Source organism: Miscanthus floridulus, chromosome 17 (genome assembly GCF_019320115.1).
Source record: "Miscanthus floridulus cultivar M001 chromosome 17, ASM1932011v1, whole genome shotgun sequence".
NCBI classification, from domain to species: Eukaryota; Viridiplantae; Streptophyta; class Magnoliopsida; order Poales; family Poaceae; genus Miscanthus; species Miscanthus floridulus.
The window spans coordinates 7,661,591-7,805,769 of NC_089596.1; the positions used below are offsets into that span (position 1 = coordinate 7,661,591).

Sequence of the window (144,179 nt, forward strand, 5' to 3'; positions counted from 1 at the left end):
ACATGTGAATTCAGGATTATGCAATATAAAATTAAGCGCCTAGGACCTGACAATTTAGTTAGTAACAATTTACACAGACTTGCAAGAATTTCATCGTTCTCTTGAAGAAAATTCCCCATTCATCCCCACACGAAACTAATTTATAAGAGAATACAGCTAACGATAAGAAGATAGATTCAGTTCAACAACGGACTACCACCTCCTCCACCAAAATCTACCAATCGTGTAATCAAACACGAGCCCTTTCTACATAAGAGGTCCATGTTTAATTAGGAAGCAGCCATAGAAGCGAAGATGGTCTTCCAATATCCAAACTTGAGATCGAACACACGGAGCTCGGGCCTGATGGCGACGACGACGGAGTTGCCGTGTGGGTGGGCCGTGGGCGGCGACGAGCAACGGAGCGAACTCCGCCGCGCCGCTCACCTTGGGCCCTTCGTGGGGGGAACCAAATTAACCTGCTTGAGAGAGATGGGGAAGGTGAGTTTCCCGGACGCCCACGATCTCCTTCAAGGCGTCCCTCCAGCAGCGGTAGACGCCGGCACATGCAACATGGCACGGCGGCCCGCCCACCGTGCCTCCTGGTCGTCGACCTTCGCCAGCACGGGGGGCACCTGCGCCCAACAGCTCTCCCACAGTGCCTCGTCCGACTCGTCTGTCCCACAGGCGTGCCAGTGCTAAGGCAATGACGGCGTCTAAAAAAAATAAATCATTAAACTAAAAAATAAATCAACTAACGAAAGAAACATAAACTCATAAACCAATGAAATAGTAGTTTGCCTGTGCTATCGCTACGGCATCATTTCGTACGTACACATCAAAACAACCAAAAGACAATACTATATATTTCTATAATTAAGAATAAAATGAAACATATAAGTGAATGTCCCCATATAGCCTGTTCACAGTTTTTAAGCACTTTAAGAGTCAAGGAGTACAGATCAAATTAAAGTATACAAAGAAGGCATGCTAATTTTGCAAGAATCAAAACAAAACCAAGTAATTGTTAATATTTTTTCAAAGAAATTAGACTTACCAATTTTCCATTTGCATATTAAACAATGCTAAAATCGAGCAACACGCAAACTTCTCTCACGGTGGTGGTCAGCAGCCTGATGCAGTCGCTCCTGCGCTTCTAGGTCGTTCCTCGCGCTCTCCGCCTTGTTGAGCTTCTCGAGCGTCTCCTCGCTGTGGTGTTCGTCAAGCGACTGCCGCAGGCCCCTGATTGTCTGCGTGTAATCCCTGGCGCAATCCGCGAGCTCGAGCAGCACCGCGTGGCTCCGAGCAGCCCATCTGTTACATAGCAGTAGCTTTGGTTTACGTTTTTTTATCTCAAGTTTACATCTGGTAGATATAAACGCATATTTCCAACAGTAATCACACAAGGACAATGATTAGTGAAAAGGATTATACAGACCTAATGCATAAGCAGGTACTATTATGGAATCAAACAACCAGATATCTGCATACTCTGAATCAAAAGAACAGTGAAACGGATCATGTATTCTGAACAAAAGGCATTCAGTTTGCAATTGAGAATCCAACAAAGATAGATTACCTGAGACACATTTCGCTGCGTACGGCGCCCAGGCAGCACTGCCGCATTTCACTGCATACGGCGCACTTCTCGGCGGCCGACTCGTCGAGGGGCTCAAGAACCCCGACTCAAATCATAGAATCCATGTGAGAGATGCCGCCATGCGAATGACGGGGCCAGTGAAGCGTGGCGACCCGGGCCGTAGTAGAAACGTCGACCTCATCGTGATCCCGTCACAGGCGCTAGAGTGGAGGAAGCACCATAAACCAAGACGTCCCGTCGTCGCTCTCCTTGCGGGGGCGCATCCCGTCATGGCGTCTTGCCATGGCCAGGCACGCCGCACGCCGCCTCTACTCCTTGGGCCAGCGCGCCCCGCCTCCGCCTTGGGCCGCGGACGTCGCCTCCGCCGCCGCTCCTTGGGGCTACTGCCAGAGATGAAATCGATCAGATCTGGGAGCTGGTGTGTCGGCGTTTAAAAGGGAGGCGAGGATTCGCATCTCGTGTTGCGTGCGATGGGGGCACCGCAGTGCTGACAGCCGGCGATTGGGGGCCCCGCGTGGCTCCGAGCCTGCGCGCCGCGGCGGCGCCCACAGTTGCACGGTGATTGCGTGTGCGGGAGGAGGCCCACCTGCCGACGCACGGAGTCGTGGTGTCGCAGCCGTACGGCAGGCCGACGTAGCGAGTTTTTGTCGCACCGGGAGAGGCAGAGTTGTAGGAGATTTGAGACGACTTGTGCTAAAATCATTTTTGTGATAGTGTGTACGTTTCATGTATACACATAGTTGCATGTTAGCAAACCTTCACTAACTATTTACTCAGGAAAATGAGGGAGACGACTTGCGCTAAAATCATTTTTGCGATAGTGTGTACGTTCCATGTATACACATAGTTGCATGTTAGCAAACCTTCACTAACTATTTACTCAGGAAAATGAGGGAAAATATTTGGTGCAAATCATCTCTTTTGGTGAAATCATGAAAACTCCTTAAAACAACATACTTAGTAGTTTTAGAAGATTTGAAACGATGCACGTCTGTAATACATGTATATATTTATATATATAGATATATATTATTAGAAAAAAAAAGTTTCCTCTTAATAAAAAACTGGCGCTTCGGCTCATGTTCAGAAAAAAATATTTATTAGAAAACGATGCGCAAACCATTAGCAAGCATGTACAGTTGTACACCAAGAATTAAAGCCAGCAGCGCATCTGGTTGTGGTCATCTCCGTTCTGATTTCTGAACATATGCAAGTAGCAGGTTCTCAGTTAATTAGCTGTTGCATTGGAAACCAGCAACCGCCGCCGCCGTTGGCTCTTGGCCCCGACCACAGTGCAGTGCAGAGAGACTCCGCACGCCGCCGCACATATCTGCTCGACGGAGACCCGGGTGAGCTAACAGCAGCCTCGCCATCAGTAACCACGGATGGGAGCAGCTAGATAGCTAGCACAGTGACTGGAGAGAGCTCAAGCTTCAACTCGACACCGTACCTTGTGAACGCGCGGATCGGAGCTGCATCTAATTAACTGTGATAGGAGCATCGCTGTCTCACCCCAGCGCGAGCTCTATTATCGGCTCATCTCGTCCAAGTGGTCCTTTTCAAGTATCTGCTTGTATCTACCAGCAAGGAGAAGAGGAACCACTGCACGCCTCCTGCTCGTATCATAGAGACACACTGCACGGTCCTCTGATCTCGACCTCATCTTATCGCTAGGGACTAGGATCAGGGCAACTCGCTGGCCCCTTGGCGCCAACATGATTCCTATCTAGGTCAAATCACACGCTACTATGGAAATAATCTTAGGAGGCAGTTAGGAACTGATTTTCAGTTGTCTTGCCAACTGCTTTCTAGAAACTGTCCATTTTCAGTGACAGGTTTCCAAACACCTATGGTAATTGATCACTAGAGGTAGGCCAAAGTCGTCTTAGGAAATCGATCCCTACAATAGGCCATTAATTTTTAGAGATAGTTGGCAAAGCCATCTATCACTGAAAATCTATTTCAAGAGGCGGTTCGGTTGCTTCCCCCTCCCCTCCGGTGTATCTTTACAGACGTTTTTTTATGGTGCGCATCAAGAAAAAATAGAAACGTCTCTAAACATTGTTTCTGTAGCAGTGAAGACAATGTCATTTTAAGAAACCTCGGTCAGATCACCTCTTGTCAAAACAAATACATACATATAAAAATATTTAGATGCTTGGTCGAGATCTTAACCGTGTATCTTCTATCATTTCGACAATTATTGCTGGAGGACAGGTTCTCAAGATTGCTTTCATATGACGGTGTCCAATGCACCACTCCTTGTGAATGAATGTGCATAGCTAGAGTCGATGATGTTATATATGTAAACTGCAACTACACCATAGTGCTGCCATTTATCGAGTATTTAAGGGCCTCTTTGGCACGACTTATGCCGGCTTCGGCTTCATCTATTTTATGCAAATCGAGGCACTGTAGTGTGAAGCCGTTTTGTAATCCGGGGTTAAAATGAACTATAAGCCGGGAAAAGCCAGTTTTTCTGGCTTCACCGGTGAAGCCGTTTTGGATGAGCCGTGCCAAAGGGGGCCTAAGTTAGGGTCTGTTTGGAAGGGCTTCTTCCCTAGACAGTCAGTATAATATGTTAAGGTTTGTTTCATGTTTTACTTAAGTGAAAGGTACTTTCTTCCTCCATTTCAAATTACATATCGTTTTAGCTTTGTCCTAAGTTAATCTTCTCTAACTTTCATCAAGTTTAGAGGAAAATACAACATCTATAATATCAAGTTAGTTTCATCATATACACTATGAATACCTTTAATTTGTTTTCTATATAGATGATAATATACTCTGTAAATTCAATAAAATTGGAAAAGTTTGAATCAGAATAAAGTTAAACAATTTGCAACTTTGAAATAGAGAGATAAAGTTAAAACGAGCTACAATTTAATTAGCTATTTTTATTACTATCTTGTTTAACGTAAGTATGACTATGACACCTTGTCTTCTTTTCTTGTCACGTCAAGTTATCATCAGAATATAGTGGGTGAAAGATACGTGCTTCCAATAAAATTTAGACAATTAAAAATGATTTGAGAAAACACGTCGATCAATCGAGTTTTCTTTTGGAGGCAACGCAATTTTTTTGAGCTAGTAGGAACAAAACCAAGCATATATCTCTTTGTCGACTGAAATTTTTATGATTCGAGATAGAAACCATCGTTCGAGAGACCATTTTTTTTTCCTTTTGTTGCAATGATCTTATCTAGTATCATTTATATAAGTAGTGTCTTTGTATATTGTTGCATCAACAAAACATGTCTACATGTTGTTGCCACTTTCTTGTTTGACTATCTTGTTCTTATTTATTACTGTATATTCTGCTAAGGATCTGTCCAGTTTAATTAATTAACACTAATAATAATCAACAAAACAAACAATGTAGCATTTATGACGTTGAGGAACTCCTAGAATAATCTGATCCCCCTCCAAACATTGTTCGTTCGTTCACCCCTAGACTAGCCTGGGTTTCAATTCTGAGGACCCAAACGGGCCGTTACCCAAACAAAAAAGAATTGCGACTGTTGCCGGCCTAACAGGCCACATGATTGAGCCTGCCACCCACCACGGCCCATTCAAGTCCTAACCCTAGCACACCGCACCGCCGCCACGCGGGGGAGGGGGAGCAGGAGCATCCACGAGAGGAGATCGAAGGAGATTCCCATTCGCCCCCATCCGTTCCTCCTCTCACCAGAAGCGAAGCCGGAGGAAGCGGAGGAGGGAGAGAGGAGATCGCGAGCAGCCGGAGCCGGAACCCGAGAAGATGAAGACGTTCGACCCGTGGCCGGTCTTCTTCCGCCGGGAGTGGAGGCGCAACTGGCCCTTCCTCACGGGGTTCGCCATCACCGGCTTCCTCATCACCAAGATGACGGCCAACTTCACCGAGGAGGACCTCAAGAACTCCAAGTTCGTCCAGGAGCACAAGAGGCACTGAACAACCAGGTGAGCCCCCCCGATCCGTCCGCTTCTAGATCTCGGCCCCCCCTCTGGTTCACGCTTGTGTGCGATGCGGATGACGCTAGTGGATGCGGGGCGATGTTTCCGCGATCTGTTCTGGGGATCGATGCCACTGCCGCTAGTGACGCGACGCGATTTTTTTTTAATTTTTTTTTGGATGGGGGGTGGGGGTGTCTTATAGCCTAGCCTAGCGTGCTGATCGATCATAACACCTTTGATTGATGCCTGTGCTGTTAGAATTTTCATAACACCTTTGATTGATGCCTGTGCTGTTAGAATTTGCTGATTGGAGTAGCACCGATGTTTCAGATTTCCATCATGCGGGAGTTAGTTTCATTTCCCAACAGCTCTTAAGTTCTCATTTCTGATGGCCTTTCTAGAACTTGTCCATTAACGATGTTATTACCACATTAGTGTAGTTTGGGAACAGTAATCTACGGCACCGGTGCTAGATTACACCGGCAGAGGGATGGTCTAGGGTCAATGTGGCTTCAATCCAGTGGTTATGCAACCTGGCATCATTGCTGACGTGCTGTAGATCTGTTTTCCGTATATTTTATACACTGATGCCCCCTTCAATGTTTTTAACTGTCTCCTAGAGCAAAGTTTGATGGGTTTAGTCTTTGTTTTGATGGCTTGTTTTCGTTTATGTTGGAAAGCTAAAATTTAACCAGTACATACATTCGGGTGGCATTGACCCAAACACCTTATTAGCCGTGCCTGCTTATTAGTACCAGCTAGTAGCCCGTGTGTGGACATTAGTCGGATCAAACTTGTTAGCAAAGTAGGAAACACCTGCAGTGGTACTGGTAGATAAATGGCTAACTTTGGTTGTTGATGTCCTTGATGACTTGTGGAGGATTAATCAGTTGTCCACGGTAGTTTCTTTGTGATTTTGTTAACATGATAAGCTATCTATAAAAAGGTTTATTTTAATTGTGGAACCTATAAGAGGATCCCTATAGGATGCCTCTGTAGAACCCCAACCATGGTTAGCAACTGAAGCCTTACCTAAATTATCTGTGATCCTAGCTAATTTTCTGTTATGTTGCCATGCCTGAATTTCATAAATGAAAGACTTCTTGTGGCAAAGAAGGTGCGAAGGTGGACTGTGTCCTTTAGATTTAACTGTATCTAACCGCACATGGATTGTTGGGTGTGCTCATGAGTAGAATTAAACTCTTAATATGTATATGAACATTGGCATTAGATGGAGTTAATTGATTGTTGAGGTTCTTGAGGACATGTGGACGATCTAAGTCATTGCCCGTATGCTATTTTAGTCATGTTGAGCATCTCCAACAGCTCTCCTTTCCCTTAACCCCTAAAACTGGTTATATGATAATCCCCTTTAACACAGGGGAATTACAGGATGGCTGCTCCAGCAGTTCCCCTATTTTCTTTATCGTCTTTTTTTTTTCCATTTCTCCTTCCCTTTGCATCTACATTACTCGTTCAAACTCTATTTAAACATCATAATAATTCAAACTCATGCCATACACAATTCGCGAATATTTCAAATCCATAGTTTATTAGTGAAGCATACTTGTGTGATATATAATATAAAGTAGGCAGAATTTAGGAACACAAGCCATGTTCAAAACAGTTGTAAGATAATCCAAAACTAAAACAAACATGTTGCACTATACAGGAAGAACTAACTGCTAGAAGTAGAAAGCTATCCTGCTCACTTCGAGTAAACCACATTCATCATAAGCTATCCCACTTTATTTCCCAGTCAGACCTAGAAATGTCTCTGTAGCTTTTCTCTACTGAAAAAACAATCTTCATCACAGAGGATATTTATCACAAATGGATCATACTACTGAAGCTAGGGGAGGTGAGAATTGGACAGGAGCATGTCAACCTCTGCGTTCTGAAAGAGATGCACAAAACAGGTGTGTGTGTGTGTAGGGGGTGGGGGGGTGGGGAGCTCATTGACGACTTGCTACTGCTGGCGAGGGAGCCGGATGTTGCCCACGGCATGGAGGGTGGTGGCGAGCGGCTGGGCAGAAGTGCATGTGGCAGAGGCTCGGTCATGTCAGAGGGGTCGGAGGGGAACTGCTGGAGCAGCCATCCTGTAATTCCCCTGTGTTAAAGGGGATTATCATATAACCAGTTTTAGGGGTTAAGGGAAAGGAGAGCTGTTGGAGATGCTCAACATGACTAAAATAGCATACGGGCAATGACTTAGATCGTCCACATGTCCTCAAGAACCTCAACAATCAATTAACTCCATCTAATGCCAATGTTCATATACATATTAAGAGTTTAATTCTACTCATGAGCACACCCAACAATCCATGTGCGGTTAGATACAGTTAAATCTAAAGGACACAGTCCACCTTCGCACCTTCTTTGCCACAAGAAGTCTTTCATTTATGAAATTCAGGCATGGCAACATAACAGAAAATTAGCTAGGATCACAGATAATTTAGGTAAGGCTTCAGTTGCTAACCATGGTTGGGGTTCTGCAGAGGCATCCTATATGGATCCTCTTATAGGTTCCACTTTCTTTAGACTTAGGGCACGACCAATGGAGGCATACAGTATCATTAAATAGTTGATGTCCATGTAGATGAAGAAGGCTCGAGGCTGTTAAACTTCCAATGCAGGTCAATACATCTATTTTATTGAAACGGTCCCACCACTCTCTCTACTCCTTCTGGTCCCCTCTCTCTCTACCACGGAGATTGTCTTCGTTTCTGCAAAAGCGCAGGACTCTGGTTGGCTCCAAGCTTACAGTGCGCACTCAAGCAGTGGCTTGTGCTTTATGTCAGTTTAAGCCTTCACTCCCTCTACAGGGTAATTTGACAACCTGCAAAGCCACTGCTTGAGCTGATCTGGATGCATAACGCCGATGTGGACTCTAGGACTACCAGCCACGCTGTAGTGTTGGGCGTGGCCTTAGGTGACAGGGAGGGGAATAAAGCTCTATCTGACCCAATCTTTTCAAGTCGTCTGATTAATCGCGATTACTTGTCCTAATCGGTCCCTGGTGTTCGATTAGGAGGTCCGACTCGATTAGCTCGACCAGAAAGCTGGTCGTCCGATTAGTCGACGACTTATCACGATTAGTCGTCCGACTAGGCCATGGACGACCAGTGTGGTTGCTCTGTTTTTTTGGGCCTGTTCAATCGGGCCTATATATGGCCTATTGGGCTTCCCATTTGGCCTATTAGGGTTAGAATAGGCACCCCAAAACACCGGAGGCACACAGGCACGGTGGCAAACGCAGGGCGGCCGCAATTTTTCCCCACGCGCCTCCACTCTCCCATGCGCGTTTCCTGCCTCCCGCGCGCGATTCCTCCCCTTCCCGCGCGCGATTCCCTCTCTCTCGTGAGCTATTCCCCACCCTCGTGTGCTATTCCCCTCCCTCGCACGCTATTCTCCTCTCTGGTGAGCTATGAAGTCAACGGCGCCCTCTGCCAGGTCAAGTGGCCGTGATCTTCGTGATGAGCTGCTCCGACGACGGTATGTGCCTTTCCCCTCTCCATCTTCTTCCCTCCTCCCCCATCCCTCACTCTGCAGCCTCTCTGGCTCTCTGCTAGACGGCTAGGTTGCTTGCTGTGCTGTACTGCTGTCCCTCTGCTATTCTCTGGTTCCAAAGGAAAGAGAAGCAATCCACTCTGCTAGACTAATCGGCCTGGTCAACGAGTAATCGTGATTAGTTGCCTGGTTAGTCCCATGGCGACTAGGTTCGACTAGACGACTTGAAAACATTGATCTGACCATATCTGACACCTTATTAGTATCTGCTCGTAGCACATGTGTAAACCTTGTCAGAATCAAACTTGTTATCAAAGTAGCAAACAACTAGATAAAAAGGTACTTTGGCTGTTGATATCCTTGAGGACATGTGGAGGATTAAGCACTTTTCCATGTTAGGGGGTGTTTGGATCCAGGGACTAAAGTCTCTGTCACATCGGACATTCGGATGCTAATTAGGAGGACTAAACATGAACTGATTATAAAACTAATTGCATAGATGGAGACTAATTTGCTAGACAAATTTATTAAAGCCTAATTAATCCATCATTAGCACATGTTTATTGTAGCACCACATTATCAAATCATAGACTAATTAGGCTTAATAGATTCGTCTCACAAATTAGTCTCCATCTGTGTAATTAGTAAATTTGTATTTAGTCTATGTTTAATACTCCAAATTAGTGTCAAACATCCGATGTGACAGGGACTAAAGTTTATGAGGGGTACTACCGTAAATTTAAAGCCATGCTTCTGCCACCACCAGGTGGGCATGAAGAGGGCCAGCTTGCCGGTGTTGAACTCCAAGTAGTAGAACGGAAAGCCCAGCATGCTATCCGCGTTGATGTTCTTGTCACCAGTTGTTTGGGATTTTGTTCACATGTTAAGCAATCAATGATTTATGGTAAAAATATATTAAAAAGGTTTCTTGTAATTATGGAACTGGAACCTATACTTAGCCTTAGATAGGAGTACTTGAAAAACAGCTATTCACGTGCCTGAATCTTGATTGCTTCTGCTGGGTTTCAACTCTAGCCTACCCCAACTTGTTTGGGACTTAAATGCTTTGTTGTTGTTGTTGTTGTGATGGAACTGGAACCTATGAGTAAGATCTGCAGGATTCCTTGCAAAGTCTCAACCATGGTCAGCAACTGAAGCCTTACCGTTTCTGTCTTTTTTTTTTATGTTGGGATGCTAGAATTTCACAAGTGAGAAAAACTTCTTGTGGCGGAAGGTGGACTGTGCCCTTTAGATGAAATTACTGTATCTAGCCACACACGTTTGGGTTTGAGATATTAGCTCATGGGTAGCATTAAGCTCTTCGTATGTGAAGTTAATGTACTATTGAGGTTCTTTATAGGACATGTGGATGATCTAAGCCATTGCCGCTGTTTGTCATGTTACTTGTCAAAAAGTCTAGACGTGTCTGTATGGAACCTCTTTTTGTTTGAAAATCATTAAAATATCCAATGAGATTATCTGTGTTTGCTGTTTGACATTTTCTGTTATGCTGACATGCTAGATAAGAATTTGACTAGTGAAACAATTCCTGGTCAGTCGTTGACATCACACTGCTTTCATCCTTAAATCTTTACAGTTCCCATATCATAGGATTTCAGTACCTTTAGAAACCTAGGGAAACTATCTTGTCTATAGTCTTCCTGAAAAATGGTAGCTCCTTTCTTTCCCATCAAAATGTTCCCTAGGAATCTTAACCTATTAAAATCTGTAACTACTGCTTTAGCTTGTTCCCTAGGAACTCAAACCGTAGCAGATTCTAGTAGTGCTGGAAGGATTTCCTATGCGTATCAGTTATCACTGCTAAAAGCCATACTTCGCATTGTCTATGCTCACTGTTTGACACTGCTCACAGCTTCATGCCGTTCATAGCCCCTTGTGCATTTGGGACTCCATACCCTATAGTTTTGTAAAATTGTAGCATTTAACGCTTACATTCCCTTGCAGGTGGAGGAGTCGTCCGTACTGCCTGTGTGGACAGCCAGTTGTGTTATGCTATTTGAATGAAAAGTTAGCCCCCACTTTTTCCTTTGTTCTTTTTTTTTATCTAAATGCGTGCACTCTATGCTCCATTTGTAATGTAATAAGAGGCGACTGAATTGATCCAACAGCCATCAGCTTCTGATTAAGATACTTAAAGTTTGATCCGGTTTGCTGACCTGATATGCGGGGCATCGATTTTTTATGTCTAGGATCTCAGGCATGATAAGCTGCATGGCTTGGTCCGTTTGTGAAGGCACTCACGACTGCCTACTGGTCGCTATCCATCCAAACGTAGGTGCTTCTTTCTTCCATCGACTATGCAACTGAAACATGGCACTTGAGGAGCTGTCCCCACCCAACATCTTCCTAAAATTGATCTCCCATCCATGCGTGTCAAATGCTGCAAGCGTAGAGCCTGCTAGTGCTAGTAGATGAGAGGGTTGAGAGTTGTCTACATAAGTTAATCCTCCCACCCAAAACAACCTCATGTCCTTCTAAGCTTCTCCAGGGAGGTCAGTTCATCACCATCACAAGGACAAGCCTCGAAGTAATCTCATAGGCAACCTTCATGTAGTGGTGCATCTGCTAATTCCTTAGGCACTGGCACATGAACAACTGTATCCATGTCCTACCTAAACACTGCCACATGCGAGATATTCATGCATGTAGTGTTTCATTGGAGTTGGAATAGAGGTACTACAAGATGAGGCTCTTAAAGAATCTAGGACCTACTAGATATTATTTGAGATATATTCATGCATGTGGTGTTCCATCAGAGTTGGAATACAGGTATTACAGATCGATGAGGCTTTTAGAGAATCTAGGAACTACTAGATATTGCTTTTCCTAAGGTTTGTCACTCTAGCCCGGTTCTTCTTACCATCGATGGTATGCATCGGATGGGATTTAGTAGATATACAAATATTCTAAAATAAGCCATCATATTTTAATGAGTTTCATTTTTCTATATGCTCTCCTCAGGTTTTACTAACTTTCCTTAATAGAGAATTCATTTAAAATTATTGTTAAATTCCTACAGCAACGCGTGGGAAATCACCTAGTTCTAAAATGAATTGGAACACAAGACTAATCTTAAGTCTCAAGTTATTTTTTGTAACCGTGTAAGTTGTACTTCATGTTGCAACACAAGGACATATTTGCTAGTTACTACTAGAATATATATGGTTGTTTTAAACTTCATAGGCTGTGTGCATGTGAATATGCAGAGATCGGAAGTGCTTTCATGAGAGTTGTATCAACGCAGCACAACTGCCTTAGATTTTACTCACTTCATTCCAAATTATAAATCGCGATTATTTTTGGTACATCGAATTTTTCTATATATCCAGACATAACATATGTTTAGATACATAGCAAACGTTGTAAAAAAGAAAGAAAGTTAAAGCGACTTGTAATTTAAAACGGAGGGGCAATAAAACCTCCCCTTAATAAGAAAATTTAAAACCCTATTATTTATTTATTATTTAGGATATATGTGGCGTCGCACTGTCTTCAACGTGCGCGGAGTGCTATAAATAGGTCTCAAGCAGAAGCCAAGAAACCACAACCGAAACACACACAGCAAATTAAAGCGTGAAAATACCATGGTGTCGTCTGGAAGTGGAAGCAGCGATATTGGCACCACCAAGAGCAAGACGTGGCGCGAGCTCCATGGAGAGCACTCTTGGAAGGGCCTCCTTGAGCCGCTGGACATGGACCGACCTCCGCAAGTCCATCATCTCCTACGGCGAGCTCGTGGCGGCCACCAGCGACGGCTTCAACAACGAGGAGCACTCGCCGCACACCGGCCTCTGAAGGTACGTCTACGAGCCTACGACGACCTGCTGACCAAGTCGGGAGTGGCCGCCGCCGGCCACTACAAGGTCACCAAGTTCGTCTACGCCTGGGAGAGAAGAAGAAGCCCACCTGGATAGGGTACGTCGTGGTGGCCACGGACGAGGGCGTGGCAGCTCTGGGGAGGCGTGACATCGTGGTGGCGTGGCGCGGGTCGGCGACGGCCGCGGAGTGGTTCAAGGACATCCTGTTCCTGCCGACGAAGCCCTGGCCGACGCTGGGCCTGACAGAGTCGAAGTCGTTGGACCCCTCAGCCCGCGTCCACAGTGGCTTCCTGTGCTTGTACACGGCGACCATCGACACCGCCGTCGACGACTCCACGTTCGCCGTCAACAAGACCAGCGCCAGAGACCAGGTTCTTGCGGAGGTGAGGAGGCTGGTGGAGCTGTACAAGGACGAAGAGACCAGCATCACCGTCGTCGGCCACAGCCTCGGCGCGGCGCTCTCCAATCTGAACGCCATCGACCTCGTCGGCAGCGGCGTGAACAACAATGCACCGGCCGCCAGCGACGACTCCTCCGGCGACGGCCGGCCTCCGTGCCCAGTGACGGCCGTCGTGTTCGCGTGCCCACACGTCGGCAACGACGCTTTCAGGCACGCCTTCACCTCGTTCAAGGACCTCAATGTCCTCCACGTCAAGAACCGCCAAGACGCCGTGCCCTTTCTGATGGACTGGTTGCATGACCTGGGCGTGACACTGCACATCGACACGGCCCGGTCGGACCACCTCAAGGAACCGAATCTTGTGACGGCCCACAACCTCGAGTGCTACCTGCACGGCGTCGCTGGCGAGCTGGGAAGCGACGGCGGCAAGCTCAAGCTGGTGGTGGACCGCGACGTCGCGCTTGTGAACAAGTACGCCGACGCGCTAAAGGACGAGTACCATGTGGCCGGCGAGCTGGTGGGTGACGCAGAACAAGAGCATGGTAAAGAACGACAAGGCAAGTCACTACGTCACGTATGCTTTGTAGGAGCGGCTAATGGATATTTATAGGGGCGGTTTGACCAGTCGCTCCTACTAAAACGTGGCTACAAATCGTCGAAATTAGTTTTGTAGGGGTGACTGGTGTTACTAGCCGCCCCTATAATACCTGTTTGTAGGGGCGGTTAAATCTAAAACTGCCCCTACAGTATATTTTTTCGTAAAAAAAAAATCAAATTTACAATTTAAATTCGACCAATATATATATATATATATATATATATAATTTAAATTTGACCACAAGCACAAGAGTATTATATAAACTACAATTACAAGTCCAATTCACAAGAATATATACAATCCATCATTAAATAGACATAATTCACAAGTCTAATTCGTTCCACTTCTCCCTCCCCTCTCTCTGGCACACGGTGCACTGGGTGAACAGGGCGACAGTGGCGCAACATCTCTCTCTCCTCTCTATCTTGCGGCGGCGAGCTCGCGTGTTCTCGTGCTAGGGTGGATAGGCAGAGCTGCTAGGAGGCTCTACGGCTTCGTGCGCTCACAGTGAGTTCACCGGTGGGCCAAGGGTGGCACCTTGGTGGCTATGGCGCTCGGCATAGGTGTCCCACAAGGTAAGACCAATGTTAAATTCCATATACATTGTTATCAACGGCCTAGAGCTAGCCTTTCAGTCTCACGAAGGTGTTGGTACTGAGGATTTCTACCTAAGTCAGAATCTCGATCATGGTATGTGCCTTTGACGTATACAATCTGGTCCAATATGAAGTTGCAAAGGTCGTCGACGAGCTCTAAGAGTTGGTATGTGGGGGGTATGACCCCGGATACCCACGGCAGACCACATGGGCTGCGCCCTCAGGGGCGGCCTAGCCCACAAGACGAAGCCTTGTGGGGCACGACTCTGCTCGGCGCCTCCTGCAAGACATCTGGAAGATACTATGAGATCTGTTAGGATATGTATGATCCCAAGATTCCTGTAATCAGTTATTACTTTCCGGTTATCTCTCAGATCTAACCGACTTGTAACCCTGCTCCCCGGACTATATAAGGCGGACAGAGACCCCTCCGAACACACGCAATGTCATACGATAGCTAATACAAATCAACAGATCACAGAAGTAGGGTATTACGTCATACTGATGGCCTAAACCTGTCTAACTCGTGTGTCTCTGTTGCCTTCTTGTTCTTGATCTCACGCTCCTCTGTCGATCAATCTACCTTCGTGGGATACCCCTCGGAGGACTACCGATGATATTCTGTCGACAGTTGGCGCGCCAGGTAGGGGTCTGCATGCTATTTCCTTGTCGAACAAGATGGCTTTTTCCGCAGGCTCTTCATCCCTCCCGCAGCCTAGCCAGATCTTCACGGTTGGATCGATCTCCTGGATCATCAACGCTGACAGAGTCGAAGAGCTCCTCGAGCCGGCGCAGATCGATTCTGTGCTGATTATCCCCACACCTGCGACTACAGATCCGATCTTGGAACCACCTCCGAGGTCTCCTTCATCAGCAACTCACCGCCCGCTTCCTCGCTACCAGAGGAGGTAGATCAACAACGATGATCTAATCGAGTCCATCGATCGGGTCGGTCTAAAGCTCACCGATTGCCTCTCCATCGCCGAATCGGCTCTGGACACTTTGGTTCAGCGCCGACCACCCTCCGATCCAAATCTATCGGAGGCTGCTCGGAAGACTCTAGGACCTGCGGCTCTACCCTTCGGGCTCACCAACATCACCGCCACCTACCAAGACGCCTTGAAGGGCAAATTCGTCGACCAGGTGGGAGACGCCCATCCACTCGCCGACTAGATCGCCGTCCAGCCTCCGCCAACCGTCAACATGCTACACATCGGCCGGTGCCCCGGAGCGTCCCTCCAGACCATCTTGGAGGCAAGTCCAAGCTTCGAGTCTTAGGGCTCTATGGAGACCCTCGCCGAAACCTTTACCGAGCAACTCCTTCTCCCACCCTTCCGGGGTGGCACGATCTTCAACGTCAGCGTTGACAGCCCTCCTCGAAACGGTAAAACCGAGGAGGAACGCGTCGCTCGGGAGAACCAGAACGTCAACCACGTGCAGCGCCGAGAAAATGAGGCTGCCATTGTGAGGGCCGAGGCTGCTCGCAATAATCGGCTCGACTCACAAGGAAGGCCACTCCCGCTCCACCATGACCTCAACAAAGAGTTTCTCCACGTTGACGGCCACGACGTCTTCAAGACTCAAAGTGCCAATCTGGCAGTGGCCGCCAACGAGCTCGCCCGCCTCCCGCAGACGCTTGAGCTCGCCAAGGTCGCCGCCATGCTCAAAGCAGCACACTATCAGGTTAATGGGATCCGTGAGGATTAGAGACCTTCGTGCTCTACGAGCACCATTCGCCGATCGGCTACACCGAGATCCAATCGCCGCCCTAGTCAAAGCCATTTCACCGACCAGTCACTGCCTCTCTAGGGGGAGCCGGGGGCCACCGCGTCGAATACCATCGCCAACACGACCAGGAGGTCGAACAGGACATTCGAGTGCGCCTCAACAATCTCTGAGATGCACGATAACGTATCAATGAATGCCGCTTCGGTCGCCATGAAGATGAAATACACCGCCGCCAGGAGTACGAGCAAGAGTACGGTAACCCAGACTCGGCTATTGAGCTGCTCGTCGCTGGCGACGGTGCAGACAACGGTGCTGACATCCCCAAAGGGCCCACAACATTCACGAGGGTGCTCCGAATGCTTCAATGGCCCCGTGGTTTTAAAATCACTAGGGTCGAGCCTTACGACGGAAGGATGAACCCTACTTAGTGGCTGTAGGCTTACGCCACTACTGTTCGCGCCGCCGGAGGAGACACCAATGGCTTGGCAAACTATCTCCCTGTCATGCTCACGCCAGCCGTCATGAGCTGGTTTACTAGCCTTGCCCCGGATTCCATCGGATGCTAGGAAGAGTTGAAAAAAGTTTTCTCCGACAACTACATGGCTATATGCGTTCGACTGGGCACCAAACAGGATTTGAACCGCATCAACCAGAAGCTGTCTGAGCTCCTCCGCAGCTACATACGACGCTTTTTCGAGATGAGGAATTATATTCCCAACATCACGGAAGCTGAGGTCATCACCGCCTTCATCCGAGGACTCCACCATCGTGAGCTTCGCTCAAAGTTCAACCGCAAGCCGCCCACAGGCATTGGTGAGATGATCACTACTGCCAACCAGTGCGCTGATGCCGAGGAAGCCGAGGTGCGCTTCAACGAAGATACGGGCACTCATCGCCTGCCTCGCCGCTACGACAACTGCCCCGACGACCGATGCCACAACGACCGCCGCTACGACGACCGCAGTTATCATCGGGACAGCGGCCGTGATCGGCCAGAAGGATCCAAGCCCGGTCAAAATCGCCGCCGCAGGCCGGACCACATCGTCGCTGCCGTCAACGAACCTTGCGCCAAGTGCAACTACGATGAACAATACAAGAAGATCCTCGATGGCCCGTGCCCCCTCCACAAGAACGCCAAGCACAAGATGAAGAATTGCCTCGGTTTGGCTAAGGAGTTCCAGGACAAAAAGCTGGACGACGATGCCAAAGATGGAGCCAGAGGTCGCCGACCACCTGGGGGCAATGACAATGCTTTCTAGGACCACGACAAGGTGGTCGCCACCATCTTCGAGGGCCTCGCCTCCAACAATAGCAGAAGAGAATGGAAGCTTGTCGGACATCGGGTGCTCTCCATCACTACGGAGGACACCGCCGCCAACCCCAGCTATCGCCCATGGTTCGAGGTCCCCATCACTTTCAGTAGGGCCAACCAGTGGGCGGACATTCCCTACATAGGGCGTTTCCCCCTTGTCCTCGACACAACCATCTAGAAGGTGCTTTTCAGAAAAGTGCTCGTTGACGGTGGGAGCGCTCTGAATCTCCTCTTCGCCGGAGATCTAAAGGAGCTGGGCCTCGGATTAGCCAATCTCACACCCTCCGACTCCTCCTTTTGGGGTGTGGTACCTGGCAGGGCCTCCAAACCGCTTGGAGAGATCACCCTACTAGTACAGTTCAACATGACAAACAACTACCGCGTCGAGCACGTCAACTTCTACGTCGTCGATTTCAACACCGCCTACCACGCCATACTTGGTCAGCCAGCTCTAGCCAAGTTCATGGTTGTACTACACTACACGTATCTAGTGTTGAAGATGCCTTCGCCTGCAGGAGTTCTGGCCCTATAGGCCAACCTCTCCATCGCCTACGCCTACAAGATAGAGAGTCTCGCCCTCACCGAAGCCACCAACCTCTCCATCCAGATGGCCAGCGTGGTCACTGAAGCCAAGACGTTGCTCACCGACGACATGGAGATCCTAGAGCTAGAGCCTCCCTGTGCCTCCGCTAAGTCCAAGGAAATAAAGGAGGTCGGCCTCGGCCTCGACGACCCCTCTAAGACCATGAGGATTGGGGCTCACCTTGACCCCAAATAGGAAAGCACGCTCGTCTCCTTCCTACGTGCCAACGCTGACGTGTTTACTTGAAAACCTATAGACATGCCGGGGGTACCACGGGAAAAGATCGAGCACTCCTTGAATGTCTCACCGACCGCCAAACCAATCAAGCAAAAACTCCGCCGATTCACGCCAAACAAGAAGGAGGCTATTAGGGTAGAAATAAAATGGCTCTTAGCTGCCGGATTTATAAAAGAAGTGTATCATTCTGAGTGGTTAGCAAACCCTATTCTTGTTCAAAAAAGAATAAAGAATGGACAATACGCGTTGATTACATTGATCTTAACAAACACTGCCCTAAAGACCCCTTCGGTTTACCTCGGATAGATGAGGTTGTAGACTCCACCACCGGCTGTGAACTGCTCTCCTTCCTTGACTGTTACTCTGTCTATCACCAGATCTCCCTCAAGGAAGAAGACCAGATCAAGACGTCGTTCATCATTCCCTTTGGGGCATATTGCTACACCACCATATGCTTCGAACTCAAGAACACCGAGGCAACTTATCAAAGGGCTATCTAGATGTGCCTCGATCAACAGATTGGCCGCAACGTCGAAGCTTACATCGACGATGTGGTCATCAAGTCCAAGACCACCGATGATCTTATCGCCGACCTCGAAGAAACGTTCGCCAACCTAAAAAGGTACCGATGGAAGCTGAACCCTTCAAAGTGCACCTTTGGAGTTGCATCCGGTATACTCCTGGGCTACATTGTCAATGCACGAGGCATCAAGCCCAATCCTGACAAGGTCTCTGCCATCACCAATATGAAACGGCCAACATGCATCAAGGATATATAGAAGCTTACGGGCTGCATGGTTGCCTTAAGCCGCTTCATATCACGCCTCGGCGAAAAAGGGCTACCTTTCTTCAAACTCCTCAAGGCCTCCGAGCGCTTTTCCTGGTCGGAGGAGGTAGACACAACTTTCGAGCAACTCAAGTTGTTGCTAACAAAGGCTTTGATCATGACGGTGCCACGGCCGAACGAAACCCTCCTGATCTACATCGCCGCTACTTCTCGTGTCGTCAGCATAGCCATTGTGGTCGAACACAAGGAGGCCGGGCACGTCTATAAGGTGCAATGTCCGGTATATTTCATCAGCGAGGTTCTTAACGAGCCTAAGACTCGTTATCCTTAGGTCCAGAAGCTGCTGTACGCCGTCCTGATCATGTCGCGCAAGCTCCGTCACTACTTCGAGTATTACAAGATCGTCGTGGTCACTGAGTTCCCTCTGGGGGACATCCTCCGCAACAAAGAGGCCAACGGCCATATCATCAAGTGGGCTATCGAGCTCGGCACTTACTCCATTGAATTCATAAGTAGGCCTACCATCAAGTCTCAGGCGCTTGCTGATTTCGTCGCTGAATGGACCGAGATCCAAGAGCCCATCACCGCCACTTGCCCCGAGCACTAGGTGATGTACTTCGATGGCGCCCTTAACATCAATGGTGCTGGTGCGGGCATCCTATTCATTATGCCGACCAAGGATAAACTCTGATATGTTCTTTGGATACACTTTCTGGCCTCCAACAACGCTGCCGAATATGAAGCATGTCTCCACGGACTCCGTATAGCCGTTGAGCTCGGCGTCAAACGCCTCATGGTATACGGGGACTCCGCGCTGGTCATCAACCAGCTTAACAAAGACTGGTTTTGCTCCAGCGAGAAGATGGATGCATATTGCGCCAGAATCAGGAAGCTTGAAGGAAAATTCAACGGCATCGAGTACCACCACGTGGTACGCGACCAGAATCAGCTCGCCGACCATTTATCTAAGTTGGGCTCTTCTCACGCCATGATCCTACCAAGGGTCTTCGTCAAGATCTCCTGGCACCATCCATTAAAGAAGATAAGGAAGTTCAGGAAGTTCCCCCCGCCGAGCAGCTGGTACTGGCGGTACCTTCGCCGGCCGCCGATTGGAGGGAACAATTCATCAAGTACCTTACTAGCACTGAAGTACCCGCCGATAAGACTAAAACTGAATGCCTAATTCATCGAAGCAAGCATTACGTGCTGGTGGACGACAACTTGATGAGGAAAAGTGCTAAGGAAGAGATACTGCAAAAATGCATCACCCAAGAAAATGGAGTGAAGCTACTTCTCGAAATTTACTCTGATTCCTGCGGCAACCAAGGCTTTTCAAGCTGGTTTCTACTGGCCCACAACCATATCCGATGCAGAAGACCTTGTCCAATGTTGTGAAGGATGCCAATTTTTCGCCAAGCAAATACACATGCCAGCACAAGAGCTGGAGACCATCCTAGCTTCCTGGCCCTTCGCATGCTGGGGACTGGATATGATTGGGCCTTTCAAGCCAGTGCCAGGTGGTTTCTGGTATGTATATGTCGCCATTGACAAGTTTTCCAAGTGGATCGAGTATAAACCGTTTGTCTCGGCTACTGCAAAGAAAGCAATCGAGCTCTTCAAAGATATCATCCACAGATTTGGTGTCCCAAACAGCATCATCACTGACCTTGGAACTATGTTTACTGACCATCACTTTTGGGACTTCTACGAAGACCGATGCAGCTCCATCAAGTACGTCTCCGTTGCCCATCCTAGACCCAACGGCCAGGTCGAACGGGCGAACGTCATGATCCTTGATGCTCTCAAAAAGAGGCTATATCAGAAAGAAGAAAAGCATCCGGGCTGATGGCTCAAGGAGCTACTAGCTGTAGTCTGGGGACTGCGCACTCAAGCTAGTCGCAGCACCGGTGTGTCTCCATATTTCTTGGTCTACGGCTCAGAAGCCATACTACCAGCGGATATTACCTTCCAAGCACCTAGGGTGGAAAATTATGATGAAGAGCAAGCCATAGCGGTTTGGACAGAGGAAGTCGATAGGGCCGAGGAAGAACGCCTAATCACTTGCATCTACACAGCCAAATATTTAGAAGGCTTGCAGAGGTACTACAACCGCAACATCAAAGGTCATTCATTTGCTATCGGCGACCTTGTTCTCCGCAGAAAACAAAAAACCAAAGGGATGCACAAGCTCTCCTCCCCCTGGGAAGGGCCTTATGTCGTCAAAGAGGTTACTCGACCAGGGTCTTATCGCCTATGTGACTTAGATGGAATCGATGTCCTCAACTCATGGCACATCGAGCACCTTATACGTTTCTATCCTTGAAACGCCCTAGATATGTACTCTCCACTTTATGTTGAATAAAGTTTTGGTCTTCATAATTTGTCTCCATTTTTCTCCATTACGGTTTAAATCTCCACTTACGGTCGCCGTCTTCCTCTTCTTCTGGGTCGGCTCATCTGCCGCTGCTCTCTTCCCCTGGATTTTCTCCGGCACCAAGGACGGACTCTCCAATGAGGTGCTGACTGCTCGCTCCTTAGGCTACGGTGGTGGCCGAGAATCTACGCCCTTCGGCCAATCGCTCCTCGGGACGCCCGAGAAGTACACCGCTCTTTCTTGTGAATGGATCTTTGCATAAGTGAATTAGTTCACTGCTTGGCAATAATCATGGACACAAAGCAGCATGAGAAAACAATCGAGATGGTTACCTGAGGAGGCGGATTCGTACAATTGAAGGCCCTCGTTTGCCTTGGCCAGCTGAACGAGGAGTTGGGAGCGAATAGCTCTATGGCCCGCTCTAGCACATCTTTCCTCGATAGTCGCTCTGTCCTCTCCCGGGTCCCATCGTCATCACCTCTGTAGTCAAAGCCCGGGTGGGCCCTCTCCTTGTAGGGCTGGATACGGCGCACTATGAAGCTCGCTGCCACTAGTTCGCAGCTAATTTCCACGCCTTTAATCAGGTCGAGGAGCTCCCTTACTTGTTCCATGTCAGCACTGTTCAGTTTCTCCGACCAGCTTTTCTGGTTCTCCGAGATATGGTGGACGTCACAGCGGATTATATGGTGACTTTGTTTCATGTAGAACCACTTGGAGTTCCACCCTTTCAGAGAAGTGTTCAGTGGTACATTAATGTACTCGCTGGCCATCCCATCCTGGAGCTGTAGATATACATCGCCGACCACCTTGGAACCACCGCCGCCCTTCTTCTTCAACCAGAACAGGTGTCTGAAGAGGTTGAAGTGCGGCAGAACCCCCAGAAACGTCTCACAGAAGTGAATAAAGATCAAGATGTGTAATATGGTGTTGGGGTGGAGATTGCACAGACAAATCGTCCAGAACTCTAGCAGATCCTGCAATAAAGGATGAACAGGGAACCCCAACCCACGCCAGAAATAATCCTCAAAGACTACAGCTTCATTAGTGTTAGGCATCGGGAAGGGCTTACCACTGGCTGGCCGCCATCCGGCGGTGACGCGGTTAGGAAGCATGCCCGCCTCCACCAATCTCTCAAGCTCTGCTTCCCCCGTGCGCGATGGCACCCACTATTCATCACAACTGGCTCCCGCTCCTGCCTTCTTTGGGTTCATAGCTCTCCTCTTCGGTGCCATCTCTTAGATCTGGATGGGGACTGGCGTTGGGAGCGTGCGTGGATGCGAATATAGAAATGTGAGGGCTGAGGATGAAGATGGAATGTCAAAGTGGCAAAGGTATGAACGCGGGATGCGGCGGCATAGTTATAAAGCACTTTCCCCACCCTTTCACATTCGAGGGTTTTTGGGAAACCGTTGCCATGATTTACACCCCTCCGAATTCTCCGATGCGGCTTAATGGGCTATAACCTAGGCTTTCACGCAACCATAGCCCACGTCGCTCATTTATTGCTGCCGTTGGTTATCACTCGCCGAATAATCGCTGACTTCTCTGCCATTTATTGAGGCTCAGTAATAATTACTGTACAACTATTACTCTGTTTTTTTCTCCACGGTTGGATTTTTTAGATATCTCCATAAACGGCTCGAGGACTGGCTGCCTGCTTGGCTGGTCTTTTAATTGTTTTTCTTTTTCTGACCCTGGCACCACGTGACTGCGTCACCTACTATCAGGCTCATGAACTAAGTGGGCACACTTCACCTTGCGGTGAATGTGCTCTCTCTCATTTCAGGGCTACGCTCGAGGACTGGCTGCCTGCCCGGCTGGTCTTTTGCTATTCTTCTACTTTGGACCCTGGCACCATATGACTATGTCATCTACTGTCAGGCTCGGGGACTAAGTGGGCACACTTCACCTCATGGTGAATGTGCTTACTTTATTCTAGAAGACTCCGTGTCTCTTAAAGCTGAAGAAGACTATCTCCTTTTCTTGTGGTCGGACTCTAAGTGGGCACACTTGGTCCACTGCGAAGAAATTTTCGATTCTAAACTTGAGCTCCTTACACCCTTATGGAAAGCCGTGCTTGGGTTATACTGCTCGACTATGTATCGTGCTGCTCGATGATAGTACATGCTGCTCGGCAACTGCTCATAGCTGCTTAGCAACTCATCACAGTGGTCGAACCATGAGTTCAACTGCTCGGCTTCGTTCGCACCTGCTCGGACAAGCTCAAGACAGTGTTGCACAATGGGTACAAGGTGCTCGAGGACTAGCTGTGGGGGGTATGACCCCGGATACCCATGGTAGAACACATGGGCTGCGCCCTCAGGGGTGGCCAAGCCCACAAGACAAAGCCTTGTGGGGCACGACTCTGCTCGGTGCCTCCTGCAAGACATCTAGAAGATATCCTGAAGATACTACAAGATCTGTTAGGATATGTATGATCCCAAGATTTTTGTAATCAGTTATTACTTTCTGGTTATATATCTCTTAGATCTAACCGACTTGTAACCATGCTCCCCGGACTATATAAGGCGGACAGGGACCCCCTCCAAACACACGCAATATCATACGATAGCTAATACAAACCAACAGACCACAGGAGTAGGGTATTACGTCATACTGATGGCCTGAACCTGTCTAACTCGTGTGTCTCTGTTGCCTTCTTGTTCTTGATCTCACGCTCCTCTGCCGATCAATCTACCTTCGTGGGAGAGGACTGCCGACGATATTCTGTTGACATGGTCATCCTTGTATGGGTCTCTTTTCATTTCTTTCTCTTCTTTCCACTACAAGAGAACAAGTTTCATTTTAGTATTTCATACCATGTGCGAAGTTTTTATACTATGGGTGAAGAGGTTCAAACTTACCCTTAAGGCATGTCTCCTATAGACACCAGTGTTACTCATCATAGAACATACATAGTATCCATAATGTATACTCCCAGGCTTCTGCTTGGGGTACTGTGTGTTTTGCATATGGAAATGTTAAGTAATGCTTTTAACAGCCATATAATGGAGTACTAAAGTAAGTTACACTTACCGCACATAGTGTTTTTATAGCCAGCCTTTCCTTTCTTACTGGATCATGCCTTCCGTGATGTTTATTGACATAGAACCTAAATGCCCCGTTTGAATTATTTTAGCAAATACAACTTGTTAGTATCCAAAAGTGAACGTTACAAGTATGTATACAAACATATAAGCTAATAAGGATTGTCGATATGTATACGTCTTGAGAATCGATATGAAGTCTTTGTATGTCACCGGGTCCCTATCTATTGAATCAAAGACCCATGCCATGCTCCTCCCGACATCGACGCCTATAAAAATCCAGTGGTTGCTGCATGGATTTAATCATAGAATTAGATAAGCACTTTTGCATCGAATAAAATATATCGAACAAAGCTTTAAGTATAGAGTTGAACTTACTCGAAGTTGTATGGTAGACATATAGTAGAGTGTTGTTGGAGATTTTTAAAAGCCAGGGCAATGTATGCCAGAACCTTAAGGGACTCTTGCCTTAGTTTCTTCGTACGGATGTCCTCTTTCTCCCGAAGGGTCTTTCCAGCAGCTAGCTCTTTGTCATCCAGTTTTCACTGTCTAGGGTAATTAAAATTTGTTTGTGCTATAGCTTGAGGGTCTATATACCCAGCTTTCACACTTGGCATTTGTTTTACAATGTGCACTTGCATTCTATAAATCACGGCGTGGGTTAGTTACAACAAAATTCAAAGATTACATTCATATCATATCAGGAGGGCAAGGACTTCCAGGCATCACATGTGAATTAGATTCATTTCCATTGCTCCGAGGTGAAAGCATGTTTGCATGTCATTGAAGTCAAAGATAATTTTCCTGGCTAGGCTTCCAAATGTGTCGGTGGGGAAGCATGCTTGTACGAGGTCTATGCTTGTTAGGAGAACATGCAAGTACCAATCATGGAACTTTCTCATTCCAAGTGGTAGGCGCTGGATGTCCCAGTTTGGAAGGAAGGGCTTGCCTCTTTCATATGTTTTTGGGTAATCCTTTGACCATTTGATGGCATCAACATTTGGATACTGCTTTGCGATTTAGTGGAGTTTGCTAGTGATGGCCTCCTCAGAAGCCTATGATGGGACTTTTTTAACTTGGTTCGTAGGCTTGAACTGGTCATGGGAATACCACTTGTGCACCGACGAGACATTTTTCATCGAAACATAAATTGGTCTTATGGTGATTGGATGCTTCTTTCGAAGTTCTCATTTAGGCACGTCCTCATCTTCTTGTGCATCACCTTCTTCAGGAGGCACTCGTTGCTCATGTATCAGCTGTGCTTGTTGAGAAGACTGTGGCATCTCATTATGCACTTGCTCGGTACAAGCTGGAGAAGGTTGTGGCTTATCAAGCACATGCTCGCTAGGAGGTGGGGAAGAATGTGGCATCTTAGGAATGTGGTGGTCATAAGACAGTGAAAATATCTCCTTGTCCTCAACAACTCGCTCCAAATTTGAGAGAGGGGGAGGCGGCGAAGAAGCAGTTAATATAATGTCCCGTTTGTGCCAAAGGATGAACTGCCCCATTACATCTCTAAGTAACACCAGCCCCTTGGGAGTTGCGTAGTCTATCCTCCACTATATGAACTCAGGCTTCACGGTATGCACCTCGACCCTATTGTAGTCCGGCGGTATCTTATTATTGTGGTGTAAGCCACCAGGAGGATGTGCCACACCCGTTGCCACATCCATCACAATGTTCTACCAGCCGCTGAAAAACACCAAGGTGCAACTAGTTGTTTAGACTAGAGATGTCGGGTAATGAGACACAACATACTTCATTATCAACGCTATGTTATCATGTTCCACGAAATGTCTTAGTGTTATATCCTAGGAACTAAAGAAGTGGAGTAAGTATCAGCGTCCTTGGTGCCCCACTATTGTGTATTTTCACTCTCTGAGCACCTTTGATATTCTTAGATTTCCAAAGAATCAGTGCAAGCAACTTATCTCCTCTATAAGGATGGAATTTTGGACGGAAAGCTTTGATCTCATGCTCCACGTCATCATATAACCTTAGTCTGAAACAAGCAGGAATGGAGAAGGGGATTGGCGTACTTGGAGAAGACCGGCCCAAGGGACGGAGGCCTTAGCGAGGGAGATCGAGGACAGAGACAGGCGACGGTGGCTCTATAGGTCAGAGGAAGAACCCCACGCGGCGACGCTGGAACGGCACGGTAGCGGCCCGAGAGACCTCAAGAACAGAGCCGAGGGATGGAGGTCACAGCGTCGGAGGTCGAGGTCGGAGATGGGGCGGCGGTGGGCCGGCCGGCCTTAGCCTCTCAAACCCTGGCCGCTGTGGAGATGGGGCAGCACCGTCGTGGCCTAGGGATGTCGAGCTCCGGCCTGAGGGTGAGATCGGGCGCCAACGTCGGGGCGGCGGCTTCGCGGAGCGCGTCCGCGGCGAAAAGGTCAGGGAGGCAGCGGCGGGAAGATTTGGCAGCCTGCCGGCATCGGTGAAAAGAGTCGCACCTAGGACTTAGCCAAATGTCAGCCCTGGGCGCGCGGCGACATATATAGTCGGCGCGATTTGTAGGGACGACTGAAAACACCAATCGTCCCTACAAATCGATTTGTAGGGGCGGTTCCTGAGTAAGCCGCCCCCTACAAATATTTTTCAATTTATTTTAATTAATAATTTTGTAATTTATATATAAAGAACACAATATAAATTTATATAATACTTTTTTTATTATTCTATATATGTATAAATAAAAATATATATAAATAATTTCATGATATATATATATATACAGATATAATTATATATTTTGTTCTTTACAAAAAGAATATTTTAAAAATTGAAAATTTAAAATTTAAAACAACTAAAATAATTTCATCTCCACTAAATGGCTTTAAATGAAAATTTTGTAAACATCAAAGTTGTAGAACTCATCAAGATGTACAACTTATATTTTGGTCATCTTTTCATTTGACCAAATTTGAACGGTTCAAATTTTGAATTTCAATAAATATCAACTTCAAATAAGATTTTAAAACCTTAAATTATTTCAAATAAGAACGTCATGAACATAAAAATTGTTGAACACATCATTATCTACAACTTTTATTTTGGTCATCTTTTCATTTGATCAAATTTGGACAGTTCAGATTTTGAATTTTAATAAATATCAACTTCAAATAAAATTTTAAAACCTTAAATGATTTCAACTACAAAAGTCGTGAACATAAAAGTTGTTGAACTCATCACTATCTACAACTTTTATTTTGGTCACTTCTTTATTTGATAAAGTATTAGTAAACATTGTTCATAAATTCACATAACTCTCATAGTTTCATGAACTATATGAGAGACATGTTAATTTGTGAACAATGTTTACTATCACTTTGTTAGATGAAGAAAAAACCAAAATAAAAGTTATAGATCTTAATGAGTTATACATCTTTGATATTCATTATTTTTTCAGCTAAAATCATTTGGTGTTTTAAAATCTTGTTAGAACTTGTCAATTTTTTTTAAATTTAAAAATTTGAATTGCTCAAACTTTGTGAAACGAAAAGAATGACCAAATCAACACAATAACTTGATAGGACATGATTTTAGAAAAGTTTAGGAAAAAAATCATCACATTTGGAGTTAGTATGAGGAAGAAAGACTAGTTACAAATTTTACCCAGAGAATAAAAAGAAAAATCACAACTGTTCATGAGGATCAGTGATGAATAAGTGTGATTTCTTTTTTTAACCTGTGGCTAAAACATGTAACTAATTTTTCTTCCTCATACTAACTAACTCCAAATGTGATGTTTTTTCCTAATTTTTTTTAAAATCATGCTCTATCATTTTAGTCTGGTCATCTATCTTTGTCACTCATTTTGGACAATTCAAATTTTGAATTTCAGAAAATGATAACTTCAAACCTGATTTTCAACCACTAAATTATTTTAGCTGTAAAAGTGATGAATATAAAAGTTGTTGAATACATCACTATCTATAACTTTTATTTTGGTCATCTTTTCATTTGATCAAATTTCGACAGTTCAGATTTTGAATTTTAATAAATATCAATTTCAAATAAGATTTTGAAACCTTAAATGATTTTAACTACAAAAGTCATGAACATAAAAGTTGTTGAAATCATTACTATCTACAACTTTTATTTTGGTCACTTCTTCATTTGACAAAGTATTAGTAAATATTATTCTCAAATTCACATATCACTCATAGTTTTATGAACTATATGAGAGACATGTTGATTTGTGAACAATGTTTACTATCACTTTGTCAGATGAAGAAATAACCAAAATAAAAGTTATAGATCTTGATGAGTTATACATCTTTGGTATTCAATACTTTTTCCACTGAAATCATTTGATGTTTCAAAATCTTGTTAAAACTTGTCATTTTTTTAAAAAATTTGAAAATTTGAATTGCTCAAACTTTGTCAAATGAAAAGAATGACCAAATCAACACAGTAACTTGATAGGGCATGATTTTAGAAAATTTTAGGAAAAAATCATCACATTTAGAGTTAGTATGAGGGAGAAAGACAAGTTACAAATTTTACCCAGAGATTAAAAAGAAAAATCACAACTATTCAATGATGAATAAGTGTGATTTCTCTTTTTAATCTGTGGCTAAAACTTGTAACTAGTTTTTCTCTCTCATACTAACTCCAAATGTGATGGTTTTTTTCCTAAAATTTTCTAAAATCATTCTCTATCATTTTAGTCTGGTCGTCTATCTTTGTCACTAATTTTGGATAATTCAAATTTTAAATTTTAGAGAATGACAACTTTAAACCTGATTTTCAACCACTAAATGATTTCAGCTGTAAAAGTGATGAACATAAAAGTTGTTGAACACATTACTATCTACAACTTTTATTTTGGCCATCTTTTCATTTGACCAAATTTGGACAGTTCAGATTTTGAATTTCTATAAATGTCAACTTTAAATAAGATTTTGAAATCTTAAATGATTTCAACTACAAAAGTCATGAACATAAAAGTTGTTGAACTCATCACTATCTATACCTTTTATTTTGGTCACTTCTTCATTTGACAAGGTATTAGTAAACATTGTTCATAAATTCACATATCACTCATAGTTTCATGAACTATATGAGAGACATGTTGATTTGTGAATAATGTTTACTATCACTTTGTCAGATGAACAAATAACCAAAATAAAAGTTATAGATTTTGATGAGTTATACATCTTTGGTATTCAAGTGTCTGCGTGTTACAGCTATTTTAGTAGTAATAGAGTGGATGTTACAATAGGTTCATCTGAATGTTGCAAAGGGTAGTCTCACACACATACATAAATGTAGTCTCACACACATATATCAATGTAGTCTCACACACATACATAAATATATAGTCTCACATATATACATAAATATATAGTCTCACACACATGCATAAATAAAGTCTTACAAACACACACACTTACACAAACACTCCACGTTCAATAACTAGCTAGCCCATTGTAACGACTTTTTCCTTGACACCTTTTTGTTCCCATGGCAATATGTCTTTGGGCAAGTTCTTTTCCATAACACTGATCTTCTTAGGAAAGTCTGTGAATAGCGACATCTCATCGTAGTTATTGTAAGCTTCAACATCGTCCAAGCCATCAACTCTAATAATGTGTTGTTTCCCGAAGGCAACCACGTGCTTTGTCTTATTCTTCGGGGGGAGGTTACTTTGTGGGTCAGGCATATAGAAAATTTGTGTGACATGTGAAGCGAGCGCCCAAGGAGCATCTTGGTAGCCTAGATTCTCAAGGTCCAGGACTCTTAATCCGATCTCGTGCAGTTGGTGTTGTTTGATCCAGCGGCATCGAAACAGGGCCACCGTTATATCCCTTCCATAGTCAAGTTCTCATATCTCTTCAATGATGCCAAAGTATTGTATCTTTCGCTCTACTCTATCGAGAGCTTCTATTCGAACGCCGCTGTTTTGGTTCACATATTTACTATCCTTTGCGTGGGTATAGTACGTGTACCCATTGATATCATAAGCTTTTCAAGATGTCACTTGTCTCGATGGCCCCTCCGCTAATCTACCGATGGTAATAGAGCCTATGGTTTCTCTAGGTGGTATATTTTGGTCCTTCAACCATGTAGTTAGTCGTTGCTTATGCTGTTTCATGACCCAATCATTTGAACGACCATTTCTCTCCACCATAATGATAACCAAGTGTTCATTAATGTATGGTTGCATCAGTTGTGTACTCTGCAAGACATTGTAATGTGCCCAACTCACTTCTTTATAATCATGGTCGATGAACACTTTTCTACCACTGGTGCCCTTCCCAGCCAGCCTACCCTTGTGACAAGAATCGGGTTTACCAATCCCTTTCTATACTTTTAGGTACTCTTGACAACACTCGACGACTTCTTCAGTACTGTAACCCTCTATCATGGAGCCCTCTAGGTATGCTCGATTATGCACGTATCGGCTTAGAACCGACATGAACCGCTTGTAGGACCACATTTCATGCAAGTAGCAAGGGCCCAACACCTGTATATGATGAACCATGTGAATCATGAGATGTGGCATTATATAAAAAAGTAGGAGATAAACACATCTCTAGTTGGTTTTGTGTCTCCACCACAAATTCATGTAGGTCACTCAGCTCTTTCTTGCCAATCATCTTCTGTGAGATCTTCGAAAAGAAGTAGCACATGCGAGTGATGGCCATTTTCAAGAACTCTAACTTTATAGCCCTAATTGCAATAGGTAGAAACACTATCAGCATCATATGACAACCGTGAGCCTTGCAGTGTGTTATTGACAAGTCCTTCATCGACACTAGCTTCTTCACATTCGCTGAAAACCCATTCGGGACTTTGCCCCCCCTTAGGAAAGTACATATAGCTCTCTTCTCTTCTGGGGTTAGGTTGAAGCACGCCACAGGCAGAGTGTATTTTCCATTAGCCTCAGGTACCGGGTGAAGCTGTGGCATCACATTTAGCTGCACCATGTCTTTTCGTGATTTCAGACCATCCTTTGACTTGCCTGTGTCCATCAAGGTAGCAATGAGACTCTCAAAGATATTCTTCTGCACGTGCATAGCATCAATGGCATAGGGGACCTCCAAGTCTAGCCAATAAGGCAGATACTAAAAGAAGATCGATTGTTTCTTGAAAGGTATGCCTTCGATAGGAGGTGTGCTTCTATCTCTGTTCGTCCCATCTGGATTCTTCTTTCTATAGACGACGCATATGTTTTTCACCATTCTGTACACGTGTTCTCCGTTATGACATCTCTCCAAACACTACTACAGATTTGATATCTTGTCCCGGCTGGGAACTGGTTTTAGTCCCGGTTTCCCAACCGGGACTAGCGATCCGAGACTAAAGTGTTGTTCTTTAGTCCCGGTTTGCCACAACCGGGACTAAAGATCCTCCCGGCTTTAAAAAAATAATGCCTCCCACCGCTACGCCCCCTGAGATTCAAACCTAAGATCTCATGCACTGCCTCGCGCGGAGCTTACCACCCCACCTACACAACACATCTTACAATGGATGGGATGCTTTCCTTTTAAACTAACCCATCGGAGGACCTTTAGTCCCGGTTGGTGTTATCAACCGGGACTAAAGGGTCCTTTAGTCTGGGTTGGTGTTACCAACCGGGACTAAAGGGTCTACTTTTAGTCTCGGTTGGTATTACCAACCGGGACTAAAGGTTGGAGGACTTTTTAGTCCCGGTTGGTGGCTCCAACCGGGAATAAAGGAACATTTAGTCCCAGTTGGTATTACTAACCGAGACTAATGGTCCTTTAGTCTCGGGGGTAAAAAATGCCGAGGCTAATGCTAAATTGAGACATTGTTCTAAAGTCTGTTCTCTAGTAGTGAAAGGGGGTTCAATCTCTGGGGTGTTGTCATAAAATCTAAAGAACAATTTACTACGGTACTTATAACTTGTCTTTAAGAAGCGCCGGTTCCTTAGGTAAACTATCTTCTTAGATGCATCTTGGAATACACATGTAGTACCATCCAAGCAAACTAAGCATTCCATCTTCTCTTTGATCTGTCTAGACAAAGCAAACAACGTGGGGTAATTATTGGTAGTAACAAATATTATTGAGCTACATATAAAGTCCTCCTTTCGGAATGCATCGTACATCGGCTCCCCATGCCTCCATAGCCTCTCCATTTCTTGCATCAAAGGCTCGAGGAACACGTCTATATCAATGCCTGGTTGTTTAGGGCCAGAAATAAGAATAGTGAGGAGAAGGTACTTTCTCTTCTAACACAACCACGTTGGGATGTTGTACATGGTCAAGATCACTGGCCAAGTAGTGTGGTCGCTCATCCTCTCATTGAAGGGATTTATTCCATCGGTGCTCAAGCCAAACCGTACATTCCTTGGGTTATCGCTGAATTCTTTGTGATTCTCATCGATCCTTTGCCACTGACTACAATCAGCCGGGTGTGCAATCTTATCATCATCCACCTTGCGCTCATCATCCCTCCATGTCATGAGTGTGGCTTCTTTAGGGTTTAGAAAGATACGTCTCAAGCGGTCAGTCACTGGCAGGTAGCACATTACCATGGCATGAATTCTTCTCTGCTTTGCATCATTACCTAATGGAATATCCTCTATGGGCTAAGATTCTTGTACCACCTTTTTTGTACCCTTCTTATTCGTCTTTTTCCCCGTGGAGGCTTCGTCCCCACCATAAAGGTTATTGTTCTTATACCGGCTGGCCCCACACCGGGACATTTATCTAGTGACTTGAACATTTCGCCATGAAAAAGGATACAGTGGTTGGGGCATGCATGGATTTTTTCAAACCCCATTGTCAATGGACTTATGACCTTCTTCGCTTGGTATCTGTTGGCGGGAACTGAGTTTGGTTGTGGCAGCACCCATGACAGGAGACGCAATAGATCATTGAAACTACAGTTTGACCAGCCGTACTTAGCCTTCAAGATGAGTAGCTCAAGCACAAAACGTAGCAATGTCCAATGTGTAGGATAGCCCTTTTCAACACCATACATAGTCTCCTTTGATGCTTTTGTCACACTTTCTAAATTTTATAGACCTTTCGGGGTCTTTAGTAAAATCTCTGGTCCAAGGGCTTGAATCATGTCCTCCAAATCATCTTCATCACCGACACATGCTCTGCCATCATTATTGGCACCACCTTCGTCATTACCATCCCAACCACCAGCATCACCACCTTGTTCATTGCCAAACTCGGGATCCATTCGTGCATCAAGCTCTGCTGAATATTGGGACATGGATTCTAGGGTTTCATCATCGTATTTCTCCTCATCCTCAAATTAATAATTACTGGAGAATAATTGTATATACTTTAGATATATATGAATATAAATCAAATATAATTACATGAAGCATACAAATACACCATGGTAGAGGAAAATTAATTAATGGCCCATTTATCCATAAATAATTAAAATACATATTTGTTGATTACAATAAATAATTTCAAAGACAATAATTAGCAACAATTATATTTTACCCAATATCTTTCATGCAAACCCTAGTCCAATTTCATCAAACATAAATTTACAAAAACAAAATTAATAAAAAAAATCAAACCCTAGATCTAGATCTACATGCACATGAAATATCCATAAAACTAACTAATTGTTCACTAAAATCAAGAAACATGGACCAAATAAGGGTATGATCTTGTTCCCCTACCTAATTTACCCTAGTACATTCAAAACTTGGGTCTAATTTACTTCATAAGTAGCTCAAGCACCATAGAAGAGAGAGAAAAGCAAAACTCTAATTACTCACTAACTAACCATTAAAACTTCAAAAAAGGGTGGAATAGGATTTTGTTACCTTCAACAACCTTTCCGCTAAAGGATTTGACACCAAAACCTTCCTCCTTAGTAGAGCAATTTTTGGAAGGTGCCCAAGGCCTCCCTACCTTTTTTCACGGGTTGGGGTGAGTGACCCGATGAGAAAGAAGGGGATGCATGTATTTATACGTGGGTCATTTGTAGAGGCGGCTGGTAATTGAGCTGCCCCTATAAATCGTAGGTATTTATACGTGGGGCATTTATAGGGGTGGCTGGTGATTGAGTCACCCCTACAAATCGCAACATCGGGGGTGGCTGGTGAGTGAGCCGCCCCTTCAAATCGACCCATTTGTAGGGGCGGCTCGTATCACCAGCCGCCCCTACTGTTCCATTTGTAGGGACGACTGGTCTCGTGGGTCCCGAGCACGCCCACTGTAGGGGCGGCTCTATCACCAGCTACCTCTATAAAAAAATTGTCCCGTTTCTACAAACGTTTTTTTTGTAGTAGTGAGTGGGAGCTCAAGGATTTCAAGCACTACTGACCGATATAATTTTATGATAAAGTGAATACAAATTTACGATACATGTGTTATTATAACTCATAGTGATTATAGAATTAAGCTATTCTATGGCTAAGTATAGAATTTCAAATAAACATATCATGTGCTTCTTTTTCCTGAAGCTTTTATTGGGAGCATTTTCTTTATCCTGCACTAATTCCATGTTTTTGAGCTACATACTCTACTTTTAATGTTTGTTGTGTGAGTTTTCTATTGCCCTTTGTATCGTGCAATTCTTCATCTTGAATTTGAGGAAGACACTAGGTGTCTAGGTGCTAGAAGCTTTGGTTATTTTCCATTAATCCAAGACGAGGATCAGAAAAGGGCAGTATTGGCATCTTCCACCGTTACTATTGTTGATGAGTTGAGGAGCGCACGATCATGACTATCATAGGGCACTTGGAGCTTGTTCCATTGGTCTACCATTTTGCCTCTACGAGCATGTCCAAGAAAATTGCTATCTGACTTGTTATTACTATTTTTAGCTAAAACTCTAGAAAACTAGCCTCCAACAGACTAGCCAATGCGATTGCTATCCTATTCGATATGCTATCCCGTGAGCCTCAGCAGCTAAATTTGGCTAGCCTCCCTGCCTTGCTATCTTGGTGTATGTGAGGCTGACAGCTAGTGCCATGTTTGCATTGCTCCAAATTCCATTCATTTCTCTTGAAGGTATAGCTAGTCTGTTGGATTATGGAGAAAGAATTTTTATGAAGTCGATAGCTAAATAAACATATGGAACATGAAATTTAGAATGTCTCTTGGACTAATGGAACCATAACCACACGAGCCGTAGGTCTCTTGTGAACGCTCCAGAATCCAAATCAGTTAAGCCAACATCATTTTTTTTTTCTTTCGCGACAAGTTGTTGTCCAATTGACTAGAGAGTGAGCTCCGTTCACCTTGTTTGGTGTATCTCCATGTCATAGGAATCTTCTCCTTAGTCGGTTAATCCTGCTGATAATAAGTATAGATGGCCAAAGAGACCGCTCGTCATGGGTCTGGTAAAATCACAGCCCTATGAGACTAGGCTACGTACGGCACGCCGGGTTGCCGAGCCGTGCCAGAGGGTTTCGTGCCTTGCCATTGGCGGAAGGGGCCAAGTTCATTGACGGCGACTTATTTATCACAAGAATTAAAGGTAGTCTCCTGTTGCAACCAGAGTATTAGGGGGGGGGGGGGGGGGGGGGGGGGGGGGGGGGGCTGGTCCCCACTCCCTCCGTCCCTGGTCGACAAGAAGAGTGGTGCCTGAACGATTTCAGGCGCTTGTGTATTATATAGGAGATGTGGTGCAGCACACTTGATAACATTTTCTCATTTGAATTAATTATATTTTCTCTCATATGCTCTTGCACCTCTATCTGTCCCTATTTTTTTTTTCAAATATTAACTTATAATCATATAAATACACCTGTAGCTAATATTATTTTATAGGGCCTTGCTCCGAACGAATCATGCATGTTGGGCCTTTATTGTGGAGACGTTAGTTGGGCCAAAAACAGCTACAAACGCAGAACGGTAATGCTGAGGAGCATGCGTCCGGTTTCGGGCTTGCGCGCTACCGAGCCAACAGGTCTGCTTTCTCTCTACGTCTATCCATCTCTCTAAAAAAAATATCTCCCACTCCCGTGCTCGCCCATCACGTGCTACTGAGCCATGCGCTCGCTGCTGCCGTCTTCCCCGCAGCGCACCCAATCCCACGCTGCGCGACTCCCCCATCCCGTGCCGCGCCTCCTCCATCGCCGCGCCGCGCTCCGTCACACACACGCTCTAGCTCGCTGCATGCCGTGCCTCGTCCCCTGCGCGCGCCGAGGTGCTGCTGGGGTGCTACTGACGCCGCCGTTCTCCACCAGAAGGTCGTGGTCGCCGTGATGCGCGACCTCAACAAGAAGATATTGCGATGAAAGCGTATGTTGTAAACGTATGTTTCAAGTATTTCAGATGTATGTTGCAATTGTTTCATATGGATGTTGCTAAAGTAGATCGAAAAATTGCACATGTTGCGTATGTTGCAAGTGCTTCAGAGACATGTTGCAAGTGTTTCATAGGTTTCTTCAAAATGTTTCATTTATTCCAGAAGTATGTTGCAAGCATTCTGATATGAATCGAAGCGAATAGGGCGGGCTGCGCGTGTGAGGCGAGTCATCCGGACATGCGGGCGCTGCAATGGGGCGAGGTGCGGACGAGAAAAAAAATCAGCGGACAGGGGCAGGCTGCGCGGGCGTCCGTACGCGCATGTCCGTCCAGACGTTTCGGACGTTAGCACTGCCGAACAAAGAAGGTGGCTTAATGACTAGTGGATCTCAATTGTATTGAATGGTGATGAGGATTGTCAACTGATGAAAGGAACGAAAAAACAGGTTTATGAGGTACATGCATGTACATATTCGTTGAGTCGTCGGTGCGTTATTTCGTGCCTCTCTAGTCTTTACAGCGATCGAATTTCAGAAGCGAGACCAACTGAAATATCGCTACAAAATATCATACGCGACATGCGTGCGTGATGCTCATGACTATAATCTGAGTCCACTGCATATGCAAGAAACTTTAGGTAAACTTTAGTATGTAGGCTGTGTGCATCCTAATATGCAGTAGGCGGGAGGTCAATATGTTTTCTTTAATTTTTTTAAAAGGAATATGTTTTCTTGAATCAACTGAGTTTAATATGGAGTTGTTGTCTCGTATGTCGGTCTTCAGTCCTTTCAATTCATTTGCTTTTTTGATGCACAGAAGCTATGTAGACTAGCTGAGTTCTACCCAAAGAAGTTCTCAAATAATAATTCGTTGAAATTGAATTGCAGCTCCATAATTATATTGATGACATGAGATAGGATGATAACTTCAAAGGTCTGGATAATATTGTTTATCTCTCAGTTAAGCTTGTTGAAACAAAGAGGCACAAATTGTATGATATGGTTTATGAGTTCCTCAAATTGATATTGCTTCTACTCGTGGCAACGACAAGTGTTGAAAGGGTATTTTCTGCAATGGTTTTAGTAAAAACAAAGTTAAGAAATAAGATGTGAGATAGTCTTTTGGATGATTGTCTAGTCATTTTCACTGGGTGGGATATTTTCTTTGAGGTCGATGAAGATGATATAATCAAGACATCTATGTCCCTTCGAAAGCGTCAAATAAAATAGTAAGAAAAGTAGCATTGTAAGTCTCGATTCTCTTTTATGCCTATATTTTAATTATTGGTATGACTTTTGAACTATTTATACTATATTTAGTGGATGGTTTGAACTTAATCCATGAATTTAAGTCTTATTGTGTTACTTAATGCATATATACCGAATCACATTATCAATTATTACCGAATTGCTGAAATAGATTTACCGAATTGTATATGAAATTTTTTGGACGGCATACCCTTAGCAAAATCCTAGATTCGCCTCTCATCAACTCCATGAATGTAATATCAATACATATTTATGATAGTTGGGTTACTATAACATACACTACTGGAGACGGCCTCTTTGCCGAGGCCCTGAGGCCCTCGGCAAAGGCATTGCCGAGGGCGGCCCTCAGCAAAGAACTCTCGGGAAATTTTGAGTTGGCGAAGAGGGTCTTTGTCGAGGGCCCTTTATCGGGCACTCGGCAAAGCCTTTGCGAGGGCTGGAGCAGCACTCGGCAAAGAAAAGCAGTCGTCACGGCGTCGACGCCTGGGACGGAGTCTTTGCCGAGGGCCGTCTCCGGAGGCCCTCGGCAAAGAATTATTCTTTTTTTTAAAAAAATCTTTGCCGAGGGCCTCCAACCATGGCCCTCAGCAAAGAAATGTGCAGAATTTTTTCAAAAAATCTTTGCCGAGGGCAATGGGACGGCCCTCGGCAAAGAATTATTCTTTTATTTTAAATCTTTGCCGAGGGCCTCCAACCATGGCCCTCGGCAAAGAAATGTTGCAGAAATTTTATTTTTTTTTAAAAAAAATCTTTGTCGAGGGCAATGGGACGGCCCTCAGCAAAGGACCCTTCTTTGCCGAGGGCCTTGGTCATTGCCCTCGGCAAAGATGCAGAAATTTATTTATTTTTTTGTTTTTTGCATTCCATCGACACAAGCATTTCATATATATACATATATATATCAACCATCACATATATATATCACACATAACCCGTTTTCTCACAATATATCACAAACATAATTGTGAACCACAAATCACAATATATTACAACGACAAGTCACATGTTCATCATCATTTACATGTTTATTACGACAAGTTCATGAAATCCAAGCACAAGTCAGAACCATAAACCACAAATATTACAATAAAGTCCAACCACATCACCTAGCCTTCAACCCCATTACGCGTCCAACCGCATCCAACTGAGAAATCGTTGTACGCTCGTGAAGGGGTTTCTGTGCCGAGTGCAACATTTTGTAGAAGTCCTTTGCGGATTCCTCCATCTCCTCCTTCTCATGTCGTTCAGCGAAGTGAGCTTGGTGGGCGTCATCTAGCATGTCTGCTACCCCGACATCATCATCAAAAGCCTCGAGGCGTGCTCTCACCACCTCCGCTCTTATACGATTTGCTTCACCATGGTAGATCCACTGCTAATAGCTAGGCGTATAACCATTGAACACAAGATGTCTACCCATGGTCTTCTCGTCTACCTTTCTCCTGTTGTCACATTTGCTGCAGGGACACCAAACTAGAGAATGTCCTCCTGCTCCTGGTCCAAATGCATGTTTCAAGAAACGATCTGTCCCCTTCACCCATTCATAGTCGTAGTCACTGTCGCTTCTCCAGCCCATGTACATCCACTGGCGGTCCTCCATCCTTTAACATTTACATCATAGAGTATTGTGATCATCAATTGCATCTACGCGGTGTTCCTAATATCTAATAGGTGAGGATAGGTCCTAATCCCACCCGCGGATGCGTAGATGAGGTCAGTTTCCAGGCTCCGCTCCTCTCCGAGACAGAATTTCGGCAGCACCTCCCCGCTGTTTTCCCGATACACGTCCTGCCAGGGAGAGTGTGTATCCGGAGAACAACAGAGAAGAGCTGCCGAAACTTAGTCTCGGACCGGAGCAGACCATGGAAACTAACCCATCTACGCATCCGCGGGCTGTCCAAAAAACGTGGACAATCCGAAACAGATACGGTCGTAGATATGCAAAGATCCGCATACCTACGACCGTATCTCTTTCGGACGGGAGATGCCTAACTAGGTTACGCGATCTAAGACAATGATACGGGAGGAGGGCTTATTTATACCTAGGGTGGCGGTGGAGTCAGGCTAGCGGGGCAGTGGCGAGTTGGGGCAGTGATGAGGCGATGCTGTACAGGCAGACCCGCAACGCCGACCAAGAGGATCGGGGTCGCCGAGTCCCCTCTGACGTGCTCTTCTCTGCAAAAGAAGAAACACAATACTATAAGTTGAAAATTTTGGCAGAACCTCCCCTGTACGGGGAGGTTTCCAAAACCTGCAAGAAAAAACCGGCACGATGGCCGACAACTACATATCAAGGGAACAAATACGGCACGATGGTCGATAGCCAGATATATATTAATCCACCACCAACACACCACCACCTCCACCACCACGACCACACCACCACCACCATGACCACACCACGACATCCACCGCAACGACCATGACCACACCACCATATCCACCACAACGACCACACCACCACATCCACCACAACGACCACACCACCACCACCTCAACGAACACACTACCCACCTTCTCCACCTCCACCTCCACCTACACCTCCATTGCACGCCACCACCACCTCGACCTCCACCTAGACCTCCTCCTTCACCAGCATTGTAAACCATGAAGCGAGGGAAGGGCATACCTGGACGTCGGAGGCCGCGGACGGGGCGAGGGTCGCGGACGGGGCGGCGTCAAGGGGCCGGGGTGGGGCACCTCGGAACGTGGGCGGGCATGGCGGACAGCATGGACGGGGTTGGCGGGTGGCGCGGGGTCCTCCTCCTTCTCTGGTGGACGGCGGACGGCGCAGAGGTTCTCCTCCTCCTCGGGGCGGGCCGGCCGGTGGGCGTGGGCGGGCGGCGCGGTCGGGGCGGGGCACCTCCGGTGGGTTGAGGCGAGCGGCGGGGTGGGGCTCCTCCGGTGGCCTGCTCCTCCTCCCTCCTCCTCTGGTGGCCGGGGGCCGGGGGCGCGTGGGGTGGTGGTGGAGGCCGGGCGTGGGCCGGCGCGGGGCGCGCGGGGCGGCGCGGTGGTGGGCGCGGGGCAGCCGGGCACGCTGCGGCGGGCCGGGAGCACGGCGGGGCGCGCGGGGCGGCGCGGTGGTGGGCAGCGGGGCACGCGGGGCGGCCGGCCGCGCTACGGCGGGGGTTGCAGGGCAGCCAGGCACGCAGCGGCGGGCCGGCAGGGCGGCGGGGCGCGGGGGCAGCGGCGGGGCAAAGCAGCGGCGGCGTCAACCGTTCTATGGGCGGGGTGGGCTCTGGCCGATTTTACGGTTGGGCCCTTTGCCGAGGGCCCAGATCCAGGGCCCTCGGCAAAGATTTTTTATTTTTTTAAAATATTCTTTTCCGAGGGCCATTGCCCAGGCCCTCGGCAAAGACCCCCTTTGCCAAGGGCCAGGCTAGACCCTCGGCAAAGATTTTTCTGTGGGCGGGGAATTTGGGCGGCTGGCCGATTTAGGGTTGGCCCTTTACCGAGGACCCAGATCCAGGGCCCTCGGCAAAGATTTTTTTATTTTTTTTAAATATTCTTTGCCGAGGGCCATTGGCCAGGCCCTCGGCAAAGACCCCCTTTGCCGAGGGCCAGGCTAGACCCTTGGCAAAGAGTTTTTTTTTGGTTTTTTGAACCCAGTTTTTTGTGGTGCTATAATACATTATTTAAATCTCAATTTTAAAATTTGGGCCAAATTTGACTTTTTTTGATATATTTCCCTAATTTATTTCTTTTCGTTGATTTTTTTCGAATATTTCAAATTTGAACTGCAGGTGGATGGAATAATACAATTTAGTGATTCGAAAAATATTATTCATGGTATTTGGTGTATGTTGAGTCCCTATCCACGAACTCGCATCAAATTTCGAGCATCTTCTTCACGTAACATGACGAGGAACTTGTCGGAAAAGTGTTTTTAAATTATATAAAATTCATACAAAGTTCAAAAATCATGAAACTTGTCGACGTGTCATGTTATTACATGTGTAGGCTGTGGTAAAAATTTGAGAAGGTTTCGGGCAAGTTGTGACGTTGGATGCCTAAAACCCACACATCACATGTGGAGATGTCTGGGTTTTAGGCATCCGACGTCACAACTTGCTCAAAACCTTCTCAAATTTTTACCACAGCCTACACATGCGATAACATGACACCTCGACAAGTTTCATGATTTTCAGACTTCGTATGAATTTTATATAATTTAAAAACACTTTTCCGACAAGTTCCTCGTCATGTTACGTGAAGAAGATGCCCGAAATTTAATGCGAGTTCGTGGATAGGGACTCAACATACACCAAATACCATGAATAATATTTTTCGAATAACTAAATTGCATTATTCCATCCACCTGCAGTTCAAATTTGAAATATTCAAAAAAATCAACGAAAAGAAATAAATTAGGGAAATATATAAAAAAAAAGTCAAATTTGGCCCAAATTTTAAAATTGAGATTTAAATAATGTATTATAGCACCATAAAAAACTGGGTTCAAAAAACAAAAAAAAACTCTTTGCCGAGGGCCTAGCCAATGGCCCTCGGCAAAGAATATTTAAAAAAAAATAAAAAATCTTTGCCGAGTGCCTGACGGCGGGCACTCGGCAAAGACTAACGCCAGTGGCCGCCGTGACCCATCCGGCCATATTTGCCGAGGGCCAATTTGCCGAGGGCTAGGCCCTCGGCAAAGATTTATTTTGCCGAGGGTCGTTTGTTTGCCGAGGGCCTATCTTTGCCGAGGGCTCCTGGGGCTGGCCCTCGGCAAAGACCCCCTTTGTCGAGTGCCCGAGATATAGCCCTCGGCAAACCCACAAGCCCTCGGCAAAGAGGACGTCTCCAGTAGTGATATGAGGATATTTACCATAACGTTATAATAAACCACTTAGTAAGGAGTTACTATAATCTTGTAAATTAACATAGTAATTATCGTAACTCAAAGTGGCTACAGAATAAGTTATTTTGTAGCCAGCTATAGGGTAGTAGTTATATATGGTGAATCCAAACTCTAGAACCACGAAATATTCACAATCTTTGTCACGAAACTTGTAGCATGAAGCAAGTGAATTCAAAATTTCATATTATACTATTAGTATATATATAATTATATATTGATGAAGAGATGTATTTTACTGTACTTTACTTGCCTGGTCTCTGGCGCTGGCCTTGTTGAACTTGGAGTTGGCGTTGCTGGACGTGTACACGGAGAGGAAACCCTGATGCACCACGGCCAAGGGGTTGGCGGCGGCGGCGGCGGAGCCCAGCACCGGCGCGGCCGACACCGGCGTGAAGGTGAACCCGTTGGCCCACTCCAGGTCCTTGACGGTGCGGCGCCACGCCACGACAATGTCGCGCCTCCCAAGCTCGGCCGCGCCCTCGTCGGTGGCCACCGCGACGTGTACCCCATAGGATCTAATTGGACTCCCTGCACCACGCCTCCCTGATCTCCGGCAGCGGCAGGAGGAGGACGTCCGACTCCGGCACGCGCAGCGTGGCCGTGGCGTAGACGAACCTGGTGACGGCGTAGCGGCGCGCGGCGGCCACGCCCACGCCGGGCAGCAGGTCGGCGCGCCCGTACAGGCATGCGCCGGCGTGCGGCGACCGCCGCTCTCGGTTGAAGCCGTCGTAGGTGGCCTGCACGAGCTCGCCGTTGGAGATGATGGACTCGCGGAGGTCCAAGTCCAGCGGGTCCAGGAGACCGTTCCACGAGTTGTTGCCTTGGAGCTCGCGCCATCTGGTGGCTGTGCTTCCAGACGTCGACGTCGCCGCCGACGACGGCGCGGCCGCACTCAGCAACGAAACCACGAAATGCGTAAAGATGGAGGCCACTAGTAACATCTTTGCATGCACTTGATGAGGCTTATTGTTCATCTATCTATTCTCGTTTCGTCCTCTCTTGGCTTCGCTAGAATGTATGCTTCAGATAGGCGGTGTGTATTATTTATATACATATACATTATCACGTGTTTGTGTCTATACACGCAGGTTGCTTCAATGTGATCCATACTGTTGTACTATGGTTCTAGCTAGTCAACGACTCAACGCACAGTACAGCTAGCGAACTGAACATAGCTTAGCTGGTTAGGGTTATCGTGGAATAATTTATCCTTCCAGGTTTAAATACTCGATTTGACATGGAAGTGATTTAGCGGCGTAATTTTATCAGTGGTAGACAATGTGTCCCTCAACAATAATATAAGACACCTGCGGTGACTTTATCAATCTCAACATCTGCCAGCGGGCCCGTGACGTAGTCTTTCGAAGCTGCTCATAAGGGTAGAGTGTGTACATGTGATCTATAGATTAGCGACCTAGCCTTATGACATGCATGTGCTTCTAGTCAGCGAGACGGCTATGGCGACTTTTTAAATCTCACGATCTGTCAGCTTAGGGCGTGTTTGGATGAAGACCTGGCCTGGGGGCACCCACCCAGGCAGGTCGATCCAGCCCCAGGCGCCGGAAATCGACGGCCTGGGTGAGGTGCCTGGGCCAGGCAAGATTCCCAGTCTTCAAAGCAAACAAGCCTTTAGTCTTTTAGATCGGAGAGGCTCGTAGATGTAGGGAGTGTGAGGGTGCCTAGCCTTAGACGCCGTGCCCCTCATCCCGAGATTGTCGACTTAGTCTTTTCGATCAGAAGTGCTCATAGAAGTAGGACGTGTGAGCATTGATCTATAGATCTGTCGGTTTAATAATATATTGGATGTGCTTATAAAAGTAGAATGTGTGTGTTATGATCTGTATTTTTTTTAAAATAAAAATTATTGGTCTAGCTAAGATGCTTCCAGGAACGGGTGCTGAACCTCAGAAGTCAGAACCTCTAAAAAAGTCGCTCAAGCGTGTATCATGAGCTCGAGGAAAAAAAAGTACTTAGGAATTATCCAGGAGAGACATGATAGTAAAGTTTAGCGTGTATCATTATGGCTTACTTAGCTGTAAGGTGTTGTTAATTGCAAAGTCTTCGTTCTCCCTTGACGGAGGAAGCTGAGGGCACGTTAGTTTGCAGTAAGCGGAGGAAAACATTGTTGGCTGGCTGATAAACTCTGGCTGAAATCAACAAGCGAACAGGCTGATAGTCTCGTGTGTATAGATTCCAGCTGTCCAGCCCACAGCTAGCATGAGATGACTTGGCGTTGCACTATTGCTCTGAACGACAGTTCTAATACTATAGATCATACTATACCTAGGATATGGCAATGTACTAAATACTAATGTATATACGTGCTCTGATTCTGCAAAGATTCTTTTTCTAGAGACCCGTATGATTATTGCATCCCATTATATATACAGAACACTTTATCTACACAATATATATTAGGACTACAAATATATTGGGCCTGAAATCGACAGGGGCCTATATAGGCCAGGGTTTGGGCTTCTGAATAGTCCAAATAATTAATGCCGGGCCCTTACAAGGGCTGCATGCTTAGTGGAGCTGGCGTGTTTGCTTACGCTGAAATTTGGCTTATGCAGATGTTTTTTTGTTGAAATATTGTGAGAGAAAAACACTATTACATTGCTGAAAAGCAATGCTGAATAAGCTCAAGTGAACAGGGGACGCTGGATTAAACGAGTTCACATATCACATGGCTCGTTGGCACAAACTATTGCAGTCCATCAGCAATAGGCTCTTCTAGTGAAAGGCCGTATAGTGTTAGAGCTGTCCGGACGCTATCCACCAGGGTTTGAACTTTGGTGTCGTATTTTTTTTCTAGAATTTTTTCAGAAAAAGTAGGGTACACGCATGCGTGCGCGTTCGGTGGTACTGCGCGTTTCCCGCGCACTGGAGGCTAGAGAGCCTCCCAATCTCTTATTTGCCTGTGTACGGACGCACACGGGTGTGTATATGGTGTGAGTGTGGAGTGTGCGAGTTACGTGCGTCCAAGTTATACCCGATCAAAAAACAGTAGGCTCTTCTAAAAAAAATCTATCAACAATAGGCAGCCACTGTCCCCATAGGTTTCGGTTACTTTTCTTTTTTTTTCTCCTTTGTTTTGTTTTGTTTTTGTTATTTCAATTGCTATAACTAACCATATTTGTTAGATTACGATTTTGTACATACACTTATGCATACTTCATTGTTTTGTTAAAAAAATGATTCAGCAAATATGAAACCTATTTTAACATTTTATATGGAAACAGTGAGAAAGTATACCAAACTATTGATATATTCTCTCTATCCTAATATATAAGGCGTAACATTTTTTATTCAAGTCCTATAATACAAGATGTGTTCTCTTTAGACACGCGTACATCCATAGTGTTAAGAGAAAGACATTAATATGTTTCTTGGTCTTTGAACATAAGATGGGTAAGCATTATATAATATAGCACGGAGGGAGTAATACATTCTAATTTTTTTATGAAATTATATATGACACTGTGATCGCCACAGGAGAGAACGGTTTTCACCTAGAGGATCTGCTAAGGGAAGAGTGAGATAAGGGATGCTGCAGTGATGCCTCCCAAGTGTAGAATGACACCCTTGGGCGTCACTATCATAACGCTTTCACCCCAACACCACTACACTTTAGATACACTTTAGATTTTTATAAATAGCTTTTTAGAGGGGATGATACTACATGATGCTTATGCTTATCAGGAATGCAACTAGTTCGTTACACCTACATTCCAAAATAGATAGTGAAGAACTACAATTGGATATATATCCAACTTAGATATGAACCTAGTGAAACCTAAACAAAAGACCACCTTCTCTACCCTCATTATATATACTTTGCTGTTCTAATTCTTCCATTTCCCTAGGAACAAATAGTTTCTTAACCCTATGAAAATCAACACCATAGATTATTCTTGAGTGAGAACAATGTCGACATCCATACGCTTGCATATTTTATATGCTAGGCTGAGGAACGCCAACAGAGGCGCACGCAAGCAACCTAAGATTCAAACTTGTATCTTCTGAAAACAGGATTTAAACTTGTTAATGTTTGGATTGCACTTAATCCAAGAACTTGTGTTAGTGGATTCATATTTGTGAACACTTTCATGTGATGTCAAATCTGTAGCCAGGAACATTGCTTTATGCGAGATAGTAGTGGTCAATTTGATACATTACTGGGACTAGGTCAAACCACCGCTCATCACAAAAAAAAGAGGAGGACGCTATGGAGTTTCTGTGTATTTGAAATAGCAATGCAAACAACCTCTATTTTCTCTGCTACAACAGCAACTAAGACTGTCTCCAATAAGAAACCCATATGAACACCTAAACCCAAAATGAGTAGCAAGAGACACTACAAGAGATTAGACCTTCTCACTACTGGAAACTACATTATTCCTGTGTGCTAAAAAAACGTCAAGAAAACGGGGAAAACCGTCAGAAAAATTAATTCTGTCGGGAGCCCGACAGGCATATACTGTCAAGGATAGACTGACAGGGAAATCAGATTTGAATATGAGCTTACCGACAGAAATATTTTTCTGACGGTAATTTTTTGACGGATGTCCGACAAAAATATTGTAACGTCCGGAGGTTTAGTGCGGCGCCAAGAACCGTCAGGTTAACTGATTTCCCTGTAGTCTGACCGTCAGGGATATGCTAATTTCTTTGTGGGCTATAGTAATTTTTCTGTCAGTCAACCCTCAAGGAAGTAAACATATTTCTGTCAGTTCAACCTAATTTTCCTGATGGCTTCCCGTCAAGGAAATCACAATTTTTTCTCAAATTACCACCAGAGAAATTAGTAGGTGACAAAAATATTACAATTACATCTGTTACTGATTCACCAAACAACACGTTTTGTGCATATCACAATATTAAAGCATATATATTAGAAGTTCCATAAGAGCTTACAAAGCATGCAACACGGGCCAACATACCAAAGGTTCTGCCCTCACAAATTACATCTAAAATTCTACTACTACCACCAGCATTTGCTGCTCCTAATTTATACATGTACAACCATGTCACCTACCACGACATCCTAGTTTTAGCCGAGTCCATCTAACATTCAATTACTACTAAGTTAATCATCCACGGCCATACATGTTCAAAAGACAAAAGACAGCCACCAGCCACCAGCTTATGTTGTTCAATAGACAAAAGTAACTTTGACAACCCATGTGCTATTTCTGCCAATAGCAACCTTACCATATATATCCCAAATCACAGAAGTCATCGATGTATGATCCAGCATTGCTGCCCCCATTGTTGTCGTCAATGTCCTCTTCATCCCTGTCCTCTTCGTCCCCTTCGTCCTCTTAATACATGTCCTCTTGATTCATGTCCTCCTCCGTGTCCTCTCCTTCCATGTAGCTGCCATCCATGTCCTCTTCGTCCTCTCCATCCATGTCCTCACCATCCAAGTCCTCACCAACATGGGATGAACTAGTGGACAGCTGCAAAATGATAATACCATGTAAATATCAATTGGATTTTAGGACCGATAAACATTAATTAATTGTCTTATACATGATTTCCTTTTACACCAGCACCATACATGAAGCATATATAAGTGAATAGTGGCCCTAACGAGAAATAAAATGAATTGGCAGTCCATGAAATTCTGGAGCTGAAAGAATTATTTAGACATGCACAAGATTCAAAGTCTATTTCATCATCTACTAGCTATGTCAAACCTTCAGATTCCCGTGGGACTAAATTATAAATTCCTTAGTGGAGGTGGCAAGTTTCAGTACAGCTAGAAGTACAGCTTACCATGAGGTTAAAACTAAGATGGAAAGTTGGAAACTACAATAACCATCAACATGAGGCCACTCCCTCACTGCTGCACTACGTGTTGTCATTCTGACATCAAAACATATTAGTTGTCTACTTAAAATGGTTTAGACCAACTGGTTTTTTTGTCATAATTAATACCAATTTCATAGGTACAAGTATCAAGTTAATGTACTTACATTTGTTTGTAGAGCTACAAGGCGCCTTTTATGATTTTCTGGAACCTCCTGATCCAATTTGCGATAAAGATCCTACATCCAAACAAGTATAGTAGTTCAAAAATAAACTACTAGGAGTGTGCTTTCTTTAATCAATAAATAGACACACGAATTCACATCCATACCAGTATTAGGTCATTATTAAGTTCCCCCATCTGGTTAAGGTGCTCATGTAAACACCTATTTGCATGACGTAAATTCCGATTATCTTTGGCCAAGCGTCGATAAGATGCTACATTTGAAGATGTAGGATTTTTTTTCTTGGCAGCAGCTCGCACATCAGCCAATTTGATAGCACCATTTGCAATGGCTACACGACCATGGCGCAATGCACCAGATAGATCATACAGAATTTGTCCATCCAACTCTTGTTGCTCCAGCCCTTCTGGATGAGCAACCTGGAACTTTGCTGTATACTCATCCTAGAAAGGAAAAGACATTATCAACCATGTTTAGGACTAGTTGGCAAGCTGCTACAAACTGAAGATGCTCTATTTAGTCTAAAATCAAGCCATTTATTCAACAGACCCAAATTCTATTTTAAGATGAGCACTCTAATGATGGCTGCATTTTCTACTAGAAAGACCACTCTAATGTCTATAACCAAACAAGATTGAACATGAAGCACTCTAATTTGATCGCATTAGCTCGGCTGTTTCTTCATGTGCATACAACCTTTGTAGTCTATCCGTTATTGGAAGATAACGCAAAACTTTGCGTGCAACTTTGTTCCGTCCTTCTTCATATCGATTGGCATTACAGAAGTCACATTTATCTTTGTTCTTGTTATCTCCATAGAAAAGCATGCAATTGTTATAGCACACATCAATTTTAACATATGGCATACCCAGACCATCTAGCATTTTTTTCGACTCATAGAAGTTCTTTGGCAACTTAGAGTTTGGAGGCAGGAGTTCATGGATTATTTCTAAGAAATCATCATAGTGGTCAATTGACATAGTGTACATTGACTTCACAGCAAGCAAGCGAGCTACAGCAGAAAGTGACGAGTGGGTAGTTTTATCATGCACCAATTCATCAGCATTAGCAACCATGCTATAAAAGGCTTGGGTAGAGGATGTTGGTGTATCATCTATAGCTGGTGGATGTTCGCCAACCAGATCAAATAGCATATCATCCATACGGTCAACTTCATTGCAACCCTCCTCAATACCTACAGTGCTATGTTCATCATGACTAACAAGACTCTCACCATGTTCTGTCCATGTTTCATAGCCTTCTCTAAAACCAAATTTAAACAAATGAAGCTCTATAGTATTCCTTTTCTGCCTAAAGTAGTTCCGGCACATGGCGTAAGGACACTTGATGGTATCATTTTCAACCACATCCGATAAAGAGAATGCATGATTCAAGAATTCAGTTGTTTCATCAACCCATTCATTAGAGGGAAGTTTACCATGTTGCCAACCATTATACATCCACGAGCGTGACATTTGAACTATCTCTGTATTGCAAATATAAATTTTAATTGTTAATTTAGACAATGCATATAGGCATACAACATATCTAGGAATGTGGCATATCTATCATTCCATAACAAAAGACGTGTATACCAACCAAATTAACAAATGTACACGGGTGGCAATCACAAGACAGTAGCAGTGTGTAATAAAAGCATATCAATTATATTAACTAGTGATAACCGATGGCAATCACAAGACGATGACAGCAGTGTGTAATAAAAGAGAATGAGCATCACAACATAGTAGAGCACATTCATAAACACAACAAAAAGTAAGAACTTTACCTTTAACCAGAAAGCCAATTCACACCACTTTGTTATGGATTGTAGTGATGATGAAGTATTTTTTGACTACTACACAAATCATAGAAGCTTATTTTAACCTATGTCAAACAAATAAAAATAGTGCACTATGCATAAGTTGTACTGATGAACAGCCTATACAATATAAAAGCAATACTGATGAACATCTTATCATGTTATTGATAAAAAAAATAAAGTAACACTTATCTTAATCAAGACAATAGTGAAGCACCAATTCTAATAACAGCTATTTAGCTGTATGTCAAATTAGTAGTGCATTTGTTAGATGCCTTCAATTTGCCGCTCAACATATATCCACATAAAACCAACCCAATGTATGAATGAATCAAACTACAAACCCCCTAATCTACCAATGAAACAAGCCCCGAGATGGCACCACTGCTCTCTCTGCCCTTCCAGAACCATTGCTATCCCTTTCCTCCAAGAACCACTAAGTTACTCCCTGCATTAATCATGTGTGCTATGAATGAAACAAAAAAACAGATCTATATTTTCTCTCTCTATAAACTAACAAGGTTACTGGTGTGCTACTGCTGATAGCTAGGGCGCCTGCCATAACTTGCTACAGGGTGGGTGTGCCCCTCATTCTCAACACATGGGAGTATTTCAAGAAAATACATAGGCCAGCACCTGGCTTTCCATATCACAGCATAGATCGAGTTTTTTATTTTAAGAAACAACAAATCTCCCTGTAGGAAAATCAAATCTACCACAACATAGATCTAGTTTTGTGGAAAAGGGATTGGTCAAGATGAGGGTTAGGAGGAATAGAGACTTACCACAGAACCTGGAAGCTGTAGTTCAATACGATATGTAGATGGTTGTCGTAGAGGCGTCGTGCTGTCCTCCACTACCTTGGCCGCCTTTGCGTCAGCGGCAGCCGACGCCGGGGGCCTCCGCAGCGGCTTTAGCTCAGTAGAGGGCGCTAGAGGCGGCGCCTCTAGATCCAAATGGAGGAAGTGGTGGCTGGTGCTGCAGCCCCATGGATCTTGGAGAGGGATAAACGAACTAGCTTCTTGGAGAGGGATAAACGAACTAGCTTCTTGGTGAGTGGCCAGAGGGAAAGGGAGGAGACCGAGAGCAGAGCAGGGACAGAGTTTTGGATACCGTTTCGGTACGCTGGGTGGACTCGTGGGGATGGGGTTGGGGATTTATTTTTTATTTGTTTTTTAGAGGTTAGGACTGTGGTATGCGCGGCTATTATGCGCCAACTAAAAATCTTGCGCGGCAACTGAAAATATTGCGCGCCAAACAATTAACATGTGGATGCACCGACAGAATAATGTGTCAGCACATAGAAAAAATTCTTTATTATCCTGAGAGGACTATATACCGACAGGAAAATCTGTATTTTTCTGTGAGGAAGGCGACCCGACAGAGTAATTACATTTTCTCTGTGAGTATTTTGAGACCCGTCAGGGAAAATAAATGGCACACAGGAATAAAGTAGCTTCTAGTAGTGTCTATGACAATTTTCATATGACAAAGCACTTTTTAGTCACAGAAACGATGCGTTTATGACAATTCTTCTTTGGATGACAAGTGTTTGTGACTAAGTTGTGATTTAGTCATAAACAACCGTCACCATGTGCCTTTCCCAATCTTTGTGACAATAGTTCATGACAAAAGTGATGGAATGTGATGGTCATAAATTAAAAACCATTTTCCCTATCTTTATGACAATAGTTCATGACAAAATTGATGGAATGTGATGGTCATAAATTAAAAATCATTAAAAAACACTTTGGCACAGCCACGCCTAGGTGGACTGGTGGGATCCACATGTAAGGTAAATATTAACTATAAAACAATTAAAAATTGGGAGCTTCCCGTAGTGAGGAAGGATCGAACCTGCGCCGTCTGGCTTCCCAGGCAATGGAAAAACCACTGAGATACTCGCCTGTTGTTGCATATGCTCTGATTCTTTTTTCTTTGTACATTTTCCATCCCTGAGAGACACTATTCCTTAGCAGGAGCCCGATGCGCATCTGGCTATGGCACAGTTTTCCTCTATCGTCCTTCCGTAGTAGGAGCTCGACGCCGCCGCCCTTTGCCCAACGCCGCCTGCTGGAGGCCGCCGCCTCCATCAGGATCCCACGCCGCTGGCATTAGCCCCCAGTAGCCCGACGCCGACGGCATTAGCCCGACCCCGCCGGCAGTAGCTCGACGCCGCCGATAGGAGGCTGCCACCGGAGGCAAGACCCCGACGCCGACGGCATTAGCCCAACCCCGCCTCCAGGAGCTCCATGCCTGGCTACAGCTCCAGGCCACCGGGCTTCACGGGTTGAAACGCTAGGAACACCCCAGGAGCTCCAGCCTGGGATCACTGCCACCCGCGGGTGAGGTCGACCAGAGACTGCCCCATCCCCTTCGATTAGGAAGGAAATGTACATATGAGATGAACTTATGTTTTGGTTTTATATTTTGAATTGAAACCATAGGTTATAACTAAAACTAGAGATTTGAAGTGATAGAAATAGGCAAATAGCAGTCTGGGCAATGATCACTTGTTGATTCCTTGCTTGTCTTATTTCAATGTGTCGCAGATGGGCAGAACTTGGATGAATTGTAGGTTGTTTAGCAAGGAGCATCTGGATGGGGTCACTGAGTTCATGGACTTTGTTTCAGAAAATTTGAGTGGCAATCAGGAGATATTATGCCAATGTCGTAAGTGTTTGAATCGGTTAAATCGACATAAAGGAGATGTGGAGGATCACTTACTTATTTATGGGATGTCTAGCACATACACTAGGTGGATACATCATGGAGAACCATTGTACATGATAACTCAAAATGTTGAGCATTTGAATGAAGATATTGGCTGCAATGTTGAGCATTTGAATCAAGATGTCCCAGAAGATGAGCCTCAAGATGACCCAGAAGATGATCAAATATACCGTATGGTACAGGATCTATGCCCGGATCAAAATCATGGACCAAGAATGAAGTCAAAGTTTGCCACCATATTAGAAGAGATGAAACAGGTGCTACACCCCGGTGGTCCCTATACTAGGTTTTCTTTTGTGGTGAAGTTGCTCCACATCAAGTCATTTTACAGAATCAGCAATGTTGGATTCAGTGCTTTTTTAGACTTATTAAGTTCGGCATTTCCAGATTGTTCTATCCCTACATCCTATGCTGAAGCGAAGAATGTTATTCGTGCATTAGGACTTGGATATGAGTCAATACATGTGTGTCCGAATAACTATGTTCTTTTCCGAAAGGAGTTGGCTAAAAAGGATGCATGCCCAATATGTGGTGCTTCAAGATGGAAGGATGGAGATGGCCGAAGGCAGATTCCAGAAAAGGTTCTAAGGCATTTTCCTTTGATTCCAAGGTTGAAGAGGATGTTTGGATCCAAAGAACTTTCAGCTCAGGCACAATGGCACAAGTTGAAGAGGAAAGCAGTGGACAATGAGCTTAGCCATCCTGCTGATGGTGAGGCATGGAAGGATTTTGATAGGAAGTATGAATGGTTTGCAAATGATGCACGGAATGTCCGACTTGGCCTCGCTACCGATGGGTTTAATCCATTCGAGAAGATGAGCTCCTCATATAGCATGTGGCCAGTATTTCTTATCCCTTACAACTTTCCTCCATGGCAATGTATGGAGCAATCCAACTTCATGATGTGCCTACTTATTCCTGGTCTGGCATGCCCAGGAATGGATATGGATCTCTTCCTGCAGCCACTGGTTGAAGAATTGTTAAATCTCTGGAGTGGTGTCCCTACTTTGGTTGCATTGACCAGAAAAGAATTTGATCTTCACGCTGTAGTCATCTGGTGCATTCATGATTATCCGGCATTGAGCACACTTTCAGGTACAATAAGTAGAGGTTACTATGCTTGTGTTCGCTGTGATAAAAATCCTTGCTCCAAAAGACTTAGGAACAAGATTTGCTACATTGACCATCGCCATTTTCTTCCAGCGGACCATATTTGGAGGAGAAAGAAAGATTTTTATGGTCAGACTGAAGAATGTGCACAGCCTGAAGAATTTACTCAGGATGAGTTGATGCAGCAATTGGCAAGGGTGGAACATGTAAAACCTAGGGACCATCCTAATAACAAAAAGAGAAAGAGGGTAGAAGAAGGTCAATGCTGGAAGCGCAGGTCGACTCTGTGGGATTTACCATATTGGTCTACTTTGAAGCTACGTCACAATCTTGATGTTATGCACATCGAGAAAAATATATGTGAGGCCCTTCTCGGTACATTTCTTGACATCGCAGGCAAGTCAAAGGACTCTATTACTGCGAGGCTCGATTTAGAAGATATGGGCATAAGGAAAAATTTACAATTGAAGGATGATGGTAATTCATACTCTGTTCCACATGCTCCATATAAGATGACTAAAGCCCAGATAAGTGCTTTCTGTGCTTTCATAAAGAATGTCAGTTGAAAGAAGTAATAGAGTTGCAGTACAACTCTGACACCAACAGTCAAAGGACAATGGTGTTATTCAAGTGTGATTGGTTTGATACCTGTAGTAAGAAGTCTAGGATGAAGAATGATGGATATTTCAAAAGCATCAGCCATGGCAGTTGTTGGTACAAGGATGATGCTCTCATCCTTGCCACACAGGCAACAAAGGTTTTCTACTTGGATGATAACAAGCATGGTGAACCCTGGAAAGTTGTTCAAAAATTTTTGCATCGGCACTTGTGGAATGTGAATGAAGTGGAAAATGATGACAAGCAAGAGGGAGGGATTGATCTGACATACCAAGATGATTATCTCAAGTTGAAGCTCATGAAGGATCTTCGATTGACGAACAGCCAATCAACGAAGAAGACGGTATCAGTGTAGAGGCATCCCTAGTTGATCAGATTCGTAGGCAACGGGAATTGGAAGTTGAAGACGACCATGAAATGTACAATGATGTTGATGATACCTTAGGGCAGTATGATAGTGAAAATGAAGGTACAATTATGATCCCTGATGATGATGGTGAGTATAGTGATGTCGAGTAATTGAGATCTGTGAATCTCAGCTGTTGATCTACTATTGTTGGTTTCCTACATGTGTGCAATTGTTCTAGTCTGCAAAGCTAGCAATCTCTACAGTACAAATGCTACAATTACAATCTGAAGTAAAACTATGCTACAAGCTTCTAACAGTTAACTCAGTATTTGTGAAATCCTATCCAGAAAATTTATAAAAACATTTGATATTTCAAAAGCTTTAATCAAAATCTATCTAGGATTAATGTATATTATTCTAAAATCCAAATGTATGAATACTATCATGTGGTGCATGTGAACAAGCAAGATTCAAACTCAAACAAGTTAGTAGTCACATATGGATCCACCTTGTTCTTTGACCCCTTATAACGCTTTGGATTCATCTAAAGAACTCTTTGCATATAAGGCAACAACGCGATGGAACAAGCGACCCATGGTGATGAGTTGGGCCATTAGCGATTATTCAACAAGCAATACATGGTGATGAGTTGGGCCATTAGCGATTATTCAACAAGGGACCCGTGGTATATATAGTACAATAAACATGAATGTGTATGTGGCATTCACCTATGTAGAGTACAAACATCTATATACTATGAGTTGAAGTCTATGAAGTCATCATCCACACTACACCCATACGACATTTCACCGATAGTATAGGAACATCGGATAATAAGTTTACTAATAAACACTGGTACATGTTCGTACTAAACTTATCTGATGTTCTACTATCGGTGAAATGTGTGTGGAGACATGCATACATAATCTTAACATGTATTAGGCAAGCACGCTAATGTCACAAAGACACGTATTAAGACACTGAAACAAGGGTACATGACCATGGAGGCGTAGCGTGCATGACCAAAGGGTATGATGTATTGGGACAACTCAGGGGATAAGAGGGGGTTATAGCCCATTATCACCTCTACTACCATGGAGTATATAACAACACACTATATTATACATAGGGATTAAGCACCAAGTTTTGTCACTGTCCCAATATATTATGCCTATTAAGCACCCACTAATGTCTACAGAGTAATATAATGCACTGTGAAAACAAAAATTATGGCATTCATTATTCATGATTAAATAATTATTGTAGAAATTTATTCTGCGTCTCAACAAGTATCGAATTTGTCTTCAATTTCAGACCACTTTATTTCCATCTTATAAAATTTTAAGCACTCGCAAATGTATGAATATTATCTCTAATAAATTATATATGTCCAACAAATAGTAGAAATGAAAAATTAAAAGGGTTTCCCGCTAACCCGTGCAAGCCAAACCAGCCCAGCGCGCCACTGTTTTTATGGATAAAGTCATTCCTGCCCCAACCAGCTATGCCGCCGCCTCAGACCAGGTGAGGGCATTTTTGCACAAAGCCAACCAGTACACCACATATATATATACAAAGGTAACCCTAGAATCACTCCCCTTTCCCAAATTTCAGCTCACTCTCGACCGGCGGCCGCCACTCCCTCCTTCTTGTTGCCGCTCCGACGAGAAGGAAGATGCCTCCGGGGAAGACGACGGCTAGAACATCAATGGAGGTCCTAGGTACTTCTTGCATCTTCGTCCTTAGGGTTATGGTGGTATGGTTCTAGATAGGATCTTGAGCCACGGATCTAGCTTGCGGTGAGGGAGGGTGGGACTGTGGGAGGATCATGTGCGCCCCGTGTCCACCGGTTTCATTTTGGATTCGTGCGGTGCAGTCCCCGCCTACCTATGTCTAGTCACCTCCCGGTTGGGTGAAGCGTAAACGGTCTCACCCACCGCTCCCTTTCTTCTCCATCTACTGGGACATGGCGGAGGCCTGGTCCTTCATCACCAACACCGGCACCGCTTCGCTTCGCGCTTGCGCTAGGACTCGGTGAGCTCGCACTTCTGCTCAGCGAGGGCGAGGCGGCGCGCGATGTCTGGCGCCACTTCGCGCCCACGCCGCGCCACGCCTGGCTCAGCCGCCGCGAGCAAGGTCAGACACCGATAGGCCCTTCTTCTCCGTAGGTCCGTGAGCCCTTCTTCTTCACGAGCAGGTCTAACATCCGGGGCCGCTTCGTGCCCACGCCGTGTTGCGCCCTGCTCAGCCGCCGCGAGCAGGTCCGAAGTCGGTAGGCCCTTCTTCTCTACTGGTTCGCAAGCCCTTCTTCTCTGCAAGCTGGCGCCATGCAAGTGCTTGACAGAATGCCAAAAAGAGAAAGAAGGGGTAACGCTACCATATTCTAGATGCAAGGTTATCGTATCCATCTGTACATCCTATCAAACACAATCCCAACTCGGCGTGGCTCAGTAGGAACATGAGAATCAAACCTGCTTATCGGCAAATTAATCATCCAATCAAGCAAATTATAATTCTCTGTTTCACCACTCTTGTTAGGTGATCTATTTTACTAATTCTAAGTACTTGCCTGACTGCCTTAAATTTCCTCTATTTTACTCTGTGTTTGATCTGAAAGCTCGCAGCAACCACTGATTGCATTTATCTGCCACTAGTACTTGCACTTTTGCTTATTTCATTCATTTACATTTATCTACCACTGATTGCAATGTATTTGCAGAACCCCCGTTATCTGAGATTGAGAAGCAGAGGGCTCAGAATATCATGAGGATAAATGAGAGGATGCAACAGTTGGGTGTCAAAAGACTAGCAGAAATCATGCCCCAGTCGTCACGTCCAACGAAGAAAGCAAGTAGAAACAAGAAGTATCATGGCCAGCATAGTGATAGGACTGAACTTGAGGTACCAACTCTTCTACTCATGGAAATCTCAGTATTTGTATGTACCTTTGAAGTGGAAATCTCTCAGTATCTTATGGTGTCATGTCTCTGTTTGAATTGTAAGGCTGTGACACCGCCTGTTGCTGCAAGAGGAGCATCATCCAAGAGGGTGCTGGCACCTGACAATTTTGAACAAACAAGGTGCACTAGGCAGAGTGTCACGAGAGAAAAAGAAGCAGCTTCCCTAAGCCTAGTTGAAGCATCAGAGGTGCCACCACCAGTACCAGATTATACTTCAATCCAGAATGAGGAAGGGATGGATATTGCTGAAGAAGGCAAGTGCCTTCAACTATTTATTTCAATGTCAATTTATGTGATCTGATTCATTCATAATGGTCGCATGAATCTTATTATTGACAATAAGGTTTTTGAAATGTATTATTTAGGCACCCTAACTGCAAGTACACAAGTGGAGCAATGGGGAGTGAGTATGGGCATAGAACTGGATAGCATAACCAGAGGTTTAGGGACTAGGATACTGGTTATTATAAAAGGAAGGGAAAAGAAGGCCAGAGGCACCTATGCAAGCTGCAAAGCTGGCTTCTGAGGGTGGGATCAAACTCAGGCAGCATATACCCATATATACAAGTTGGAAAGAATACAAGAAGGACGAACACCAATTGGACAACTTCGTTGGCAAACTAGCTGTAAGACGTTGTTTGACTAGTTCAATCTATGCTAATTCTGTCTTTTGGATTTTTAAATACTAATGTTACGCTATTCAATGTATAGATAAAATTCAGCATGAATGGTGAAAAGGAGAACGTAACTTCTGCGTGTGCTGACATGCTAAAGGGTGGAACACGCCAAATGAGGTATAGGCTCAAGAAGCAATACTTCGATGGGGTACCGGCCAATCAAGTTAGGACTACATCACCATGTTCATCTATGACTGATGAACAATGGAGAAAATTGGTAGACATGTGGTCAGACCCAAAACACAAGGTATAGTTTATGCTAATATTAATTTCTGCGTGTGCTGACATGCCAAAGGGTGGAACATGCCAATATTAATCAAGTTAGGACTACATCACCATGTTCATCTATGACTGTATGCAATTTTCATATTTGAGGATGATTCTAGGATTAGTTTTTTTTGTGCTATGGATCTAGGGATGATTTGGATACGAGCAACTACTGCTGCTGTTTATTTCTGGGGATTCAGTGCTATAGGTCACAACACAGTTTATTGTCTACCTATGCTGTTACTGTTCCATTATTTGTTCTATTACTTATGCTACACAATTGTGTCATGTCTAGGAAAAATGTGCAAAGAGCAAACTGAACCGTGAAAAAGTTAAGCTTCAGCAGTGTACTAGATCTCAGTCGTACATTACAGCAGCCTACGTCGCGGTAAGAAAATAAACCTATCATGTCATGTGGTTGTATGACAGCATGTGTTGGAATATGTTTTTCTCTTACGTGTGTATTTTAACATGTGCATTGCTAATGTCATTCTATGTTTGTGAATATTTCAGAAGCAAGAAAAATACAAAGATACAGAGCCCACTGCAATTGATCTATTCAAGTTGATGCATTGCAGCAAAACTAAGAGTTTAAGTGATGATGCCAAGAAAGCATTCAGTACCTCTCCTTTTTTCTGTAGTACACTGCATAATTAACCATATAAATAAATTCAAACTTGACAAATCATTGTCTTGCTAGGATGATATGGAAGCCATTTTGACAAGACCAGTACAAGAAAGGGAGCAGAAAAAGACTTGCACAGAGATTGTTGCCCAAGTGTTGTCAAAGTCAAGCACATTCCTTCGTAATGTGGGACTTCAGCAGTCTATTGCCGCTCCAAAATCTGTTACACCACAGATGCAAGAGCTACAAGCTCAATTGGAGGCTGAGAAGGAAGAATCTACCGGACTTCGGCAAAAGCTCCAGAGGTTGGAAGCCCAGGCAGAAGAATCAGAGGCAAAAGCTCAGAAACAAGCTGAGGAGATTGACAACCTAAAGAAGGCAACAACAGATACTCAGAACCTCGTTCGGTAGATGATAGCATTTGGACAAAGTCAGGTTACTCATCAGACTGCTCCTCCTTGACTTGGCTGTGCTCAGGTACACATCTTCATATTCGGTCACTTCTGTTAATCTCTAAATTAAAAGTTGGTGACCTGGTATAGTACAGTTGCAATCTGGATGGTGGCTGAGGCTCCAAGTTTTTTGCAAGTTCGACTCATTTTGGTGATCTGTGACTAGAGTTTGGTGTGACTGGAACTATGACCGGAGTTTGGCATGGCTGTTGCTTTTGTTGTGACTGGAACTGTGACTGGAGGGTGGCTGCTGTTGTTGGTGATCTGGTGGTGACTGCAACTTTTGCTATGTTGTTGTTGTCGTGACTGGAACAATTTGTAGTCACCTATCTGTTTTATTTTTGCCCTGCTGCTGCTATAGCTGCCTCTGCTGTGTTGACAGCCAACAACTGTTGCCTTGACAAGCAGCCGAACATAGCTATGTGGCTGCTATTTTTATTTCGATGGATGTATGTTTGGTACTGTGATCTGATGATCTGTTAGTGAACTTTGGTGGACTTGTAGAACTTTGGTGACCTGTAGAACTGTCGGCTGTTGATGATTTTGTATTTTGATGATGTGATTCATTTGTATCGTTGTTGAATGGTTAGAACTATTGTATGAACCATTAAATTATGGAGGAAATGATCTATTTGGATGTCTAATTATTATTATTATTAAATTATATATGGTTTATTATTTATGATGATTCTTTATATGGGCTTGGGTCGTAAAATTATATGCAAACTGGGCTGGAATATTACTGAGCCAGTATGGTAAAAATAAATAAAAGGCTGTCAATAAATGGGCCAAAAAATGATCGGCCTGCATATGGGCCAATTGGGCTTATTCGAATTATAATTGTAAAAACCAGCCCATGCTATATGGGCCAATTGGGCTAAATTCGTTTTTATGACAATTCGTTTTCGTCATACTGTCTGTGCCACGTCGCGCGCCACGCGCCACGTGATATCACTGGACACTTGTCAACGTCCCGTCAAATATGTTATGACAAATATAGTGACAAATACCGTCATCATAACCTAGTGACAAACGTGCAATTGTCACTAAGATTAATAACAACTGGGTCTGTTAGTCACAGAAGGAGGATTATGACCCACCTTCTATGACCACAGCCATATCGTCACTGCTTTGTCATAGAAGGGGTACAATGACAAGGAAAAGACTATAATTGTCACAATCAGTTAGTCATAGAAGGCCTAACCTCTTGTAGTGAGACCCAAAATTAGCCTCCAACAGAGTACCTATACGAGAGACCTATTTTAGGTTGTCTGAGACACAACCCAAATATGAGCATCCTCTCTTCTGAAAATCCATTTCCAGAAAGGATTCTCTTTTGGTTCGTGTTGTTGGAGAAGATGCCGAATATGTATGGAACCTTTTACCTGTAGTGCTACCTAAATGATGAATTTGTCTTGTACAAAGTTCAATTTGTGTGACTGGTCGAAACAAAAAAAAACTGACGCCGGTGAATACTACTCGTAGTATATATATAGCTAGTTTCTCATCTGTCGGCTCCACGTCGGCACTGCACATGCACGTCGTCGTCCATCTAGAAAGGAAGCGTTGACCGGCCAGTGATGCTGCATGCACTGCCCAGCCTGAGTGCGTGAAATTTTCGTATTTTGATCTCTTTTGAAAATAATTTCTAGAAAAATACCAACGCCAAAATAATTTCTGAAAATAGACCATTTTTAGGCGTCTTAGCACATGACGCCGAGATATGAGGCTCGGCGTCGTGTCACGCCACGCCGAGGTTCTGCCACGTCACGGACGACCGGGGTCGTCGTCGCCACGTTGGCGCGTGGGTCCGAGACGTCGGCGTCGTGTCAGCCGACGCCAAGTACCCAACATCGGCGCGGTCGGACAGAGCGCCGAGCTCTGGCCCCATCCGGAGCGCGGCCCAGGCGGCCCAACAGAGGACGGTGGCCCAGAAGCTCGGCGTTGGGTCACTTAACGCCGAGCCTCCAGACCTCGGCGTGATCCGACTCAACGCCGAGGTCTGGACCCTTTAGGCCGCGCCGAGGCCCCTTCTTCTTCCTCCCTTCATTCTGAAACCGCCGGCCTCCCTCTCTTCCTCTTCACCCCCGCGCCGCCACCAAACCCTAACCCCCAAAATCGACCCCCGGTGCCACGATCTCGGCTCCCGAAGGTTCCTCGAGGTAATGGTCCCTCCCCTCCTCCATTCTATCCGCGTAGATGTGCTTACATTGTCCTTAATCATTTGGAATCAAGGTTGTTTGGTTATTTGGTATATTTGTGTTTGCATTTGCAAAATGTATGGCTTAGGATGATTGAGTGCATTGTTGTTTAACTGTTATATGTGATGAACATGTTAGGTTAGTTTGGTTTCTAGTTATTTTGGTCATTAGGGTTATTTGTTTATTGTAGGTGTCATTAGGGTTAGTTATTTGTTGGTCATTAGGGTTACTATGTATTTTATTAATTTGTTGGTCATTACATTTCAATTTGTTATGACTAGAAATGATTATGTTGTTGGGGTTGAAAAACGATGAAATGATATATTTTAGTTTCTACTTATTGGATTGAAATATATTCATATGTTACACTACTTGTTGTGTGATGGATGTAGATGGATAAATTAGTGAGGTTGCATCATGGAGGCCGTATTGTTAGGACAAGAGATGATAGTTTGGAATTTCTGGACATGTGTGAGGAGTTGTTGATTTTTTCTGAAACACCATCTTTGACCCAGTTAGTGGAGCGAGTGAAGGTTAAGTTAGGCTGGAATGAAGGAGACGTGCATGTTCAGTTTGAAGGTGTCATAGATGTTGGGTCGTCGAAGGGTCCTCGGATCAAGCGGTTGCTCAAAATTACAAACGAGTCTGAATGGAATGATTACAAGGCAGTTGTATTGGCCTCAGAAGTGCGATCTTTGGATTTAGTAGTAAGTAAGGAGTCCGGCTTAGGAAATGATAACTTCGAAGCATGGCCATCTTCCCCCGCTCACATAGGTTATGGTCCTTTGCCTGAAGAAGAAATACTTGTCACACAACTAGGCTACGGTGGAGATGAGGAAGAGAATCCGGTTGCCGATGGTGAGGGCAATCATGATAGTGATGAAGATGATGATGATTATGTAATTGTTGATGCAGAAGAAGGTTTGGACGACGCTAGCGGAGACTTTTCTATTGAGGATGAGCTTAGCGACGAAGATGATCTTAGTAGTGAAGAAGACTTTGGTGATGCTAGGGCTACGAACCGTTTTGACATGGAGATAGCTGGAGATGATGAGTCCTTCGTAGAGGAGATAGCCGAAGACTCTGATGATGATCGCCCTGTTGGTCGTCTGAATTTAAGGGAAATAGAGATATTGTCTAGGGTCTTGCCTTGGAGAGATCCACTAATTGGTGATTTCGAGGACCTTAGCCATGGTCATAGGGCAGTAGCTGATGGTGGGCAAAGTGATACAACTGTGCCTGATGTTAGCGGTTGCCTCATCATATGGAAGGGCATATTGTTTGCTACCATGGATGAGTTGAAAATCATGGTTGCAAGAGTACTTCATTGTACACAACCGACCTTTTAGGGTCATCAATTCATTCAAGGAGAAGAGGTACACTGTTGCTTGTGAAGAACAACAGTGTGGTTGGAGAGTATGTGCTAGGAAGACGAAGGCAGGCAAATGGAAGATTACCTCAGTGAAGCAACCACATGTTTGTGCCACTGCTGAGGCAGAAGAGAACCATCTGCAGCTCAATTCTAGGTTCATTGCAAGGCAATTATGCCCCGTGGTGAAGCATATGCCAACCATTATGGTGTCTGCATTGGTTGAGATCATCTTCCAACGGTATAATTACTATGTCAAGTATGGGAAAGCATGGAGGGCAAAGCAGCGTGCACTGGAAATAATATTTGGAAATTGGGAAGAAGCTTATGAGCGCCTCCCTGTAATATTGAACGCAATGAGGGCCGTAAATCCTGGGATGCACTTCGAGTATTTACCTAAGGAGGGTGAAACAAGGAATGGTAGCCAGGTATTTGGAAGGGCGTTTTGGGCGTTCGGGCAGAGCATCGAAGCATTCAAGCATTGCAGGCCCGTCGTCTCAATTGACGGGACCTTTCTTACAGGGAAATTTGAAGGCACAATGCTTATTTATATTGGGACAGATGCAGAGGACCAGCTTGTGCCATTGGCCTTTGCAATTGTTCGGAAGGAGGACACGGATAGTTGGTGTTGGTTTCTCAGGCTAGTAAGACAAGTGGTAATTGGTCTGGGACGTGATGTTTGTGTGATATCCGATAGGCATGCTGGCATTCTGAATGCCGTAGAACAAGAGATTCCTGGTTACAGCCAAATACATCACCGGTGGTGCACCAGACACCTTGCTCAGAATCTTATAAGGCGTGATCACACAAAGGACAACTTCAAATTATTTGAGGAGGTTTGCAGGCAGCAAGAGGTTCAATTATTCAAAGACAAGTTAGATGCCCTGAAGTTAGCCACAAATGTTGATGGCAGGCAATTCTTGAGCGAGTTGATGGCGTCGAAGGATAAGTGGTCACTTGCATATGACACGGGTGGTTGGAGATGGGGCTTCATGACTAGTAACATGGTAGAGATGTTCAACAGCCTTCTAAGAGGTTGTCGTGGTCTGCCTGTGACTGCTATTGCCTCATTCACCTTCTACAAGTTGAATTCTTGGTTCGTTTCGAGGAAGAAGCATGCGAGGTCTCTATGGACAGCAGGCAAAGCTTGGCCACTTTTAGCATCTCAGGAACTAGCTTTCTCAAAGAAAAAGTCTAAACGACAGAAGGGTTCATGTTTCGATCCGATCAACCATGGATATGAGATTCTAGAGGGTGGCGGAACTAACATTGGTGGTGAAGACCATGGTGCTCGAAAACATAAAGTAGTGATCAATGAGAACAAGTGTACGTGTGGAAAACCGATCATATACCATAGGCCTTGCTCCCACATGATTACAGCCTGTCGCCTTAGACGTGTTGACCCTGAGGTCCCTCCCCGTATGGCCGTGGAGTTCTCTTTGAGGAACCTAATGAGCACCTGGAATCCTCAGTTCGAGCCATATCTTGACGAGAGTCAATGGCCTACTTATGATGGCCCCAAGTATGTGGCTGATCTTGGTTTACTCTGGAAGAGTAGAGGACCTAGGCGGCGGAAGCGGTTCAGGATGGACATGGACCGAGCCACGAAAGGTAGATCAACCATGAGTAAGGTTGGGAGACATTTTGTAGAGGACACCCAAAAGAGCCGTTGCTCTGGTTGCCATAAGCCGGGCCACAATAAGAGAAAATGTCCTGAACTACTTAGCCAACAGGTATCCATCAAGCTAGCTACTAGAATTGCTTTGTGTAATGGTACATTGGTTTACTTTTGTTTTTTTTATTTTTATGTTACTTCGTACCATATACACATGCTTTAACTTACACTAATGGTTTGTCATTGCTTATGTTGCAGGATGGATCGGTTCCCCCTTCTTGATCCAAGGTTCGATGAGCACCACCGGGCTCGGAGGATCGAGAACGGAGAGGTATATTCAACAATTCGTATGAAAACACTGCATTGTTCATGTTTTGCTCTATAGTCCATGCTCTTTATAAAGTGACATGCACTAATACTTTTTCATGCTTGTTTTTTTTTGCAGGTTTTGAATGTGCTGAGGCCAATGACACATGAGGCCTCTACGACCATGGTCTACGACGAGAGGTACACGCCCCTCCTGAAGGTGGCGAACCTTGCTACCATTGCTCGTGTTTGTCGTTGAGGCACGACACCTTTCAACCCAGCGGCGCTGACGGCGTTGATAGATCGGTGGCGTCCGGAGACACACAGCTTTCACCTACCATGCGGGGAGATGACGGTCACTCTCGAGGACGTTGCCATGATCCTTGGAGTCAAAATCCGAGGATTCCCAGTGACAGGAGACATGGAGTCTGAAGGATGGCAGCAGCGGGTTGAGCACTTCTTGGGACGGCCCCTAGCGGCAGTTGAGGCTGGCAAGAAACGGCGCAGCAGTGGGGTGTCCCTGAGGTGGCTTCGTCAGCAGTTTCGGGAGTGCCCACCCAACGTAGACGCCGAGACCGTGACATACTACTGTCGGGCCTATGTCCTCCACATGTTAGGTACGGTTCTCTTCCCTGACGGCACTGGAGACACGGCATCCTGGATGTACATTCCGTGCCTTTTGAACTGGGAGGATGCCGGCAATAGGAGTTGGGGCTCGGCTATACTTGCCTTCCTGTACCGTCAGCTTTGCGAGGCTTGCCGCCGTCCTGGAGGCTCGCACGCTACAATGTCAGGCTGCATCACACTGTTGCAGGTAATAAAGCAAAGTTGTACAAGTTACCACTACAATTCAATGTATTTTCTTAACAAAAGTGATTAACATTCATGTTTCCACTCTTTTTTTGCAGATTTGGATGTGGGAGAGGCTTCCAGTTGGGAGACCGCATCAGCTTGATCCCCCACAACCTTGGTTTCCTCAAGGAGACGCAGTTGTCGCCCCTACCGTGGCACACCTCTACGCTTCGGCACCTCGGCGCTTCGGTGAATTGCTTTCCAGTACGTACCAGGGGTCGGCGTCAAATGACTAAACGCCGAGCCCCTGGGTTCACCAATATATCATCTCTTTTTTGCGTGCTTCATCCCCTTTGCGTCCCCTTCGCTAGCTCCCCGACTCTCCTAACATGTCACCGTGGATCTTCTTTGCGTGCTTCGTCCCCTTTGCGTCCCCTTCGCTAGCTCCCCGACTCTCCTAACATGTCACCGTGGATCCAACAGAGGTTGATCGTAACGTGAAGGATGGGGATGATGACACCCCTGTTCCTTGTGAGTTGCGTCGGAGGCCCTTAATAGCTGGAAACATGAAACATGGCGACGTTCCACACATTCACATAACACATGACCACACCGACAGACATATTCATTCAACATCCGTACATACAAAAGGTCCAACACATTAAGCATCCAACATAGTCCAACACATTCAACATCCAACATAGTCCATACATATGTTTCATCAATCAACAAACATAGTCCAAAACATAGTACAAGGTCCAATGCATACATAGTCCATGCACAAAATAAAGCATATGAAGTCTTTGGATCTTTTATCGCTCCTTCTACCTTAACGTGGACGGCGAGCGTAACGCTTTCCCCTCCCAAACGGATAGGTACCTGGAGTGTACCTGTCCACTGGTCTGAGCGTCCTATATGGACGTCCAGAACTGGAGGGGCCTTGAGTTTCTTGGGGTGCATCTCCAAGCTGGGACATGCCAATCTCATCATACTCATGATCATACTCTCCCTATCCTTCATCAACTTCATCATCATAATGACCATGTCCTTGACCACCCTCTGCAGTAGTTGCTGCACCATGTGAAGAAGAAGTCATGCCACCATGTGCACCATGTGAAGATGAAGTCCCTCCAACATGTGCAGTAGAAGGTCCAGCACCAAGCTGTTGTGGGACTGCCACATCCGGGGAACGTCTACATCCAAGGCGTGCAGCTACCTTTCGTAGGCGATGCATGGCACGCTACATTTTGAAAGCACTATTAGTAAGTGGGGTTGGTCGCAAAACTATATAAAGATGTAACATCAACTGAATGAGAGAAGACTACCTGAATGTGTTGTCATAACATGGAGGCCTCATCAGGATCGCCCACAGGAATCATCAATGCCCTTCCTTGGTCGGCCACTGTCCTCATTATCTCCATGCTCTATGCAACAAAAACAATAATTTATGTCTCTATCACAGTAAAGACCTCAGAGATTGAAATAGTTGTATCACTTACAGCTCTGGCTAACGCAGGGGCGATCTCAACTTGCCTGCCTTCTCGGGTAGCTTGGTCATATGGGTTGTTGCCCTCATCCTCGCTCGCAATGTCAGCAATGTCTTGCTCCGTCCAAGCGGGCCTCAATTGAAGCCTTGTTCGTTGACCAAACCAAACAAGGTAATCATGGAATGCCTTGTCACGATGGACGGCGTGGATGCCCATGTTGTTCTGCTCCATCAACATCCACTCATCAATGTAGCGATGGTGCTCCAGCTGCCAGTTGGTGATCTTCTTATTTTTTTGTCTGTTGAACCTGCAAATTTTACACCAAATCGGCAATATGAAGGCCTACTCAATGATTCTTTCATGTGAAACGAACAAAATATTGTATGTTACGTACTTGTGGAGCTGCCAACCGGTGGAGAAATCATCGGGCGGAGAAGGCTGCAGCCTACCAAACTGCCATGCTACACGGTGAGGGAGATGGTACTCAACTGCATAGAAACAAATAAGGGGGGTCCTCATCGTCCAGACGTCCTCGTCTGCCATGCACAAGGCGCTCAAGTTGAGATCCGTTACTTGCCTCCGCCGATATGGGCTCCATTGAACCTGTACACAACGTCGTCATCAACTAGTCGACGCTCAATTTGTGCATATATCCTCGATTAGGGCAAAAGGGTGGGAAACTTACATGCTGTGGCAAAAGGGTGTCCAGCTCGTTGGTGAAGCTGATGTACGCGTGGCATGACACGTGGTATGTTCCATGGGCTCGCTCGTAGAGGTGTGCCACGGTAGGGGCGACAACTGCGTCTCCTTGAGGAAACCAAGGTTGTGGGGGATCAAGCTGATGCAGTCTCCCAACTGGAAGCCTCTCCTACATCCAAATCTGCAAAAAAAGAGTGGAAACATGAATGTTAATCACTTTTGTTAAGAAAATACATTGAATTGTAGTGGTAACTTGTACAACTTTGCTTTATTACCTGCAACAGTGTGATGCAGCCTGACATTGTAGCGTGCGAGCCTCCAGGACGGCAGCAAGCCTCGCAAAGCTGACGGTATAGGAAGGCAAGTATAGCCGAGCCCCAACTCCTATTGCCGGCATCCTCCCAGTTCAAAAGGCACGGAATGTACATCCAGGACGCCGTGTCTCCAGTGCCGTCAGGGAAGAGAACCGTACCTAACATGTGGAGGACATAGGCCCGACAGTAGTATGTCATGGTCTCGGCGTCTACGTTGGGTGGGCACTCCCGAAACTGCTGACGAAGCCACCTCAGGGACACCCCACTGCTGCGCCGTTTCTTGCCAGCCTCAACTGCCGCTAGGGGCCGTCCCAAGAAGTGCTCAACCCGCTGCTGCCATCCTTCAGACTCCGTGTCTCCTATCACTGGGAATCCTCGTATTTTGACTCCAAGGATCATGGCAACGTCCTCGAGAGTGACCATCATCTCCCCGCATGATAGGTGAAAGCTGTGTGTCTCCGAACGCCACCGATCTATCAACGCCGTCAGCGCCGCTGGGTTGAAAGGTGGCGTGCCTCGACGACAAACACGAGCAATGGTAGCAAGGTTCGCCACCTTCAGGAGGGGCGTGTACCTCTCGTCGTAGACCATGGTCGTAGAGGCCTCATGTGTCATTGGCCTCAGCACATTCAAAACCTGCAAAAAAAAAACAAGCATGAAAAAGTATTAGTGCATGTCACTTTATAAAGAGCATGGACTATAGAGCAAAACATGAACAATGCAGTGTTTTCATACGAATTGTTGAATATACCTCTCCGTTCTCGATCCTCCGAGCTCGGTGGTGCTCATCGAACCTTGGATCAAGAAGGGGGAACCGATCCATCCTGCAACATAAGCAATGACAAACCATTAGTGTAAGTTAAAGCATGTGTATGTGGTACGAAGTAACATAAAAATAAAAAAAACAAAAGTAAACCAATGTACCATTACACAAAGCAATTCTAGTAGCTAGCTTGATGGATACCTGTTGGCTAAGTAGTTCAGGACATTTTCTCTTATTGTGGCCCGGCTTATGGCAACCAGAGCAACGGCTCTTTTGGGTGTCCTCTACAAAATGTCTCCCAACCTTACTCGTGGTTGATCTACCTTTCGTGGCTCGGTCCATGTCCATCCTGAACCGCTTCCGCCGCCTAGGTCCTCTACTCTTCTAGAGTAAACCAAGATCAGCCACATACTTGGGGCCATCATAAGTAGGCCATTGACTCTCATCAAGATATGGCTCGAACTGAGGATTCCAGGTGCTCATTAGGTTCCTCAAAGAGAACTCCGCGGCCATACGGGGAGGGACCTCAGGGTCAACACGTCTAAGGCGACAGGCTGTAATCATGTGGGAGCAAGGCCTATGGTATATGATCGGTTTTCCACACGTACACTTGTTCTCATTGATCACTACTTTATGTTTTCGAGCACCACGGTCTTCACCACCAATGTTAGTTCCGCCACCCTCTAGAATCTCATATCCATGGTTGATCGGATCGAAACATGAACCCTTCTATCATTTAGACTTTTTCTTTGAGAAAGCTAGTTCCTGAGATGCTAAAAGTGGCCAAGCTTTGCCTGCTGTCCATAGAGACCTCGCATGCTTCTTCCTCGAAACGAACCAAGAATTCAACTTGTAGAAGGTGAATGAGGCAATAGCAGTCACAGGCAGACCACGACAACCTCTTAGAAGGCTGTTGAACATCTCTGCCATGTTACTAGTCATGAAGCCCCATCTCCAACCACCCGTGTCATATGCAAGTGACCACTTATCCTTCGACGCCATCAACTCGCTCAAGAATTGCCTGCCATCAACATTTGTGGCTAACTTCAGGGCATCTAACTTGTCTTTGAATAATTGAACCTCTTGCTGCCTGCAAACCTCCTCAAATAATTTGAAGTTGTCCTTTGTGTGATCACGCCTTATAAGATTCTGAGCAAGGTGTCTGGTGCACCACCGGTGATGTATTTGGCCGTAACCAGGAATCTCTTGTTCTACGGCATTCAGAATGCCAGCATGCCTATCGGATATCACACAAACATCACGTCCCAGACCAATTACCACTTGTCTTACTAGCCTGAGAAACCAACACCAACTATCCGTGTCCTCCTTCCGAACAATCGCAAAGGCCAATGGCACAAGCTGGTCCTCTGCATCTGTCCCAATACAAATAAGCATTGTGCCTTCAGATTTCCCTATAAGAAAGGTCCCGTCAATTGAGACGACGGGCCTGCAATGCTTGAATGCTTCGATGCTCTGCCCGAACGCCCAAAACGCCCTTCCAAATACCTGGCTACCATTCCTTGTTTCACCCTCCTTAGGTAAATACTCGAAGTGCATCCCAGGATTTACGGCCCTCATTGCGTTCAACATTACAGGGAGGCGCTCATAAGCTTCTTCCCAATTTCCAAATATTATTTCCAGTGCACGCTGCTTTGCCCTCCATGCTTTCCCATACTTGACATAGTAATTATACCGTTGGAAGATGATCTCAACCAATGCAGACACCGTAATGGTTGGCATATGCTTCACCACGGGGCATAATTGCCTTGCAATGAACCTAGAATTGAGCTGCAGATGGTTCTCTTCTGCCTCAGCAGTGGCACAAACATGTGGTTGCTTCACTGAGGTAATCTTCCATTTGCCTGCCTTCGTCTTCCTAGCACATACTCTCCAACCACACTGTTGTTCTTCACAAGCAACAGTGTACCTCTTCTCCTTGAATGAATTGATGACCCTAAAAGGTCGGTTGTGTACAATGGAGTACTCTTGCAACCATGATTTCAACTCATCCATGGTAGCAAACAATATGCCCTTCCGTATGATGAGGCAACCGCTAACATCAGGCACAGTTGTATCACTTTGCCCACCATCAGCTACTGCCCTATGACCATGGCTAAGGTCCTCAAAATCACCAACTAGTGGATCTCTCCAAGGCAAGACCCTAGACAATATCTCTATTTCCCTTAAATTCAGACGACCAACAGGGCGATCGTCATCAGAGTCTTCGGCTATCTCCTCTACGAAGGACTCATCATCTCCAGCTATCTCCATGTCAAAACGGTTCGTAGCCCTAGCATCACCAAAGTCTTCTTCACTACTAAGATCATCTTCGTCGCTAAGCTCATCCTCAATAGAAAAGTCTCCGCTAGCGTCGTCCAAACCTTCTTCTGCATCAACAATTACATAATCATCATCATCTTCATCACTATCATGATTGCCCTCACCATCGGCAACCGGATTCTCTTCCTCATCTCCACCGTAGCCTAGTTGTGTGACAAGTATTTCTTCTTCAGGCAAAGGACCATAACCTATGTGAGCGGGGGAAGATGGCCATGCTTCGAAGTTATCATTTCCTAAGCCGGACTCCTTACTTACTACTAAATCCAAAGATCGCACTTCTGAGGCCAATACAACTGCCTTGTAATCATTCCATTCAGACTCGTTTGTAATTTTGAGCAACCGCTTGATCCGAGGACCCTTCGACGACCCAACATCTATGACACCTTCAAACTGAACATGCACGTCTCCTTCATTCCAGCCTAACTTAACCTTCACTCGCTCCACTAACTGGGTCAAAGATGGTGTTTCAGAAAAAATCAACAACTCCTCACACATGTCTAGAAATTCCAAACTATCATCTCTTGTCCTAACAATACGGCCTCCATGATGCAACCTCACTAATTTATCCATCTACATCCATCACACAACAAGTAGTGTAACATATGAATATATTTCAATCCAATAAGTAGAAACTAAAATATATCATTTCATCGTTTTTCAACCCCAACAACATAATCATTTCTAGTCATAACAAATTGAAATGTAATGACCAACAAATTAATAAAATACATAGTAACCCTAATGACCAACAAATAACTAACCCTAATGACACCTACAATAAACAAATAACCCTAATGACCAAAATAACTAGAAACCAAACTAACCTAACATGTTCATCACATATAACAGTTAAACAACAATGCACTCAATCATCCTAAGCCATACATTTTGCAAATGCAAACACAAATATACCAAATAACCAAACAACCTTGATTCCAAATGATTAAGGACAATGTAAGCACATCTACGCGGATAGAATGGAGGAGGGGAGGGACCATTACCTCGAGGAACCTTCGGGAGCCGAGATCGTGGCACCGGGGGTCGATTTTGGGGGTTAGGGTTTGGTGGCGGCGCGGGGGTGAAGAGGAAGAGAGGGAGGCCGGCGGTTTCAGAATGAAGGGAGGAAGAAGAAGGGGCCTCGGCGCGGCCTAAAGGGTCCAGACCTCGGCGTTGAGTCGGATCACGCCGAGGTCTGGAGGCTCGGCGTTAAGTGACCCAACGCCGAGCTTCTGGGCCACCGTCCTCTGTTGGGCCGCCTGGGCCGCGCTCCGGATGGGGCCAGAGCTCGGCGCTCTGTCCGACCGCGCCGATGTTGGGTACTTGGCGTCGGCTGACACGACGCCGACGTCTCGGACCCACGCGCCAACGTGGCGACGACGACCCCGGTCGTCCGTGACGTGGCAGAACATCGGCGTGGCGTGACACGACGCCGAGCCTCATATCTCGGCGTCATGTGCTAAGACGCCTAAAAATGGTCTATTTTCAGAAATTGTTTTGGCGTTGGTATTTTTCTAGAAATTGTTTTCAAAAGAGATCAAAATACGAAAATTTCACCCTGAGTGCGAGGGTAAAGAAGGCAACGGGTAATATCCGCGCAGACAGTCGCTTCACATGCCTGCGTCTGTGAGAAAAATCTCATGTCCGCACCCGCGCTCGCCACCCGCCACGGGCAGCAACCTGTGCTCGTGCCCGTGCCCGCGAACACAGATTCATGCCCGTATCCGCGCCCGCCGGGTCGGATGCCCGCGGGTACGCGGGTTTTTTTCTGCCTGTTGCCATCTTTAGTAATATCTACGCGGATAGTGGCTTCGCACGTTCGCGTCTGCGAGAAAAATCTCATGCCCGCACCCGCGCCCGCCACCCGCCATGGGCAGCAACCTGTGCCCGTGCCTATGCCCACGGGTACAGATTCATGCCCGTATCCACGTCCGCCGGGTCGGGTGCCCGTGGGTACGTGGGTTTTTTTCTGCCTGTTGCCATCTTTATGCACAGGAGTGCTTGCATTGCTTGCTGCTGCTCGACCTAACCAACTTGCATTGGTCAGAGTCAACTAACCTGCCAGATTTATGATTCTCTGTGTGTCAATCTCAAATAAGACTGCTGTACTACCTAGACAGGTAGACGTAGTGTAGTCGACTCCTGCTCGCCACCAGGTCAACAAAAGCTGCACCGACCGACCCTTGCTAATTTCAGTCATTTTTATTAACTGGTCTAAAATCCTATGCCATGCATGCTTGCTAGCTTTGTGTGTTATAATTAAAGTTAATCACAAAGATCTACAGCTAGCGTTACAATTATTCAACATGGTGATACCCAAGGTTTTTGACATGTTTGCTTTGTTGTCGCCCGGGCATTTTACCACAGCTAGCTAGAACGTACGACTAGTATTACCTTCCATGCGTTCATCAGTAGAAAGATCAAAAGATTGCACGTTAAGCTTGCTTAGCTTATGATGACTAATTCTGATCAAGTAGTCTAAGTGTACGCCTATATATATTGCATTGTCAACAAGAAGCTTGCTTGTGGATTGGGGTGCCTGTTTTTTTTTCAGAAGAAAGCAGAACAGGTCAGAAGAAAGCAGAACAGGTCATCCTACGATCCATTTATCTCGATCGATCGTAACATGCACTACATTACATTCTTCATCGATGATGGATGCATAAAGAAATAAATGATCCATAAGCAGACCTGACCTAGCTCCTCCCTCTCCCTTGGAGCTAGTCTTGGTTAAGAAAGAGTCTAGTCCAAAAGCAAAACTTGCATGCTGCATGCATGTCCATCTACCCAAGCCAAGCAAGCTGCAGCAGGGCATGCAGGCGACTCTTGTTCCTCCTCTAGAAACTGCCTAGCTAGCTATGGACGACATAATCTACGGTCTGTTCGGTTGACTGGTTCGTATCATTGCTGGTTCGTAAAGAAGTACTGCTGGCTGGTTTGTGTGAGACAAAAATACTGTTCTGGCTGGAAATTTACGATCGTTTACGACAAGCCACAGCCAAACGAACAGGCTTAATATCTCCATAAGTTGCTCTCGATCTGCTCCATGTGCTGTGCTCCAAACGAAGCCAAAGCTTCGTCGTCTCCACTGCAACACAGGGCCCATGCATCCCATCCCATCATCCATCCATGCCCATTCTCGTCTCGCCACAGCCATACATTCAGTCAACTATGGCCGGCTGGCTGCGTAAGTCTCGGCGCCAATCGCTAGTCCTCGCCATGCATAACTTATCAACGCACCCCATCCCAATATATATGTTCACTACCGGAAACTGGCGATTTGCCGAGTGCCGAGGCTTTGCCGAGTGTATTTTATCGGGCACTCGGCAAAGACCGTGTTTGCCGAGTGCCAAATAAAATACACTCGGCAAACAAAAACACACGGCAAAATACGTCTTTGCCGAGTGTTTTTTTCTGGCACTCGGCAAAGATGTATTTTGCCGAGTGCCTTTGTTTTGGCACTCGGCAAAGAAGCTTTTTGCCGTGTGCATTTTTTTTGCCCTCGGCAAATCATTTTTTCGAAGCAATTTTTGAGGCCCTAAATGAATTCAAATGAAAAACTTTTCAACTACAAAGTTGTATAACTTCTCAAGATCTACAAAGTTTATTTTGGTCATTTCTTCATTTGACAAAGCGACAATAACGTTGTTCATAAAATCTACATCTCGCATATTAGTTTCATGAAAGTAGAAGATACATATATAAGATTTGTGAACAATGTTACTACCACTATGTCGGATGAACAAATGACCAAAATAAACTTTGTAGATCTTGATAAGTTATGAAATTTTGTAGTTGGCAACATTTTGATTTGAAATCATCTTGTCATGCAAAAACGACGTTTGAATTTGAAAATTTTAAAATTTGAATTTTTCAAACGACCTCGGATGAAAAAACTTCCTAAATGAAAATTGTAGATCTCCAAAAGTTATGAAACTATGTAGTTGACAACTTTTTTATTTGAAATCATCTTATCATGCAAAACTATGTTTGAATCTCTCAAATTTAAAATTCAAATTTTTCAAACGACCTCGGATGGAAAAACTTACTAAATGAAAATTGTAGATCTCAAAAAGTTATGAAACTTTGTAGTTGACCACTTTTTTATTTGAATTCATTTAGAGCCTCAAACAAGCAATTTACTCTCAGTTTGCCGAGTGCTTTTTTTCTAGCACTCGGCAAAGCCGTATTTTGCCGAGTGCCTATGTTTTGGCACTCGGCAAAGAGGTATTTTGCCGTGTGTATTTTTTTGGCCCTCGGCAAATCAGTTTTTCGAATCAATTTTTGAGGCCCTAAATGAATTCAAATGAAAAACTTTTCAACTACAAAGTTGTATAACTTCTCAAGATCTACAAAGTTTATTTTGGTCATTTATTTATTTGACAAAGCGACAATAACGTTGTTCATAAAATATACATCTCTCATATTAATTTCATGAAAATAGAAGAGATATATATGATTTGTGAACAATGTTACTACCACTATGTCGGATGAACAAATGACCAAAATAAACTTTGTAGATCTTGAGAAGTTATGAAATTTTGTAGTTGGCAACATTTTGATTTGAAATCATTTTTCATGCAAAAACGACGTTTGAATTTGAAAATTTTAAAATTTGAATTTTTCAAACGACCTCGGATGAAAAAACTTCCTAAATGAAAATTGTAGATCTCCAAAAGTTATGAAACTATGTAGTTGACAACTTTTTGATTTGAAATCATCTTATCATGCAAAACTACGTTTGAATCTCTCAAATTTAAAATTCAAATTTTTCAAACGACCTCGGATGGAAAAACTTACTAAATGAAAATTGTAGATCTCAAAAAGTTATGAAACTTTGTAGTTGACCACTTTTTGATTTGAATTCATTTAGGGCCTCAAATAAGCAATTTACACTCGGTTTAGTATAATATATTGGGAACTGAAACAGAATCTAGACACAAGTGACAGTGTGGTGTAGTGGTAGAGGAGGTTTGTGCGCAGCGAGAGGTCTTGGGTTCGAATCCCGTCGGCCGCGTAGCCGTGAAATTTACGCGAAAAAAGCCGGAGATGGATGGGCGCTGACCGGTTGGGGCCTCCACCAATTAAAAAAAATTTCCATTTTTTTTGGGTAAAAATTCCCATTTTTTTCGGGGTTTTTCGGGTTTTTTTTCGGTTCCAACTTTGCCGAGTGTCGGCACTCGGCAAAGGCTTTGCCGAGTGCCCGATAAAAGACACTCGGCAAAGACGTCTTTGCCGACTCTTTTTTTGCCGAGTGCTCTTTGCCGAGTGCAGCACTCGGCAAAGCCTTTGCCAAGTGCAAATTGGGCTTTGCCGAGTGCCCCTGGCACTCGGCAAATTCACTGAGTCCCGTAGTGGTTGCATGCAAGCAAACAAACCAATCGACAACAGGACCAGAGGAAGAAGACGACATCCACAACCCACAAACCAGCATGGCTCCATCGTCGCCAGTGCTGCTCCTTCCACTGCTGCTCGCCGCCGCGGCGGCGTTAACGTTGGCCCCGCGGCCAAGCTCGGCCGTGGACCCGGTGAGCACGTACTGCGCGAAGAACTTCACGAGCGCGCAGACGCAGGCGAGCATCAGCGCGGTCCTCGCCACGCTGGTGCCGCGCGCCTCGGCCACCTACTACGCGACGGCGACGTCCGGCAGCGGCAGCTCCACGATCTGGGGCCTGGCGCAGTGCCGCGGCGACATCCCGTCGTCCGACTGCGCGCGCTGCCTGGCTGCGGCGGCGCGGCAGGTGGCGGCGTCGTGCCGGGGCCAGGCGGACGCGCGGGTCTGGTACGACTACTGCTTCCTCCGCTACGACGACGCCGATTTCCTGGGCCTGCCGGACACCGGGTACACGGTCATCCTCATCAACACCATGAACGCCACCGGCGACCTGGCCGCGTTCGACCGCGCCGAGCGGAGGCTCATGGCGCGAGTCGCGGAGGAGGCAGGTGACCCCGCGAGCGCCGGGCTCGCCAGGGAGACGGCGAAGTTTGGGTCGGACGGGACTACCATCTACGGGCTCGGGTGGTGCACCAGGGACATCACCGCCGCCGACTGCGGGCTCTGCGTGGCGCAGGCGGTGGCGGAGCTCCCCAACTACTGCCGCTTCCGGAGGGGATGCCGCGTGCTCTACAGCAGCTGCATGGCACGCTACGAGACCTACCCCTTCTTCTTCCCGGTCACCGGGGCCGACGATGACGCGGACGCCTCCTCCTCCCACGCCGGCGAGTACGAGACTGTCATCTTGAACCACAAGTAGTAGTTTCAACTTTCAAGTGTAAGTTTATTTCCGTTTGTTAATCGCGCGTGGTAAATCAATCGTGCGCTAGCTATATGTCACTTGTTGCAGTGATAGTAATAATATGGATGCTTCTTGCATTGCATGCACAAACTATACTAATACGATATATCTATCTACCCGCGCATATATATATATATATATATATATATATATATATATATATATATATATATATATATATATATATATAGACTATTCTACAGCTGGTCACAGAATAACTTATTCTATGACCAACTTAATTTACGATAATGACAATACATATTTACGATACATGGGTTACTATAGTTCAAGATGATACTTACCGTAATCCTATAGTAAATCACTTATGAGGGAGCTGAGTTATCATAATCTCATAAATTAGTATAGTAATTATCGTAACTTAAAGTGACCACAGAATAATTTATTCTACGACCAACTACGGAACAGTACACGTATATATATATATATATATATATATATATATATATATATATATATATATATATATATATATATATATATATATATATATATATAGAACTACTACTCCGTAGCTGACTATAAAATAACTTATTTTGTAACTACTTTGAGTTACGATAGTTACTATATTAATTTACGATATTATAGTAACTTCTTACTAAGTGGTTTACTATAACGTTATGGTAAATATCCCTATATGTTATAGTAACCCAACTATTATAAATATGTATTGCCATTATCGTAAATTAGTATATAAAATTATCGTAAATGGAGGTGGCTACAGAATAACTTATTTTATAGCTGGCTACTGAATATACTCTCTCTCTCTCTCTCTCTATATATATATATATATATATATATATATATATATATATATATATATATATATAGCTACAACAAATTAGTATTAATGTCCGCCATCTTTTTTACTGAATGGTATTTGATGGCAGAAATTGTTGCAGAAATTGCAATTAATTAAAATGCAACAATTTTCAAGTGCCGCACGAAGTCTATCTTGTCATCGTGTGCATAGTGGTAGTTACTGTTGACCATGAGCATTGGCACATGGCGAAAAAGTGAGGTTTGTGGTCACTAGTGACCGGAGACGGAGATAGTTTGCTGCTGGTCAAACCATTTTACAACGTGGACGCCCAATGCGCCCTGCCGTTATCCAACCACATTGATCGGTCGCTTTACAACGTGGACGCCGGCGGTCAAACCTTTTGGGGCATTGCATTGACCACTAGTATGTACACACGTTGCACCATTACCATAGCAACGTTTTTATGTTAAAAAACTTCACTGATGTACTGTACTCCCCATTTAGAACCAAAATCGAGTGTTTTAGAGGCTCTTGACATCTTGAGTGTCAACCGGCTCAAAAACACTCGAAACTGGTCTGGCCATAGAATCAAGTGTTTCTAGGCCATGGAACACTTGATTCTCGTAACCACAGGATCAAGATCAAATGATCAAAATTAATGCAAACAGATAGAACATATAAAATAAAAATTTGCCAGATTATTTTTATGAAATCCAAATTGAAAGATTATAAAGGGAAACAAATAAACCATACATACAAACAAAAAAAGAGCCAAAAAAATCAAAAAAGTGTTCAAGTAATCCAAATGACCATTCTCATTTACGAACAATCAAATTACACCAATTGAACAAAGAACTTACACCCAAATCGAAATAGTAAAATATGCTACAACAAAATATAATCTGGAACTAGGAGCACAAGGAAGTGGCTGTGGTCGACGAGGATTAGGCCCCAGGCGCCGTACTCCCTGCCGTGGACATTGCCAGCGACGCGAAGGAGAGGGGAGGAGAAGGTGAGGGGTTGCGGTTACCTGCCCCTGCTGGGCCTCTCCACGCCCGCGTTGCTCTAGCCATGCTCCTCCTCCGCGCGAGACGGCAGGGCGCGCGGCATCCGCGGTGAGGTAGGCGAGGCAGGGCGGTGACGGAAGAAGTTGCGGTCGACCAAGGAAAGGCCGAGTCAGATAAGATTGAGGCGTCCGACCGCGACACCCTGGGGCCCGCCACTGGTTGCTGCGTTGCTGCGCTTCATCCGTATCATCACAGCGCCATCTGATGGCCAGGAAATTTGAGCGTAGCGAGCGTTAAAAACGGTCGAGTGGGTTATAGATTTAGCGAAAAAAATTCTTCACTAAGAAAAAGCTTGGCCTATATATATCCCAACTACAACCAGCACGCCTCTTTCTAATTATCACGGTTGTACATATGTAACGTGCTAACCTTAGGAATGATGAGGTATTTATCAAACATCGCGAAAGCAAAGCAACGCGAGAAAGCACGGATTGATTATAAGCAACTCACTAATTAGCCGTCTAACATAAAAGCTTCAATGATCAAACATGCTTTCAATTGAGTAAAACTAATATTTGATTCTCAGCTTATGCATGTGGCAGAACTACCTAATCTAATACCCTTCCAAAGGTACTTATCTTCCATTTGACACTAAGTACCTAAGAGAGTGGACTAAATCGTGCCGTTCCGTCGAGCACACCCCGAGGGAGAACTCAAAAATCCATATTTTTCATCAGGATCACAAATGAGAGAATAAAGCTTACGACATTCTTAACCATTTCTTACATCACTTGATTACAACATTAGACTACTTAAGCAACTTGAATGCAATAGCGAAATTAAGACAATTTTACATGTAAAAGAGTATGCATTTTATGTTTACATTTTTATCTTGCAGCGGAGAACAACATATGATCAGAATTACAACGGAAATAAAGATTAATGGTGAATCATAAAACTTTTCTTCTAAAAACTTTTGGTGAGGGTTATAAATAAACACTACGGTCGTAGCGTGAAAGGAATCCTCTCTAAGCCCATCAAAAGGTTTCCACACACAAAAGTCGTCTACCATCCATCGGTCACCTGCAACAGGAGGATAAAACCTGAGTACTCGATTGTACTCAGCAAGACTTACCCGACAGGAGAAAAATAAAAGACTCCAAGGACATACGAGGCTTATTTGGCTTATGGGTTATTGCATTTGTGGAAGCATTACTAAACGTGCGTCCTTATATTAAATTTTATTAGCAGTCATCATTAGTTCATTAACTATCCATTCTATGTAAGCACCTATGCTGCTTTCAAGCAGGTGATAAGCAATCAGAACCATTTTATCACCTTTCAAGTTTCAGTTCTTACTACGGTGCTAGACCATAATCAAGTCGTACCATCTCACGTAAATGGTGATTCGTGAACCAATGTATTCTAGCTGGGTACCCCGAAACGCACGCCATGTTTGTACCCCAGGCACAAACAAGACCAACCTATTCCACTCCTGTCACAGGGTCCAGGTCTCCGTCTAAACTTGGACTCCAAGCCCCCACACTTGAGACCCAGTTTCAGTATGGTGCTTAGACCTCCACGTTTCCCCGCATTCAATCAGTCGGTCTGGAAAGAGCCGGAACCCACGATAAGAGCATAACGAGCCTTTCCGCTCGCATAAGCAAGTATGTACTCAGGATAATAAGTCTGTGACCTGACTACCATCCACAACAACGGACGATCCTCAATCGATTAAGGTGGAACAAATGCAACCCGAGGCTCGCTCGAATGCCTAACCAAGTTTAGATCAAAAGTACTATTTCACCCGGTCTCCAATTATCATCCTGATATATATATTCTATGTGATAGTAATATGATAATAACAACAATAATATCTTTCATATCTCTCGTGAGTGACGGGTAATCACTCGACTTCTACCGGAATCCTTAAGCATAGCAATCTACATGATCCTAACATACTAGTAGGACTCATAGGATAAGGATATATATATATGCAAGTGGGTTTCATTCAACTCCTTAAAACTTAATGCACAAACATAAGATAAAGTGCAGAATAATAGGGGTTATGCACCGGTGCTTGTCTGGGTAAGATATAACCAAAACTTAGCACTCCATCATAGGGACACGATCATCAAGACACCATCTTTTCTGCTACTCCAGATGACTCCACGATCCATCGTTATCCCTATTATGATATACGTGGATCCAATGCAGAGACGTAATTAATCAACGACAATCACAACTCTTAAAAGACGATTACGCCTCTCAAGCTACGATATAATTCTAATGACTAACGTACTAGGCCATGTATTCATGTTGCCGAATAAAATCGTTATTTTTCAACAAGTGTTTTAGCTATACAAACCCAAGATGTTTCTTTTTCCATTTCATGGATTTAATATATATTCGAACTATGACTCATTAGCTATCTTAGCACACTAACTATTCTGGAGCTACAAAAATTACAGTGAGCACCTAATAATATTAGAAATTTACTGTGAAATTTTTAGAGCCAACACTATCACCAATTTATCACAAAAAAATCCTACAAGTTTCTATCTTAACAACATTAAGCATCTTAATTTAATTAGAGAACTCCTGAAAATATTACAAAACTATGTGAACAAGATATACAAGCAGATAGATCATGATTTTAGGAACCTAACAAAATTAGTTTCACAATTTTTGGTCCACTACACAAATTTATATTGAATTTACAAGTTTACCTTAGAAACTAATATAGAAAATGCTTTAGGAAAAGAAAAGGGCCGGTGGCTATCAATTTGGCCAAGCAGCCCAGCGCGGGCGCGGTTGCGCGTGCATCGCGATGGCCCAACGCGACCCAAGGCCGAGGGAGCCCACGCGCGATGGCGGCTTTGCAGAAAAGCCCCCAAGCTTTTAGATAATAACATGACTACTATGCACACTATTCCTACCGACAGCGATTTTGCAAACAAACCCTCGAATATTTCCACCTTTACCATGGGAGGTCCCTGGGGATCCCCGACAGCATAAGGCGATTACACTAGGCAACCTAGGTGTGCTACGATGGAAGTAAGGGGCCAACCACCATCTACGACTAAACGCGCAAGGATGGGTGGCAGTTAGGAACTATAAGATGTACTAGCACGAGATGCAGTGGCGAGCGGCTATCCACGGCGGTGGCACGGCCCTTCCGACGACCTAGGGCACTAACAGAGAGGTAGAGAAGGCGGGGAAGCACCAGAAACTCACCGAGCACCGAGCTACGGTGATGGTTGAAACTAGAAAGTGCTGTGGTGGTCCAGCCACGTGCGCCCGCACCGTGCGACGGCGCTCTGAGCGTGGCACCGCACCCACGGTGAAAACCCGGGCCAACCTAACACGAGCACCAGCTAGAGGAGATCAACACGAGTCTAAAAACACCACCTATTAGGTTCTCCCCCATGGATTGAGACTTACCCCCAACCCACTGGCTGCCGGCGGCGCTTATGGCCGGTGGCGAGCAAAACCCAAAATTGGTCGCAGCCAGACCACCGCTGGACCCGATGAGAATGGGGCGTCTAGTTAACTCCCCATGCTACTCACTAGCATAAGGAATTAGGCTGAGAAGTCTTGAGCTAGTGATTATGAAGGGGGAGAGAGAGCGGTGCATCGCCACTACTACATCATGTGAAGCGGCCCTGACAGAGTGACCTGGCCATGACCCGACAGGGTATGACAATGTGAGGACAGGGCCACACAAGCGAGGGTAGGAGGCGTGTTGGTTGGTGCTTGGACAAAACCAAGATAGGTGCCAGCACGTGGAGCACTAAAACACAATAGCTGGCCTAGAGCGGGGTCACCGGCGTCAGCTAGCGGGACAAAGCGAGCAGAGAGGCATCACCGTCATCCTGTGGCTAGGATCGACTGATCCAGACGCAGCGGGAAGCAACATAGGCCCATGGTAGGTGAATCATAGGGAAGGTGCGGCTCAGCGTTCAAGGTGGTGCGCGCACGCGGTGGTAGCGGGGAACAAACGAGAACGGTATCACGACAACGCCTCGCAGCACGGTCGCGCAGCAGCGTCATTGGAGCAGCGCGGTGGCATAGTGCTCGTGCACACATGAGGCCTAGGCACTGCTTGGCTGGCTCGACAATGGTGGCCATGGCTGGCTTGGCCCGACGCGTAGCATGGGGCAGCGACGAGACGACCACCGGCAAGGCCACACACGATGTGGTGCGCGCGTGTAGTGGTGGCTGCACCAATGCACGATGTCACACCTCAAGTGCGGTGACCACGCACACCCGGCCAGCCAGCCAGAGGCAATCTCGTGCATAGATGTTAAAGCGTGAAAATCAACCGATTAGAGCTCGGTTGAGATTAAAACTAAAGCTCAAGACTCTAGTAAACCCTAAGGGCTTTGTATCTAGGCAAAAAGCACGGCTGGAGGGTGACCAATGAGGGAGATAGAGAGGTGCCAACGTGGGTTCGTCACGCTAAGCGCTGGCCCAAGAACGGAGCACCAACAGCGTGGCCACATCGCATTCTTAGGATGTTAGGGCAATTTTTGCGATGCCATGACAACTTCAACTCAACCGTGGACTACATCATGTGAAAGTACTCACTTAGAGGCAACCAACAATATAAGAACATGAAGTTAGTGTTTAAAGAATTTGGTTAGAATTTGAGTGTCAAATGGCATTGTCTACTGTCGTTTCAAGACTTAGAAGAGGGCAAGGTTCGGTTAGAACTAACAACCATTAGCACTTTTGTTGCAATTTTTAATATGTCTAAACCTTATTAAGTTCAACCAATGAGTATTTCATTCAATAGCCCATACTACATACTAACTGTTTACACCAAAATCTAGAGAGAAGAATGCGAAAACTCAAAGCTTCTAAGATTGTATCATCAAGGAATCGATCAGATATGAATCGCTATCGGCTGGTTTTGATGCAGTGTCAGAATCGGCTATTTTATAGATGACGTCAACAGACGACGTCAATGGACTATGTATGGATGGCATCGGGGAAAAATATGTCGTACTCTACATAATGGAAAAGATTAGCGTCCAAGTTATTTTTAAGTTAGGAATGTTTTCTTTTGTTCCAAGAATTGTAATGAGTCCTATTTAAGTAGGATTCATGTTTAGGTTCCGGTATAAATATTGGACCTCGGTTATTGTAAAGAGATGAACAACCAATCAATACAATTACTTTTTTTGGCTTCACGCCAACCCTTAGGAGTAGGAGTACTATAGATCTCGATGAGTTCTTCAACAAGCAGGGCTGCATTGACTGATCGACCTTCGGCTTGTCTGTGAGTACCATCACGACTTATATTATACTTGTAAAGCTGCATCAATCGATTGATCTTTTACGAGTATAGTATAAGTTAGTTATCGATCTGTATCATTATTCGTAAGGCTACATCAGTTGATTGATCTCTTACGTATCATAATATAGATTAAAGTTATCGATCTTGTGTTAAATAACTTGTTGTTTAATACAATATCACCAGTTATCAAATCTTCTAATATTAGGAAGATTTTCCTGCAGTTCTTGGTTGATTCACCAGTTATTGATCTTGTTATAATTAATGTTTCATTAATCATAACAAATCATCTGATTGAGATAGAGATAGATTGACATCATATCATAATAATTGGTCGTCTTCTAGTCTGGTCACACTTTAAATCACATAATTGATGGCTTAATTATGCTAGATCGGCTATTTTCAATCAAGCATAGTATACATTCAAAGATATATTTTTGATCTTGGATGAACTCACTAGTTAATGAGATCTAATCTAATAACACCATCATAGCTGCATCGATCCGGTCGAACCTCACTGGTAAGACTTTAGATTAGAGATCATCGATTAGTGGTTTTGTTCATGATCGAGATATATACTCTGTGTTGTTTGCTATGCATGCATCGGCTAGTTTAGCCAATTCGCCTGTGCCTTCACACATATAGCATGTTTTTATGAACCTATCAATATATAGATGGTTTTATGGATTCTTTGGCTTTAGTTTGTTATCATTATCATAGCTGTATCGATCCGGTCGAACCTCACTGTTGATGGTAACAGATTAGATTCAGAGCATTCGTAGATTCGTTTGTACTAGACAGTTGATTTGTTCGCATGTTATATCTTTTCTCGTTAAACTTATCGGCTCAATGTTGTACACTAGTTATATCTATCTAGCTGATGATGTTACTTATATCTGGGTGCATTGTACTTATTATCATAAATCAATCATAACCCACGAACATCACAATCCTTAATAGTCGATTTCTCTTCGTATCGGCTATTTAGTCGATTCTCCTGTTTAGCTGCTCTCGAAGCAACACACTTGGAACTGTTTAGGCAAAACTGGCATGTTCCACCCTAAGCTACTGATAAAACTTCCTCTCCTTATCAATTGTAGGTCAAATTGACTGGCATATCTTTTGGGATTTTTAGGATCGACTGGTCCTGTTTGAAGCGAAGCAAGATCTATGGGTTGACCATGCTCAGATCGTTCCGAGTTGCTATGTGTTAGGCGCATCACCACATTTTTGCGTCAACACATGTTTTGGCACCCCCAGTGGGACCACAATCATCATGGTAACTCACAACAATAGGGACATTCTTATAGTACCTTATAAAGACTTACCTGATGAGGATAAAGATGTCATTGGTAAAGCTATAGAAGAGTTTCAGAACAAGTGTTTGTTGTCCTACACCAAGATATGTGACAATAAAGTTGTTCAAAAATATCCACTACCAAGAGTTTTGATATATGGGCAGTCAGATACAGATGAAGCCGATGATAGACGTTTCTTTGTAGATGCTGTCAACAAATCTGTTCATTTTGTCATGCTGAATCATAATACAACTTTCTTGAACGCATTCCACAATACAATGAAGGAGGTGTTTCATGGATATCCAATTGATCAAATTGAACCGGCTTATTACAATATTCCACATCCATCGACTTAGGGGACTAATCAAGCTGGTACTGGTCATCAAGAAGTAGCACTAGCTGGCAATGATGATGTCTATGTAGTTCAGAGCTCATCTGAGCAAGTTCAGGGTACTACTACTAATCAAATACAGTATAATCCTTGATTATCAGTGCAGCATGTGCAACAGCCGATAGGGCAAGTTCAGAATCAAATGGTTAATTTTGGCACATCAGGCCAAATACTGATGTCGGCTCAAAAAATAGCACCATCAGTTCAAAAGATTCGTAGAGATACAGATCCTAACATTTATAATTAGAGACTTCAAGCAGCAAGTCAGCAAAGGACTCAACAGACAGAGATTCCTTAAGGATATCATTATGACATGGATTATAATACCCGTCATATAATTCCACATCCAGAGTATCAAGGTACCCAAAATTTTAATCCGTAGATGGGCCAGCAATTGCAAGGAAATCCAAATTCGAATGCTGATGAGTTGTTGCTCAGAGTAACTGAAATGATGAAGAATCAGTTCGGTTTAAAACCAAAAGGGCAGACCTTTTCATACAAACATCCATATCTAGAGTGGTATGATTTGGTTGCTCTTCCTACAAATTGCAGGCTTCCGAAATTTGCTAAGTTCATTGGTCAAGATAGTACAAGTACAATAGAATATGTCAGTCAGTATCTTACTCAGTTGGGTGAAGCATCCATTGAAGAAGCTCATCGAATTCGTTTCTTCTCTTTATCCCTGTTAGGACCAGCTTTCACCTGGTTTTCATCGTTACCAGTTAATTCTATTACCAATTGGACTGACCTAGAGAAGAAATTTCATACATATTTCTATACTAGGACAGGAAAAAAGAAAATCACAGATTTGACGACCATAAGGCAAAGAAATAATGAATCAAGTCCAGAGTTTCTTCAGAGATTCTGGGAAACAAGAATTTTGTGCTTTTCATTGAATCTGACTGCTTTGGCTATTCAAAGAATGTTGCCAACATGGAGAGAAAAACTATCTAGGCAAGAATTTGACAATTTAGGTCAATTGGCTCAACGGGTGGTAGCACTTAATAGCCAATTCAGAATATGAGCAGAGATACCTAATTTCAGAAGAATGTTGCAATTGCTGAAGCTTATAATCCATATTTAGCTGATGATGATGGGAGGAGATTAGTACTAACAAGAAACATATGCTCCCTTTCTTTGGATTCCACTTGTGTTCGAAAAGCAAAACTAGAGGAATATGGCATAACAGCAGTGTTGATTTTACTGTCCTCTAGTTGATCATTACTTTGCACAACAAAAGGAGAATTTGGATTTGCACAAATGTAAACTCGCTGTATCAAATATTGTCCTTGGTTGTTATATTTGCCAATAACATGATATGTGTGTTTAGAAAATCAAGGCAAATCAACATATTTAAAAAGGCTCTCCTCCAAACAATCTTAGTTACACAAAACATCAAATTCAATGTAACCCAAAGTATGTAAAGAAGACAACAGTTTGAGCTCATCAGTTTTAGTAGCAATATGAATAACATGTTTATTTTCAGCACAAGTGGTTGGTTCCAAAACATGTAAAACTAAAGCATCATCAACCAATTCATCTTTATCACAAGGAACACCAAGCAAATTATCATGGGACAAAGATAAATTAAAAGAGGGTTCCACTAACAATTGCTCTATGATAACATGGTTTGTGGAAAAAATTAGTACATTAAAACAATTCTCACCTTCCGTGAGTGTAGCACCATGGGCATTACCTGTGTTCTCAGCAGGAGTAATAGGTGCATTGTAAAGTGATGGTTCTGAATTTGCATATGAAGTTGTGAGCTCTTCATTTTCTTCCATGTCATCCTCTCGCTTATGTATATTATCGTGCAGAAGGTTAGTCATAGCAAGAGGAATAATAATAGACTCTTCCTCTAAATGGTGCACCTCAGCATATGAAGTCAAAGCAGGAGGTGGATTAACAAAAGTTTCTCACATAAGGAGTTTCATATCATTCCAAGTTTGAGGTTTATCAGAAGGATCTAAAGACTCCCACCAAGATAAAGCATAATGTCGCAAAACACTAGCTGTATTTTTACATTCCTCCTTGGACACATAAGGCGAGTAGCAAATATGTTATCTATGGCAATTTCCCACTCCATGTACTCATCAGCACCTATACCATCATAAGTCAGTGGATACGAACAACCTATCATTGTTAGAAGACAACAAAAGACAACACAAAAGTATTATCCCTATCAACTACTTAGGTTGTGGACAAGGAAAAACAAGGCACTCAACTCTCAAGCGTCTTACCACGGTCTTACAAGTGTTCTTACCAAAGCAACAGGCGATGTAATCGGTCAGTGACTGTGATACCGTTGTAGCTTGAGTGTAACAGTTGCAAGGCGAACCTGTACTTGGTAGAAGAAAAAGGAGCTTGTACAGGCACAATATAGTAGTAAGGAATAGCAATATTCGCAACTGAATAGCAAAGCTGAATAAGTATCCCGAGTACTTGTCTTAGTTGATGGCCTACTCACGTTCCAAGTACCAGATGTATCAAGTGATGTGAATAGCAGAAATATGATTAGTAACAAGGCAGAAATCAACACACACAAACACAGCTCAAATGACACTCTCTATGTGCTCCTCTAGATATTGTTCCACTTTTGCCCCTCTTTTTTCTCTATTTTTGGGTTGTCGTTGTTTTTTTGGGATTCTTTACCTTTTTTTATTTATTTATTTTTATATTTTTTATTCACTTAGGAGCGCAAAAGAAGTAACCACAAACATATGAGCTTAAACAAGTAAAAGGCATGGCCTATGGAAAATTCAGAAGTCGTGCTCAGAATTGACAAAAAGCTTGTGACCACGAAAAGATGATCTTGTGACCAGTTTTTGGCCAAAATAAAATTTTCCGAACCCGACAAGATAAGGGACGGATGGATTCAAATTTTTTTCTGATCGATTTTGATATATGGAACGTCGAAATCCGAGTTCGTATGCGAAAACTAGACCAGTTTTAAGAACTGACTCCGAATTAGAGGACAAAATGGGAACAGTGTGCATAAAAATTGTTGCGGCGGCTATGGATAGATGCAAATAGTGAAGACAAGTGTAAAAAATTAGATGGCGTGGACTTGGATTTGATGGATACAAAGGAAACACATCCAGACTTGAAGGTGTTCACGGATTATGATGAAAAACAAAGGGAAAAACACAAACTGGACTAAAAACGATCTAAAACCAGCAACCAGAACTTGCCCTAGGACACAAACTCAACAACGCAAAACAGAGACGAAATTGCACGGCACAACGAGGCTATAGGACAGGGAATATGTGGCGGTGTTTTTTTTTGCTTTTTGTGGACTATAGGTAATGCAAAAATGGTAACAATCTAAAGGGGAAAATAAAGTTATACCTAACGGGCAACAAGGTCTCTGATACCACTTGATGTAGACAAGGCCCGATCTTCTGAAAGGTATGCTAGTGTTGATTGGTGGAGACTCGATGTTCATGATCTAGGCTTCGAACCAAGATAGATTTGGACCCCCACAACCGTTACACCACTACTCCGTTGGTTATCAACCACGCGAACGTGATTGACCTCGCCGAGAAGGCTTTCCTGCAAACGAATCAAGAACACAAGCAAGAACAGGATGAACGCAATCTGAAATTGCAAATAAATATTAGGCTTATGATAACAAGAAGGAGTTCAAGTCTTTATTCAAAAGGACTAATTGCCACAGGCGAACAAGATCAAGAACCGGGGCCCTGGTTCACAGCAAGCAGCCTTGACGGCACAGTTGCAGCAAAACGACGTCTGTTTCACTAGGAAATCAAGAACTAAATAAAACCCAAACCCTAAGGAGAGCGATAGCTGCTAATTATAGAGTCTTGGGTGTCACCCCCTGGACACACCGCCTAATGGGCCTAAACACGATACACGGTCCAACGGACCAAAGGACGGTGCCACAGCACCCTGGCAGATTCTGGATGCTGACTTGTTTCAACGATTCCCATTGATTCCGAAGGGATTTTGATGTGAGACCACTTGCATTGGCTTCCTTATCTAGTTAGCTTTCATCCATATTTGGATCATCGAAAATGGAGCCTAGATGCACCCGTGTGACTATTTTTATGATAGACTGGTCCTAGAACCCGAGATGGACTCGAACTTGATTTGGGCCTCCACCTTGGTGACCCAAACCGGATGAGCTTTGGGCCTCCTTCTCGGTTAGGACACCCTCACTGATCTCCTTGGTCTCCATATGGTTCTCCAAGCATGGTCATATGTATGGAGGTCATGTCCTCATCAAAAGGGAAGACTAAAGTTCTAACATCAACTAGGGCAAAAGAATATGAAACAGTTGATCCAGAGATGCAAATATCGGCTGATGAATATAAAGAAATTAAAAGACGTCGTGACCAACATAAAAGCCGATATGAGTAGGGAGAGACATCAAGAAATGAGGCGATGAGGCCACGTGTTATATCTCAAATTTTGTTGAATAAATGGCAATGGCAGAAAGATAAGGATTATCAGCGTTGGTTAGAAGAGAAAGAATATCAGCGTCAACAAGAAGAGGAGAGGTTTGAAAGAGAACAAGCTGAATTACATTGGAATTATCCTTTTTTCAGACATTGTTGGAATCAAGGTTTGAAATTGCCTACTAGAAATAATTGCCTAGAGTGTAGTGAACAATATTAGGAATTTAGTTAATCTCAAGCCAACCGCCGGTCTATCCATGCTCGAATCAGGTATCATCATGATAATATGGATCGATGCTTAAAAATTAGAAGTATTCATGATCGGCTTGGGAAGGGAGTTGTTGATCAAAATTGGACTAATTATGAAGAAGAAGGTGATGAGGAAGAGTATGTTTGGCAGAAAGGGCAATGGTGTCCAGGAGGTTTAACAAGAAGTCAAAAAAGAAGGGTACAACACCTATGGAATAGAGAGCTAGAATAGGCTCAAAAATCTGGTAAACCTCAAGTATGGAGTGTTAAACAAATAGCGGATAAGGGTCAACCATCGGCTAATATTCAAATGGCTTTTCTTTTGCCATCAAAATTTAGAGCTCCAGCAGATCAAGAAGTCTATTCAGATTTTGATAAATCAGAATATGAGGAGATGGTTGCCAAATTAACAGTGATACAGCAAGCTATATTTGATAAGCCAGTCAAGCATCGGCACTTGAAAGCTTTATATGTAAAAGGTTTAGTTGATGGGAAGCCGATGGGCAAAATGATGGTGGATGAAGGTGCTTTTGTTAATCTTATGCCTTATACTACTTTTCACAAGCTTGATAAGGAACTAGGAGATTTGATTGAGACTGACATGATGCTTAAGGATTTTGGGGGTAATGCATCCAAGACCAGGGGGCAATAAACGTTCAATTGATAATTGAAAGTAAGACTTTGCTCACTACATTCTTTGTCATTGATGGAAATGGTCCATACAGTTTACTCCTTGGTCATGATTGGATTCATGCAAATTGTTGTGTACCATCGACTATGCATCAATGCTTGATTCAGTGGCATGGAGATGATGTTGAGCTGGTTCATACTGATGATTCTGTGAGTATAGCAACAGTTGACCCAATGTATTGGTAACTGGAAGATTTCAAGTGTTTTTCTAGCAAGCGATGGGAAGGAGGCTTTATTAAGATCAATGATGAAAGCCAACAACCGATCCAAGTAGTCGGCTCTGAGAGTTTGTTTTAATGGATAATCCAATAGATGGTGCGGATGGTAAACTAGGACATGGCTTTACGTCGACCGATGAATTAGAGGAGATGGATATTGGTCCTGGAGATAGGCCTAGGTCGACATATGTTAGTGCTAAGTTGAATCCTGAGTATAAGCGAGAGTTGATAGATTTATTAAAGGAGTTTAAAGATTGTTTTGCTTGGAAATATTATGAGATGCCTGGTCTAGATCGATCAATTATTGAACATCGGTTGCCAATCAAACCTGGATATCGACTATTTAAACAAGCTCTGAGGAGATTTAACCCAAATGTTCTTGATGATATTAAAAAAAGGAGCCTGAAAGATTACTAGAAGCAAGATTTATTCGACTGTACCGTTATGCAGAGTGGATATTGAGTGTTGTTCCTATGTATAAGAAAAATGGAAAGTTAAGAGTTTGCATTGATTTTAGAGATCTAAACAAGGCTACACCTATGGATGGTTATCCAATGCCAATAGCTGACATGTTGGTAGATGCAGTAGCCGGGCACAAGGTTATTAGTTTTATGGACGACAATGCAGGATATAATCAAATTTTTATGGCTGAGGAAGACATAGCAAAAATAGCTTTTAGGTGCCCTAGCGCAATCGAGTTATTTGAATGGGTTGTGATGACTTTTGGTTTGAAGAATGCTGGTGCAACTTATCAGAGGGCAATAAATTATATTTTCCATAAGTTGATCGGCAGGATTGTTGAAATCTACATTGATGATGTAGTGGTGAAACCCAAAGGGTACAAAGAACATCTAACTGAGTTGTGGGAGACTTTGGAGTACATGAGAAAACATAGTTTAAAGATGAATCCTAATAAGCGTGCCTTTGGAGTATCAGCTGGATAATTTTTGGGTTTTATGGTCCACGAGAGAGGAATTAAAATTGGTCAAAAAAGTATGAAAGCAATTGATGAGTCTGTATCCCCGACTACTAAAACACAAGTTACAATCTTTACTTTGTAAGATTAATTTTATCAGAAGGTTTATTTTAAATTTGTCAGAAAGGGTTCTGCCATTTTTCTCCTTTGTTGAAGTTGAAAAATGATCAAGAATTTAAATGAAGTGATGTAAAACAAAAGGCGTTTGAGGAGATAAAGAATATATGAAGTGTCCACCTGTGCCGGTCCATCCTCAGCAAGGTAAACCTTTTAAGTTGTACATGTCGGCTGATTGCCAAAACAATTGGATCAGCCTTAATGCAAGAGTTTAAAGGAAAAGAACGAGTTGTTTTCTATTTAAGTAGAAGGCTTTTGGATCCAGAAACAAGATATTCTCCTATTGAAAAGTTATGCTTATGCTTATATTTCTCTTGCACTAAATTACGACATTACTTGTTATCGGCTGAGTGTATGGTTGTGTCTAAGGTTGATGTGATCAAGCACATGTTATCAATACCAATATTAAATGGGAGAATAGGAAAGTGGATTCTTGCATTATCAGAATTTGACTTGAGGTACAAATTGGCTAAAGCAGTCAAGGGGCAAGTAATAGCCGATTTTATTACTCAGCATCATAAACCAAGTACTGGCTATGTAGAACTGATACCTTAGACATTGTTCTTTGATGGATCATCATGCAAGCATGGTGGTGGCGTTGGTATTGTTATTGTTTCACCTCGGGGGGCAAGTTTTGAGTTTGCTTTTCCAATTAAGCCAATGACTACCAACAATCAAGCAGAATATGAAGCTATTCTTAAGGGACTTCAACTTCTTCATAAAGTGAAGGCCGGGTCAATTGAAGTATTTGGAGATTCACAGTTAGTTATTAATCAGTTGATCGGCCTATATGAATGTAAAGATGATATTCTGAGGGAATATTATGATGAATGCCAGAGGTTACTCAAAGAGTTTCCCCATATTTCTCTTCAGCATATTCCAAGAGCATAGAATCAAGAGGCTAATCGGTTAGCTCAGAGTGCGTCAGGTTATCGAGTGTTTCAAGAGATTTTAAGCAGTGAAATCTTAACAAATGATTGGAGAGTTGAAATAGCCGAATACCTTAAGAATCCATCATAGAAAGTTACCAGGAAACTAAGGTATAAATTGACTAAGTATGTTTTGTTGGATGATCAGCTATATTACATGATAGTTGATGGGATGTTGCTTAAATGCTTAAATCAAGAGGAAGCTAAAGTGTTGATGGGTGAAATACATGAAGGGATATGTGGAGCTCATAAGATGAAATGGATTATTCATAGGTCTGGATATTTCTGGCCAACAATACTAGAAGATTGTTTTGAATATTATAAGGGGTATCAGGATTGTGAACGTTTTGGTAATATTCAGAAATCACCTGTATCGACTATGAATCCAATAATTAAACCATGGCCATTTCGAGGTTGAGGAATTTATTTAATTGGCCAGATTTTTTCACCTTCAAGTAAAGGATATAAATTTATATTGGTAGTAACAGATTACTTTACCAAATGGGTTGAGGCAATTCCTTTGAAGACGGTAACCTCAAAGAATATGGTTGATTTTGTCAAGTAACATATTGTGTATCATTTTGGAATTTGTCAAACTATTACTACTGATCAGGGAACAATGTTCCCATCCGAAGAGTTCAGAGATTTTGTTGCCGGTATAGGAATTAAGTTATTAAATTCTTCTCCTTACTATGGTCAGGCTAATGGCCAGGCAGAGGCGTCCAATCAAATTATGATTAAATTGATTAAGAAGAAAGTTGAGGAGCAACCGAGGAAGAGGTATTTAACACTTAATGAGGCATTATGGGCATATAGGATGGCGTGCTATGGATCAATTAAATCATCACCTTATGAGTTAGTATATGGGCATAATGCGGTTCTTCCTTAGAAAATCCAGACTAGATCAAGACGTGTTATATTACAGAATGATTTGACAACCAAAGTCTATAAGAATCTAATAATGGATGATTTAGAGGACTTAAGTTATCATCGGTTGCGTGCTCTTGAGAATATTAAAGCCAATAAGTTAAGGGTTGCAAGGCATTATGACAAAAAGGTCAAGAACAAGCAGTTTAGTGAAGGAGAATTAGTCTAGAAAGTAAAATTACCAATTGGGTCTAAGGACAACAAATTTGGCAAATGGTCACCTAATTAGGAAGGTCCTTATCAAATTAGTCGTTGTGCGCCTGACAATGCTTACATTCTGGAAACGCTAGAAGGAAGAGAAGAATTTGATAGAGCGATCAATGAAAAACATCTAAAGAAGTATTATCCTAGCGTCTGGGTTGATACTTGATAGCCAATTTGTTCAGTCGCCGGCTCTAATAGCCGATACCAGAAGGGTATCCCCTTTAGTTCAAAAAATTAACCCAAAGGGGTGAAAGCCGATACAATATGTATCGCCTATAGAGCAAAAAACACACAAAGACATTCATATCACGGTGCATTCATAGAGACACATTCATAAAAATAGAAATAGTTGCAAGTGTAGATGTGTTTGAGGATGAAACCCTTGGCTGGTATTTATAGTCATGAAGCGAGGTAGTAGATATCTCGAGATGTGTAAAAGGCAACCACAATTAATAGAAGGCGAAGCGTCGCCCTAATAATGCTAAAGAAAATGCGGCGTTGATAACTAAGGACAGAAGATTGAAGAGTTTTGTTAGTAGAGGCCATGTTTTTAGACTTAATTGGATTAAGGCAGAGGTCTGGAATCAGCTATTTTCAAATCGGCTCTCTAGCCAAGATAAGAGATATAATAGATCAGCAGAAAATATGGTTGTTATTGGTTCCACACAAGATATATATTACAAATGTTGGTATGCAGATTACAAGTTTAGAACATCCATGATTACTTTCAATGCTTTTAGCCAGATAGCATCGACTTCTTTGATTTGTTGTTTGTCTTCTTCGGTTAATACAGGAATGTTCTCAAGGCTGTTGCGAATGACCTTGGCTTCTTTGACCTTAGCCAGCATCTCTTATTTCTTTTGCTTGTGACATCAGGTATTTGAGCCAGGTTGGACTCATAACGATCAATGACAGCCTGCACATTCTCCAGTTCTTTCTTGAGTTCTGCATGCTTGGCTTTTAGTTGGTTTAGCTTTGGTTCAATCCTGAGGGGGGAGTTCTTCAAGTTATCGATTAGCTATGCTAGCTCTTTGGCTCTTGTTTGTTGGAGTTCTTCTTGGCCAATAAAGCTTCGTGATCAGCTAGGTTTCTCTGAGCCTTTTTCACTCTTGGAGCTCGATCCTCAATGTTGGACAAAGGTCTTAGAGCTTCAACAAGATTCGAACACAAGTTACCCTTAATGGCTAGGAAAGTTCTTCTAACTGAATCTACATCCTGGACCAAATCGGTTATATCCTTCTCAAGCATTATCAATGTGTCCCTTAGCCAATTTTTGGTCTCTTCTGATGAAGTCTCTTGGAGGGAGGTCGCTGATGAGCTAATCTCACCTTCGTCTATGTATTCTTCAAAGTTGAAGGAATAGCTTAGAGCTAGAGAATTAAGTGTCTATATATGAGCAAAGAAAATCTTATTAGGAGGATTGAATCAGTTGATAACAAGATAAATGATGAAGTAAACATAGTACCTTTTCTAGAGGAGGCTCTAGTTGAAGAGAAGGAACAACTGATGATGCACCAATGATATCTGGTTGAATCAGCTCTGAACTTTCAACATTAGTATCTACAAACATCAAGGGAAAATTTTTCAATTCATGTCTGTTGCAGAAGGATAAAATAAATATATGATTTTCTTACCATCGATTATTTGTTGAACTGGGGAATTGATAGTCTGGGTGTCAATGTTAATTGGGTTGTCTTTGATTGATGGACGGACGATTTTCTATTCTTGCGTGGATATTACCTTGGTAGCATCAGGAGGTGAATTAGAGAGATGCTCATCTTATGTCACCTAAAGTTTGTTAGAAACATCAGTTGTTTCAACTATAATTGGCTCTTTAGGTGGAACAGCCGATGAGAGGTTGGTGGATACTGATTCAAGTGCCTAGGATAGTAGTTTAGCATCCGAAATAGACTAGGATACAATACTTGATGGCTACAAAAGAGGATTGGATCAGACATTAAATATTAATGTGAGAAAAGAGATAAGTTGATTTACCTAAGTAGCTGATGGTTTGGTTCTATAGAGTCTTTTCCCGGTGGTGGGTTTCTGAGTTATATCTCTGGTTGCCTTGCATTTGGAAGACTGGTATGTAAATATTGCTGGAGCATCTAGGGTCTTTATCAGCTTCTTTAGGATGGGTGCTGTGGATCCCATTCTTGAGGCTAGACAAGGTGGATAGTATTCTATGGGATGCCCTTTCTGTCCATGCTTGGGGGATCGAATTCGATGTCCTAAAAAAGTTTGTTAGAACAGTTGGTAGGGGAATTTATTGAATATTTTTTCTTAAAAGGAATAGTAAGTTACCTCACTGTCAGAAGCGAAATCTTCATCCAGAGTTATGTAGTTAGGATGGACTGACCCACATAAGAGATGGGAGTGTCATTCTTACCACCAGGAGTCAAAAAGGTTGGAAGAGAAGGTGACTCTTGTCCAGTCATGTAAGCAAAAGGAAGGAAGATCTGATCCTAGTTGAAAGACTCTAGAGGCTTCTATTACTTCACTGATACCTTCTCTTGGCTTCAGTGTGTTCTTGAAGAACAGTTGAGGAGGTAGCTGACCAAGGCCGAATTGACGGGCCACGAAACAAGGATTGTAGAATTCGTAAGTTGGAAGATTTTCTGGAAGAAAAGAACCGGTAGCCATTTTGCCACGGCCATGGTGAAATTTAGGTGACAATATACAGGGTTTGATGATGCAACTAAAAATTGCTACAGCTGTTGTAAGGTCGAGATGGCGGACTAGAGGGGGGTGAATAGTCTTTTCTAAAATTAACTGCATCGGCTAACCAAAATAAGTGCGGAATTAAGACTATCGGTCTAGCCAAGACTACACCCTTCTATCTATGTTCTCTATCACCTTCCAAAGATACTAATTAAGCAACAAAGGTGCTGGGCTAGCTAGAGCTCACCTAACCAATTCTAGAAGCAAGGTCACACAAACCTATGCCACTAATACTTTAAGCAACAAGGGAGCTCCTACACATGCTAGTAAGCAATAGCACTAAGCCACCTAATGCTCACTAACAATGTTCAATAACAAGGCAACCAATGCTAAATTAGAGAGCGCAATTACTTAGCTACACAAACTAAGCAATGTGACTAACAAGGTCACATAAACCAAATTAGCCATGCAAGGGAGCTACTTCTATGCTACACTAGCAAGAAGGTAACTAGTAAGCTACATGAGCTAACTAATTACAAGAGCAACTACACAAACACAATGTATATGAGAGTAATTACGAGCTTGTGTAACGAGGATGCAAACCAACAGGAAGAACAAGGTTGACACGGTGATTTTTCTCCCGAGGTTCACGTGTTTGCCAACACGCTAGTCCCCGTTGTGTCGACCGCTCACTTGGTGGTTCGGCGGCTAATTAGCATCACCCGCCAAGCCCACATGTTGGGCACCGCAAGAACCTACCCCAAAAGTGAGGGTAGCTCAATGACACGCTCAACTAGAGTTGCTCTTCGCGGCTCCCGCGGGGCGAGCACAATGCCCCTCACAAAGCTCGTCTCCGGAGCACCGCACAAGCTTCTTGCGGGCTTCGACGGAGACCACCACCAAGCCGTCTAGGAGGTGGCAACCTCCAAGAGTAACAAGCACCACTGGCTTGCAACTCGATCACCTAGTGCCACTCGATGCAACCTCATGATGCAATCACACTAGAATCGCTCTCTCACACAATCTGATGATCACTATCAAGTATATGTGAGATGGAGGGCTTCCAAGCACTCTCAAGTATGGACACAAAGTCCCCCAAGGTGCTCAGCACCAGCCATGGCCAAGGCCACCTTCTATTTATAGCCCCACGGGCTAAACTAGCCATTACCCCTTCACTGGGCAAAACTCGTATCGACCGGACACAAGACCTCAGCGTCCGATCAACGGATGCTTGCCACGTGTCGCCTCCATTCAACCTCAGTCGTTTGATCTCAATGGTCAAGTGATGACCGGACACAGCTGCTCAAACTGACCGGATGCAGCAACCCCAGCGTCCGGTCGTTTCTAGTAAGGTACCAGTCGTGATCGGACGTGTCCGGTCGGTCACGATCGGACGTAGCGTCAGTGTCTGGTCCTTCTCCAACTTTTCTGTGTCACCTACATCACCGTCCGTTAGCCTGACTGGACGCACCCTACCAGTGTCCGGTCACTTTCAGCGCCAGCGTTCGGTCGAAGATCGACGCCTGCATGCTCTCTACCGCCACTACCCGGACACAGGACCCCAGCGTCTGGTCACCACATAGCCAGCATCCGGTCCACTCTATGAGACCCTGTCTTTTCTGTATATGACACTCCGCCGGTGGAGTTCCTAACCCTTCTCGCCTCCGTTTCATCGCCGAGTTGATCCACATCAACTCCAACTTCATCTCCTCTATAAATGTGCCAACACCACCAAGTGTACACCACTATGTGTATGTGTGTTAGCATTTTCACAATCATTTCCCAAAGGATTAGTCACTCAACTTGCCACGCCACTCAATCCTAGCGACGATGCAAAGTTAGATCACTCGAGTGGCACTAGATGACCGATATGCAAACAAGTTTGCCCCTCTTGATAGTACGGTCATCTATCCTAAACCCGGTCATCAACTTCTCTACACACCTATGACTAGTGAAATGAAATGTCCTAAGTTATACCTTTGCCTTGCGCATTCCATTCCATCTCCTCCAATGTCGATGCAACACATTTTAGCTGTTTCATCCGAGCAGCCTGATTCAAACCAAAATTTGACTGGCAGAACTAATTCATTGTCTTCATCTTCATCATAAGGCAGCCAAGTCAAGATGTTTGCATCAAATCATTTATAGAATTTCTTAAAGAGATGGCCTACATCTACAGCAATTGTTATGGCTGATGCAGCCTCACCATAATTCATGCACTGTCGAGTTCTTCCTTCTTTTTCTTTGTAATCTTCAGCAAAGTTGGAAGAAGGAAAGCCCAATTTTCTAAGATTGGGTCTTACAGTCTTGTGCATATATAGGTTCAGCCATAGTTGTATCAACCACCAAGGGCCACTAATGGTATGCACTAGTTCATTCTTTAGCAATTGGACAGCTACCTAGTGCATTAGATGATAAGCAGATCCTAGCAGGTCTTTTCCAAGAGGGATTTCATTGCCAGCTGCTAGATGCTCTGTCAGGTATTTATGATTGAAAGTTGGACCACAAGATGATCCACAAAAGATGAATCTTTCCAGCCACATGTTCAAGAAAGCTACATGTTCCTTTTCGGCCACAGTTGATCCATCTCTAAGATGGTTCAGAATGTAGTTTGCCCATCCTGTGCAGTCTGATATTTTGGCTAATTTCTTGGATCCAGCACTTAAGAAGTCATAAGGTTGCATTGATCCTATTATTCTAAGGTCGATCAACATATGAACATCGGCCAAAGTGATGGTCATTGGGCCGTGACAAAAAAATAAAAGCATTTAAGGTGTTGGACCAGAAGTAAGATGCAGAAATCAGAAGTGAATCATTCCTCTCCATTCCAGACAGTGAGAGTGTCAAGCAGTGATTAAAGTTATAAATCTCCCAATCTCCAGCTTTTTCCTCCGATACTCTATGAAATCAATCTCTCCATCCCTAAGGCATTTTGGGCCAGTTTCTAAAGGGAGTTTTTGGTGTTCCAGGAGGACAAATCTACTATAGATTGTTTGAAGAGGATTCGGTTGGTTTCTTGTCTAATAAAGTCAGATGGATAAAGGTCACCCATAGGCCCAAGATAATAGACATTAGGAACAACAACCAATGAAATCAAGATTTCATTCCTTATTTCCTAGAAACCAGATAGAATAAATTTGAGAAGAAAGGAAATACAGGGTAACAGCTAATATTTGGAAGATGAGAATTTGAAAGCATACCTTAGGGACATGGTCGCTGGTCGCCATTGCAGCCAAGATGGATCTGAATCTAAGGAAGATTATTTGAATAATAGCTTGATAGAGCAGAGGATTTGCTAGGGTTAAGGCCTTGGTGATAGCGGCTTTGGTTGTTGAGGCTTGCTCGAGAAAGAAGGAGAAACCGAATAGGATGAATGAGTTGAAAATGATACTGTTGGTGTATTATATAACATTCGGACCAAGAAATCAGGAGTTGCGTGTATATTTCGGAATAAACGGTTGCGACATGGTGAGCAGGTAAATAGAAATTTTGCAATAAAACCATTTTTTATCCCAAAATTGGGGGGCATGTGTTTACACCAAAATTGTATCATCAAGTAATCGATCAGATATGAATTGATATCGGCTGGTTTTGATGCAGTGTTGGAATTGGCTATTTTATAGATGACGTCAGTAGACGACGTCAAAGGACTACATACGGATGACATCGGGGGAAAATATGTCAGACTCTACAAAAAGAAAAAGATTAGAGTCCAAGTTATTTTTAAGTTAAGAATGTTTTCTTTTGTTCCAAGAATTGTAATGAGTTGTATTTGAGTATGATTCATATTTAGGTTCCGGGTATAAATTTTGGACCCTGGTTATTGTAAAGAGACGAACTGTCAATCAATACAATTATTTTTTTCGGCTTCACGCCAACTCTTAGGAGTAGGAGTATTATAGATCTCAGCGAGTTTTTCAACAAGCAGAGCTGCATCGACTGATCGACCTCTGGCTTGTCTATGAGTACCGTCACGACTTATATTATGTTTGTAAAGCTGCATCAGCCGATTGATCTTTTACGAGTATAGTATAAGTTAGTTATCGATCTGTATCATTATTCGTAAGGCTGCATCAGCTAATTGATCTCTTATGGGTCATAATATAGATCAAAGTTATCTATCTTGTGTTAAATAACTTATTATTTAATACAATATCACCAGTTATCGAATCTTCTAAGATTAGTAAGATTTTCTTGGTTGATTCACCGGTTATCGCTCTTGTTATAATTAATGTTTCATTAATCATAACAAATCATCTGATTGAGATAGAGATAGAGATAGATCGGTATCATATCATCATAATTGGTTGTCTTCTAGTCTGGTCACACTTTGAATCTTATAATTGATAGCTTAATTCTGCTAGATCGGCTGTTTTACCTCTATTTCAATCAAGCATAGTATGTATTCAAAGATATGTTTTCGATCTTGGATGAACTCACTAGTTAATGAGATCTAATCTAATGACACCATCATAGCTGCATCGGTCCGATTGAACCTCACTGGTAAGACTTTAGATTAGAGATCATCGATTAGTGATTTTGTTCGTGATCGAGATATGTACTATATTTGTTTGCTATGTATGCATCGGCTATTTTAGCCGATTCGCCTGTGCCTTCACACATATAGCATGTTTTTCATGAACCTGTCAATATATAGATGATTTTATGGATTCTTTGGCTTTAGTTTGTTATCATTATTATAGTTGTATCGATCCGGTCGAACCTCACTATTGATGGTAATAGATTAGATTCAGAACGTTTGTAGATTCGTTTGTACTAGATAGTCTATTTGTTCGCATGTTATATCTTTACTCGTTAAACTTATCGGCTCAATGCTTTACACTAGTTATATCTATCTAACCGATGATGTTACTTATATCTAGGTGCATTGTACTTGTTATCATAAATCAATCATGACCCACGAACATCATAGTCCTTAATAGTCGATTTCTCCTCGTATCGGCTATTTAGTCAATTCTCCTGTTTGGCTGCTCTTCAAGCAGCACACTTAGAACTGTTTGGGCAAAACCGGCATGCTCCACCCTGAGCTACTAATAAAACTTCCTCTTCTTGTCAATTGCAGGTCAAATTAACTGACACGCCTTTCGGGATTTTTAGGATCGACTGGTCTAGTTGTGAAGCCAAGCAAGATCTATGGGTTGACCTCGCTCAGATCGTTCCGGTTTGCTGTGTGTCAGGCGCATCGCCAAATTTTTGCGTCAACACTAACCCATAGGAGTTAAACATTTAAGCACCTTTTAACTATTTTGCTCAATATAATTCTCCAAAAATGACGTTCGTAACCTAAGTTCAATTTCTTGTCGATTCAACGGAAAATTCTAGTTTAATTTTTGGATTCGATGTTTGAGCTCCCAAAACACTGGTTAACACTATTCTCTTTCCAAACCTAAAGTTACATTCTTGTCTACATTATTTGCTCATCATTTTTACATAAGCACTATACACAAGTTATATTTTATTTTTGTTTATATAAATTGTTTTTCATTGACCTTAACCTAGGTGCTAAGCATGCTCGTAACACCAGATGTGTTACAATGCAAGCTAGATATCATGACCAACATTGATTCATACAAGATAAAGTGAGCCTAGCTCAACTGGTTAAGTGAGAGATGTGAAAATGCATCCAACCACGCTGGTTCAAATCTTGTCTTGGACTGAATTTTGGTTTCTATTTTTCTTTTTAATGAAAAACCACCTGGCTCCTCCTAGGTTGAATCTCTTTTTTTTTAAGCCAAGCTGGAACTACAAAGATGAGCGTGCAAGCAGCATGTAAAATTGTCAAGTAATCAATGCATGCTCCTCACAAGGCTCACATACACCCTTGAACAAACGGCTCAAGCGAAAAGGCATCATGCATGTGCAGCTGCTGGTAGGTGAAACATGCTCTACATACTTAATCGAGACAGGAAAACAGAGTGCTGTGCAAAGAAGAATTAAGCTAATAAGTTCCTAGCACAGGAAGATCAGGAGGCAAAGAACTAAAAATGTTCAGCATTGGAATAGTCTAAAGTTAATAGGCATATGAACCATCATTGTCTCTTAACCTATTGGCTGCCCTGCTGCTATCTGAAAGAACCAAGCAGAGCAACAAAAACCTGCCGCTGTCGCTGACCACTAGAGGGAAAAATGTTGTTCTGCTGCCGAGGCAAGAACACAACAAATATATAGGGTCACTGTACTATGCGATAAACAAGCTCAAGCAACGGAGAACAGTATGGCAAGGCTGTTGCAGAGCCGAACATTTTTTTTTAAGAAAAGTTCATGTATATTCATATATTAACATATTAACAGCAGAGTATATAGACTAGGAAAATAAATACCAAATTACTCTTCTCTGTGAGTACATGAATGTGCCCATCTTGCTATATTTAGACATAAAGCCTACACCCACAGAGAAGAGTTTTAAACAATACTCCCTCCGTTCCAAATTATAATTCGTTTAACTTTTTTTACCACAAGTTTGACCGCTCGTTTTATTCAAAAAATTTGTGCATACATAGTCAAATTTAAGTCGTTCTTGAAGAACTTTTGTTAATAAAGCAAGCCACAACAAAAGAAATGATAGACGAGTGGTTAAACTTTGGATAAAAAAGTCAAACGAACTATAATCATCAATTTGGAACAGATTTAGTACATATTTGAGTAGGATCTCTGAATTTGCATCCTACAAAAGTGGTGAAAATTTTGCATTTTAGCCCTTTTGAAAAACAATTTATTAACATAGACTCATCTCAAAACTTTTTTTTTCAAAAATAGACAAAAACTCGGCGTTAAATAATAAAACGCTGAGATCTTTGAATCGGCGTCATGTCAAGTTACGCCAAAACATGTCACGTCAACGCCAACGTGGCGTGTCACCACTGGAGCTCGGCGCGGTGTCATCCAACGCCATCCGTCATACATCGGCGTTAAGTAGTATCACGCTGAGATCTAAACACCCATTTGCTTCCTGGTGACGTGCTACTTGCGGGCGGAGAGTTCGGCGCGATCTGCGCCGTTTATGATACAGGGAGCAGGCAAAACATTCAAATAATATACTGTACTATGTCTAATCGGCCAGGAGATACGTACTGGACGTGAGTGATCTCTTTTGATTTCTCGTTAGCTGCTTCTCTATGGACTACGCTTCGTTAAGGTACATACCCAAATTTTTCGAGTATTCCATTCAAACTAACTTGTCAAAAGAAATGTTGCGCACATTTTTAAACATTTCTAGAAGATTAAAATAAGTTAGATATATGATCTCGAGTAGTTCTCTCGATGAGAGGAAGGACACCGGTACAACGTATATTGGGTTCTGAGATATCTACACATATTTATTATTAATAAAGAGGTAAAATTTCTCTTCATCTATTTTTTCGTCCACCTCCTCTTAAGTACCTGGACAATGAGAGTTTTTTTGTCCCGACTTTACTTTTCAAACTGCAACTCTCCTCCCAGATGCCGGAAATGCTTCTATTCCGGGTAGAGGTGTGGCCAAGTGTGTTGGGTGGTAGAGGCATGGCTACCGACCGCAGAGATGGTGTGTATGTAGTAGGTGGAATCCACATGAGGAAATCACATCTCGCCCCCAACACAAAATTATCGATTGCTTGCTACCTTGGAGCTCGAGTCGACATTTGATTTGAGAACAATTTCCTATAATTTTCCTTAAGGCATGTTAGGCCTAGTGGTGGACCTCTAAACAATAGAAGTACAAAGTTCCACACATGCCATTGCAAGACGTGCTTTGTTTACTTTCCCTAATACATGTTAGGATTAGTGGTGGGACTAGTTATCTTAGCTACCTACGGTTCCACACATGCCATTTAGTATTGTAGGTTTGGTCCACGAAGCGTGCTAGGTTAATATTAGAATTTTTTGTTCCTTCAAAAGTTTGTAAGGTTCCTTAAGTCATTGCGGGTGATGTATGTTTATAGGTCCAGAAAAGGAGTGCAAATGTCTTTAATGTTGCTCGAGAAGTGCTAAAGTTTGTTTTCTGACCGGTAATAGATGTGTTCAGTAAATAGGGGCACATCAGATGATGGTTATGTGCAGGGCAGAACGTGTACAACATGGAACGTGTATAATAAGTATATCCAAAAGGGGTTAACTCTCTTCAACGAGTTCGGCAACATAACTCCTAGTCAATGGGAGGAGCTCGTGGCTTAGAAGACTTCACCAGAGGCATTGGATCTCAGTGCCCGTAACACCGAGCTGGCGAAGAGAAACAAACACCACCATCATCTAGGCCTCGGTGGCTACTATGCCAAGGAAGAGCAGTTTAGGAAGATGGATGAAGAGGCCGCAGCTGCTGGGAATATCGATGTGAAGAATTTGAAGGTACGCTCAAGGATTTGGATATATGCGAGGAATACAGAATCATCCGGCGGTAATCTTAAGTTTGATAAGCCGGAGACCCAAGATGCAGTATCAAGGATACTGAAATATGCTGAAGACAAGGAAAAGGGCTCATTCAATCCTTCTAGAGAGAGGGACGAGCTTAGCCTTGGCTTGGGAAACAAGGAGCACACAGGCCGCACCAGGGGACTAGAAAAAAGGATGACCTGGAAGCACAGATTCAAAGAGGACAGGCACATGTACAAGAAACATGGTAGAGACCGGGAGACTAATCTTGAGCTCTAAGTGAAGGCTCTAGTTGCGAAGGCGCTGGAGGAGCAAGGACCGTCTACGGAGCCACGGACATTAATGATGTCGCCGAGAGAACTGGCATTAATTGGCAGCCCTCTGAAAGTTCCTAGCAGCCAAGGTTCCACTGCAGCCACAACCTTCGTCGATCGCATATGGGAACCAACTAGTTGCACCTTGGTGTTTCTCAGCGGACGGCAGAACATTGTGATGGAGGTGGCAACGGGTGTGGCACATCCTCCCGGTGGCTTACACCGTAATAATAAGATACCACCGGACTACACTAGGGTCGAGGTGCATATCGTGAAGCCCGAGTTCATGCAGTGGAGGATAGACTACGCAACTCCCAAGGGGCTGGTGTTACTCGAAGACGTAATGGGGCAGTTCATCCTCTGGCACAAACAGGACATTATATTGACTGCTTCTTCGCTGTCTCCCCCTCTCTCAAATTTGGAGCGAGTTGTTGAGAACAGGGAGATATTTTCACCGTCTCGTGACCACCACATTCCTGAGATGCCACATTCTTCCCCGCCTCCTAGCGAGCATGTGCCTGATAAGCCACAACCTTCTCTAGCTCGTACCGATCAAGTGCATAATGAGATGCCATAGTCTTCTTAACAAGCACAGCCAATACATGAACAACGAGCGCCTCCTGAAAAAGGTGATGCATAAGAAGATGAGGACGTGCCTGAATGGGAACTTTGAAAGAAGCATCCAATCACCATAAGACTAATTTATGTTCCAGTGAAAGACGTCTCGTCGGTGCACAAGTGGTATTCCCATGACCAGTTCAAGCCTGAGAACCAAGTTAAAAAAGTCCCATCACAGGCTTCTAAGAAGGCCATCACTAGCAAACTCCACCAAACAGCAAAGCAGTATCCAAATGCTGATGCCATCAAATGGTCAAAGGATTGCCCGAAAACATATGAAAGAGGCAAGTCCTTCCTACCAAACTAGGACATCCAGCGCCTACCACTTGTAATGAGAAGGTTCCATGATTGGTACTTGCGTGTTCTCCCAACGAGCATAGACCTCGTATAAGCATGCTTCTCCACCGGCACATTTGAAAGCCCAGCCGGAAAATTGCCTTTGACTTCAATGACATGCAGACATGCTTTCACCTCGGAGCAATGGAGATGAATGTAATTCGCACGTGGTGCCTATAAGTCCTTGTCCTCCCGATATGATATGAATATAATCTTTGAATTTTATTGTAACTAACCCACGCCGTGATTTGTAGAATGCAAGTGCACATTGTAAAACAAATGCCAAGTGTAAAAGCCGGGTATATAGACCCTCAAGCTATAGCACAAACAAATTTTAATTACCCTAAACAGTGGAAACTAGATGACAAAGAGCTAGCTACTGGAAAGACCCTTTGGGAGAAAGAGGACATCCGTACGAAGAAACTAAGGTAAGAGTCCCTTAAGGTTTCGGCATACATTGCCCTGGCTTTTAAAAATCTCCAACAGCACTCTACTATATGGCTACCATACAACTTTGAGTAAGTTCAACTCTATACTTAAAGCTTTGTTCGATATATTTTATTCGATGCAAAAGAGCTTATCTAGTTCTATGATTAAATCCATGCAGCAACCACTGGATTTGTATAGGCGTCGATGTTGGGAGGAGCATGGCATGGGTCTTTGATTTAATAGATAGGGACCTGGTGACATACAAAGACTTCATATCGATTCTCAAGACATATACATATCGACAATCCACATTAGCTTATATGTTTGTATACATGTAACATTTACTTTTGAATACTAACAAGTTGTATTTGCTAAAATAATTCGAACAAGGCATTTAGGTTCTATGTCACTAAACATCACGGAAGACATGATCCAGTAAGGAAGGAAAGGTTGGCTATAAAAACACTATGTGCGGTAAGTGTAACTTACTTCTTCAGTACTCCATTACATGGCCGTCAAAAGCATTACTTAACATTTCCATATGCAAAACACACAGTGCCCCAAGCAGAAGCCTAGGAGTGTACATTGCGGATACTATGTATGTTCTATGATGAGTAACACCGGTGCCTACAGAAGACACCCCTTAAGGGTAAGTTTGAACTTCTTCACCCTTAGTATAAAAACTTCGCTCATGGTATGAAATACTAAACCGAAACTTATTCTCTTGTAGTGAAAAGAAGAGAAAGAAATGAAAAGAGACCCATACAAGGATGACCAACTCTTAGAGCTCATCGGTGACCTTTGCAACTTTATATTCGACCAGATTGTACACATCAAAGGCACCTACCATGACCGAGAGTCTGACTTAGGTAGAAATCCTCAGTACCAACACCTTCGTGAGACTGAAAGGTAAGCTCTAGGCCGTTGTAACAATGTGTATGGAATTTGATATTGGTTTTACCTTGTGGATTATGTCTATTTAATGATGAATTATATATATTCTTGTGAATTGGACTTGTAATTGTAGTTTATATAATACTCTTGTGCTTGTAGTTTATATAATACACTTGAGTGGACGCGGTTCGGAGGCTGCGTTTTGCGAATCGTGGGTCGTAGTTAAGTTTCGCGTGTTCCATGCCGCGGGCGATTCCCGGTCGCGCGTTGGTCGCGGGGCGTTCGGCGGGATTATCTTGCTTTCCTCGCTCACTCGCAACGCGAACGTAGGAATACGCGGAAACAAACAGGGCCATATGTATGTTCTGGTCGAATTTGAATTGTAAATTTGATTTTTTTTACGGAAAAATATACTGTAGGGGCGGTTCTAGACTGAACCGCCCTTACAAATAGGTATTATAGGGGCGGCTGGTACTACAGTCGCCCCTACAAATCGATTTGTAGGGGTGGCTGTAGTCACTAGCTGCCTCTACAAATTGATTTATAGGGACGGTCTGGGAACGCTCCTACAAATGCATGATTTATAGAGACGGTTTGGTAGGGGCGGCTGGCCAAACCACTCCTACAAATCCTGTGTGATGTGGTGTAGGCCCTGTTCGCTTCTCTTATAATCTATCTTTTTAGCTTATTTTTTCAGCCGGAACAATATTTTTCTCTTACGATAAATCAGCCGGAACAGTGAGCGAAGCGGAGTCTCATGTGTATAGATTCCAGCTGTCCAGCCCACAGCTAGCATGAGATGACTTGGCGTTGCACTACTGCTCTGAACGACAGTTCTAATACTATAGATCATACTATACCTAGGATATCGCAATGTACTAAATACTAAGTATGTACATGCTCTGATTCTGCGAAGATTCTTTTTCTAGAGACCCGTATGATTATTGCATCCCATTATATATACAGAACACTTTATCTACACAATATATATTAGGACTACAAATATATTGGGCCTGAAATCGACAGGGGCCTAGGCCAGGGTTTGGGCTTCTGAATAGTCCAAATAATTAATGCCGGGCCCTTACAACGGCTGCATGCTCAGCGGAGGTGGCGTGTTCGCTTACTCTGAAATATAGTTTATGCTGATGTTTTTTTTTTTGTCAAAATGTCATGAGAGAAAAATACTATTACATTACTGAAAAGTAGTGCTGAATAAGTTCAAACGAACTGGGGACGCTGGATTAAACGAGTTCACATATCACATGGCTCGTTGGCACAAACTGTTGCAGTCCATCAACAATAGGTCTTCTAGCGAAAGGTTGTCTAGTGTTAGGGCTATCCAGTGGGACGCTACCCACCAGGGTTCAAACACTGATGTCGCATTTTTTCTGGAATTTTTTCAGAAAAAGTAGGGTACACGCATACATGCGCATTCGGTGGTACTATGCGTTTCCCGCGCACTGAAGGCTAGAGAGCCTCCGATCTCTTATTTGCGTGTGTACGGACGCGCACGTGTGTGTATATAGTGTGAGTGTGGAGTGTATGAGTTGCGTTCGTCCAAGTTATACCCGATCAAAAAACAATAGGCTCTTCTAAAAAAATATCAACAATAGGCAGCCACTGTCCCCATAGGTTTCGGTTACTTTTCCTTTTTTTTCTTCTTTGTTTTGTTTTGTTTTTGTTATTTCAATTGCTATAACTAACCATGTTTGTTAGATAATGATTTTGTACATACACTTATGCATACTTCATTGTTTTGTTAAAAAATTGATTTAGCAAATATGAAATCTATTTTAACATTTTATATGGAAAGATTGAGAAAGTATACCAAACTATTGATATATTCTCTCTATCCTAATATATAAGGCGTAACATTTTTTATTCAAGTCGTGCTCTCTTTAGACGCGCGTACATCCATAGTGTTAAGAGAAAGACATTAATATGTTTCTTGGTCTTTGAACATAACATGGGTAAGCGTTATATAATATAGTACTGAGGGAGTAATACATTCTAATTTTTTTTTATGAAATTATATATGACACTGTGATCGCCATAGGAGATAACGGTTTTCACCAAGAGGATCTGCTAAGGGAAGAGTGAGATAAGGGATGCCGCAGTGATGGCTCCCAAGTGTAGAATGACACCCTTGGGCGTCACTATCATAACGCTTTCACCCCAACACCACTACACTTTAGATTTTTATAAATAGCGCGCTTTTTAGAGGGGATGATGCTTATGCTTATCAGGAATGCAACTAGTTCGTTACACCTACATTCCAATATATATATATATATATATATATATATATATATATATATATATATATATATATATATATATATATATATATATATATATATATATAGTGAAACCTAAACAAAAGACCACCTTCTCTATATATACTTTGCTGTTCTAATTCTTCCATTTCCCTAGGAACAAATAGTTTCTTGACCCTATGAAAATCAACACCATAGATTATTCTTGAGTGAGAACAATGTCGACATCCATACGCTTGCATATTTTATATGCTAGGCTGAGGAACGCCAACAGAGGCGCACGCAAGCAACCTAAGATTCAAACTTGTATCATCTGAAAACAGGATTTAAACTTGTTAATGTTTGGATTGCACCTAATCCAAGAACTTGTATTAGTGGATTCATATTTGTGAAACACTTTCATGTGATGTCAAATCTGTAGCCAGGAACATTGCTTTATGCGAGATAGTAGTGGTCAATTTGATACATTACTGGGACTAGGTCAAACCACCGCTCATCACCAAAAAAAAAAAAAAAAAAAAAAAAAAAAAAAAAAAAAAAAAAAAAAAAAAAAAGAAGAAGAAGGAGGACGCTATGGAGTTTCTGTGTATTTGAAATAGCAATGCAAACAACCACTATTTTCTCTGCTACAACACCAACTAATAATGTACAAGTTCATTTTGTGTGACTGGTCGAAACAAAAAACTGATGTCTCCATCATCCATCCCTGACGCGGTGAATACTACTCGTAGTATATATATATAGCTAGTTTCTCATGTGTCGGCTCCACGTCGGCACTGCACATGCACGTCGTCGTCCATCTAGAAAGGAAGCGTTGACCGGCCAGTGATGCTGCATGCACTGCCCAGCCTGGGTGCGCGGGAGTGCTTGCATTGCTTGCTGCTGCTCGACCTAACCAACTTGCATTGGTCAGAGTCAACTAACCTGCAGGATTTATGATTCTCTGTGTGTCAATCTCAAATAAGACTGCTGACGTAGACCGGTAGACATAGTGTAGTCGACTCCTGCTCGCCACCACGTCAACAAAAGCTGCACCGACCGACCCTTGCTAATTTCAGTCACTTTTATTAACTGGTCTAAAATCCTATGCCATGCATGCTTGCTAGCTTTGTGTGTTATAATTAAAGTTAATCACAAAGATCTACAGCTAGCGTTACAATTATTCAACATGGTGATACCCAAGGTTTTTGGCATGTTTGCATTCACTATCGGAGACGGCTTCTTTGCCGAGTGTCTCAGACTTTGCCGAGTGCTTTTTATCGGGCACTCGGCAAAGATGTTGTTTGCCGAGTGCCAGAGAGAAAGCACTCGGCAAACACCTGGCACTCGGCAAAGAGGTGGTTTGCCGAGTGCCGAACACTCGGCAAACAATAACACTTGGCAAAACTAGTCTTTGCCGAGTGTTATTCTCCTAACACTCGGCAAAGGCCGCCGCCGTTAACGGCCGACAGCCGCCGTTAACCCTTTGCCGAGTGTCTTCTCCTGACACTCGGCAAAGCGGTTATTTGCCAAGTGTCATTTTTTTGACACTCGGCAAGTTGTCACGTACGATACTTACAAAGTGAAGAATCTCCGAAGAAGTTTCATGATTTCATGAAGAGGCCGACGAGGTGGTAAGCATCGTACGTGATAAACTTGCGCGAAACCTCCTCAATTTTTTATCACAGCCTCCACATATGATATCATGACATCTCGATAAGTTTCAAGATTTTCGGTCTTCGTTTGTTTTTTTATAGAATTTAAAAACAACTCGACCGTAAGTTCGTGGTCATGTTTCGTGAACAAGATATTCGAAATTGGTGGTCTGTTCTTGGATACGGCCTCACATTATACTAAATAACATGAATATCATTTTTCCATTCATTTTTTTTATTATTCGAATGACTAGCAGTTATAATTTAAATTATCCAAGAAAATTAAATTAAAGAAATATAGAAAAAGTCCGAGAAATGTGCCGCATTGGAACATGGAGTACCAGGTATTGTATGAGGATCGCAGAAAAAGTTTGGAGGTCAAAAGTATAAAAAAATGGTTTGCCGAGTGTCAAAAAAAAAATGACACTCGGCAAATCACCTCTTTACCAAGTGTCAGGAGAAGACACTCGACAAAAAGGTTGGTTTGCCGAGTGTAAAAAAAACACTCGGCAAAAAGGGGGTTTGCCGAGTGTCAAAAAAAAACACTCGGCAAAGAAATAAAATCTTTTTCTAGAAAAGAAGCAGAAGAAAAAAATTAAAAAAAAACTTTACCGAGAGCTCAGATCTGGAACACTCGGCAAACCCCGCTTTGTCGAGTGTCAAATCTAGAACACTCGACAAAAAAAATAAAAAAAAATAAAAAAAAATCATTTGCCGAGTATCAGATCTAGAACACTCACAAACACTGTTTTGTCGAGTGTTAGATCTAGGCTATACTGTATAACAAACAGGCCCTAAGTCGCCGCGTGAAGTCTTGTCACCGCCCGGTCCGTCGCGCTTTCCTCCTCTCGCCTTCTTCCGCCGCCGCAGCTGCTAGGCACCATGGCCGGCGTGGTGACGGAGCGCGCCCGTGACCGCGAGGAAGCGGAGGCCCTGGTGGCCGAGGACGGCGTGGAGGAGAGCATCATCACGGAGCAGCGCGGCGGCGTGGAGGAGCACATCGTCACGGTGCTGAGCGGCGGCGTGGAGGAGCGCGTCGTCACGGCGCCGAGGGCCAGCGACTCGAGCAGCGCGGCGGGCGGGCCCACCCTGGTCCTGCCGTGCTCGCTCATCTGCTGCAGCTCCGTCCCTTGCCTGCCCGCCGCGGCGGTGCCATGACGTCCCGGCGATGACACCAGTGCTGGAGGCCGCGGCCACGGCCTCGACCATGGCGGGGTCAGCAGTCGCGGTGAAGGGCGTTCGCGGCGGGTCAGCGGTCGTCCCTTCGTCCTCCCGTGTGGTTCGCGTGATTTCCTTCCCAGTGGGCAGATTCCGTTTCTTGATTTGTCTTCGTTTGTCGAGAGCTACTCCATGCTTGAATGCAAATTCGAGACAGATTTTATCCTAGCATCACGATTATTTCCCATTGAATTTGTGAGATTTTTTTCTGGTATTGCGATCTGTGTTCCTGCAGAATTTGGTTCGCTTCGCAATCCAGACGAATCTGTGTTCCTGCCGCACCCACACCAGCACGCCACGCCACCGGCGCACCGGTGCAGCGAGGTCTCCGACAGGACGCGCGGAGGTGCTCTCCGGCAGCGCTGGGGCCGAAGCTGACGGGCTCTTCGCCGCTTGGCAGTTCTTGGAGGTGATGTGCAGGAGCTCCGGCAAGGTCCGGTGGTTCGCGGCAGGGACGACGGCCCGCTACGCGCTGCACGCCATCAACCGCAAGCTCGAACCCGGGGCTCCGCCGGTGCTGCACGTCGACGCCGTAAGGGACGGCGAAGAGCCCATCAGCTTCGGCCCTAGCGCGGCCCTCGCCGACTACGGCCGTGGCTGGAGGCTGCAGACCGTCACCGCATAGGACGCACCCGGGATCCATCACGAGCCGCACACGGAAAGGCAGCGGCGGCGGTTTTTTTTATATTTTTTCGAAAATTCGTTGCCGAGTGTCGATTTAGCACTCGGCAAAGGCTTTGCCGTCACGGCGACTTTTCTTTGCCGAGTGTCAGATTAGCACTCGGCAAAGCCTTTGCCGAGTGCCCGATAAATTGCACTCGGCAAAGAGGTCTTTACACAACTGGAGACGGCCTCGGCAAAGGCCCATTAACCCTCGGCAAAGGCTTTGCCGAGGGCGGCCCTCGGCAAAGAGCTCTCAGGGAATTTTGAGTCGGCGAAGAGGGTCTTTGCCGAGGGCCCTTTATCGGGCACTCGGCAAAGCCTTTGCCGAGGGCTGGACCGGCACTCGGCAAAGAAAAGCAGCCGTCACGGCGCCGGTGCCTGGGACGGAGTCTTTGCCAAGGGCCGTCTCCGAGGGCCCTCGGCAAAGAATTATTCTTTTTTTTTGAAAAATCTTTGCCGAGGGCCTCCAACCATGGCCCTTGGCAAAGAAATGTTGCAGAATTTTTCCAAAAAATCTTTGCCGAGAGCAATGGGACGGCCCTCGGCAATGAATTATTCTTTTTTTTAAAAAAAAATCATTGCCGAGGGCTTCCCCGCAGGCCCTCGGCAAAGAAATTTTAATTTTTTTAAAAAAAGTCTTTGCCGAGGGCCTCCAACCATGGCCCTCGGCAAAGAAATGTTCCAGAATTTTTCCAATAAATCTTTGCCGAGGGCAATGGAACGGCCCTCGGCAAAGGACCCTTCTTCGCCGAGGGCCTTGGTCATTGCCCTCGGCAAAGAGGCAGAAATTTAATTTTTTTTATTTTTTGCATTCCATCGACACAAGCATTTCATATATATACATATATATATCAACCATCACACACACACACATATATATATATATATATATATATATATATATATATATATATATATATATATATCACACAGAACCCATTTTCTCATAAATATATCACAACCATAATTGTGAACCACAAATCACAATATATTACAACGACAAGTCACATGTTCATCATCATTCATATGTTTATTACGACAAGTTCATGAAATCCAAGCACAAGTCAGAACCATAAACCACAAATATTACAATAAAGTCCAACCACATCACCTTGTACTAGTCCTCATCAAGGTAGCCTATGAGACGGTGGTGAAGGAAAGACGGGATCACCCGGTGATGCACTACCGGGATGATTGGAACCCGCGGACGGAGGCTGCACAAAGGAGCAGAGATTGCATGTGTGAGTAATCCGGGAAAACAGTTTTGGAACTTAGATTTTGCATCTAGTAATCTAGGAATACAAAAAGATTAGACTCAACTGAAAATTTCGGCAGCACCTCCCCTGCACGGGGAGGTTTCCAAAACCCGCAAGAAACAACGGCACGAACGCTGACATCCACAACGGCACGAACGCCGACATCTACAACGGCACGAACGCCGACATCCACAACGGCACGAAGGCCGACATACATGCAAAGCATAAGCGAAAAGTGAACTTTCATACTTACAGGAGTAGCTGCAAGAGTAGGAGGTGGAGGAGCTAAAAACTGCACAGGTACACCCAATGCTTGCCCAAGACTTTGCATGATCACCATCATCTCCGCTATCTGCTTCTATGTGGCCTCGAACGCGGCCTGCTGGGCCTGCAGCTGTGTGGTCAGTTCCATGTTCTGCTCTTGACTTTGCCTTTTTGTTTCTTACAGCTCGGCCTGCAATATTTCACTCCAATGTATCAGTAATGCAAATCTAATTTAGGTGTATAAATATCAACATACGACAAGTAAAACAGGAATTACCTGGAGTGCATGGACCTGCTGCAGTGCTGGAGAAGGCCATGTGCGTATGGGCTGGCTGGAGCTCGTGCACCGTGCTCGGATAGCATCGAGGGAGGGAATAGTGGTGGAGTCGATGGCGCCGTCTGTAATCCACAGCCGCCCGTGCTTCTTGCCTCCTCCGAGCCTCATGATCGTCTCTGCATCAATGGGCTCAGTGCGCACATTGTAATCTTCCCCATAGATATCCCTTACCGAGGACGTGTACTCTTGGACTTTAGTGTACACATTCGGGTCGGAGTACACCTGGGGCAGGGCAGCCGGGTCGAAGGAGACAGAGGACGACACCCTGCCCATGTGGGACATAGCCCACACAGAGAACTTCGAGACCTCCTCGCCCGGGTGCGTAGCCTCCTACGAGAAAGACGGGAAGATGGTGAGAAATCAAGCAGAATTGAGCATCAAAATAAATGAAAGAAATCACTTACGTATGCTTGTTTGTATCCGGGGAGGCTGCGGCTGCCTTGATGGTGAGTTGGACCTTGCCTCATTAGACGCTGTTCCCGCTGCCTCTCATGCGTGTCAACAAAGTCCTGTGATAACCACTTATCCACGATCATGGCCTAGCACTCGGGATACGATCGGCACCACCCGGGAATCACCTATAAGTCATCGAGTATTTGACATATAAGAAGATGAAATTGAACCTACTTAATATCAAAACGAATCATTATGAATGTTATTCGCCTACCTCAAGGTACTGGTCCCGGGTCAGCGTAATCAGTCTTGCTTGAGGCTTGGGGAGGGACTGCTTAAGTACCGACCTGTAGTAGTCTATGTGGGCTTGGACGCGCCCATGGTGGTGCATCTCGGTGACGTACTTCAAGTCCTTCTTCGGCCTTGAAAATTTTCTGCATATAAAACCGATGTATCCATTCATTATTTCAATAAAACATTTAACCAATGAATGAGATGTATTAAGCAATGTTGTGCGAGAGAAACTTACCCAAAACTCTGCCAATACCCGCTCCTGCTTGTTGCGGTAAGTGTCATCCGTGACCAGCACGTACCTGTCCCAGTTGGAGGCCGGCTCCCGCACCACCGGCTATTCGGACAGTTGCACAATGCCGGGGTACCATTTCCTGCACAAAACACCAAGGATGCTCGCGTGGGTGCGTGCTGGAGTACCTGACAAAACCAACCAGGCCCTGCACAAGTGATTAAGAAAATTTATTAGTTTCTCTTATGATTTCCAACATATCTTATGAAGTAGTTGTGATAACATCTATAGTTACTTACCTCTTTGCCATAGGCCGAATCACTAGGCGGTTGTGAGGAAGCGGAACTGGAGGGAGGCTCGCGGGACCTCGCTCATAGGGAGTCCGGGTAGCGGTACCCCCTCCCTTTCCCTTGAGCCCCTCGCCTCCCTCACCCTCGAGCGCCTCGCCTCCCTCGCCCATCTGCTGACCCCTCTTGTCCTCCGACGAGGACGTGGCCGTGGCCATCACATGCTCCTCCTCTAGCACCTCGTCACGTGGTGAGGGAGGAGACCGCTGCCTCCTACGGCTGCTGCCCCTAGTCCTCCTCTCGTCACCTCCTGCGGACGCTGCCCCAGACGACGACCCCTCACCTCGAAGGAGAGGGCGGTCTCTCCCGTAAACCGAGGGCGTGTCACGGCGTGGACGTCTGCTCGCCATCTTTGTTCAATCACCTGCAATCACAAAGAATGAACAAGACTAATTAGTACATATATTAGAAATAGATTCAAAATATATAAACAAAACACAAATTAAAAAAATATAGTATTACATGTATTAGGAATAATCTTCATGATTGGGATCATATGTCTCATCATCACTATCAAAATTGTCCAAATGGGCAACACTATCTGAAGGTTCTATGTTGTCATTGTAGTCATTGCCTAGAAGTAATCGCTCAAGCATTGCTATGTCCTTGGCATTTATCACCACATCTCCATCGACCTCACCATCAACCATTTCGTTGTCTACTTCCATTTCGATTGCTTCGGGTAAGACTATCTTAAACGTGCCTGGTAGCCCATCTTCTTGATAGAACTGTCCATCATATGTGTTTGCATTGAAGTTGTAATCATCATGGTTTGGGGCAGGTAGTTTACCATGTGGAGATACCTAGTGCACAATAGCCCAACCCTTAAGATCCTCTTTGTCTTGGTTGGCGTATCGAGTATAATACACCTACATGGCCTGTTGAGCCACAATGTAGACATCTTTTCCAAGATAGATGGAATCTTCTCGAATCTCGACTAGCCCAAGATGAGGGGTTCGTCTCGTTGATCGAGGATTAAACTAGTGGCATTTGAACATGATAGGTTTAAGAGGTTTGTCTCCATAAAATGAGAGTTCATAGATTTTCTCAACTCTACCATGATAGTCGAGGCCATCAGTGCCGGGCGTACAAACTCCGCTATTTGTGGTTTTTCGTTTCGGCCGAATCTACTCGTAACTTGTTGTGTGGAAGCGATATCCGTTCACGTCATAGCTGGTAAATGACTTCACCCTAACGTCACAGCCGTTTGCAACCTGTTTCAACTCGTCACTCATGGACGAACCGGTCTGGGCCTGCAAGGTGAAGCATGATAGATCGTTATATTAATCAAACGTATGATCACCATGGATGATTGAACGTACGAGCTAAATTGGACATTACCTTTTGTTTGAACCAAGAAATGAAATTAGGCCTCCCTGCTCCCGCACCCCGCGAAACAAGGGTGTCTTGTTCATGCGAGGTAGGATCCTTTGATTGATGCTAGAATTCACGAACAAATTCCCTGTCCGAACGAGAATCAATGGGGTTGGATGCAGAATAGTGACGGCGTATTGAAACAAGTTCGTTGCGAACTTACTTGATGAACGGCTGCACCTCGGTAAGGTTATTCAACACATATAGCATGATACTGCCCCACTCTTCATTTCCCAATAGCTTCGGGGTTGATCCACTTGCACTGCCGAGTTGGCCTTGGAAAAGGCTGAGGGTCGATTCATTTTCGCCAGCATTGTAACGAGGGAGTGGATTATGATTGCTAGGAAGGTTTGGCTTGTAGTATTGCGTTGTGAAGTTTGCCACCTCCTCCCGAAGGCATGCCTCTGCAATGGAAGTCTCAATTCTGGCTTTATTTGTACATTTTTTGCGAAGAGTCTTTAGACATCTCTCGATTGGATAGCACTAATAGGCCTGCACGGGCCCCCCAAACGTGCCTCGGACGGGAGGTGCATAATCAGATGCTGCATCGGCAAGAAGAAGCCAGGTGGAAAGATCTTCTCCAGCTTACAGAGCAACACAGGTGCCGCTTTTTCCAAGTCCTGAGCGACGGTCCGAGATATCTCCTTGGCACAAAGCTGGTAGAAGAAAAGGCTCAACTCTGCCAGCACTAGCCAAACATGCTCAGGGACATAGCCTCGGACCATCGCCGAAAGAAGCCGCTCAATCCATATGTGGTAGTCATGACTCTTCATCCTGTTGACTCGCAAAGTGCCTAAGTTCACTCCCCTGCTAAGATTCACTGCATATCCATCTAGGAACATTAACATCTGGATCCATTTTAGTACTTCCCTCCTTTGATCGATTTGCAAGATGAAATTGACCTTAGACCTTTTCCAGTTCTTGTTTCGGCCACTAGGAGGCTGCATCGCTTGATTCGGTCTATCACACAACATCGCTAGGTCCACTCTAGCCTTAACGTTGTCCTTAGACTTGTCAGTGTCCATGAGAGTTCCCCAAAGTGCCTCGGCGATATTCTTTTCAGTGTGCATTACATTAATATTATGTGGCAGAAGAAGGTCATCGAAATAGGGGAGCCTCGTCAAGCTGAACTTATGAGTCCACATATGTTCCTCACCATATCCCATAAAACCACCTTCTTCATTGGGCACGAGAGCATCTATCTGAGCACAAACCTCGGCACCAGTCCTCAAGTGTGGTTTAGGGTCTGTCACTTTGACACCTTTCATAAAGCTCTTGATGTCTTCTCTGAATTTATGGTCTAGAGGGAGGAACTGACGATGCTGGTCGAACGATGTATACTTGCCACCCTTCTTCAACCAAATGAACCTCACAGCTTCCTTGCATATTGGGCATGGGAACTTCCCATGAACACATCAGGCGGCAAATAACCCATACGCCAGGAAGTCATGCAGGGAGTAGTGGTACCAAATGTGCATTTTGAAGCTTGTCTTTGTAGCTCAGTCGTATGTCCATACCCCCTTCTCCCAAGCGTGGATCAATTCATCAATCACAGGCTCCATGAACACACCCATATTACTCCCTAGGTGTCCAGGAATTATCAACGACAAGAATACGTTATGCCGTTGAAAGGAGATGCCGGGAGGGAGATTAAGGGGGATAACAAAAACGGGCCAGCATGTGTATGGGGCAGCCATCATTCCATAAGGATTGAACCCATCTGTTGCCAGCGTGACACGTACATTACGGGCCTCAGCTGCTTTGTCATGATGTTTGTCATTGAAGTACGTCCATGCTTCAGCATCAGACGGATGTACCATCTTCCCAGAATTGTACCGTTTGCCATCTTTGTGCCATGTCATCTATTTCACGGATTCCTCGATCATGAATAGCCGTTGGATCCTCGGCAGGAAAGGAAGATGCCGTAGCACTCTTACGGGGATCGGAAGCTGCTTTTTCTGACCATCACCAGAGTCTACCTCCAGGTACCTAGAGAATTTACACTTTGGACAGCAATTTGCGTCCTTGTGTTCTTTCCTAAATAGGATGCACCCCTTCGGACAAACATGTATCTTGTCATACGGCATCTTAAGCATATGAAGGAGTTTCTCTGCCTCGTACAAGTTCGTTGGCAAAGTGTGCTTCTCCAGTAGCATGGTGCCAAACACGGCCAACATCTTATCGAAGCCTTCTCAACTCAGGTTTAACTTGGCCTTCAACCCCATTATGCGTCCAACCGCATCCAGCTGAGAAATCGTTGTACGCTCGTGAAGGGGTTTCTGTGCCGAGTGCAACATTTTGTAGAAGTCCTTTGTGGATTCCTCCATCTCCTCCTTCTCACGTCGTTCAGCGAAGTGAGCTTGGTGGGCGTCATCTAACATGTCTGCTACCCCCGACATCATCATCAAAAGCCTCGAGGCATGCTCTCACCACCTCCGCTCTTATATGATCTGCTTCACTATGGTAGATCCATTGCTAGTAGCTAGGCGTATAACCATTGAACACAAGATGTCTACCCATGGTCTTCTCGTCTACCTTTCTCCTGTTGTCACATTTGCTGTAGGGACACCAAACTAGAGAATGTCCTCCTGCTCCTAGGCCAAATGCATGTTTCAAGAAACGATCTGTCCCCTTCACCCATTCATAGTCGTAGTCACTCCCGCTTCTCTAGCCCATGTACATCCACTGACGGTCCTCCATCCTTTAACATTTACATCACAGAGTATTGTGACCATCAATTGCATCTACGCGGTGTTCCTAATGTCTAATAGGTGAGGATAGGTCCTAATCCCACCCGCGGATGCGTAGATGAGGTCAGTTTCTAGGCTTCGCTCCTCTCCGAGATAGAATTTCGGCAGCACTTCCCCGCTGTTCTCCTGATACACGTCCTGCAAGGGAGAGTGTGTATCCGGAGAATAACAGGGAGGTGATGCCGAAACTCCGTCTCGGACCGGATCAGACCATGGAAACTAACCCATCTACGCATCCGCGGGCTATCCAAAAAATGTGGACAATCCAAAACAGATACGGTCGCAGATATGCAAAGATCCGCATACCTATGACCGTATCTCTTTCGGACGGGAGACGCCTAACTGGGTTACGCGCGGGCTACGATAGACATGCGGAAAAAGAGGTTATTTATACCTAGGGTGTCGGTGAAGTCAGGCTAGCGGGGCAGTGGCGAGTCGACGTAGTGGCGAGGCGACGCAGTGCAGGCAGAACCGCGACGCCGACGAAGACGATCGGGGTCCTCCGGGTCCCCTCCGACGTGCTCTTCTCCTACATAAAAAGGCAATAGGTTATTGTTTGTTCAAAATTTTGGCAGCACCTCCCCTGCACGGGGAGGTTTCCAAAACCTGCAAAAAAACGACAGGATGACCAACATTCACAACGGCACGAAGGCCAACAACCACAACGGCATGATGGCCCTCATATCAATTTACGGCACGAAGGCCCACACAAAACCACATACGGCACGAAGGCCGACAACCAGAGTTTTACCTAGGGTTGCGGTGGAGTCGGGCGTTGCGGTGCGGGGGTCACTTTCTTCTCCGGCGAGGTCGAGCGGCGTCGGAGTACTCCTCTCCCCCTCTTCCCTTCTCTCTTCTCCGCTTCTCCTCTTCCCTTCTTCTCTTTCTCCTCCTCCTCTCCTTCTTCCCCTTCTTCTCCTTCTTCTCTCCTTTTCCTCTTCTTCTCCTTCTCTTCCCCTTTCTCCTTCTCCTCTTCTTCTCCTTCTCTTCCCCTTCCTCCTTCTCTTCTTCCTCCTACTTCACCCTCTGCCTCCTCCCCTCCAACAGCAGCCGGCGACAGGGGCGGCCTGGGGGCTGGTGTTGGGGCGGGGAGGCTGGCGCGGGGGGGTGGGGGGGGGGGGGGGCGGGAAGGCCGGCGCGGGGGGCCGCTAGAGGGTCGGCCGGGGCGGCGGGAAGGCCGGCGTAGGGGGCCGCTGGAGGGCCGGCCGGGGCGGCGGGAAGGCCGGCGTGGGGGGCCGCCGGAGGGCCGGCCAGGGCGGCCGAGCTCCCCTTGCTCGACCGAGATGGGGAGGGGAGGCAGGGCGAGCCCCCGGGGCTGCTCTGGGGCGGTGGGGCGGCGTCGGTGGGGCGGCGTCAGTGGGGCGGCGCACAGGGGCGACGCGGTGGTGGGGCGCGGGGCGGCGGTGGGGGCGAGCAGCGGCGGCGGCGCGCAGCAGCGGCGTATGAAATATGGGCGGGGATTTTGGGCTAGGCCGCTGGCCGATTTAGGGTTGGGCCCTTTGCCGAGGGCTCAGATCCAGGGCCCTCGGCAAAGATTTTTTATTTTTTTTAATTTCTTTGCCGAGGGCCTAGCCTGTTTTTTGGTTTTTTGAACCCAGTTTTTTTGTGGTGCTATAATACATTATTGAAAACTCAATTTTTAAATTTGGGCCAATTTTGACTTTTTTTATATATTTCCCTAATTTATTTCTTTTCGTTGATTTTTTTCGAATATTTCAAATTTGAACTGCAATTGGATGGAATAATGCAATTTAGTGGTTCGAAAAATGTTATTCATGGTATTTGGTGTATGTTAAGTCCATATCCACGAACTCGCATCAAATTTTGGGCATCTTCTTCACGTAACATGACGAGGAACTTATAATCATATGTGGAGATGTCTGGGTTTTAGGCATCCGATGTCACAACTTGCTCGAAACCTTCTCAATTTTTCACCACAGCCTACACATGTGATAACATGACACCTCGACAAGTTTCGTGATTTTCGGACTTCGTATGGATTTTATATAATTTAAAAACACTTTTTCGACAAGTTCCTCGTCATGTTACATGAAGAAGATGCCCGAAATTTGATGCGAGTTCGTGGATTGGGACTCAACATACACCAAATACCATGAATAACATTTTTCAAATCACTAAATTGCATTATTCCATCCACCTGCAGTTCAAATTTGAAATATTCGAAAAAAATCAATGAAAAGAAATAAATTAGGGAAATATATCAAAAAAAGTCAAAATTGGCCCAAATTTTAAAATCGAGTTTTAAATAATGTATTATAGCACCACAAAAAAACTGGGTAAAAAAACCCAAAAAAAATCTTTGCCGAGGGCTTGGCCAATGACCCTCAGCAAAGAAAATTTAAAAAAAATAAAAAATCTTTGCCGAGTGCCTGACAGCGGGCACTCGGCAAAGACTGACGCCAGTGGCCGCCGTGACCCATCCGGCCATATTTGCCGAGGGCCAGGCCCTCGGCAAAGATTTATTTTGCCGAGGGCCAGGCCCTCGGCAAAGGGGCTCCTGGGGCTGGCCCTCGGCAAATAGAGCCTTTGCCGAGTGCCCGAGATCTAACCCTCGACAAACCCAGAAGCCCTCGGCAAAGGATGAGTTTCATGTAGTGTTACCGATAAATTGTTTACCGAGCGCTCTTTTGCCGAATGTAACACTCGGCAAAGGCTTTACCGAGCGTATATCGACCTTTACCGAGTGCCTGAGGTACTCGGCGAAGAAGCCGCCTCCGGTAGTGACTGTTGTCGCCCGGGCATTTTACCACAGCTAGCTAGAACGTACGACTAGTATTACCTGCCATGCGTTCATCAGTAGAAAGATCAAAAGATTGTACGTTAAGCTTGCTTAGCTTATGATGACTAATTCTGATCAAGTAGTCTAAGTGTACGTGCCTATATATATTGCATTGTCAGCAAGAAGCTTGCTTGTGGATTGGGGTGCCTGTTTTTTTTTCCAGAGGAAAGCAGAACAGGTCATCATCCTACGATCCATTCATCTCGATCGATCGTAACATGCACTGCATTACATTCTTCATCGATGATGGATGCATAAAGAAATAAATGAGTCTAGCTCCTCCCTCTCCCTTGGAGCTATTCTTAGTTAAGAAAGAGTCTAGTCCAAAAGCAAAACTTGCATGCTGCATGCATGTCCATCTACCCAAGCCAAGCAAGCTGCTGCAGGGCATGCAGGCGACTCCTCTTCCTCCTCTACAAACTGCCTAGCTAGCTATGGACGACATAATCTAGTTGACAATATCTCCACAAGTTGCTCTCGATCTGCTCCATGTGTTGTGCGCCTGTGCTCCACACAAAGCCAAAGCTTCGTCGTCTCCACTGCAACACAGGGCCCATGCATCCCATCATCCATCCATGCCCATTCTCGTCTCGCCACAGCCATAAATTCAGTCAACTATGGCCGGCTGGCTGCGTATGTCTCGCCGCCAATCGCTAGTCCTCGCCATGCATAACTTATCAACGCACCCCATCCCAATATATATGTTGCATGCAAGCAAACAAACCAATCGACAACAGGACCAGAGGAAGAAGACGACATCCACAACCCACAAACCAGCATGGCTCCATCGTCGCCAGTGCTGCTCCTTCCACTGCTGCTCGCCGCCGCGGCGGCGTTAACGTTGGCGCCGCGGCCGAGCTCGGCCGTGGACCCGGTGAGCACGTACTGCGCGAAGAACATCACGAGCGCGCAGACGCAGGCGAGCATCAGCGCGGTCCTCGCCACTCTGGTGCCGCGCGCCTCGGCCACCTACTACGCGACGGCGACGTCCGGCAGCGGCAGCTCCACGATCTGGGGCCTGGCGCAGTGCCGCGGCGACATCGCGTCGTCCGACTGCGCGAGCTGCCTGGCTGCGGCGGCGCAGCAGGTGGCGGAGTCGTGCCGGGGCCAGGCGGACGCGCGGGTCTGGTACGACTACTGCTTCCTCCGCTACGACGACGCCGACTTCCTGGGCCTGCCGGACACCGGGTACACGCTCATCCTCATCAACACCATGAACGCCACCGGCGACCTGGTCGCGTTCGACCGCGCCGAGCGGAGGCTCATGGCGCGCGTCGCGGAGGAGGCAGGTGACCCCGCGAGCGCCGGGCTCGCCAGGGAGACGGCGAAGTTTGGGTCGGACGGGACTACCATCTACGGGCTCGGGTGGTGCACCAGGGACATCACCTCCGCCGACTGCGGGCTCTGCGTGGCACAGGCGGTGGCGGAGCTCCCCAACTACTGCCGCTTCCGGAGGGGATGCCGCGTGCTCTACAGCAGCTGCATGGCACGCTACGAGACCTACCCCTTCTTCTTCCCGGTCACCGGCGCCGACGATGACGCGGACGCCTCCTCCTCCCACGCCGGCGAGTACGAGACTGTCATCTTGAACCACAAGTAGTAGTTTCAACTTTCAAGTGTAAGTTTATTTCCGTTTGTTAATCGCGCGCGGTAAATCAATCGTGCGCTAGCTCTATATCACTTGTTGCAGTGATAGTAATAATATGGATGCTTCTTGCATTGCATGCACAACTATATATATATATATATATATATATATATATATATAACAAATGAGTATTAATGTACGCCATCTTTTTTACTGAATGGTATATAGACGGCGGAAATTGTTGCAGAAATTCCAATTAATTAAAATGCAACAATTTTCAAGTGCCGCACGAATAAGTCTATCTTGTCATCGTGTGCATAGTGGTAGTCACTGTTGACCATGAGCATTGGCACATGGCGAAAAAGTGAGGTTTGTGGTCACTAGTGACCGGAGATGGAGATAGTTTGCTGCTGGTCAAACCTTTCTTGCATTGACCACATTGATCGGTCGCTTTACAACGTGGACGCCGGCGGTCAAACCTTTTGGGGCATTGCATTGACCACTAATATGTACACACGTTGCACCATTACCATAGCAAAGTTTTTATGTTAAAAAACTTCACTGATGTACTATACTCCCCATTTAGAACCAAAATGGCGACCAGAAGAAGGTTACTAGCAGCCGCTAAAAAAAGGGACTGTCTACTCTGTAATCGAGTGTTTTAGAGGCTCTTGGCATCTGAGTGTCAACCGGCTAAAAAACACTCGAAACTGGTCTGGCCATAGAATCAAGTGTTTCTAGGCCACGAAACACTTGATTCTCGTAACCACAGGATCCAGATCAAATGATCAAAATTAATGCAAACAGATAAAACATATAAAATAAAAAATTTGCCAGATTATTTTTATGAAATCCAAATCAGAAGATTTTAAAGGGAAACAAATAAACCATACATACAAACAAAAAAAGAGCCAAAAAAAGATCAAAAAAGTGTTCAAGTAATCCAAATGACCATTCTCATTTACGAACAATCAAATTGCACCAATTGAACATAGAACTTACACCCAAATCGAAATAGTAAAACATGCTACAACAAGATGTAATTTGGAACTAGGAGCACGAGGAAGTGGTTGTGGTCGACGAGGATTAGGCCGCAGGCGCCGTACTCCCTGCCGTGGTCATTGCCAGCGACGCAAAGGAGAGGGGAGGAGGAGGAGAGGGGTTGCGGTTACCTGCCCCTGCTGGGCCTCTCCGCGCCCGCGTTGCTCTAGCAATGCTCTTCCTCCGCGCAAGACGGCAGGGCACAGGGTGCGCGGCATCCGCGGCGAGGTAGGCGAGGCAGTGCGGTGACGGGAGAAGCTGCAGTCGACCAAGGAAAGGCCGAGTCAGATAAGGCCTTGTTTAGTTCAGCCGGAATCGGCATTCACACAGTGTTTGATGTGACGGCAAACACTGTAGCAATTTCGTTTGTATTTGTGAATTATTGTCCAAACATTGACTAATTAGGCTCAAAAGATTCGTCTCGCAAAGTTCAACCAAACTGTGCAATTAGTTTTTGATTTTATCTACATTTAGTACTCCATATATGTACCGCATGTTTGATGTGATGGAGAATCTTTTTTTTGCATAATCTCAAAGTTGGGAGTCTAGGGAACTAAACAAGAGCTAAGATTGAGGCGTCCGACCGCGACACCCTGGGGCCCGCCACTGGTTGCTGTGTTGCTGCGCTTCATCCGCTTCATCCGTATCATCACAGCGCCATCCGATGGCCAGGAAAATTGAGCGTAGCGAGCGTTAGAAACGGTCGAGTGGGTTATAGATTTAGCGAAAAAAATTCTTCACTAAGAAAAAGCTTGGCCTATATACATCCCAACTACAACAAGCACGCCTCTTTCTAATTATCACGGTTGTACATATGTAACGTGCTAACCTTAGGAATGATGAGGTATTTATCAAACATCGCGGAAGCAAAGCAACGCGAGAAAGCACGGATTGATTATAAGCAACTCACTAATTGGCCGTCTAACATAAAAGCTTCTCAATGATCAAACATGCTTTCAATTGAGTAAAACTAATATTGGATTCTCAGCTTATGTATGTGGCAGAACCGCCTAATCTAATGCCCTACCAAGGGTACTCGTCCTCCATTAGACACTGAGTACCCAAAAGAGTGCACTAAATCGTGTTTCCGTCGAGCACACCCCGAGGGAGAACTCGAAAATCCATATTTTTCCATCAGGATTATAAATGAGAGAATAAAGCTTACAACATTCTTAACCATTTCTTACATCACTTTATTACAACATTAGAGTACTTAAACAAGTTGAATGCAATAGCGAAATTAAGACAGTTTTACATGTAAAAGAGTATACATTTTAGGTTTACATTTTTATCTTGCAGCGGAGAACAACATATGATTAGAATTACAACGGAAATAAAGATTAATGGTGAATCATAAAACTTTTCTTCTAAAATTTTTTAGTGAGGGTTATAAATAAACACTACGGTCGTAGCGTGAAAGGAATCCTCTCTCTGCCCACCAGGAGGTTTCCACACACAAAAATCATCTATCATCCATCGGTCACCTGCAACAGGGGGGATAAAACCCTGAGTACTCGATTGTACTCAGCAAAACTTATCCGACAAGAGGAAAATAAAAGACTCCAAAGATATGCAAGGCTTATTTGACTTGTGGGTTATTGCATCTATGGAAGCATTACTAAATGTGCGTCCTTATATTAAATTTTATTAGTAGTCATCATTAGTTCATTAACTATCCATTCTATGTAAGCACATATGCTACTTTAAGCAGGTGGTAAGCAATCAGAACCATTTTATCACCTTTCAAGTTCTAGTTCTTACTACGGTGCTAGACCATAGCCAAGTCATACCGTCTCACGTAAACAGCGATTCACAAACCAATCTATCCCAGTTGGATACCCCGAAACACACGCCCCGTTTGTACCCCCGGCACAAACAAGATCAACCCATTACACTCCTATCACAGGGTCCAGGTCCCCGTCCAAACTTGGACGCCAAGCCCCCACACTTAAGACCTGGTCTTAGTATGGAGCTTAGACCTCCACCTTTCCCGCCTCCAATCAGTTTGTTCGGAAAGAGCCAGAACCCACGACAAGAGCGTAACGAGCCTTCCCGCTCCCATAAGCAAGTATGTGCTCAGGATAATAAGTCTGTGACCTGACTACCATCCACAACAACGGACGGTGCTCAATCGACACAGGCGGAACAAATACAACCCGAGCCTCGCTCGAATGCCTAACCAAGTTTAGATCAAAAGTACTATTTTACCCAGTCTCCAATTATCATCCTGATATATATATTCTATGCGATAGTAATATGATAATAACAACAATAATATCTTTCATATCTCTCGTGAGTGACGGGTAATCACTCGACTTCTACCGGAATCCTTAAGCATAGCAATCTACACGATCCTAACATACTAGTAGGACTCATAGGATAAGGATATATATATATATATATGCAAGTGGGTTTCATTCAACTCCTTAAAACATAATGCACAAACATAAGATAAAGTGTAGAATAATAGGGGTTATGCACCGGGGCTTGTCTAGGTATAACCAAAAGTTAGCATTCCATCATAGGGACACGATCATCAAGACACTATCTTTTCTGCTACTCCAGATGACTCCACGATCCATCGTTATCCCTATTATGATATACGTGGATGCAACGTAGAGACGTAATTAATCAACGGCAATCACAACTCTTAAAAGACGATTATGCCTCTCAAGCTACGAGATAACTCTAATGACTAGCGTACTAGGCCACGTATCCATATTGCCAAATAAAGCGTTATTTCCCAACAAGTGTTTTAGCTATACAAACTCAAGGTGTTTCTTTTTCCATTTCATGGATTTAATATATATTCGAACTAGGACTCATTAGCTATCTTAGCACACTAACTATTCTGGAGCTACAAAAATTACAGTGACCACCTAATAATATTAGAAATCTACTATGAAATTTTTAGAGCCAACACTATAACCAATTTATCATAAAAATTCCTACAAGTTTCTATCTTAACAACATTAAGCATCTTAATTTAATTAGAGAACTCCTGAAAATATTATAAAACTATGTGAACAAGATATACAAGCAGATAGAACATGATTTTAGGAACCTAACAAAATTAGTTTCACAATTTTTGGTCCACTACACAAATTTATATTGAATTTACAAGTTTACCTAAGAAACTACAATAGAAAATGCTTTAGGAAAAGAAAAGGGCCGGTGGCTATCAATTCGACCCAGCAGCCCAGCGTGGGCGCGGTTGCGCGTGCATCGCGATGGCCCAACGTGGCCCAAGGCTGAGGGAGCCCGCGCGTGACGGCGGCTTTGTAGAAAAGCCCCCGAGCTTTTAGATAATAACATGACTACTATGCACACTATTCCTACCGACAGCGGTTTTGCAAATAAACCCTCAGATGTTTCCACCTTTACCACGGGGAGGTCCCTGGGGATCCCCGCGCTTGCCAACGTGACGGCCGACGGCATAGGGCGATTACGCCAGGCAACCTAGGCGTGCTACGACGAAAGTAAGTGGTCGACCACCATCTAAGACTAAACACGCAAGGATGGGTGGCGGTTAGGAACTCGGAGATGTACTAGCACGAGCGGCTATCCGCGGCGGCAGCACGACCTAGGGCACTAACGGAGAGGTAGAGATGGCGGGGAAGCACCAGAAACTCACCGAGCACCGAGCTACAGTGACAGTTGAAACCAGGAAGTACTAAGGTGGTCCGGCCATGTGTGCCTGCACCGTGCGGCGGTGCTCCGAGCATGGCACCGACACGTCACCGCACCCACGGTAGAAACCTAGGCCAACCTAACATGAGCACCAGCTATAGGAGATCAACACGAGTCCAAAAACACCACCAATTAGGTTCTCCCCCCTTGGATTGGGACTTACCCCCAACCCATTGGCTGCGGTGGTGCTCATGGCCGGCGGCGGGCAAAACCCAAAATTGGTCACAGCCAGACCATCGCTGGACCCGACAAGAATGAGGCATCTAGTTAACTCCCCATGCTACTCACTGGCACAAGGAATTGGACTGAGAAGTCTTGAGCTGGTGATTATGAAGGGGGGGAGAGAGCGGTGCATCGCCACTACTACATCATGTGAAGCAGCCCTGGCAAAGTGACCTGGCCACGAGCCGACAGGGTACGACAATGCAAGGACAAGGCCGCACGAGCAAGGGCAGGAGGCACATCGGTTAGTGCTTGGATGGAGCCAAGAGGGGTGCCAGCGTGCGGAGCACTAAAACACAGTAACTGGGCCGAAGTGGTGTCATCGGCGTCGGCTAGCGGGACAAAGCGAGCAGAGAGGCATCACCGTCACCCTATGGCTGGTATCGGCTGATCCAGATGCACCGAGCAGTGACACAAGCCCATGGTAGCTGAATCGTAGGGCGGGTGTGGCTCAGCGTTCAAGGTGGCGCGCGCATGTGGTGGCAGTGGGGAACAAACGAGAATGGTATCATGACAACGCCTCATAGCGCGGTCGCGCAGCAGTGTCACCGGAGCAGCGTGGCGGGCTCATGCGCACACGAGGCCTAGGCACAGCTCGGTCGGCTCGACAATGGTGGCCGTGGCTGGCTCGGCCCAACGTGTAGCATAGGGCAGCGACGAGACGACCATCGGCATGGCCATGCGCGATGTGGTGCGTGCATGGGGTGGTGGGTGCACCAATGCACGACATCGCACCCCAAGTGCAGTGACCACGCACACCTGGCCAGCCAGCCCGAGGCGATGTCGTGCACAGATCTTAAAGCGTGAAATCAACCGATTAGAGCTCGGTTGAGATTAAAACAAAAGCTCAAGACTCTAGTAGACCCTAAGGGCTTCGTATCTAGGCAAAAAGCACGGCCAGAGGGTGACCAACGAGGGAGATAGAGAGGTGCCAATGTGGGTTCGTCATGCTAAGTGCTGCCCCATGAACGGAGTGCCAACAGCGTGGCCATAGCGCGTTCTTAGGATGTTAGGGCAATTTTTGCGACGCCATGACAACTTCAACTCAACCGTGGACTACATCATGCGAAAGTACACACTTAGAGGCAACCAACAATATGAGAACATGAAGTTAGTGTTTAAACAATTTGGTTAGAATTTGAGTGTCCAAATGGCATTGTCTACTATCATTTCCAGACTTAGAAGAGGGCAAGGTTCGGTTAGAACTAACAACCATTAGCACTTTTGTTGCAATTTTTAATATGTCTAAACCTTATTAATTTCAACCAATGAGTATTTCATTCAATAGCCCATACTACATACTAACGTTTACACCAAAATCTAGAGAGAAGAAAGCAGGAACTCAAAGCTTCTAAGATTGTATCATCAAGGAATCGATCAGATGTGAATCGATATCGGCTGGTTTTGATGCAGTGTCGAATCGACTATTTTATAGATGACGTCAGCAGACGACGTCAATGGACTACGTACAGATGGCGTTGGGGAAAAATATGTCGGACTCTACAAAAAGGAAAAGATTAGAGTCCAAGTTATTTTTAAGTTAGGAATGTTTTCTTTTGTTCCAAGAATTGTAATGAGTCGTATTTAAGTAGAATTCATGTTTAGGTTTTGGGTATAAATATTGGACCCCAGTTATTGTAAATAGACGAACAACCAATCAATACAATTACTTTTTTCGGCTTCACGCCAACCCTTAGGAGTAGGAGTACTATAAATCTCAACGAGTTCTTCAACAAGTAGGGCTGCATCGACTGATCGACCTCTAGCTTGTCCATGAGTACCGTCATGACTTATATTATGCTTGTAAAGCTGCACCAGCCGGTTGATCTTTTACGAGTATAGTATAAGTTAGTTATCGATCTGTATCATTATTCGTAAGGCAGCATCAGCTGATTGATCTCTTATGGATAATAATATAGATCAAAGTTATCGATCTTGTGTTTAATAACTTGTTTAATACAATATCACTAGTTATCAAATCTTCTAAGATTAGTAAGATTTTCCTGGTTGTTCTTGGTTGATTCACCAGTTATCGATCTTGTTATAATTAATGTTTCATTAATCATAACAAATCATCTGATTGAGATAGAGATAGATTGGCATCATATCATCATAATTGGTCGTCTTGTAGTCTGGTCACACTTTGAATCTCATAATTGATGGCTTAATTCTGCTAGATCGACTGTTTTACCTCTATTCCAATCAAGCATAGTATGAATTCGAAGATATGTTTTCGATCTTGGATGAACTCACTAGTTAATGAGATCTAATCTAATGACATCACCATAGCTACATCGATCCCGTCGAACCTCACTGATAAGACTTTAGATTAGAGATCATCGATTAGTGGTTTTGTTCGTGATCGAGATATATACTCTATTTGTTTGCAATGCATGCATCGGCTATTTTAGTCGATTCGCCTATGCCTTCACACATATAACATATTTTTCATGAACCTGTCAATATATAGATGGTTTTATAGATTCTTTGGCTTTTATTTTGTTATCATTATCATAGCTATATCGATCCGATCGAACCTCACTGTTGATGGTAACAGATTAGATTCAGAGCGTTTGTAGATTCATTTATACTAGACAGTCGATTTGTTCGTATGTTATATCTTTCCTCGTTATACTTATCGGCTCAATGCTTTACACTGGTTATATCTATCTAGCCGATGATGTTACTTATATCTGGGTGTATTGTACTTGTTATCATAAATCAATCATGACCCATGAACATCACAGTCCTTAACAGTCAATTTCTCCTCGTATCGGCTATTTAGTCGATTCTCCTGTTTGGCTGCTCTCGAAGCAGCACACTTAGAACTGTCTGGGCAAAACTGGCATGTTCCACCCTAAGCTACTAATAAAATTTTCTCTCCTTATCAATTATAGGTCAAATTGACTGGCGCACCTTTTGGGATTTTCAAGATCGACTGGTCCTGTTGTGAAGCCAAGCAAGATCTATGGGTTGACCTGGCTCAGATCGTTCCGGCTTGCTGTGTGTCAGGCGCATGGACACATTTTTGCGTCAACACACGTTTTGGCACGTCCTATGGGACCACAATTATCATGGCAGCTCACAACAATAGGAACATTCTTACAGTACCTTATGAAGATTTACCTGATGAGGATAAAATGTCATTGGTAAAGCTATAGAAGAGTTTCAGAATAAGTGTTTGTTGTCCTACACCAAGACACGTGACAATAAAGTTATTCAGAAATATCCACTATCAAGAGTTTTGATACATGGGCAGTCAGATACAGATGAAGCTGATAATAGATGTTTCTTTGTACATGCTATCAACAAATCTATTCATTAAGCCATGTTGAATCGTAATACAGCTTTCTTGAACATATTCCACAACACCATGAAGGAGGTGTTTCATGGATATCCAATTGATCAGATTAGACTGGCTTATTACAATATTCCACATTCGTTGACTCAGGGGACTAATCAAGCCGATACTGGTCATCAAGAAGTAGCACTAGCTGGCAATGATGATGTGCAGGCAATTCAGAGCTTATCTGAGCAAGTTCAGGATACTACTACTAATCAAATACAGTATAATCCTAGATCATCAGTGCAGCATGTGCAACAACCGATAGGGCAAGTTTAGAATCAAATGGTTAATTTTGGCACATTAGGCCAAATACCGCCGTCGGCTAAAAAAATAGCACCATTAGTTCAAAGAATTCGTAGAGATATAGATTCTAACATTTACAATCAGAGACTTCAAGCAGCAAGTCAACAAAGGACTCAATAGACAGAGATTTCACAAGGATATCATTATGACATGGATTATAATACCCATCATATGATTCCAAATTCAGGGTATCAAGGTACCCAAAATTTTAATCCACAGATGGGTCAGCAATTGCAAGGAAATCCAAATTCGAATGCTGATGAGTTGTTGCTCAGAGTAACTAAAATGATGAAGAATCAGTTCGGTTTAAAACCAAAAGGGCAAACCTTTTTGTACAAACATCCTTATCCAGAGTAGTATGATTTGGTTGCTCTTCCTATAAATTGCAGGCTTCCAGAATTTACTAAGTTCACTGGTCAAGATAGTACAAGTATAATAGAACATGGCAGTTGATATCTTACTCAGTTGGGTGAAGTATCCATTGAAGAAGCTCATCGAGTTCATTTCTTCTCTTTATCCCTGTCAGTACCAGCTTTCACCTAGTTTTCATCGTTACCAGTTAATTCTATTGCCAATTGGACTGATTTGGAGAAGAAATTTCATACATATTTCTATACTGGGATAGGAGAAAAGAAAATCATAGATTTGATGACCATAAGGCAAAGAAATAATGAATCGAGTACTAAGTTTCTTCAGAGGTTCTGGGAAACAAGATTTTTGTGCTTTTCGTTGAATCTGACTAATGATCAGCTAGCTGCTTTGGTTGTTCAAGAAATGTTGCCAACATGGAGAGAAAAACTGCTTGGGCAAGAGTTTGACAATTTAGGTCAGTTGGCTCAACGGGTAGCAACACTTAATATCCAATTCTAGAATATGCGTAGAGATACCTGATTCTAGAAGAATGCCGCAATTGCTGAAGCTTATAATCCATATTTAGCTGATGATGATGGTGAGGATGATGAAGAAGAGGAGATTGCTGTGGCTGAATGGAATTGGGGTAAGAAGATGGTGATGGTTCCCAATACTTGGGGAAAAGGAGTTGAGGAAAGTTATGATTTTGATGTTACAAAATCAGACAAGCTCTTTGATTTCTTGCTTGAGAAGGGACAGATCAAATTGCCCGCCAATCAAGTCATGTTACCCCCTGATCAGTTGAAGAATAAGAAGTTCTATAAATTTCATAATACTACTTCTCATTCTACTAATGAGTGCAGAATTTTCCGATAACATATACAGAGGGCTATTCAGCAAGGAAAGCTTAAATTTGATACACCTCGGAAGATGAAAGTTGATGATAATCCTTTCCCAAAAGATCAGAATATGGTTGATGCTAAGTTGCTCAAAGGGAAGACTAAAGTTCTAACATCAACTCAGGCAAAAGAAACTGGAACAGTTGATCTAGATATGCAAATATCGGCTGATGAATATAAAGAAATTAAAAGGTGTTGTGACCACTAGAAAAGCCGATATGAGTAGGGAGAGACATCAAGAAATGAGGCGATGAGGCCACGTGTTACATCTCAAATTTTGTTGAATAAATGACAACGGCAAAAAGAGAAGGATTATCAGTGTTGGTTAGAAGAGAAAGAATATCAGCGTCAACAAGAAGAGGAGAGGTATGAAAGAGAACAAGCTGAATTACATTGGAATTATTCTTTTTTTAGACATTGTTGGAATGAAGGTTTGAAATTGCCTACTAGAAATAATTGCCCAGAGTGTAGTGAACAATATTGGGAATTTAGGCAATCTCAAGCCAACTGCCGGTCTATCCATGCTCGAATCGGGTATCATCATGATAATATGGATCGACGTTTAAAAATTAGAAGTATTCATGATCGGCTTGGGAAGCGAGTTGTTGATCAAAATGGGCCTGATTATGTAGAAGAAGGTGATGAGGAAGAGTATGTTTTGCAGGAAGGGCAATGGTGTCTAGGAGGTTTAACAAGAAGTCAGAAAAGAAGGTACAACATCTAAAGAATAGAGAGCTATAATAGGCTCAGAAATCTAGTAAACCTCAAGTATGGTGTGTTAAACAAACAGCCGATAAGGGTCAACCATCGGCTAATATTCAAATTTTATGGACGGCAATGAAGGATATAATCAAATTTTTATGGCTAAGAAAGACATAGCAAAAATAGCTTTTAGGTGCCCTGGCACAATCGACTTATTTGAATGGGTTGTGATGACTTTTGGTTTGAAGAATGCTGGTGCAACTTATCAGAGGGCAATGAATTATATTTTTCATAAGTTGATCGGTAGGATTGTTGAAATCTACATTGATGATGCGGTGGTGAAATCCAAATGGTACAAAGAACATCTAGCTAATTTGTGGGAGACTTTGGAGTGCATGAGAAAATAAGGTTTAAAGATGAATCCTAATAAGTGTGCCTTTGGAGTATCAGTTGGACAATTTTTGGGTTTTATGGTCCACAAGAGAGGAATTGAAATTGGTCAAAAAAGTATGAAAACAATTGATGAGGCAGTATCCCCGACTACTAAAACAGAATTACAATCTTTACTTGGTAAGATTAATTTTATTAGAAGGTTTATTTCAAATTTGTCAGAAAGGGTTCTGCCATTTTTCTCCTTTGTTGAAGTTGAAAAATGATCAAGAATTTAAATGGAGTGGCGTACAACAAAAAATGTTTGAGAAGATAAAGAATATATGAAGTGTCCACCTGTGCTGGTCCCTCCTCAGCAAGGTAAATCTTTTAAGTTGTACGTGTTGGCTGATAGCCAAACAATTGGATCGGCCTTAATGCAAGAGTTTGAAGGAAAAGAATGAGTTGTTTTCTATTTAAGTAGAAGGCTTTTGGATCTAGAAACAAGATATTCTCCTATAGAAAAGTTATTATTATGCTTATATTTCTCTTGCACTAAATTGCGACATTACTTGTTATCGGCTGAGTGTATGGTTGTGTCTAAGGCTGATGTGATCAAGCACATGTTATCAATGCCAATATTAAATGGGAGAATGAGAAAGTGGATTCTTGCATTATTGGAATGACTTGAGGTACGAATCGGCTAAAACAGTCAAGGGGCAATTAATAGCCGATTTTATTACTCAGCATCATAAACCAAGTACTGGCTATGTAGAACTGATACCTTAAACATTGTTCTTTGATGGATCATCATGCAAGCAAGGTGGTGGCATTGGTATTGTTATTGTTTCACCTCGGGGGGCAAGTTTTGAGTTTGATTTTCCAATTAAACCAATGACTACCAACAATCAAGCAGAATATAAAGCTATTCCTTAGGGACTTCAACTTCTTCATGAAGTGAAGGCCGAGTCAATTGAAGTATTTAGAGATTCATAGTTAGTTATTAATCAGTTGATTGGCCTATATGAATATAAAGATGATATTCTAAGGGGATATTATGATGAATGCCAGAGGTTACTCAAAGAGTTTCCCCATATTTCTCTTCAGCATATTCCAAGAGCACAGAATCAAGAGGCTAATCGGTTAGCTCAGAGTGCGTCAGGTTATTGAGTGTTTCAAGAGATTTTAAGTAGTGAAACCTTGACAAATGATTGGAGAGTTGAAATAGCCGAATACCTTAAGAATCCATCACAGAAGGTTACCAGGAAACTAAGGTATAAATCGACTAAGTATGTTTTGTTGGATGATCAGCTATATTACAAGACAGTCGATGGGGTGTTACTTAAATGCTTAAATCAAGAGGAAGCTAAAGTATTGATGGGTGAAATACATGAAGGGATATGTGGAGCTCATCAATCGGCTTATAAGATGAAATGGATTATTCGCAGGTCTGGATATTTCTGGCCAACAATACTAGAAGATTATTTTGAATATTACAAGGGGTGTCAGGATTATAAATGTTTTGGTAATATTCAGAAATTCCCTACATCGGCTATGAATCCAATAATTAAACCATGGCTATTTCGAGGTTGGGGAATTGATTTAATTGGCCAGATTTTTCCACCTTCAAGTAAAGGATATAAGTTTATATTGGTAGCAACTGATTACTTTACCAAATGGGTTGAGACAATTCCTTTGAAGACGGTAACCTCAAAGAATATGGTTGATTTTGTCAAGGAACATATTGTGTATCGTTTTGGAATTCCTCAAACTATTACTACTGATCAGGGAACAATGTTCACATCTAAAGAGTTTAGAGATTCTGCTGCCAGTATGGAAATCAAGTTATTAAATTCTTCTCCTTACTGTGCTCAGGCTAATAGCTAGGCAAAGGCATCCAATCAAATTATGATTAAATTGATTAAGAAGAAAATTGAGGAGCAACCGAGGAAGTGGTATTTAACACTCAATGAGGCATTGTGGACATACAGGATGGTGTGTCATGGATCGATTAAATCATCACCTTATGAGTTAGTATATGGGCATAATGTGGTTCTTCCTTGGAAAATCCAAACTGGATCAAGACGTGTTACATTACAGAATGATTGGACAACTGAAGTCTATAAGTGTGGCAGAACTGCCTAATCTAATGCCTCCTAGGAGTGCTCGTCTTCTATTTGACACTAAGCACTCAAGGGATAACACTAAATTACTCGATTCTATTGGGCACACCCTAGGGGTGAACCCGAAAATCCACATTTTTCATCAGGATCACAAATGAGAGAATAAAGCTTACATCATTCTTAACCATTTCTTACATCACTTTATATGTACATCAGAGTATAAAATTTATTATTATGACAGCAGAATGTTATCATATTATCAGAGTTATGAATAATTTAATGTAACAGTGGAATATAAACATGTGATCAGAATTACAACGGAAATAATTATCTATTCATGGCATGGTGAGACATTGATATGTAAACTATGACAATAGATTATAAAACTTTCCTTTATAAAACATTTGATGAGAGTTATAAATAAAAACTATGATCGCAGCGTAAAGGAAATCCTCTCTGAGCCCACCAGGAGGAATCCACACACAAGAGTCAGCTCTAGCATCCACCTGTCACCTGCAACAGGGGGAATAAAACCCTGAGTACTCAATTATACTCAGCAAGACTTAGCCGACAGGAGAAAAGAAAAGACTTCAAGGATATGCAAGGTTATCTGGCTTGTGGGTTTATTGCATTTGCAGTAAGCATTACTAAGCGTTCGTCCTTATATTCAATTTTTATTAATAGCCGCATTGGTTCATTAACTAACCATTCTATGTAAGCACCTGTGCTACTTTCAAGCAGATGGTAAGCAATCAGATTTCCTTTTTCCATTCCATCTTTCATCTTTCAGTTCTTACTACGGTGCTAGGCAGAAGACAAGCCGTACCGACTCGGCGGCGATTCGCGAATCAATGTCCCCAGCTGGGTACCCTAAAAACACATGCCATGCTTGTACGCAAGGCACAAGCAGGACCAACCCATCACCCTCCTATCCTGGGGTCCTAGGTCCCCATCCAAACTAGGACTCCAAGCCCCCGCCTCTGAGTCCTAGACTCAGTGCGGTGCAAGGACCTCCTCCACCAAAACAAAACCCTGATAGTCAGCCCAGAAAGAGCCAGAACCCACGACAAGAGAGCAACAAGTCTTCCAAGCGCCCATACACAAGTATATGCTCGGGATAATAAATTTGTGACTTGCCTCGATGGCTTATGCAATGACCGGTCCTTAACCGACACAGACAGGGAAAGCAGTGTAACCAAGCCATGCCATGCATCCACGGCAACACAACCTCTTACACTCACCAATACCCAAACCATATCCTTGCCCATTCACCATTTTTCCTTTCCACCATTTGTATTTTCCAAGTGATAATAATCCAATAATATATTTCCTATCTCTCACGAGTGACAACCATCACTCGACTTCTACCGGAGTCCTATAATATATATATGCAAGTGGGTTCATTCAACTCCTCAAAACTTAATGCACAAATATAATTTACTATAGAAAAGTAGGGGTTATGCACCGGGGCTTGCTTGGATAAGATATATATTAAAAGTTAGTATCTGCATCTTCAGATCATCCACCATCAATTGAATAGAAAGCCCCTTGCATCATCTCCTGGAGAGAATACCATTACACCATCTTTGGATTCCCAATCATTCTTCAATTGATACGTTGATCCATCATCATACCTATATGATATGCATTGATGCAAGCGGCCTAGGTGCCAGACTGACAGCCCATCGGCGCGCACAAGGCAGTGGCCCACGCGGCTAGACAGCGGTGGCGGCCCATTTTGCAAAAATGTCCCTGCGTTTTCTTGAAACTAACCTACAGTCTAACATATACTATTCATATGAGTCACGTATTTTGCAGTAAAGACCCTGTATAAAATTTCTGCTTGGATTTATACCCTTTTCTTCATCCTCAAAAGCAGAGGGCAGACAGGGAGCACCGGCCGACGGCGGGAACGGTGTGACGGGGCCGGGGAAGGCACGACGGCGGTGGACTACCCGCCAGCGAGCTGCACGGGGACCCGCGCGACCTCGGGCTGGCCGCGGCAAGACCCGAGCCAGCCCACGGTAGCCTGCCCGTGCGAACCGTGGAGGCGACAAACCAACAGCGGCAGACAGCGGCAACGGCGCTCTAGGCGCGGAGGCTACGCAACGGTGGCACGCGCACTCGAGGAGGAAGGCGCGGGCTGGGGCGGGCACAGCACGGTGGTGGAGCATGGGTACTGCCAATGGAGGTGGAGCGGCATCGTGCGGGTCCACATGGCCCTGGCCACCGCGGATGATGGCGAGGTGTAGGAGCAGGCGCTGAAGTGGGCGACGGTCAGCAGCGGATGAGCAGCGCTTGAGCTCAGCCCCGAGCTAGTCCATGGCGGATGCGTGCTAGCAGCAGAGCGAGAGAGAGAGAGAGAGAGGGGAGGCCGAGCAGGCATATGAGAGGGACGGCGCCTGGGAGCAGCAGGCCTAGCGCGGCTGAGGAGCGCGCGCGCTTTGCGGTGGCTAGGCGACGGCGGACGGGAGGCAGGGGAGGTTGCCCAGAGTAGCGGCGTTGGTGGTTGGCAGCCAAGAAAATGAGAGCAGACAATGGTAAAGAAGAGCGATGCGCAAGAGGGAACGAGAAGCTATGCGATACGTCCAATCTCATAAATGCGGCGTGGGGCAGTGGCCTGGCACAACGTGGCTGGCAGCGACATGCCTGCTCACGCACAGAACGTGAAATGGCATGGCGCAGCAGGGGTAGAACCACGTGTTGGTGGTAGGAGGTGACGCGATGAGACAGTAGCAGTTCACAATTTGAGGCGGCGTGGTTGGCAGCGGCGTGCCTGTGCGCGCACATGGAGATGAAAGGACACGGCAAGGGATAGGGTAGCCTAACACATCAAGTGAGGCCAAGGCCAAGGTGGAGGCAGGCACCTATCGAAGGTAGTCAGTGGACTAATCCAGCTATAGGGCAGAGGAAATAAGGAGATCATGCTCAGAGCAAAGAACAAGCTCGCACATGCCAAACAATGAGACATCTATGTGTATCAAGTCTCATCACATTAACTGGACCTATAGCGGCTCTATGGATAGCAATGACTTAACACAAAGTAAATGATTGTTGCATGGAGAAGTGACCACTGGTGGCGCTGGCGCTGCACTAATGCACCACGTGCATCCCCTCTAGGTTTTTAGCTACACACATGCTTCAAACACACATACTACTCCATGCAAGCACCATCAATTCATCATATCCTTTATCACGTCTCACCCTTTCAGCTGCATGCACACATAAGTCATCGCCACATTCATCAAACAGCTGGCTGCATGCACTCATCGCATTTAAGGTTTCCCATGCATGCATGATCCAAGAGGTTCTACGGAAAAATGAATGGGAGGCTCAGGAAGCCACGAGGACGAGACCACAGTACGAGATTCATAAGTATGTTTAAATAAAAAAATTCCAAGAAACTCGTTTCAAAAATTTGACTTAGGCCTAAATCGCGGTGCTAAACGAGCTCGTAACACCAGGGGTATTACAACAAGAATCTAATGATGGATGACTTAGATGACTTAAGTTGTCATCGGTTGCGTGCTCTTGAGAATATTGAAGCCAATAAGTTAAGGGTTGCAAGGCATTATAACAAAAAGGTCAAGAACAAGTAGTTTGGTGAAGGAGAATTAGTCTAGAAAGTAAAATTGCCCATTGGGTCTAAGGACAGCAAATTTAGCAAATGGTCACCTAATTGGGATGGTCCTTATCGAATTAGTCATTGTGCGCCTGGCAATGCTTACATTCTAGAAACTCTAGAAGGAAGAGAAGAATTTGATAGAGCGATCAATGGAAAACATCTAAAGAAGTATTATCCTAGCGTCTGGGTTGATGCTTGACAGTCGATTTGTTCAGTCATCGGCTCTAATAGCCGATACCAGAAGGGTATCGCCTTTAGTTCAAAAAATTAACCCAAAGGGGTGAAAGCCGATACATTATGTATCACCTATAGAGTA

At 44.2% G+C, this 144,179-nt stretch overlaps 6 protein-coding genes, 3 long non-coding RNA genes and 4 pseudogenes across 14 annotated transcripts in view; 8 read left to right on the top strand and 5 right to left on the bottom strand.

Annotated features, from left to right (window-relative positions):
- The window catches only part of LOC136517694 (U-box domain-containing protein 70-like), a 3,792-nt gene extending 1,612 nt beyond the window's left edge, over nt 1-2,180 (bottom strand). For 2 of the 6 annotated variants that reach the window (XR_010774322.1, XR_010774321.1), the window contains exons 1-3: nt 1,559-2,180; nt 1,418-1,471; nt 1-1,293 (exon numbers count right to left, since the gene is read on the bottom strand). The exon at nt 1-1,293 is cut by the window's left edge and continues 226 nt beyond it. Coding sequence is in view for 4 of the 6 variants with exons in the window: in XM_066511333.1 (XP_066367430.1) it covers nt 1,065-1,293; nt 1,559-1,605 (276 nt within the window). In the remaining 2 variants the exon portion in view is untranslated. The remainder of the gene's footprint in view (nt 1,294-1,417; nt 1,472-1,558) is intronic. The other 4 variants (XM_066511335.1, XM_066511334.1, XM_066511333.1 and 1 more) reach the window with 3 other exon arrangements.
- Nucleotides 2,181-12,627: 10,447 nt separating this feature from the next.
- Nucleotides 12,628-13,848, top strand: LOC136515151 (phospholipase A1-II 7-like; annotated as a pseudogene).
- Nucleotides 13,849-17,859: 4,011 nt separating this feature from the next.
- On the top strand, nt 17,860-18,273 carry LOC136515152 (uncharacterized). Its single transcript, XM_066508830.1, has 2 exons — nt 17,860-17,961; nt 18,028-18,273. The coding sequence occupies exons 1-2, from the start codon at nt 17,860-17,862 to the stop codon at nt 18,271-18,273; spliced, it is 348 nt and encodes a 115-aa protein (XP_066364927.1).
- Nucleotides 18,274-40,039: 21,766 nt separating this feature from the next.
- On the bottom strand, nt 40,040-43,796 carry LOC136515153 (uncharacterized; annotated as a pseudogene).
- Nucleotides 43,797-53,228: 9,432 nt separating this feature from the next.
- LOC136515154 (uncharacterized) lies at nt 53,229-55,085 on the top strand. The gene has a single exon (XM_066508831.1). It carries the CDS (start codon nt 53,229-53,231, stop codon nt 55,083-55,085), a length of 1,857 nt encoding a protein of 618 aa, XP_066364928.1.
- LOC136516516 (uncharacterized) lies at nt 55,085-55,656 on the top strand (annotated as a pseudogene).
- Nucleotides 55,657-56,990: 1,334 nt separating this feature from the next.
- On the top strand, nt 56,991-60,477 carry LOC136515155 (uncharacterized; annotated as a pseudogene).
- A 1,627-nt stretch (nt 60,478-62,104) lies between these two features.
- On the top strand, nt 62,105-66,604 carry LOC136519072 (uncharacterized). The gene is made up of 3 exons (XR_010774685.1): nt 62,105-62,629; nt 65,911-65,983; nt 66,098-66,604. It is a non-coding gene; the product is annotated as an uncharacterized lncRNA (long non-coding RNA).
- A 1,226-nt stretch (nt 66,605-67,830) lies between these two features.
- On the bottom strand, nt 67,831-69,676 carry LOC136515156 (serine/threonine-protein phosphatase 7 long form homolog). Its single transcript, XM_066508832.1, has 6 exons — nt 69,212-69,676; nt 68,923-69,105; nt 68,632-68,840; nt 68,250-68,544; nt 68,076-68,174; nt 67,831-67,990 (listed from the first exon to the last, which is right to left on the bottom strand). The coding sequence occupies exons 1-5, from the start codon at nt 69,674-69,676 to the stop codon at nt 68,088-68,090; spliced, it is 1,239 nt and encodes a 412-aa protein (XP_066364929.1). The 3' UTR covers nt 67,831-67,990; nt 68,076-68,087.
- Nucleotides 69,677-69,749: 73 nt separating this feature from the next.
- Nucleotides 69,750-73,702, bottom strand: LOC136514918 (uncharacterized). The gene is made up of 3 exons (XR_010773890.1): nt 73,355-73,702; nt 70,002-70,074; nt 69,750-69,886 (listed from the first exon to the last, which is right to left on the bottom strand). It is a non-coding gene; the product is annotated as an uncharacterized lncRNA (long non-coding RNA).
- A 4,042-nt stretch (nt 73,703-77,744) lies between these two features.
- Nucleotides 77,745-78,631, top strand: LOC136514806 (cysteine-rich repeat secretory protein 55-like). The gene has a single exon (XM_066508513.1). The coding sequence runs from the start codon at nt 77,783-77,785 to the stop codon at nt 78,602-78,604; it is 822 nt and encodes a 273-aa protein (XP_066364610.1). The 5' UTR covers nt 77,745-77,782; the 3' UTR covers nt 78,605-78,631.
- A 40,271-nt stretch (nt 78,632-118,902) lies between these two features.
- Nucleotides 118,903-123,767, bottom strand: LOC136516664 (uncharacterized). The gene is made up of 3 exons (XR_010774108.1): nt 123,556-123,767; nt 123,199-123,333; nt 118,903-119,044 (listed from the first exon to the last, which is right to left on the bottom strand). It is a non-coding gene; the product is annotated as an uncharacterized lncRNA (long non-coding RNA).
- A 2,588-nt stretch (nt 123,768-126,355) lies between these two features.
- On the top strand, nt 126,356-127,393 carry LOC136518856 (cysteine-rich repeat secretory protein 55-like). Its single transcript, XM_066512535.1, has one exon. The coding sequence runs from the start codon at nt 126,383-126,385 to the stop codon at nt 127,202-127,204; it is 822 nt and encodes a 273-aa protein (XP_066368632.1). The 5' UTR covers nt 126,356-126,382; the 3' UTR covers nt 127,205-127,393.
- Nucleotides 127,394-144,179: the final 16,786 nt, after the last annotated feature.

Bases quoted from the DNA above. Each gene is read 5' to 3' on its own strand.
- LOC136515152 (XM_066508830.1), top strand. From the start codon at position 17,860: ATGACAAACAACTACCGCGTCGAGCACGTCAACTTCTACGTCGTCGAT. The intron at 17,962-18,027 runs GTTGTACTACAC...CTGGCCCTATAG, and splicing joins CAGCTCTAGCCAAGTTCATG to GCCAACCTCTCCATCGCCTA.
- LOC136515154 (XM_066508831.1), top strand. From the start codon at position 53,229: ATGGGCAGAACTTGGATGAATTGTAGGTTGTTTAGCAAGGAGCATCTG.
- LOC136515156 (XM_066508832.1), bottom strand. From the start codon at position 69,676: ATGATGGTCACTCTCGAGGACGTTGCCATGATCCTTGGAGTCAAAATA. The intron at 68,841-68,922 runs GTAAGTTTCCCA...CGTTGTGTACAG, and splicing joins ACACCCTTTTGCCACAGCAT to GTTCAATGGAGCCCATATCG. The intron at 68,175-68,249 runs GTAAGTGATACA...TTTGTTGCATAG, and splicing joins CCCCTGCGTTAGCCAGAGCT to AGCATGGAGATAATGAGGAC.
- LOC136514806 (XM_066508513.1), top strand. From the start codon at position 77,783: ATGGCTCCATCGTCGCCAGTGCTGCTCCTTCCACTGCTGCTCGCCGCC.
- LOC136518856 (XM_066512535.1), top strand. From the start codon at position 126,383: ATGGCTCCATCGTCGCCAGTGCTGCTCCTTCCACTGCTGCTCGCCGCC.